The sequence below is a fragment of the Saccopteryx bilineata genome, chromosome 1 (assembly GCF_036850765.1).
Source record: "Saccopteryx bilineata isolate mSacBil1 chromosome 1, mSacBil1_pri_phased_curated, whole genome shotgun sequence".
Classification (NCBI taxonomy): Eukaryota; Metazoa; Chordata; class Mammalia; order Chiroptera; family Emballonuridae; genus Saccopteryx; species Saccopteryx bilineata.
Window position 1 is genome coordinate 220,723,215 of NC_089490.1, and position 144,179 is coordinate 220,867,393.

General features: G+C 39.8%; 1 protein-coding gene and 1 pseudogene across 1 annotated transcript; one reads left to right on the forward strand and one right to left on the reverse strand.

Moving 5' to 3' along the window:
* Positions 1 to 72,787: 72,787 nt before the first annotated feature.
* On the reverse strand, positions 72,788 to 79,290 carry ZP4 (zona pellucida glycoprotein 4). Its single transcript, XM_066253496.1, has 12 exons — positions 79,116 to 79,290; positions 78,741 to 78,862; positions 78,562 to 78,664; positions 77,579 to 77,728; positions 76,701 to 76,888; positions 76,056 to 76,153; positions 75,144 to 75,274; positions 74,765 to 74,954; positions 74,545 to 74,692; positions 74,158 to 74,233; positions 73,093 to 73,197; positions 72,788 to 72,891 (listed from the first exon to the last, which is right to left on the reverse strand). The coding sequence occupies exons 1-12, from the start codon at positions 79,288 to 79,290 to the stop codon at positions 72,788 to 72,790; spliced, it is 1,590 nt and encodes a 529-aa protein (XP_066109593.1).
* A 6,005-nt stretch (positions 79,291 to 85,295) lies between these two features.
* On the forward strand, positions 85,296 to 112,477 carry LOC136319465 (keratin, type II cytoskeletal 8 pseudogene; annotated as a pseudogene).
* Positions 112,478 to 144,179: the final 31,702 nt, after the last annotated feature.

The following is a 144,179-nucleotide window of genomic DNA, read 5'->3' on the forward strand; positions in this document are numbered from 1 at the left end:
AAGAGTGTCTTTTTAATTCCAACATAAAACTTGTTTTATGGCCTAACATATGGTTTCCTCTGGAGAATGTTTTATATGAAATTCAAAAGAATTGGAAGTCAGGCTCTTCCCCCCATTGTGAAGGCTGTGATGTTGCTACTCAGAGTGTGTGCACAGTCACCCTGAGATGACTATGGTCCTAGCAGGACTGCTTTAAGTGTCTCTTCTCCAGATCTCCCTGTGAGGCTGTTTCTGCTGGCATTCCGCTTCCTTCCGCTAGTGGCAGGCAGATTGTTCTATTGCTCTCAACAATGCCTTGGGTATATAGTGTGATCCTGTTAAATCCAGGCTTTTTTGAAGTGGTAGTTTTGAGGAGAGTCTTGATATTATACTGATCCTAAGGTTCTTCTGGGCCATTTCTTCCCTGATTCTCCCTGATAAACCATATGGACTAAATTCAGCGTATGGCTCTGATCGCTTCTTTCCAAAATTGCTATTGTTTGGGGAGTAGTCTCATGGTTGAACTTCATCACACTCTTTTTCAAATTAAAGCAATTTCTATGACAAGAGCTTCAGAGATTTTTTTTTTATTGTGGACTGACTGTTTTCCTGGGAAAAATCTCTGATACTTTCCAGAACAGGAGGAGGAAACAGTAGCTACTCTCTCTTTGAATGAAATCTCTGCTGTAGAGGATGGTGCTAAGTGGGGGCGTTAGCCTCTAGTCTTCTTTGCTTGCATTTCCCAGAGTGGAAATTTTCCATGTAAGAGAGTGGAAATAGAGGGATCAGAACCCTAGTGTTCTGTTTGCCATTCCTGGTAACGTGCTTCTGCTTTATGAATGGGAGCTAAGTGGAAGAATAAAGAAGCCCCATTATCTGGACAACACTTGCCAAGAATCTAGTCTCTGACACTTAGAGGTTAAAAGAATGAGCAATGCTGGTATCTGATCATCCTGGGGAAATACCTGGGAAATGAGAGGAGAAGGACCCCTTTCTCCTTAGCCATATACCTGGGGCTGGGTTGGTGATGAGGGAGAAGAATGTCATTGCTCAAGTACCCAGACTCACACTGGTCTTAAAATTTAATACATTTTTCTAAATAAATATTTCTTTTTTTTTTCTTTTTTTTTTTTTGCTAAATGCTCTTAAGGCAATTTTTGGGGACTTTAGCTACTCAAGGTTGATTTGAAGAGAGTGAGTACACAAAACTCCTTATGCTGGTTTTAGTTCAAAAAGTTTTTATTTACCAGACAGGCTGGATCTAAAACATAGTAATAAGATAAAATACAACAGGATAGTTTTGGAGAAGGATAATAATTTAGGGGTAAAATACTTTCCTATGTTATATAAAGAATTATTATAAAATTATGGCAAGGAATATAAAGTAATAAAGATAGTGAGTGAACATGGAAACAGACTAAAGAACCCTACAACAGACTCATTAAAACATAATGAGTCTGATATACAAAACGAGGTATCCCTTATTATTAGGAGAAGATTAGACTGTCCAATAAATGGCACAGAATAACTGATTTTACATACAAAATGACATTGAATCAAGAAGCGTGAATACATTTAATATTTTTGAAAAGCTATGTTAATTAAATCATGGTTATTAATATATATTTAATAAATGTATATTAATTACATTCAATAACATATACTGTTCACAAAAATTAGGGAATATTTTACCACTTTATATTCATTTTGAAATAACCCCTAATTTTTGTGAGCAGTATATGTTCCATGGGAATTTCCAGAGAGCCCTTGAGGATGGAGGAGATGAGGGGGGAAGAGAACGCATGACACTGCTCTCAAAGGCTTATTCAGGAGCAGGGATTCATGAAATTACCTACTAATCCTTTCTGTAAGAGTTATAAAATGCCTGTGCTCCAGAGTTGTTTGGTAAATACTGACAGAATAACTCATTTACTCTGATAGTAACCTACATTCCTATCCAAGAATAATTTTCTCCTGCTCTTGGTTGTGCAAGTAGATTGTGTCTTAAGCTCCCTACAGTTGAGCATCGACATATGACTATCCTAGCCAGTGGATAGTGAGCAGTTTTGAGGTATGCCACTATCATGCCTGGCATATAAAATCTCCTGTGCCTCGTCTCTTCTGTACAATAGATGCAAATATGATGAAGCCTTGGGGGATGGAGGGGACACAGGATGGAAAAAGAAGGAGCTTATGAATGACCAGTAGTGAAGGTCTCCTGACCAACTTCACACTACCCCACGTCTTACATTATCGAGGCAGAAATCTGGTCATCGAGCCACTGAAAATGTAGCGTCTACTTGCCAGTTCAGTGCACCTAGTTCACAGGCTTTGTGTGTTTAGGATTTAAGATGATATCAAAAGAATGTGTAAATTTAGATATTTGGAAGGAAAAAAGACAACTAATATCCCTATTTTTACATAATACAATAAGGATAAGGACAGAGTACTACGTTGATGAATGGCTGCTAGATAGAAGATTGTTCAGGTTACCCATTGCTGTGTAATAAACCTGAAACTTAACTACTTAAAGCAATAATCACTTCATTCTGTAATCTTATTGTTTAAGTTTTTGAGGGTCAGGACTCAGGCAGAGGTCAACTGCATGATTCTTCTGTACCCTAAAACATTAAAAGGTTGTTGGCAGATGGGTGAGTCTGGCCCATCAAAAATTATTTAATTCATGTCTTGTACCCTGCTGGGAATGGCCAGAAAACTGGGCTTAGCTACAATTATGGAGTAGGGGACAGCATAGCTCTTACACAGTACCCGGTCGTTCCAGAAAAAAATGTCTGAGAACCTTGGTTGAAATCAGTGGTCTGACCTCAGAAGTTCCAGCTCAATTTCAAGGGCAGGAAAATTAGATTCCGCTACTCATTGTAAAGTGTGGCAAATAATTTGCTGTCATCTTTAATCTAAAGCAGAAGAACAAATCTTTTTAATAATTGAGAAGGAAGAATTAGTTGATAAGAATGTAAGTTTGATTTTAGAATCTCTAGAAACAAAGTTGATTTTCTATTGACTCTGTAAGGTAAGACCATGAGGTAATATTTTTGAGAGTTTCTGGGAATTCTGGTCCAAGTCCTTTTGAAAGCTGATACCAAGATGGGATTGAATATGCAAAAGATTTATTTGGAGAAAATTCAGTGAAGAACAGGACAGAGTTCATGAGGAGAGCTTTCAGACCAAAGGCAGGACTGATAACTTTGAAAAGAGAGAGAAGAAGAATGATTGAACAGGAAAAGATGACTACTGGCAGCTGAGACCATTGCAGTCAGGAGACCAGGAGTCCCTGCAAGAAGAGTGCATGTGCTAGGAGTCCTTGATCACACAGGTAGGCTGCTGTGTCCCTTCTGCCTGGCATAATCACGGGCTGGGGCAGCCCAGGGACAATGTGTCCTGTCTGCAAATGCCATGATCCATCCAAGTGTGGCAACTGAAGTCAGTAAGCTCCTCCCAGCAGATGCCTCAGGAAGGTGAGAAGGAGCAGAATACACCATGGGTACCATCAGGCATGAGAGTAGCAGAGTGAGTGTAAACAATATTTGTGGAGAAAGGTAGAGTTGATTCAGGAGACAAAGGAATGAATTCTGTAACTGATACAGTTAGGTTTAGTGCCCATGGATTTTGAGCACAATAGATTCCCTGTGAATTTCTCTTCCTTAGCTGCCTAGGTTCAATGTTCAACTCTTATTTTCTTTTTCTCTCATTCCTTTGATGCTCTTGACTTTTGTAAATTATTTCACCACCTACAATTGAACTGATATAGAAGATAGAATAGAATGATTTTAAAGCAAACATACAGATAATTTTTTAAATACCTTCCAGGTGTTCTTTTGACTATTCAGATAGATCTGCTAAAAATATTGACACTCATGTCTCTCAAAACAAATGGCATCAGGTAAGGATATACCCATGAGTGAAATTTTTAGGTCACAGAAATGCGTATGCTCAAGTGTAGAAGATGAACAGAATCCTCGCTGAGCCGAAGAATCACTGATGCTCTACTTGTCTGCTAATGCTCTGGGTGAACATTTGCTTGGTTCTTGTTGTTTTTTGGCTATTCTGGGGATGTGTAGTAAAATTTAATTATGCTTTAGTGTGCATTTTTTTCCTGATTGCTATTAATATAAAGAATCTTTACTGGTTATTCTTGGAGACTTGACTCTCTTTCCTTATTTAGCTTTAGAAAGCCCTTAGACAATTATATTACTTGTGTATGTCTTTTTGTTAGTGAATTCTAGGGATTCTTTGTGTTCTGAATGTGAAATTTCAGTCAGTTTTATCTATTTCAAATACTTGGTCTGTGGCTTGCGTTTTCACATTTTTATTGATGCCATGTAATAAATGTCTTATCAATGTTTAAATTGATAAATAAATGTATTATTCATGTTAAATAATTACATACAACAAAAATCAGTAATCAACAGCTACCTACAAAAATGCATAGATCTTAGAAATATACTGTTTATAAAATAAACAATCTAATAAAATAGTACATCCTTTATGATTCCATTGATTACAAGTTCCAAAGTAAGCAAAGCTAATCTATGCTGTTAACAGTGCAGATTGTGATTGGGCAGAGTTATGGAGGAGGGGGCCAGGGTTCTGGCAACCTTCTCTATTTGATTTGTGTTTGCATTATTGTTTACTCTGTTGGTCATTTAGTTGTACTAGTGTGTTCTTTGTACCTTTAGGGCACAAAATGAATACTATACTTCACCTTAAAGAAAGGCTACAAGTGTGAAATACTAATTTGACCAAAAAAATGTGAAAATGGATTAGAAAAGGCATTCTTAAAGCATATATTTGAAGGTAGTGTTAATAAAGATGCATACAATAAAAGCACAATAAAATCAGAGAATTATTGCACCACGCTTTGTAAGTGGTATCAGCTATGATGTTACACAGAACTATTTTGTAGCTGATAAAATGCTTTCAGTTATATGTTAAAAACTCAGATTCAAATTTCTCTGAACAACAAGAATACCTGTTGTCTCAAACAAAACGTCCAGGGTTAAGGGCACTTCAGAGGATGTTGAACCCCCTTGCTAAATGTTAAGGTGACCAACCCTTTTATAATGAAAAAGATATAAATTGAAGAAACAAAATAAATTGAAGAAAACAGTATCGTGAATAAAAAAAACATTTTATTCATTGTAACAATAATACACTATAATAAGATAAATGCATAATAAAAATATTTATAATATTTTATATTGTAATTATGCTTACATGTCTATTAATTTTTAATAATAATTTTAAGAAAAATACTCATTTAAATACAAATACATCACATCACACTCAATGGATGGACTCTGCATCGATTAAATATGGACATTTACAGATTAGTCTTCCAATATCAAAAAGGAGAACATGTAAGAGGACACTGTTTGAGGGAGGACGGAACTTAAAAAAGAAGGACTGTCCTCTCTAAAGGGGACGATTGGTCACCTTATAAATGTGCCTCCCCAAGTTTGTCTGTTGCAACTTTACTCTGAAGTGTAATGGCATGTTGGAATGGTAACATTGAGACATTGAGAGGTAATTAAGCCATGAGGATGGGGCCCTCATGATGAGTTTAATATTCTTACTAGAAGGGATGTGACGGAGTTTGCTTACTCTCTCTCTGCCATGTGAGGACACAAGAAGATGGCTGTCTTTAGAGAAGAAGAGAGCTCTCCCCAGACATCTATTCTCCGACTGTGAAAAACCAATGTTGTTTCAATTAACACAGCATTCTGTATTAGCAGTCCAAATTGATGGAAACACCCAGGTTCAATAATGGCATCTGCCACCTAGATTTTCAAAGCCTTTCTGCTTTCCTGTCTTTTATCTGGATGAACCAGATTATTGTAGGCTAGTTCATACGAGTCAAACTATAACAACCGAAATTATAAAAGGGACTCTCCTTAATCAATAGAGTCAGGACATGTTTCCTAGAAGCTTTCAGAATTTTCCCCTTTGTTTTTTAGCCAAAATTGCTTCTAACACACTGTTTGAATCAATCGTTGTTAAGGAGAAGAGAGTCACTGCAGTTGATTAGATCAATTCATACCTCCTTCTGGGCTTGAGAAAGGCCTTCTCACTAAGAATCTGAAAGACCAAGGGAGCTGAGAAGCAGGAATTCTTTTAGAAACAGAAAGATAAATAAAAAAAATATGTAGATGGAAAGGAGGGAGGGTTAAGGGGAAGGAGGGAAGGAGGGAGGAAAGGAGAGACAAGTAAAGTTGTAGATACCATGCATCATATATGCATTATAAATTTCACATTCCAAAAAGACAAGATAGACATTTTTAGGAAATGGAAAATACAGCAAATGCACCATCTATGTTTCTTACATTATACTAAATTGGGGCAATAAAGGTCATTTTTAGACAGATATGTAGATAATTTTACGGTATACAATGAAATGGTAGAATACCTTTCAGAGAGCTTCGTTGTGCTTTTAGGTTACTTTCCCTTTGAAATATGAATTCCTTTTCAGCTTCTAGCCTCTCTGTTTACTTGTCTTTCTTCCCCAGTTTGTTTATTGTATTTTGAGAAATGGGGTAAGGGTTGAGGGAGAAAAATGAAAGAGGAAACTGGGAAGAGCCACTGAAATGCTGTCAATTTCTGATTCATGGTCAAAATAAATGGCTTTACTGTAAAGATTGTTAGAATGCCAAAATTATCTCTAAGGTTTGGCCCATAACCATTGTCCTATTCTTCTAGTGTCTACCCTCCTCCCAGCCCACACTCCAGTCTCTCCTTGGATGCCCGTTATCCACAGGGGATGCATGTCTAAGGGGTACTCCTCGTCTGCTTCTTCCTGCAGGAGACTCAGTTTTCTCTACAATCCCATGTCTGGTGTTGCCAGTAGTTGCTTTCCTCCAATCCTATTATAATTTGAGTTATTGTTACATTGTAGGAATAATTCAGAAACTCAAGTAATGGGTTATTTAATAATAAACACATACTTTGGAGTCAAATATTTAAAATTATTGAGCTGAGCATTGACTTTTATTATGCCTGCATACGTATTAGAAGACATAAAATTGTGAGGTTTTCTTTTCCTAAAGGGGTTCAATTTTTCTAAAATTGTGGGCCTTTTCATGTTCAACAGTTTTGAGTTCAGAATACACCAAGTTTGGAGAAAAATGTATGAAATTAGAGCTCTCTAAAGCAAATCTGGCTCTTGTGATAGGAAAATCACTCTTCCATGTGCTCAAACCTTTTGTTTTTATAGAGCCTGAGGGGTGTTTTGTTTTGTGTCTCTCCTTTGCCTGTGAAGTTAATGACGTCTGAGAAACTCAAAAAGGATGCTTCCTTTCGATGAAATGTGATGATTTCCTTCATAGAAAATTAATTTGACTAGAATTTTACTGGTTCAACATAGCAACTGCTCTGAATGAAGGCATTAACTCTCTATTACAGATAGTGGATATTCAGAATGTGCCAATTAGGATTGAAACCATATAAAATTGCTATATTTTTCAGATTCAAAAAGCAACTATTCACTCTCTAACCCAAAGAATTTACTATCTCTCAATATTTCCATTTAATTTATTAAAGCTCAGAAAATGTATTAGCACAGACTGAATCAAAGAAATTTGTGCTGTCTTCATCTCAGACAAGAAGTTACAGTACTGGAAAGAAAGTAAGCTGTTTTTAAAATAAGAAATTAAACTTTTTGTATCTGAGTCTTTGACTTTTCTCTCCAAAAAAGAATAATAAGCAAATCTACAAAATAGTTCATAAAATCTATACTCATAATATGTGTCCATAGACTGGGAAAAGTTTCATGGATCTCAGACAGTTTAAGAAAATCTACAAATGAAAACACATACATACTTGTGTTTTTGTTTACATATTTCATATATATCTACATATTCCACTGTACATGAGTGGAAATTGCCAGCTGAATTAACTCTGGTAACTGCTTCAGTCTTTTACATTTAATGATTGCTATCTACTGGTCTAGTGAAAGCTGAAAATTCCAAAATTTTTATTCTAGACAACAGTCACACATATTGCTTTTGAATAAAAATTCTGACAGGGTGTATTCTGACGCCTGTCTCTTCCCTACTGAAACTGAGAAAAATTCAGCTTGTAAAGCAGAAAATCAGTCAAATGATATTAAAGTAAAAGAACTTGAGTTTGAGTGACTTTATCATACCTTATTGTGTCATCAGATGGATGCCATTTACAGGGCGGATAAAAGTGTGGCTGATCAGTGTTGCGCTGTTTTTCCTAGAAAATTGTCAGAAAGAACTATAATGAGAGTCACATGTGTGCTTTTTAATATTCTAATAATCCCATTAAAAATAAAAAACTGGTCATATTACTTTTAATATTATAATTTAATTAATACAGTATATAGAAAATATTATTATTTCAATTTGTAATCAATGTAAAATAAATGTTTGTACTTAATTTTTATTAAACTTTTGTGATCTAGTCTTACTCGACACTTATTGTATTCTCAGCTTGGATGAGGTGTGTTTCACGTATTAACACCCACACACAGCAGGGGCCGCGGCACAGTGATGTGGGTCCAGAGACTGAACCGCAAGAACCACAATGCTTTTCTCCCTTTTGAAGAACTACAAGCTTTTTGTATTGCTCCATTTGAAAAACATTTTATTAAGCCTAAAATATAACATTAGGATTCTGTTTGTGTTATTACCTGTAATTGTGCGGTGTTCAGAAATTTTAAAAATTAGAGATCTAATGATAAAGATGTGTTTTTGTTATTATCATTTCAAAGATGTTTTGGAAAGGTCTTTATGGGTATGAGGGGCATATACGTGTGTGAGAGGTGGAGGAAACCACATAGAGTGATGTTTTAGGTCCTGGAACTTTTAGTGCTTCTCCAGTAGATATACACTGTTCCTTTAACAAGCACAGCAATCTAGCGTGACATATTGTGAACACAATTTTGAAATACTCACATGAGATACTTTTGTGTGTTAAGCTAAACCAGACAGTAGATTTAATTTGTGCAGAAGTCAGTCTGGTCTTCTGAAACAGAAGGACATAACCCTAATAGAGCTTAACATTTGGTTCAGGTCTTTACATGTGCACATTTATACGTACAGCTTCACCTAACTAAGAACAGGTTAATGTCTACATCTCGAACACAGATGTGAATTCTTATCACTATGCTGCAGAGCTGTAAATTTCTGTCTCAAACTCATTGTTATTCAAAGATTATCCTCACTCCCCAAAACTTATATGAAAAAATAAAGAATAACTACTACTTGGTTCTGGATACTTATAATGGAGGTAAACAATAAAATTATGCATAAAATTTAAAATAAAATTTATTTTTATTAGTATGTTTAGCTCCAAAGGTCATTAATAACGCCAGCTGTACAGTGCTTCCTCGGGCACATTTCGCATTGAGATTGACTCTGGCAGCGAGATCTTAAAAGAAATGGAGACTCCCGTACATCTCAGGAATTTCAGGTTCATCTTGTAATCGTTATGCTGTTAAAAACATTCAGCAGCCAGATATTGAAAATATGGCCTCACTATTGATGAGAAATAAATGTCATGAGTAGATCAAGTTAAAGTAAAATACAAAGATCAAGTTAAATTGAAATATGTATTCAGTGTTTCTACTAACATCTTTGTATGAGAATTTTATATTCTTAAAAACTGCCAAGAAATTTAGGACGTCAGCGGCTTTATAATTATTATAGCATGGGCAACTTTCCAAGCGTTTCTTTGAAATGGACTTAAATTCTGGGAATATTTAGCCCATTTTAAAAAGGAACAAATCTTTATAATATCAGAGGGATTGGGTATACTTAAGAAAGCTTTCTCGGCCCTGGCCGGTTGGCTCAGCGGTAGAGCGTCAGCCTGGCGTGCGGGAGAACCGGGTTCGATTCCCGGCCAGGGCACATAGGAGAAGTGCCCATTTGCTTCTCCACTCCCCCTTCCTCTCTGTCTCTCTCTTCCCCTCCCGCAGCCAAGGCTCCATTGGAGCAAAGATGGCCCGCGCGCTGGGGATGGCTTCTTGGCCTCTGCCCCAGGCGCTAGAGTGGCTCTGGTCGTGACAGAGCTACGCCCTGGAGGGGCAGAGCATCGCCCCCTGGTGAGCAGAGCGTCACCCCCTGGTGAGTGTGCTGGGTGGATCCCGGTCAGGCGCATGAGGGAGTCTGTCTGACTGTCTCTCCCCGTTTCCAGCTTCAGAAAAATACAAAAAAAAAAAAAAGAAAGCTTTCTCTTTCTTTAACATTAAGAGTATAGTTACAGACAGACTTTGAAGTACATACTTTTTTTTTTTTTTACAGAGACAGAGAGTGAGTCAGAGAGAGGGATAGACAGGGACAGACAGACAGGAATGGAGAGAGATGAGAAACAGCAATCATTAGTTTTTCATTGCGTGTTGCAACACCTTAGTTGTTCATTGATTGCTTTCTCCTATGTGCCTTGACTGCAGACCTTCAGCAGACTGAGTAAACCCCCGCTGGAGCCAGCGACCTTGGGTTCAAGCTGGTGAGCTTTTGCTCAAACCAGATGAGCCCACGCTCAAGCTGGAAACCTTGGGGTCTCGAACCTGGGTCCTCTGCATCCCAGTCTGAGGCTCTCTCCACTGCGCCACTGCCTGGTCAGGCAGAAGTACATACTATTTTAATATGATAGATGAACTACTAAATAAGAGAAATTGTTATTATCTGGCATGACTGATAAAATGATGCATTATTATTTACTCTCTCCTTAGATAAACAAATATAATTTGATATTGCCTGACCTGTGGTGACGCAGTGGATAAAGTGTCGGCCTGGAATGCTGAGGTTGCCGATTTGAAACCCTGGGCTTTCCGGGTCAAGCCACATATAAGAAGTAACTACCATGAGTTGATGCTTCTTGCTCCACCCCCCTCACCACCTTCTTCTTTATTCTATCTCTAAAATCAATAAATAAAATGTGTGTGTGTGTGTGTAATTTGATATAGAGCATTCAGGAGATCATCAAGAAATTAAAGCACGTGTGTGTGTGTGTGTGTGTTTGTGTGTGTGTGTATTCTTCTGCATGGTGTGATATAAGAAAAGAAACATTAACAATTTTATCTCTGGATCTCAAAAGCATAACTTAATGGCAAGAACTGAGATAAAGTCAAATTGTTTTCTTGGAGAGTTGTGTCTTATAGAACCAGAGACAATTATTACTTGAGAGTACATGGCAATGTAGTTCATATTTTGAAGATAAGAAAAAGGGCTACATATCTCACAGCTTTCTCTGCAGAAAATTCTTCTCATTATATAGATGGAGCACTTTTAAATTGAAGGGAACTCTATTTTCAGATTTCCTCAGTATTTGAGATGCAGGAAAAGTTTAGAATTCTGAACAAGTTGGGCAAAAGGAAATAACTTGTATGCACGTGTGTTTTAGTTCACAATAAATATATTAAAATTTATGAGAAAGACTATCTAAATTACATGAACTATTTACAAATTCTATGATTTAAAATGTATAATTTGAGAAGAATAGATGCAGAAAACAAAGTTTACTTGCAGCCCTGGGCAGTTGGCTCAGTGGGAGAGCATCAGCCCCATGTGTGGATGTCCCAGATTTGATTCCTGGTCAGGGCACACAGGAGAGAAGACCATCTGCTCCTCAACCCATCTTTCTTCCCCTTCTCTCTTTCTCTTTTCCCCTCCCACAGGCATGGCTTGATTGATTCAAGTGCATTGGACTTAGGCGCTAAGGATGGTTCCCTGGACCTTCTGCCTCAGGCTCTAAAAATAGTTTGGTAGCAAGCATGGCCCCAGATGGGCTCATGATAGGGTTTTCAGCCCCAGATAGGGTTTTCTAGGTGGACCCTGGTTGGGGCTCATGCAGGAGTCCATCTCTATCTCCTCTCTTCTCACTATAAAAATAAGAAAAAATAAAATAAAATCTACTTTTAATATTTATGTGGATCAACACATTTTTCTCCGCACAGACACACCAAATGAAAGTAAATACTACCTTTCCATTATAAAAATAAAATTTATTCCTCATTATAGAATTAGAGCCATTGTGCTGTACTTTGATAATTTGTACTAAGCATATCTTAGTGTACAGGCTCTGAAAAGTGTGCTCAATAGCTATAACAAACTTCCATTCGATGGCACGGCATGTATACCTTAGATAAAAGGCTCATTTTGTAGGATGTTTTAAATCAGACAATATTCTTAAAATGTGCTTAATTTTACAGTGTATATAATTCAAAAACCTTATTTAAAGGAATGCATGCAGAGGAGAGTTAAGCAAGCCTTAGGTAAAGCTTAAAATAAGCCTTAAATTGACAGAGCTGAGGTCCAGTTGAACTTCTTAAGGGCACAAAGTCCAATACTCTTTAAAGAGAAACAATATGCCTGACTAGGTGGTGGCACAGTGATTAAAGCATTAGCCTGGGATTCTGAGGACCAAGATTCGAAATGCTGAGGTTGCCAGCTTAAGCATGGGTTCATCAGCTTGAACATAAGGTTACTGGCTTCAGAGTGGGATCACAGACATGACCTCATGACTGCTAGCTTGAGCCCAAGATTGCTGGCTTGAGGAAGGGGTCACTGATTCAGCTGTAGCTCCCTTGTCAAGGCACATATGAGAAAGCAATCAATGAACAACTAAGGTGCTGCAGCTATGAGTTGATGCTTCTCATCTCTCTTCCTTTCTGTCTGTCTGTCCTGTAAGGTATTTTTCCCCACCGAGAAGGAAGGAACAGGGCTCAGAGCCACCAAGTGTGGAATAACAAAAGGCTTTATTCAGTACAGAGCGTGCATTCTGCCCAGCAAGGTTCCCTGGCCCCAAGGAAAGATGGAGGCCAAGGAAGTTGCCCGGATTAAACCACGTGGGAGATATTTAAAGGGGTCCCTCTAGGGAAGTCGAGCTAACATGACGTGGTGAAATCTCACTGGCTGGTAGAAGTCACTTTTTTCCAAATGGTTCCCGTGAAGCCTCCTTTGGCGCGCTTGGTTGTGGGTGGTCCTAGCCAAAGTTCGCGGGTCTGAGTTCCCCACCTGACCATCCCCCATTATCCACCGACCTTACATGTCCCTCTCTTAAAAATAAAATAGAGAGAAACAATACAATTCAGACATTCTATAATCTAAGAATCAGATGTCCAGCAAGAATCCAAATTTCCTATACAGAAAAATATGTCCCAGAAACAGGAAAATATAGTCATTATTAACAGATTTAACAAAAAGTTTAAAAACAATTAGAAATATTTTATATTTAATAAAATCTATAAACATGCAGGTCCTAGATGCTTAACAAAATTGTACCCTAACACACCAGCACAACCAAAGTGCAGAAAAGCACTAGTAAAGAAGAAATAGTAAAAGCAGTTGGCGATATTATGTAGATGAAAAAAAATGACTATCCTCAGGAAAACACAAGCCAGAAGAAAACCTATTAAGTTATTTAATATACTTAAAGAGGAAAATGAAGCGGCAAGCATTTACAATCTATGCACAGCAAAAACTCCTTCAAACAATGAAGATTGAGCAGAACTTTTCCAACAAAACTCATTGGTAGCAGAAATGTATAGAAGATGTGCTAAAGCATATTTTATTTTGCCAGTTGAAAAGTATAAACTTGGATATGTAGAAAAGGATGAAGAACAATAGAAAAGATAGTATGTGGTAAATAGAAAAGTCTTTGTTTTATTATTTAAAAAATTTTAATAGGAAAATGTGAAAAATATATAGTATATCACAACAGAGTTACAGTGTCTATATTAGTATCAGAAGTGGTAGACTGCAAGAAAAAGGAATGTTACCACTGACAGTAAATGAAAGACATTTCACAGTGAAAGAGGGTTACTTCTTCAAGGAATTAATAAACCTAGCTATGAGTGCATCTGAAACAGCTGCAAAATGCATGAACCAAAACTGATGGAATTAGAAGGAATAATGGACAAATCTATAAATAGATTTGAAAATTTCAACACGTTTTTCATGAATTAATAGAACAATTACACAGAAAATCAAGAGATATACAGATGGACCTAGAAGATATTGTGCTGAATGAAATGTCAGATAGTAAAGACATATATACTGATACCATGTGAAATCTAAGGAACAAAATAAATAAACAAACAAAACAGAAACACTGATAAGTACAGAGAATTGACTGATGGTTGTCAAAAGGATGAGACTATTTGCCACCTATCCTGTGCATGCTGAAAATTTCAAAACACACTTTCTTATTTTTTAATTCTCTATCCCTATAAGCTTTGGTATATCACTTTTACATAATTGCATAATACCTATGAAAAATAATTCTGCACTTTTCAGCTAGGGCATATTCATAGTTTTAAGCATCATGTTATTTTGTTTGAGAAGTGCATGCTTTGAGACAGATCATACAATTTATTTAGTTCATAAGCTGAAAACAATTTTTTGAAGTGCTATACTATTATTTTTTAATTTTTCAATTATAGTTGACATCGCATATCATTTTATATTTGTTTCAGGTGTACAGTATAGTGATTAGACAGTGATATAACATATGAAGTGATCTCTAGATAATCTAGTATCCACCTGGCACTATACATGGTTATTACAATATATTAATTACATACCCTATGCCAAGGATCAGGAACCTAAGGCTCGCAAGCCAGATGTGGCTCTTTTTGATGGCTGCATCTGGCTCACAGACAAATCTTTCATACAAAAATAATGATAAAAATATAAAACATTCTCATGTATTACAATCCATTCATTTCCTACCACTCATATTCATGGTTGCAGGTGCCTGGAGCCAATCACACCTATCCTCCGAGACAACATCAAATTTTATTGGATATTGCAGAATGTACACGGGTCGTTGTGAGGTCAGGAAGTAAACTTCCCTCTTTTTAATCAAGTAGTCAGCTAGCTAATTGCAGAAACCCTTTTGACGAAGAAGATGGCTAAAAGAAAAAAGATGAGGAATATTATTCTTTTCAGCAGGAATGGACAGAGGAATTCTCTTGTGGAGAGAGCAGGTTCTGCAGTGTGTCTAATATGCAATGATAAAATTGCATCGATGAAATGGTCAAATATAAAGCAGCACTTTGATACACGCCATAATACATTTGCATCGAAATATCCAGCGGGGGACAGCAGGAAGAAAGCATGTCAAGAGCTACTGTGCAGAGTGCAAGCTAGTAAGCAGCAACTCCGTGTTTGGACCCAACAAGGTGACTGGAATTTGGCTAGCTTTGCTGGTGCTTTAGCAATTGTGAGAAATAGAAAGCCATTCACAGATGGGAAGTATGCCAAAACATTCATGCTTAATGTTGCCAATGAACTTTTTGACGACTTTTTGGATAAATACAAGATAATCAAACAAATAATAGACATGCCTCTGTTGGTAAGAACTGTTCATGATCATACTATCATGACGGCAAATCAAACTGATGCAGCACAAGTTAAGGACATAAGTGCAACATGATTCTTTTCTCTCACTTTGGATGAGTCAACAGACGTAAGCCATTTATCCCAGTTCAGCGTGATTGCAAGGTATACTGTTAGTGACACACTATGTGAGGAAAGTCTTGTTGTTTTGCCTATGAAAGAGACAACAAGAGGGGAGGATTTATTCAAGTCTTTCACTGAGTTTGCTAAAGAAAAAAATCTACCAATGGATAAACTTATTTCAGTGTGTACTGATGGTGCTCCGTGCATGGTGGGGAAAAACAGAGGATTCGTAGCTCTTCTTCGTGAACATGAAAAGAGACACATCCTAAGTTTTCACTGCATCCTACATCAGGAGGCGCTTTGTGCTCAGATGTGTGGCGAGCAGCTTGGTGAGGTGATGTCGCTGGTCATTCGGGTGGTCAACTTTATTATTGCCCTAGCTTTAAATGATCTCCAGTTTAAAACACTACTGGATGAAGTTGGGAATAATTATCCTGGTCTGCTTCTGCACAGCAATGTGCTTTGGTTGTCATGGCTTGTCTGAGTGAAATCTGGACTTTTATTGAAATGAAAAATATCAAGCATCCTGAGTTATCTAACACTGAGTGGCTCCTGAAGTTCTACAATCTCATGGACATGACTGAACATCTGAACCAGCTTAATGTGAAAATGCAAGGCATTGGAAATACAGCCTTATCCCTTCAACAAGCAGTGTTTGTATTTGAAAACAAGCTGCAACTCTTCATTGCTGACAAGCAAACAGATCATTTACTACACTTTGAAAAACTTGGAGAGTTTAAAAGATGCATGCACAGAAAATGACCCTGTTCAACATCTTGATCTCCAGCAGTTAGTGGGCTTCACATCTAATCTCTTGCAGTCATTCAAAGTGCACTTTGGAGAATTTCGTGAGCATACTCATCTTGTTAAGTTCATCACCCATCCACACAAGTGTGCAGTGGACAGCGCCGACCTGAGTTACATCCCTGGTGTCTTCGTCAGAGATTTTGAGCTACAAGCTGCTGACCTGAAGGCCTCAGACATGTGAGTGAATAAGTTCAAGTCACTGAATGAAGATTTGGGAAGACTTGCATGACAGCAAGCAGAATTGGTGACAAACACAAGGGGAGAAATGAAAAAACTTCAACCCATGGACCAGATGATTGTCAAAACTTGGAATGCACTTCCCATCACATACCATACACTGCAGGTGTGAGTATTGCTGTACTGACAATGTTTGTCTCTACGTATGCATGGGAGCAGTCTTTCTCACATCTAAAGAATGTTAAGCCCAACCTACGATCATGTTTAACGGATGGAAGTCTCAATGCCTGCATGAAGCTTAACCTCACCACGTAACTACCAGACTACAAAGCCATCAGCAAAACCGTGCAGCACCAGAAGTCGCATTAATGGTAAGAAGTATTTTATTTATTATTGGTTAGCAACAGCATAACAACATTATTAAAAAGAATTCAGAGACTTATTGTACTTTAAAAGTGTTGGTCTTACATAAAATGCACACATTACTTGTATTTAGTGTTAAACATATTGTATGGCTCTCATGGAATTACAATTTAAAATGTGTGGTGTTCATGGCTCTCTCAGCCAAAAAGGTTCCCGATCCCTGCCCTATGTTGTACTGTACATCCCCATGACTCTTTTATAACTTCTTATTCCCTTCATCTTTTTCATTCATCCCTTTGACAACCATCAGTCAATTCTCTGTAATTATCAGTGTTTTAGTTTTGTTTATTTATTTTGTTTCTTAGATTTCACATGGTATATATCTTTTACTATCTGACTTATTTCATTCAGCACGATACCTTCTAGGTCCATCTGAACTGTCACAAATAGTGAGATTTCATTGACTGTTACGCTGCATACTGTTTTCTTGCATATATATATATATATATATATAGCACATCTTCTTTTCCAGCTGTGTATTGCCAAGGTTGCTTCCATGTCTTGGCTATTGAAAATAAGAGTGCATATATTTTTTCAAATTAATGTTTTCAATTTCTTTGAATATATACCCAGAAGTGGAATTGCTGAGTCATGAGGCAGTTCTATTTTTAATATTTTGAGGAACCTCTCTAATGTTTTTCAAAAAGGCTGGACCAGTCTTCATTCCTAGTGACAATGCACAAGGGTTCCCTTTTCCCTCATCCTTACCAACATTTGTTTGTTGATTAATTTATAGTAGATGTTCTGACAGGTGTAAAGTAATATCTCATTGTGATCCTCTTTTGAAAAATGCCTGTCCATGTCTTCTGCCTGTTTTTTTAAATTGTATTGTTTGGGGTTTTTTTGGTGTTGAATTATATGACTTTTTAAAATTAATTTTGGAGATTAACCCTTCATTGGATCTATCATTGGCAAGTATCTTTTCCCATTCAATAGATTGTCTTTTCATTTACCAGAAAAAAAAATTACTAAGAATAATGTCAGAGAGTTTACTGCCTATGAATCCTTTCTGAAGTTTTATGGTTTTGGCTCTTATATTTAAGTCTTTAATCCATTTTGAATTTATTTTTGTACATGGAAAGTAGGTGATCTATTTTTCTTTTCTTTCTTTCTTTTTTTTTTTTTACATGTATGTATCTGTTGAATTTTTGGTGTATCTTTAGGATTCTTTATATATAGTATCATGCTATTTTCAATCAATGACAGTTTACTTCTTTCCAATTTTGATGCCTTTTATTTCTGCTACTTATCTGATTGCTGTGGCTAGGACTTATAATATTATGTTGAGCAAAAGTGAGGAAAGTGGACTTTCTGGTCTTGTTACTGATCTTCATGAAAATGCTTTTAGCCTTTCCTCATTGAACATGATGTTAATTGTGGGTTGGTCAAATATGGTCTTCATTATGTTGAGGTATGTTCTTTCTATTCTTATTTTTCTGAGAGATTTTATAATAAATAAATGCTAGATTTTGTCAAATGCTTTTTTGCATCTATTAATATAATCATATAATTTTATTTTATTTTTTACTTTATTAAGACAATTTTAACAGCGTGACATTGATCAATTAGAGTACATAGATTCAGAGAAAACATCTCCAGGTATTTGATTATGTTGTATACTCATCAGCAAAAGTAAAAATGTCCTCCATCACCTATTGTTTGGTTTTCTTTATGCCCCTCACCTCCTCCAACCCCTTCCTCTCTTTCCTTCCCCTTCCCCTGGTACACTGTTGTCCATATCCATAAGTCTCAATTTTGTGTCTCACCTATGTATGAAATCATATAGTTCTTAATTTCTTCTGGTTTACTTATTTCATTCAGTATAATGTTATCAAGGTCCATCCACATTGTAAATGATCTTATGTTATCATTTCTAATGACTGAGTAGTATTCCATAGTATATATGTACCACATCTTCTTTATCCAATCTTCTATTGAAAGGTTTTTGGTTGTTTCCATGTCTTGGCCACCGTGAACAATGCTTCAATGAACATGGGGCTGTGTGTGTCTTTATGTACCAAAGTTTTTGAGTTTTGTGGGTATAAACCCATTAGAGGAATTGCTGGGTCATATGGTAGTTCTATTCTTAATTTTTTGAGGAATCACCATACTTTCTTCTATGTCATTGTATTACTTTACATTCTCACCAACACTGAATGAGGGTTCCTTTTTCTTCACAGCCTCTCCAATACTTGTTATTACCTGTTTTGTTGATAATAGTTAATCTAACAGGTATGGGTGGTATCTCATTGTAGTTTTGATTTGCATTTCTCTAATAGCTTGTGAAGATGAACATCTTTTCATATATCTGTTGGCCATTTGTATTTTTTCCTGGGAGAAGTGTCTGTTCATGTCCTCTTCCCATTTTTTTATTGGATTGTTTGCTTGTTTGTTGTTGAGTTTTGTAAGTTCTTTGTATATTTTGAATATTAGTCCCTTATCTGAGCTGTTGTTTGAAAATATCATCTTCGATTTACTTGGCTATCTGTTTGTTTTGTTGTTAGATTCTTTTGCTGTGCAGAAGCTTCTTAATCTGATGTGGTCCCATTCATTTATCTTTGCCTTAATTTTCCTTACCTTTGGAGTAAAATTCATAAAATACTCCTTATGGCCAAGGCTCCATGACTTTAGTACCTATGTTTTTTTTCTATATAATTTATTGTTTCAGGTCTTATATTTATGTCTTTAATACATTTTGAATTAATTTTGGTACAAGGAGACAAACTGTAGTTGAGTTTCATTCTTTTACATGCGGCTCTCCAGTTTTCCCAGCACCATTTATTGAAGAGGCTTTCTTTTCTCCATTGTGTGTTTTTGGCGTTCTTATCAAAGATGATTTAACTATATATATGTGGTTTTATTTCTGGGCTTCCATTCTGTTTTATTGCTCTGAGTATCTATTTTTCTGCCAATACCACACTGTTTTGATTATCTTGGCTCTATAATATAATTTGAAGTCAGATATTATAATACTCCCAGCTTTGTTCTTTTTCCTTAGGATTACTTTGGCTATTCAGGATTTTTTATAGTTCCATATAAACCTGATGATTACTTTGTGCCATTTCTTTAAAAAATGACATTGAAATTTTGATGGGAATTGCATTAAATTTGTGTATTGCTTTGGGTAATATGGTCATTTTAACTATATTTATTCTTCCTATCCAAGAACAAAAAATATATTTTTATTTCATTATATCTTTTTTGATTTTCTTTAACAAGGCTTTATAATTTTCATTATATAGGTCCTTTATATTCTTTGTTATGTTTATTCCTAGGTATTTTATTTTTGTTGGTGCAACTGTAAAAGGGTTTTTTTTTTTAGTTCATTTTCTGATGTTTCATTGTTGGCTTATAGGAAAGCAATAGACTTCTGTATATTAATTTTGTATCCTGTGACCTTACGGTATTGGTTTATTGTTTCTAATAGTCATTTTGTGAAGTTTTTGGGGTTTTCGATGTACAGGATCATATCATCTGCAAAAAGTAAAACCTTTATTTCTTCTTTCCCAATATGAATGCCTTTTTTTTCTTTCTCTTATCTGATTGCTCTAGCTAGAACTTCCACCACTACATTGAATAAGAGTGGAGAGAGTGAGCAACCTTGTCTTGTTACTGATTTTAGGGGAAAAGTCTTTAGTTTCTTGCCATTTAATATGCTGTTAGCTGATAGTTTGTCATAAATGGCCTTTATTATGTTGAGATATTTTTCTTCTATACCCATTTTGTTGAGTGTTTTAAACATAAAATGATGTTGTATGCCTTTTCTGCTTCTATTGATAGGACCATAGGTTTTTGTTCTTTGTTTTGTTAATATGGTGTATTACATTAACTGTTTTATGTATGTTGAACCATCTTTGTGATTCTGGGATGAATTCCACTTGATAATGATGAATTTTTTTAATGTGTTGCTGTATTTTATTTGCTAGTATTTTGTTTAGGATTTTAGCATCTGTATTCATTAGAGATTTGGTCAGTAGATTTCTTCTTTTGTGTTGTCCTTTCCAGGTTTTGGTAAGAAGATTATGTTGACTTCATAAAATGTGTTTGGAATAATTGCTTCTTCAATTTTTTGGAAGATTTTCAGTAGAATAGGAACCAAGTCTTCTTTGATAGTTTGATAGAATTCACTAGTATAGCTGTCTGGTCCTGGACTTTTATTTTTTGGAAAGTTTTTGGTATTTGTTTCTATTTCTTTCTTGCTTATGTGTCTGTTTAGGCTATCTATTTCTTCGTGACTCATTCTAGAAAGATTGTGTTGTTCTAAGAATTTATCCATTTCTTCTAGATTGTTAAATTTGGTGGCATATAGTTTTTCAAAGTATTCTATGATAATTCTTTGTGTATCTATGATATCTGTAGTGAATTCTCCTCTTTCATTTTGGATTTTGTTTATATGAGTCTTTTCTTTTTTTTCTTAGTGAGTCTTGCTAGTGTTTGTCAATTTTATTGATCTTTTCAAAGAACCAACTCTTTGTTTTTTTTATTTTTTTTATAGTTTTTCTGTTTTCTATTTCATTTATTTCTGGTCTGATTTTTATTCTTTCCTTTGTTCTGCTGGTTTTAGGTTGCATTTGTTCTTCTTTTTCTAGTTCCTTAAGATGTGACATTGTTTACTTGGACTCTCTCTTGTTTGTTCATATAGCCTGTAATAATATGAACTTTCGTCTTATTACTGCTTTTGCTGCATCTCAAAATTCTGATATGTCGTATTGTCATTTTTGTTTGTCTGTATGTATCTTTTGATCTCTACTTTTATTACTTCTTTGACTCACTCAATTTTTGGAAGTATATTGTTTAATTCCCACACTTTTGTGGGTTTGTTTGCTTCATTTTTGCAACTGAATTCTAGTTTCAAAGCTTTATGGTCAGAGAATATGCTTGGTATAATTAGAGTTAGTCTGAATTTGTTGATGCTAGTTTTGTGGCCCAACATATGGTCAATTCTTGAGAATGTTCCATGTACATGGGGAGAAAAATGTATGATCTGGCCAAATGGGATAAAATGTCCTGTAGATGTTTTTCATACCCTATTGTTCTGGTGTTTAGTTTAAGGCCTATATTTCTTCATTGATTATCTGTTTAGATGAATGATTTAGAGCCATCAGTGGTGTATTGAGGTCTCCAAGTATATTTGTATTTTTGTAGGTTTTTATTTTTAGATCAGTTAGTAGTTGTCTTATATACTTTGATGTTCCTTGGCTTGGTGCATGTATAATAAGAAGTGTTATGTCTTCTTGATTCAATGTCCCCTTTATCATTATGAAAGGACCATCTTTGTCTCTGATTACCTTTGCTGTTTTTTGTAGTCAGCATTGTTAGATATGAGAATGGCTACACCTGCTTTGCTTTTGATATTATTTGCTTGTAGAGTAGTTTTCCAAACTTTCACTTTCAATTTTTTATTCTTGTAGCTTAGGTGTGTTTCTTGAAGGCAGCATACAGTTGGATTTTCTTTTTGATCCACTCTGCTACTATGTGTCTTTTTATTGAGGAGTTCAATTCATTTACATTTAATGTAATTATTGACACTTAAGGATTTCCTATTGCCATTTTATATATTGCTTTTTGATAGTTCTGTATCTTGTTGGTTCTTCTCTTTTGTTTTTCTGTCATTTGTTTTTGGTTGTATTCCATACTTCTTTCCTCTGTTTCTTTTTTTTTTAAGTCATGTGTTTCTGTAGTGGTTTTTGCAGGGGTGGTTATTTTTAGGTAATGAAAAAATATATATTATATTCATTGTAATACACTATCTCATGAGTGCTTCTGCACTCCATACTCCCTTGCTACTGTTGTCCTCTCCCCTTTTTTGTTTTTGTTGTCACAGATTAATCTTGTTTTTATTGTGATCTTGTAGGAGCTTTTACTAGTGATTTTGTGTTTTTTTCTTTGTATCTGGTTGGATAAGCTCCTTTAGTATTCCCTGAAGTGGGAGTTTTCTGGAGATAAATTTCCTCATCTTCTCTATATTTGAGAATGTTTTTATTTCCCCTTTGTATTTGAAGTATAGCTTTGATGGATACAGTATTTTTGGCTGGAAGTTCCTCTCTTTCAGTACTTTAAATATTGGGGTCCACTCACTTCTGGCTTGTAGATTTTTTTGCTGGGAAATCTGATGATAGCCTAATGGAACTTCTTTTATATGCTGTATTCTTTACCCTGGCAGCCCTGAGGTTTTTTTCCTTTGGCATTGGTTTGTGATAATTTCATTACGATGTATCTTGGAGTAGGTCTGTTTGGGTTAAGGCCCTGGTCAGCAAATGGCAGCTCATGAGCCACATGCGGCTCTTTGTCCCCTTGAGTGTGGCTCTTCCACAAAATACCATGTGCAGGTGCTACCTTGATAAGTAATGTACCTACTTATATAATTTAAGTTTAAAAATTTGGCTCTCTTAGAGATGACGTCAGAGTAATGGCGGGGTAGGAAGCGATACCGATAAATCTCCCCCAAAACTCAACAAGATCTTCAACCAGAAACAGAAAAACCTATACTTGGAGCCTCCAGATGCTTCGCAATACACCCGAAGGTATGGTCGAGTGAAAAATTGGCTAAATATATAACCAAACACCGAAGGAAAAAGGGAGTAAGAAATGCTCCGCCTTCCTTACTAACCTAAACAGGGCGGATTTCTCTGGTAACTGTGAATATAGAAACTGAGGCGGGCAAAGGGGGTGAATAGATCCAGGCCACGGCACAAACGGCCGAACCCGGCTGTGGCACGGAGATCCATGCCGAGGAAAAACTGATCCTGTGGCAAGCCGGGCAATACAAGCTAACACTCACGCCAAACCCAAAGAAAGACAAGCGGAGCAGACATTTTACCCGATCTCCTGGTCGGCGCATGCGCAGTTAGTGGGTGAGAGATTTCTTCCTAAGCCCCGGGAGTGGGTGCCCGTGTTACCCTACAGAGAGGCAGAGTCAGAGGCCGTTCTGTGGGCCGAAAGCAGAATCTCTGGGCAGCCCCAGCGCCCTGGGAAAGACGCGCACGGGAGGGAGCGAGAACGAATTCCAACAGTGGAAATTTTCCGTGCTGGTGGGGGTTGCACTCAGCGAGAAACGCAGTCAGCCTCATATGCTGGTCTGCGCGCGCAGATAGTGAGCAAGAGATTCCTCCGAGTACCTCGGCAGTGCGCGCCCGTGTTATCGCACAGAGGGGCAGAGTCAGGAGCCTTTGTGTGGGCCAAAGCAGAATCTCGGGCCACCCCAGCACCTTGCAAAAGCCGCGCACGGGTTCGGAGCGAGAGCCAATTCCAACGCTGCAACTTTTCCATGTGGTTGGGGGTTTCACTCAGAGTGTGAGACTGCTGGCCAGATATCCTGGTCTGCGTGCGCAGATAGTGAGCAAGAGTTTCCTCCAAGCGCCCTGGAAGTGGGCGCCCACCTCTGTTGCCAGACAGAGTGGCAGAGCCAGAGGTCTTTGAGTGGGCGGAAAGCCCGCCTGATTATGCTAGCAGCTCTGACTGACTGAGCCTTACCCAGAGCCCTGTGCTGAGTGGAAATAGAGTGGGGAGTTGCCAGCTCTTTGAGCCTCTTACTATCCAGGCAGAGGCAGCAGCAACCCCATAGCTGGATTATCAGGCTACTAATTGAGGAAGGAAAGACTAGGAGAAAGGCTCCAGGAACACAGACTCTCTCACTGTCGGAGCCTATAAATGCTAATGAGCCTCAACTGCCAACGAGACGAAAGCACAATACATGACATTGCCATAGAGACTTATCAACTGCAAACCTCTACCTGAGCATGCCAAAGGGGCAGAACCTGGGGTACAGAGTCACCGACCAGGAAGAGGGAGAGAAAAGAAAAAGCAAGAAGATAAACTCTAAAATCAAGAATAATCTGCAGACTCTATAACCTATCCCATTTTACTATACTTGTTCGTTTGTTTCTTTTATCTTCATTCTTGATATTTTTTTTCTTCCTCCAATTTGGCCGATTAACTCTCTGCCGGTCTTACTCTCTCCTCTCCTTGAACTACACTACCCATAAGTGTTACATCTCCCATTATCTTTTCTCTCCTCTTCCTTTCTCTCTATGAGGGTTGCACTCCAAAACCCTTAACTCTCTCTCTCTCTCCTCTTTTTTCTTTTTTCTTCTTTTAGTAGTTCCCTCTTTTTTTCTCTCTCTCTCTTTCTGTTCTTCCTCTATATTAGTTTCTTCCTTTCTCCTTTACATCTCCTCTCATTCAAACCTCAATAACAAACAAATTATCTTATCTGGGACTCAAACTTATGTTGTGGCATTTTGGGGGGTTTTTACTTCACCATTTTAACTCACTAGTAGTGCTCCCATCCCTGGCTCTCCATTTTATCTAGTTCTTGTTCCACTAAATACAATAGTAATTTTTTAATTTGTCCCCCCATTTTTCTGTTTTCCTCTTATTCTTCTCATCATAACTCTTAGACAACCAACACGTAAAAGCAAATCATATTATCCTTGACCCAAATTTTTTCCTTATTTGCTTTTTGTGGGTCCATACCCCAATCTTTTTTTTTCTTTTTTTTTGCCCCTTTATTACTTTTCTCCAATTCAGGTCCTCCATTACAGGCATTGTTTGTTATAATTCACAGTTCACCACAAGATTTTCTCAAGAAAGAGGAGAGAGGAGAGGAAAAAAGGAGGGGGGGGAATAATTTCCTTTTTTAAAAATTTTTATTTTATTTTATTTTTCTTTATTTCATTATTAATTTTTTTAAAAAAAAACTCTTTTCGATTTTTTATTTTTTTAACGATTTATCCTTTATTAAATCTCATTAATACTATCAATAAAACCACACTCAGATGCCTTTAAGGAAGAGAAAATCGAATATCATGGATACAAATGAAAGAGAGGTAACACAGCTAGATGAGGAAAAATCTATGGAGAAAAAATTTAATATATTGGAAACCTTGGAGCTAAATGACAGAGAATTCAAGATAGAAATCCTAAAAATCCTCCGAGATATACAAGAAAAAAAAGAAAGCAATTTAGGGAGCTCAGAAAACAACTCAATGAACACAAAGAATACATGTTCAAGGAAATTTAAACTATAAAAACAAATCAAACAGAGATGAAAAACTCAATTCATGAGCTGAAAAACGAAGTAACAAGCTAAGCTAATAGAACAGGTCAGATAGAAGAGAGGATTAGTGAAATAGAAGACAAGCAACTTGAGGCACAACAGAGAGAAGAAGAAAGAGACTCAAAAATTAAAAAAAATGAGATAGCCCTACAAGAATTATCTGACTCCATCAAAAAGAATAACATAAGAATAATAGGTATATCAGAGGGAGAAGAGAGAGAAAATGGAATGGAGAACATACTCAAACAAATAATAGAGGAGAACTTCCCAAGCCTGTGGAAAGAACTGAAGCCTCAAGTTCAAAAAGCAAACAAAACTCCGAGTTTTCTTAACCCCAACGAACCTACTCCAAGGCATATCATAATGAAATTGACACAAACCAACAGCAAAGAAAAAATTCTCAAGGCAGCCAGGGAAAAGAAGAATACAACATATAAAGGAAGACCCATTAGATTATCATCAGATTTCTCAGCAGAAACTCTACAAACTAGAAGAGAGTGGACCCCAATATTTAAAGTCCTGAAAGAGAGGAACTTGCAGCCACGAATACTATATCCATCAAAGCTATCCTTCAAATATGAAGGAGAAATAAAAACATTCACAGATACAGAAAAGATGAGGGAATTTATCATCAGAAAACCCCCACTCCAGGAATTACTAAAGGGGGTTCTCCAATCAGATACAAAGAACAAAAAAAAACAGAGCCACAAGTAAAAGCTCCAAGAAGAACACAATAAAACCAAATTTAAACTGTGACAACAGCAAAAAGAAAGAGGGGGAGAAGATGGAGATTAACAGTAGCAAAGGACGATGGAGTGCAAAAGCACTCACAAAATAGTTCGCTACAATGAACAGGGTAGGGACCCTTTTCATTACTTAACGGTAACCACCATTGAAAAAACCACCACAGGAGCACATGAGATAAAAGAGATAGCAACAGAGGAAAGATGTATGGAATACAACCAAATAAAAACAAAAGATAGAAAAACGAAAGAGAAGGATCAAACGAGACACAAAACTAACAGAAAGCAATATATAAAATGGCAATAGGGAACTCACAAGTGTCAATAATTACACTAAATATAAACGGATTAAACTCACCAATAAAAAGGCACAGAGTAGCAGAATGGATTAAAAAAGAAAATCCAACTGTATTCTGCCTACAGGAAACTCATCTAAGTAACAAGGATAAAAACAAATTCAAAGTGAAAGGCTGGAAAACAATACTCCAAGCAAATAACATCCAAAAAAAAGCAGGTGTAGCAATACTCATATTGGTTAATGCTGACTACAAGACAGGAAAAGTACTCAGAGACAAAAATGGCCATTTCATAATTAAGGAGACACTGAATCAAGAAGACATAACAATTCTTAATATATATGCACCAAACCAAAGAGCACCAAAATATATAAGACAGCTACTGATTGATCTTAAAACAAAAACTGACAAAAATACAATCATACTTGGAGACCTCAATACACTGCTGCCAGATCTAGATTGGTCATCCAAACAGAGAATCAACAAAGACATAGTGGCCTTAAACAAAACACTAGAGCACCTGGATATGATAGACATCTACAGGACATTTCATCACAAAGTGACTGAGTATACATTTTTCTCCAGTGTACATGGATCATTCTCAAGAATTGACCATATGTTGGGCCACAAAAACAACATCAGCAAATTCAGATAAATTGAAGTTGTACCAAGCATATTTTCTGAACATAATGCCTTGAAACTAGAATTCAACTGCAAAAAAGAGGAAAAAAATCCCACAAAAATGTGGAAACTAAACAACATACTTTTAAAAAATGAATGGGTCAAAGAAGAAATAAGTGCAGAGATCAAAAGATATATACAGACTAATGAAAATGACAATAAGACATATCAGAATCTATGGGATGCAGCAAAAGCAGTGATAAGAGGGAAGTTCATATCACTTCAGGCATATATGAACAAACAAGAGAGAGCCCAAGTGAACCACTTAACTTCACACCTTAAGGAACTAGAAAAAAGAAGAACAAAGGCAACCCAAAACCAGCCGAAGAAAGGAGATAATAAAAATCAGAGCAGAAATAAATGAATTAGAGAACAGAAAAACTATAGAAAAAATTAATAGAACAAGGAGCTGGTTCTTTGAACAGATCAACAAAATTGACAAACCCTTGGCAAGACTTACCAAGGAAAAAAGAGAAAGAACTCATATAAACAAAATCTAAAATGAAAGAGGAGAAATCACCACAGACACCGTAGACATACAAAGAATTATTGTAGAATACTATGAAAAACTTTATGCCACTAAATTCAACAACCTAGAAGAAATGGATAAATTCCTAGAACAATACAACCTTCCTAGACTGAGTCAAGAAGAAGCAGAAAGCCTAAACAGACCTATTAGTAGAGAAAGATAAAAAAAAAAACATTAAAATCCTCCCCAAAAATAAAAGTCCAGCTACTGACGGTTATACCAGTGAATTTTATCAAACATTCAAAGAAGACTTGGTTCCTATTCTACTCAAAGTCTTCCAAAAAATTGAAGAAGAAGCAATACTTCCAAACACATTTTATGAGGCCAACATAACCCTCATACCAAAACCAGGCAAGGATGGCACAAAAAAGGAAAACTACAGACCAATATCTCTAATGAATACAGATGCTAAAATACTAAACAAAATACTAGCAAATCGAATACAACAACATATTAAAAAATAATACATCAAATGGGATTCATCCCAGAATCTCAAGGATGGTTCAACATACGTAAAAAGGTTAATGTAATACACCATATCAACAAAACAAAGAACAAAAACCACATGATCTTATCAATAGTTGCAGAAAAGGCTTTTGATAAAATACAACACAATTTTATGTTTAAGACTCTCAACAAAATGGGTATAGAAGGAAAATATCTCAACATCATAAAGGCCATAAATGATAAACCATCAGCTAACATCATATTAAATGGCACAAAACTGAAGGCTTTCCCCCTTAAATCAGGAAGAAGACAGGGTTGTCCACTCTCTCCACTCTTATTTAATGTGGTACTGGAGGTTCTAGCCAGAGCAATCAGACAAGAAAAAGAAATAAAAGGCATCCATATTGGAAAAGAAGAAGTAAAGGTATCACTTTTTGCAGAAGATATGATCCTATACATCAAAAACCCCAAAGACTCCACAAAAAGACTACTAGAAACAATAAGTCAATACAGTAAGGTCGTAGGATACAAAATTAACATACAGAAGTCAATAGCCTTTCTATATGCCAACAATGAAACAATTGAGAACGAACTCAAAAGAATAATCCCCTTCACGATTGCAACAAAAAAAATAAAATACCTAGGAATAAACATAACAAAGAATGTGAAGGACTTATATAATGAAAACTACAAACCATTGTTAAGGGAAATCGAAAAAGATATAATGAGATGGAAGAATATACCTTGTTCTTGGCTAGGAAGAATAAATGTAATCAAGATGGCTATATTACCCAAAGCAATATACAAATTTAATGCAATTCCCATCAAACTTCCATTGACATTTTTAAAGAAATAGAGCAAAAAATCATCAGATTTATATGGAACTATAAGAAAACCCCAAATAGCCAAAGCAATCCTAAAGAAAAAGAATGAAGCTGGGGGCATTATAATACCTGACTTCAAACTATATTATAGGGCCACGACAATCAAAACAGCATGGTATTGGCAGAAAAATAGACACTCAGACCAATGGAACAGAATAGAAAGTCCAGAAATAAAACCACATATATATAGTCAAATAATTTTTGACAAAGGGGCCAACAACACACAATGGAGAAAAGAAAGCCTCTTCAATAAATGGTCCTGGGAAAACTAGAAAGCCGCATGCAAAAGAATGAAACTGGACTACAGTTTGTCCCCCTGTACAAAAATTGACTCAAAATGGATCAAAGATCTAAACATAAGACCTGAAACAATTAAGTACATAGAATAAGACATTGGTACTCAACTCATGGACCTGGGTTTTAAAGAGCATTTTATGAATTTGACTCCACAGGCAAGTGAAGTGAAGGCAAAAATTAATGAATGGGACTACATCAGACTAAGAAGTTTTTTCTCAGCAAGAGAAACTGATAACAAAATAAACAGAAAGCCAATTAAATGGGAAATAATATTTTCAAACAACAGCTCAGATAGGGCCTAATATCCAAAATATACAAAGAACTCATAAAACTCAACAACAAACAAACAAACAATCCAATAAAAAAAATGGGAAGAGGATATGAACAGACACTTCTCCCAGGAAGAAATACAAATGGCCAACAGATATATGAAATTATGCTCATCTTCTTTAGCTATTAGAGAAATGCAAATCAAAACTGCAATGAGATACCACCTCACACCTGTTCGATTAGCTATTATTAGCAAGACAGGTAATTGCAAATGTTGGAGAGGCTGTGGAGAAAAAGGAACCCTCATACAGTGTTGGTGGGAATGTAAAGTAGTACAACCATTATGGAAGAAAGTATGGTGGTTCCTCAAAAAACTGAAAATAGAACTACCTTATGACCCAGCAATCCCTCTACTGGGTATACACCCCCAAAACTCAGAAACATTGATACGTAAAGACACATGCAGCCCCATGTTTATTGCAGCATTGTTCACAGTGGCCAGGACATGGAAACAACCAAAAAGCCCATCAATAGATGACTGGATAAAGAAGATGTGGCACATATACACTATGGAATACTACTCAGCCATAGGAAATGATGACATCGGAACATTACAGCAAAATGGTGGGATCTTGATAACATGATACAAAGCGAAATAAGTAAATCAGAAAAAACCAGGAACTGCATTATTCTATACATAGGTGGGACATAAAAATGAAACTAAGAGACATTGATAAGAGTATGGTGGTCATGGGGGGGAGGGGGGAATGGGAGAGGGAAAGGGGGAGGGGGGCACAAAGAAAACAAGATAGAAGGTGACAGGGGACAATCTGACTTTGGGTGGTGGGTATGCAACATAATTGAACGACAAGATAACCTGGACTTGTTATCTTTGAATATATGTATCCTGATTTATTGATGTCATCCCATTAAAAAAATAAAATTATTAAAAAAAAAATTGGTATACAAATAAAAGGTGACTGAGGGCAATTTGACTTTGGGTTATGGGTATGCAGCATAATCAAGTGTCAAAATTATCTGGAGATGTTTTCTCTTAATCTATATACTCTAATTGATCGGTTACCCCAATAAAATTAATTGTCTAAATAAAATTAAAAAATAAAAGATTGGTATATTGAACTACCCCCCAAAAAAAGAATTTGGCTCTCAAAAGAAATTTCAATAGTTGTACTGTTGATATTTGGCTCTGTTGACTAATTGCTTTGCCGACAACTGGGTTAAGGCAACTCAATATTCTGTTTGCTTCTTGGATTTTAGGCTCTAATTCTTTCTTCAGGCTTGGGAAGTTCTCATCGATTATTTGTTTGAATATGTTCTCCATTCCATTTTCTCTCTCTTTTCCTTCTGATATTAGCATTATTCTTATGTTGTTCTTTCTGATGTAGTGAGACAACTCATGTAGTGCTTTCTTTTTATTTTTTTTAATTCATGAGTCTCTCTCTCCTCCTCTCTCTGTAATATCTCTAGTTGACTGTCTTTTATGTCACTAATTCTCTCCTCTATCTGACCTGTTCTTTTAGCTAAGTTTGTTATTTCATTTTTCAGTTCATGTATTGAGTTTTTCATTTCTGTTTGGTTCCTTTTTATACTTTCAATTTCCTTGGTGAAATATTGTTTTTGGTCATTGAATTGTTTTTTGAGCTCTCTATATTGCCTTTCTGTGCTTTCTTTTATTTCCCTGAGTATTTTTAGGACTTCAATTTTTAATTCTCTGTCATTTAACTGCAAGGTTTCCAAGTGATTAACATTTTTTTCTAGAGATTTTTTTATCATCTATCTGAGCTACATTTCTGTTTTTGGCATCCATGATATTTTATTTCTTTTTCCTTAATGGCATTGAGAGTGGTATTGTTCATAACACTAATAAGAGATAATTTAAGAAAATAAAATAAAAATTGAAAAGATACAATGAAAACATAAAAATTCTATATTGATAAGTGGAACAAAAACTGTAAAGAACAGGGAGCAGGAATTGAAGGAAAATGACAAAGAGATAAAAAATGAAGTAAAAAACATGCAAAATGCTACAAAGAAAAATATGAATCCAAAATAAAATAGTTTGTTGATAAATGATGATTAAATGAGTGAAAAAGAAAAAGAAAATAAGTTAAGGTTTTGAAATTAAACCCTCATCAAAACAAGAATGAAGAATGTAACAACATGGATAATGAAGTTCAAAAGGAAAAGGAAAGAATAAAAAGAAAAGAAGACAAAATATCCAAAGTGGAAAAAAAAAAGAAGTTATAAAACATGTAATTTATTCCTGGTTTTGAGAAGTAGCTTCTTCTTCTTCTTCTTCTTCTTCTTCTTCTTCTTCTTCTTCTTCTTCTTCTTCTTCTTCTTCTTTTTTTTTTTTTTTTTTTTGGCAGGTAACATTGTACTCAGGTCTTGCCCAGTGGGGCTCTTGAGCAGAGGTTTGCTGATATGTCACTATGGCAATGACATAGGTTGGGCCTCAGTTACATTGCTAGGTGGGGCTTGTTAGGACTTGGAGGCTCCAACAATGGGAGACTTAGTTAGTTTCCCATGTGCCTCTCCCCATGTCTCTCCCTCTTGATCTATCAGCCTTGGGACTTAGCTATGATGTTTGCCCCAGCCACTGCTTGCAGAGCAAGAAGCTCTAAGAGCAGCCAGGTCCTTCTTCCCATACTGCTCAAAGCACAGTTCTGGGTAAGGCTGTGCCGACCAGAGTCAACAGGGAGAGCAGGCAGGGCTGCCAGCCCATTGCAGATCTTGGGCCTTTCTGAGGACCAGCAGACAGGTCTAGCACGTCTCAGTGTGCCGTGGACTGGGAGCCAATTGCAGATCAGTCATCTTTCTAAGGGACCCGGGTATGTTTAATACGCCTCAGTGCTCTGTGGGTATAATCTCCACAGGCTTCTCCCTTGTGCACTGTTTGGTAGTCTGAAGCAAGCCACATGTGTGCCCAGCCATGAATTCCTCATTGCACAAAGAGGTTTGCTCCCACCCACTTAGGCGCACAGCACCTGTGATCTCAATCAGAGCAAGGAATGCAAGAATGGCTTTGAGACCTGTATCAGCTTTCACAGAGATGCCCTGCCCAGACAGGTCCAGGCCTCGAGATCCCAGCCCTTGTGCACTTTTTGTGCTGTTGGTTGGGAAGCCAGGACTACACAAAAAGTTGGCTATGGCCCACGCAGATGTCCCCTGCTGATAATTTCAGTTTAAGCCCTACAGCCAGAGTGTGTTTGTGCCCATGCCAGAGGCGCCAGGTGGAGCCACATGCACACTGCCCACTATTGTGGACCCAGGAGCACACAAAGCTGCTCTGGTGTTGACCTCTTCTGGTCACCAACAAATTCATTGGAGCCTGCTACACATGCTAACCCCACGTCTACAATCTCAGACCAGGCCAGTGCTCTCCCTCTTCTGCTTGATCATCCACCCTACCCCAGCTTCTTCCCTCTGCCCCAGATCCTTCATTTCTCTCTTTTCCAGATGAAAGCAGCCCTTCCTCAGATCAGTGAGGAAAGTGGAATACTCTATTCTCTGTCTTATTTCCTTCAGAGTGGATTATATATTCAGCCACCTTTTCGCCCAATCATACCTTTGTCTGGCATATGTATATTTCAGGTGCTTCTGAGATTTTTTTCTCTTCTTTAGTTGTTGAATTTGTTGAAATTTCAAGGGGAAATATTGGGAGCACCCCTCATGGTGCCATTTCTCTGACATCATTCAATCATATTATTTTTATACTTCATTTTGCTTATGTAGTATATCACATTAATTGATCTTTGAATACTGAAACAATCTTGCATCCCATAAATAAATTCCACTTATCATGGTGTATGACTTTTTTAATATATTGCTGTATTTGGTTTGCTAATATTTTGTTGAGGATGTTGGTATCTATATTGATTGGGGATATTGGTCTATAATTTTTTTGGCATTATCTTTATCTGATTTTGGAGTCAGAATAAATCTGGCCTCATAAAATGTGCTTGAGAGCCTTCCTTCCTCTTGAATTTTTTGGAATAGTTTGAAAAGCATAAGTATTAATTTTTTTTGAATGTTTGGCAAAATTCACCTGTGAAGCCATATGATCATGACTTCTGTTTGTTGGGAGCACTTTGATTACTGATTTGATTTCAGTGGCAGTAATTGATCTGTTCAAAATTTCTGGTTCTTTTTTATTTAATCTTGGAAGATTGTATGTTTCTAGGAATTTGTCTCCTTTTTCAATATTGTCCACTTTTTGGCATATAACTGTTTGTAGTTTTTTTCTCCCTATAATGTGTTGTCTTTCTGTGGTGCAGTTGTCACTTTTATTTTTAATTTTATTTATTTGTGTCCTCTATCTTTTTTCTTGATAAATTTTGTTAAAAATGTATCAATTTTGTTTATCTTTTCAAAGAACCAGCTCTTCATTTCATTAATCTTTTTTATTGTTTTTTAAGAATTTATTTTGTTTATTACCACTTTTATCTGTATTGTTCACTTTCTTCTACTCAATCTGGGCATTAAAATACACATTCTTTTTAAGTAACATGAAACATTCACTGAATCATAAGTTAATTGTTAAAAAAGGTTGAGTCCTTGACCTGTTGCTCAGTGGATAAAGTGTGACCCTGGTGTGCAGATGGCCTAGGTTCATTCTCAGTTAGGGCAAACATGAAAAGCTGTTGTAGATTGGAAGTGGCAAAAAGTCTTTCTAAATTCGAGGTTTAGCAAAAGGCTAAGTTCTCCCTCCCTCCACCTCCATATTGGCTATGATGCTGAGTATTTGCATCAACTTTACTTGCTTGTTTAAGTTTCTGGAAGCAATTTACCTGCCCATCCTCTTACTCTTTGTTCAGTTGTTGGTTGATTTGGCTTATGTATGGTGGAGGGATTCCAGTTTCTGCCTTGGGAGAGTTCCTGTTTTTGCCTCAGATGTGTAACTTTGTATCAAGGACTTTCTTGATTTGCATATGGCTATATAATAAAGCAAACTGGGGCTATGGGGCACTCAGATATTGCCATCAGCATTGAAGAAGCCTCACAATCCCATCCTCTTTTCTTAATAAGTTTGTTTTCTTAATTCTGCATCATTCTCACTCAAGAGCCAGAATTACAAACCATGCTGGTCTATGGCAAAAAGCGACCATCTCCTTCTTATCCCCTCTTTCCTCTTCCCGTTCTTTCTCTCTTTCCCTCTTGCAGCCAGTGGCTCAGTTGGTTTGAACATCAGCCTTGGGCACTGAGGATAGCTTGGATGGTCTAAGCATTGTCCCCAGACAGAAGTTGCAGGGTGGATCCTGGTTAGGGAGCATACAGGAGTCTGTCTTACTATACCCCCTCCCCTAACTTAAAAAAAAAAGTTGAAATACTTTATATACTTTTGAAATTATCTAGTTTATTTTCTGACTAAAGCAGAATTGAATTAAAAATAAATAATAATGAGATATCTAAGAAAGCAAAATATTAGAAATTAAGCAACCTACTTCTCCATAATCTATGGATACAAAGAAGAAATCACAAAGAATGAGGTAAAGAGCCTCTTTTGAAAGAACATGCTTTGAAGTTATTCAGACTTGTGTAAGAATTCATCTGTGCCAGCAGCTAATTTGGGTTCTTTGAAAAGGTTTCAACCCTTTATTTTCTTATTTTAGAAATAGCTAAAAGAATGTAAAATTTATTAATTTGTTGTGAATATTCAACATTTATACAAATAAAATGCCCTGCATTGCAATATAACACACTGTCTGTTATTCTACTTTAGATAAGTTCTCTGATGTCCTCTTTTTAGTACCCAAATTTTATTTAGAAAAAAACATGTATGGGTGTGTTCTGACTTTTCTGAATGCTGTTGTTTTTTGTTTTTGTTGTTGTTGTTTGAATGGGATTTGAAGGGCTATAAGAAGATGAAAAGTGCCAAGGTACCCTTAATGCACATACTCATTTTCTGTAGTACACAGTCCCTGCAGTTCTCAGAATCAAGATCTGTAATTGCTGCCTGTGAACTACAAATGCCCGGGTTGATTCAAGACAAAACCCAGCATAGAATAAGAAAGAAACAGGCAATCAAGACAAAGTAATTTTATTCAAAGGAAAAGAAAGAGTGTACCCTAGAAATCTTTAGATACATTTTGAATCCCAGGAGACAAATGACTGTTATGGAACAGATGGTTGCAATCAGATAAATGATCACAAGTCTTTATCCTGAGTCAGATACCATACTATTGGAGATTGGATAAAATACAAGCTTTAGTGAGTTGAGAATCAACCAAGGACTCACTCAGAATATATTAACAAACTTTTCAAAAATAATCACTTAGAACTTGCTGCCACCTTTACATTTTACTTCATGCAATATTGTCAATTTTTTCCAAAAAATGAGGACATATTTGATTTATATGGAAAACATATAGTAAATGTAGGTGGTTTTCAATATTTACTAATTTTAATAATTTATTCTTCCTTGACCAAATGGGAGTGCAGTGGATGAGCTTCAGACTGGGATGCAGAGGAACCAGGTTCAAAACCCCGAGGTCACCAGCTTGAGTGTGGGCTCATCTGCCTTGAGCCTGAGCTCATCAGCTTGAGTGCAGTATCCCTGGTTTGAGTGTGGATCATAGACATGACCCCATGGTCACTGGCTTGAGACCAAAGGTCACTGGCTTGAGAAAGGGGTCACTCGCTCTGCTGTAGACCTCTGGTCAAGGCACATATGAGAAAGCAATGAAGAATTGATGCTTCTCATCTTTCTCCTTTCCTGTCTGTCTGTCCCTATCTGTCCCTCTTTCTGTCTCTCTCTCTCTCTCTCTCTGTTTCTTTCTCTGTCACAAAAAATTAATAATTTATTCTTGTTTTTTCTTTTTTCTATATACATGTTTGTTATGTTTTATAGTTGTAGTCATTTTGATTTTTTCTTGAAACATTATGTTTGAAATAAATACATACATTTCAAATACAATGGACTCTTTATTTATATTTTGTAGTAAATTTGGTAAACTTGAAGTATGTCATCTATTCTTTAAACATTTTCTAAATACTTAAGAAATAATGGGCCCTTGCAGGTTGACTCAGTGGTAGAGCATTGGCCTGGCATGTGGATGTCCTGGGTTTGATTCCCAATCAGGGCACACAGGAGAAGCACTCATCTACTTCCTCACCCTTCCCCCTCTTGCTTCACTTTCTTTCTTTCTTTCTCTCTCTCTCTCTCTCTCTCTCTCTCTCTCTCATTTCTCTATTCCCCTCCTGCAGCCATGGCTCAATTAGAGCAAGTTGGCCCCAGGCGCTGATGATGGCTCCATGGCCTCAGGCACTAAGAAGAGCTCAGTTGCTGAGCAATAGAGCAACACCCAAAATGGGCAGAACATCGCCCCCTAGTGTGTTTTCCAGGTGAATCCCTGTCTGTGTGCTTGAAGGAGTCTGTCTCTGGCTCCCCTCTTCTCACAGAAAAAAAGGAAAAAAAGAAAAGAAATCAATAGGTGTCTTATTCCATTCAGGATACCATAAAAAAGAATACCACCAGACTGAATGGCTTATAAACAATAGAAACTTATTTCTCATAGTTCTGGAAGCTGGAAGTCTAAGACTAGGTGTGAATATGTTTAAGTTCTGGTGCAGCTGCAGTCTACTGACTTACTGCTGTACCCTCACATGGTAGAAAGACTAGGGATTTTATGAGGTCTTTTTATATAAGGGCATTAGTGCCATTTTTGAAGACTTCATCCTAATGATCTAAGCACCTTCCAAAGGCCCCACCTCCTAACACCATCACATTGGACAATAGGATTCTAACATGAATTTTGAGGACACATGTTCAAACAGTAGCACTAGGCTAAGCTCTCACACTATGATAATGGTTAATGTAATAATATAATCAACATTTATATATTAAATATTATACACACAGTTAAGCAGTGGATTGATTTGGCAAGGGTTGTGTTTTAAAAATACTATCTAACTGTATCATTGAAATTGATTTTAAAACCTCTAGGCCAGAGTCATGAATATTATCTAGGAGAATTTCCTTCATTATCTGTAAGTGAATATAGTTTGGGGTTACATTGTGTTTCCATCTTCACATACTAAGGGAGTATCAAAAGGCATACCAGGGTAGCATTCAAAAATAATTACCAAACAATTTAATGTATTTCTAATGTGTTCTAAGAACATGCCAAACAGATAGGGTTATAAGGTTAGATTTATAATAAAGAACAAAATTTATTTCCTATTTCTGTTTCTCAATGTCTCACCTGTATTTCTAAATTATTCTTAACCTTTCTTCAACTACAGACTGAAGTCTCTGAAATTTCATTTCTAAACTCTATCTAGAAAGGCTCATTAGCCATTCTTTTCTTTTAAAAACCTTGTCTTGTGAAGATAGGTTTTTTCAGCCATTTCTTACAAAAATTAAGACAGACTTTAAATCCTAGGGGACTTTTAGTTCTAGTTTGATCCATTCCTTTTTTTTTTTTTTTTCATTAAATGAGAGTCAGGGAGGCAGAGAGACAGATTCTCACATGTGCCATGACCAGATCCACCTGGCAAACAGGTGATACTCTGCCCATCTGTGGCCATTGCTCTGTTGCTCAGCAACGGAGCTATTTTAGTGCCTGAGGCAAGGCCATAGTGCCATCCTCAGCACCCAGGGCCAACTTGCCCAAACCATTTGAGCCATGGCTTCAAGAAGAGAAGAGAGAGAGAGAGAGAGAGAGAGAGAGAGAGAGAGAGAGAGAAAGAAAAGGGTGTGGGAGAGGAGTAGAGAAGCAGATGGTTGCTTCTCCTGTGTGCCCTTACCTGGAATCAAACCCAGGACTTCCACATGCCGGGCTGACACTCTACCTCTGAGTCAACTGGCCAGGACTGATCTATTATCTTGATCAGCAAAACAAAGCCTAAGATTAGGTAAAACAGAATTTATTCTGTTATGTATCCATTCAACAAAAATTCATTGTCCTAGATAAAATTACAGTTCAGTAATGCAATAATAATCGGGGAAGACATTAAAATGGTGATCAAATTAAAACATAAACAGTAAATGGTTGAAAGGATGAAGGAAAGAAAACTTTTTTTTTTTTTCATTTTTCTGAAGCTGGAAACAGGGAGAGACAGTCAGACAGACTCCCGCATGCGCCCGACCGGGATCTACCCGGCACGCCCACCATGGGGCGACGCTCTGCCCACCAGGGGGCAATGCTCTGCCCCTCCAGGGCGTCGCCATGTTGTGACCAGAGCCACTCTAGCGCCTTGGGCAGAGGCCACAGAGCCATCCCCAGCGCCCGGGCCATCTTTGCTCCAATGGAGCCTTAGCTGCGGGAGGGGAAGAGAGAGGCAGAGAGGAAAGCGCGGTGGAGGGGTGGAGAAGCAAATGGATGCTTCTCCTGTGTGCCCTGGCCGGGAATTGAACCAGGGTCCTCTGCACGCTAGGCCAACGCTCTACCACTGAGCCAACCGGCCAGGGTGGAAAGAAGACTTTTAAAAATGAAATATTCGAGATGACGTCAGAGTAATGGCGGAGTAGGAAGCGATACTGATAAATCTCCCCCAAAACTCAACAAGATCTTCAACCAGAAACAGAAAAACCTATACTTGGAGCTTCCAGATTCTTCGCAATACACCCAAAGGTATGATTGAGTGAAAAATTGGCTAAATATATAACCAAACCCCGAAGGAAATAGGGAGTAAGAAATGCTCCGCCTTCCTCACTAACCTAAACAGGGCGGCTTTCTCTGGTAACTGTGAATATAGAAACTGAGGCGGGCAAAGGGGGTGAATAGATCCAGGCCCCCGCAGCAAAAACGGCCGAACCAGGCTGTGGCTCAGAGATCCAAGCCGAGGAAAATCTGATCCTGTGGCAACCCGGGCAATACAAGCTAACACTCGCGCCAAACCCAAACAAAGAAAGACAAGCGGAGCGGCCATTTTACCCGGTCTCCTGGTCGGTGCGCAGTTAGTGGAAGAGAGATTTCTTCCTAAGCCGCGGAAGCGGGTGCCCGTGTTGCCCTACGGAGAGGCAGGGTCAGAGGCCTTTCTGTGGGCTGAGGGCAGAGTCTCTGGGCAGCCCCAGCGCCCTGGGAAAGCCACGCACGGGAGGGAGTGAGAACTAATCCCAACGGTGGAGATTTTCCGTGCTGGAGGCTGTTTCACTCAGAGGGAACCACGGCCGGCCTCATATCCTGGTTTGCGCGCGCAGATAAGGAGTGAGCGATTCCTCCGAGTGCCTCGGCAGTGCGCGCCCATGTTATCGCAGAGAGGGGCAGAGTCAGGGGCCATTGTGTGGGCCAAAGCGGAATCTCGGGCCGCCCCAGCGCCTTGCAAAAGCCGCACACGGGGACGGAGCGAGACTCAATTCCAACGCTGCAACTTTTCCCTGCGGTTGGGGGTTTCACTCAGAGCGTGAGACTGCTGGCCGGATATCCTGGTTGCAGACAGTGAGTGAGAGTTTCCTCCAAGCGCCCCGGAAGTGGGCGCCCGCTTGTGTTACCGGATAGAGTGGCAGAGCCAGAGGTCTTCGAGTGGGCGGAAAGCCCGCCTGATTATGCTAGCAGCTCTGACTGACTGAGCCTTACCCAGAGCCCTGTGCTGAGTGGAAATAGAGTGGGGAGTTGCCAGCAATTTGAGCCTCTTACTATCCAGGCAGAGGCAGCAGCAACCCCATACCTGGACTATCAGGCTACTAATTGAGGAAGGAAAGACTAGGAGAAAGGCTCCAGGAACACGGACTCTCTCACTGTCGGAGCCTATAAATGCTAATGAGCCTCGACTCCCAACGAGAATAAAGCACAATACATGACATTGCCATAGAGACTTATCAACTGCAAACCTCTACCTGAGCGTGCCAAAGGGGCAGAACCCGGGGTACAGAGTCACCGACCAGGAAGAGGGAGAGAAAAGAAAAAGCAAGAAGATAACCTCTCAAAATCAAGAATAATCTGCAGACTTTATAACCTATCCCATTTTATTATATTTGTTCGTTTGTTTCTCTTATCTTCATTCTTGAGACTTTTTTTTCCTCCTCCAATTTGGCCGATTAACTCTCTACCGGTCTTACTCTCTCCTCTCCCTGAACTACACTACCCATAAGTGTTACATCTCCCATTATCATTTCTCTTCTCTTCCTTTCTCTCTATGAGGGTTGCACTCCAAAACCCTTAACTCTCTCTCGCTCTCCTTTATTTTTTCTTCTTTTAGTGGTTCCCTCTTTTTTTCTCTCTCTCTCTTTCTTTTCTCCCTCTATATTAGTTTCTTCCTTTCTCCTTTACATCTCCTCTCATTCAAACCTCAATAACAAACAAATTATCTTATCTGGGACTCAAACCTATGTTTGTGGCATTTTGGGGGTTTTTACTTCACCTTTTTAACTCACTAGCAGTGCTCCCAACCCTGGCTCTCCATATTATCTAGTTCTTGTTCCACTAAATACAATAGTAAGTTTTTAATTTGTGCCCCCATTTTTCCATTTTCCTCTTATTCCTCTCATCATAACTCTTAGAAAACCAACACCTAAAAGCAAATCATTTTATTCTTGACCCAAATTTTTTCCTTATTTGCTTTTTGTGGGTCCATACGCTCTTTTTTTTTTCTTTTTTCTTTTATTTTTTTTCCTTTTTTTTTTTTTTTCTTTCACTCTTTTTTGCCCCTTTATTACTTTTCCCCAATTCAGGCCCTCCATCACAGGCATTGTTTGTTATAACTCACAGTCCACCACAAGATTTTCTCAAGAAAGAGGGGAGAGGAGAGGAGAGGAAAAAAAGAGAGGGGGAATAAATTCCTTTTTTAAAAATTTTTATTTTATTTTATTTTTCTTTATTTCATTATTAATTTTTTTTTTAAAAAAACAACTCTTTTCGATTTGTTATTTTTTTATTTTTTTTAACTTTTTATTCTTTATTAAATCTCATTAATACTATCAACAAAACCACCCTCAGATGCCATTAAGGAAGAGAAAATCGAATATCATGGATACAAAAGAAAGAGAGGTAACACAGCTAGATGAGGAAAAATCTATGGAGAAAAAATTTAATATATTGGAAACCTTGGAGCTAAATGACAGAGAATTCAAGATAGAAATCCTAAAAATCCTCCGAGATATACAAAAAAACACAGAAAGGCAATATAGGGAAATCAGAAAACAACTCCATGAACACAAAGAATATATGTCCAAGGAAATTGAAACTATAAAAACAAATCAAACAGAGATGAAATACTCAATTCACGAGCTGAAAAACGAAGTAACAAGCTTAGCTAATAGAACATGTCAGATAGAAGAGAGGATTAGTGAAATAGAAGACAAGCAACTTGAGGCACAACAGAGAGAAGAAGAAAGAGACTCAAAAATTAAAAAAAATGAGATAGCCCTACAAGAATTATCTGACTCCATCAAAAAGAATAACATAAGAATAATAGGTATATCAGAGGGAGAAGAGAGAGAAAATGGAATGGAGAACATACTTAAACAAATAATTGATGAGAACTTCCCAAGCCTGTGGAAAGAACTAAAGCCTCAAGTTCAAGAAGCAAACAGAACTCCAAGTTTTCTTAACCCCAACAAACCTACTCCAAGGCATATCATAATGAAATTGACACAAACCAACAGCAAAGAAAAAATTCTCAAGGCAGCCAGGGAAAAGAAGAATACAACATATAAAGGAAGGCCCATTAGATTATCATCAGATTTCTCAGCAGAAACTCTACAAGCTAGAAGAGAGTGGACCCCAATATTTAAAGTCCTGAAAGAGAGGAACTTTCAGCCACGAATACTATACCCATCAAAGCTATCCTTCAAATACGAAGGAGAAATAAAAACATTCACAGATACAGAAAAGATGAGGGAATTTATCATCAGAAAACCCCCACTCCAGGAATTACTAAAGGGGGTTCTCCAATCAGATACAAAGAACAAAAAAAAACAGAGCCACAAGTAAAAGCTCCAAGAAGAACACAATAAAACCAAATTTAAACTGTGACAACAACAAAAAGAAAGAGGGGGAGAAGACAGAGATTAACAGTAGCAAAGGACGATGGAGTGCAAAAGTACTCACAAAATAGTTCGCTACAATGAACAGGGTAGGGACCCTTTTCATTACTCAAAGGTAACCACCATTGAAAAAACCACCACAGAAGCACATGAGATAAAAAAGATAGCAACAGAGGAAAGATGTATGGAATACAACCAAATAAAAACAAAAGATAGAAAAACGAAAGAGAAGGATCAAACAAGACACAAAACTAACAGAAAGCAAGATATAAAATGGCAATAGGGAACTCACAAGTATCAATAATTACACTAAATGTAAATGGATTAAACTCACCAATAAAAAGGCACAGAGTAGCAGAATGGATTAAAAAAGAAAATCCAACTGTATTCTGCCTACAGGAAACTCATCTAAGTAACAAGGATAAAAACAAATTCAAAGTGAAAGGCTGGAAAACAATACTCCAAGCAAATAACATCCAAAAAAAAGCAGGTGTAGCAATACTCATATCGGATAATGCTGACTACAAGACAGGAAAAGTACTTAGAGACAAAAATGGCCATTTCATAATGGCTAAGGGGACACTGAATCAAGAAGACATAACAATTCTTAATATATATGCACCAAACCAAGGAGCACCAAAATATATAAGACAGCTACTTATTGATCTTAAAACAAAAACTGACAAAAATACAATCATACTTGGAGACCTCAATACACCGCTGACGGCTCTAGATCGGTCATCCAAACAGAGAATCAACAAAGACATAGTGGCCTTAAACAAAACACTAGAGCACCTGGATATGATAGACATCTACAGGACATTTCATCCCAAAGTGACTGAGTATACATTTTTCTCCAGTGTACATGGATCATTCTCAAGAATTGACCATATGTTGGGCCACAAAAACAACATCAGCAAATTCAGAAAAATTGAAGTTGTACCAAGCATATTTTCTGATCATAAAGCCTTGAAACTAGAATTCAACTGCAAAAAAGAGGAAAAAAATCCCACAAAAATGTGGAAACTAAACAACATACTTTTAAAAAATGAATGGGTCAAAGAAGAAATAAGTGCAGAGATCAAAAGATATATACAGACTAATGAAAATGACAATACGACATATCAGAATCTATGGGATGCAGCAAAAGCAGTGATAAGAGGGAAGTTCATATCGCTTCAGGCATATATGAACAAACAAGAGAGAGCCCAAGTGAACCACTTAACTTCCCACCTTAAGGAACTAGAAAAAGAAGAACAAAGACAACCCAAAACCAGCCGAAGAAAGGAGATAATAAAAATCAGAGCAGAAATAAATGAATTAGAGAACAGAAAAACTATAGAAAAAATTAATAGAACAAGGAGCTGGTTCTTTGAAAAGATCAACAAAATTGACAAACCCTTGGCAAGACTTACCAAGGAAAAAAGAGAAAGAACTCATATAAACAAAATACAAAATGAAAGAGGAGAAATCACCACGGACACCGTAGAGATACAAAGAATTATTGTAGAATACTATGAAAAACTTTATGCCACTAAATTCAACAACCTAGAAGAAATGGATAAATTCCTAGAACAATACAACCTTCCTAGACTGAGTCAAGAAGAAGCAGAAAGCCTAAACAGACCTATCAGTAGAGAAGAAATAGAAAAAACCATTAACAACCTCCCCAAAAATAAAAGTCCAGGCCCTGACGGCTATACCAGCGAATTTTATCAAACATTCAAAGAAGACTTGGTTCCTATTCTACTCAAAGTCTTCCAAAAAATTGAAGAAGAAGCAATACTTCCAAACACATTTTATGAGGCCAACATAACCCTCATACCAAAACCAGGCAAGGATGGCACAAAAAAAGAAAACTACAGACCAATATCTCTAATGAATACAGATGCTAAAATACTAAACAAAATACTAGCAAATCGAATACAACAACATATTAAAAAAATAATACATCATGATCAAGTGGGATTCATCCCAGAATCTCAAGGATGGTTCAACATACGTAAAACGGTTAATGTAATACACCATATCAACAAAACAAAGAACAAAAACCACATGATCTTATCAATAGTTGCAGAAAAGGCTTTCGATAAAATACAACACAATTTTATGTTTAAGACTCTCAACAAAATGGGTATAGAAGGAAAATATCTCAACATGATAAAGGCCATATATGATAAACCATCAGCTAACATCATATTAAATGGCACTAAACTGAAGGCTTTCCCCCTTAAATCAGGAACAAGACAGGGTTGTCCACTCTCTCCACTCTTATTTAATGTGGTACTAGAGGTTCTAGCCAGAGCAATCAGACAAGACAAAGAAATAAAAGGCATCCATATCGGAAAAGAAGAAGTAAAGATATCACTTTTTGCAGATGATATGATCCTATACATCGAAAACCCCAAAGAATCCACAAAAAGACTACTAGAAACAATAAGTCAATACAGTAAGGTCGCAGGATACAAAATTAACATACAGAAGTCAATAGCCTTTCTATATGCCAACAATGAAACAACTGAGAAGGAACTCAAAAGAATAATCCCCTTCACGATTGCAACAAAAAAAATAAAATACTTAGGAATAAACATAACAAAGAATGTAAAGGACTTATATAATGAAAACTATAAACCATTGTTAAGGGAAATCGAAAAAGATATAATGAGATGGAAGAACATACCTTGTTCTTGGCTAGGAAGATTAAATATAATCAAGATGGCTATATTACCCAAAGCAATATACAAATTTAATGCAATTCCCATCAAAATTCCAATGACATTTTTTAAAGAAATAGAGCAAAAAATCATCAGATTTATATGGAACTATAAAAAACCCCGAATAGCCAAAGCAATCCTAAAGAAAAAGAATGAAGCTGGGGGCATAACAATACCTGACTTCAAACTCTATTATAGGGCCACGACAATCAAAACAGCATGGTATTGGCAGAAAAATAGACACTCAGACCAATGGAACAGAATAGAAAGTCCAGAAATAAAACCACATATATATAGTCAAATAATTTTTGATAAAGGGGCCAACAACACACAATGGAGAAAAGAAAGCCTCTTCAATAAATGGTGCTGGGAAAACTGGAAAGCCACATGCAAAAGAATGAAACTGGACTACAGTCTCTCCCCCTGTACAAAAATTAACTCAAAATGGATCAAAGATCTAAACATAAGACCTGAAACAATTAAGTACATAGAAAAAGACATAGGTACTCAACTCATGGACCTGGGTTTTAAAGAGCATTTTATGAATTTGACTCCAATGGCAAGAGAAGTGAAGGCAAAAATTAATGAATGGGACTACATCAGACTAAGAAGTTTTTGCTCAGCAAGGGAAACTGATAACAAAATAAACAGAAAGCCAACTAAATGGGAAATGATATTTTCAAACAACAGCTCAGATAAGGGCCTAATATCCAAAATATACAAAGAACTCATAAAACTCAACAACAAACAAACAAACAATCCAATAAAAAAATGGGAAGAGGATATGAATAGACACTTCTCACAGGAAGAAATACAAATGGCCAACAGATATATGAAAAGATGCTCATCTTCTTTAGCTATTAGAGAAATGCAAATCAAAACGGCAATGAGATACCACCTCACACCTGTTCGATTAGCTGTTATTAGCAAGTCAGGTAATAGCAAATGTTGGAGAGGCTGTGGAGAAAAAGGAACCCTCATCCACTGTTGGTGGGAATGTAAAGTAGTACAACCATTATGGAAGAAAGTATGGTGGTTCCTCAAAAAACTGAAAATAGAACTACCTTATGACCCAGCAATCCCTCTACTGGGTATATATCCCCAAAACTCAGAAACATTGATACGTAAAGACACATGCAGCCCCATGTTTATTGCAGCATTGTTCACAGTGGCCAGGACATGGAAACAACCAAAAAGCCCATCAATAGATGACTGGATAAAGAAGATGTGGCACATATACACTATGGAATACTACTCAGCCATAAGAAATGATGACATCGGAACATTTACAGCAAAATGGTGGGATCTTGATAACATGATACGAAGCGAAATAAGTAAATCAGAAAAAACCAGGAACTGTATTATTCCATACGTAGGTGGGACATAATAGTGAAACTAAGAGACATTGATAAGAGTGTGGTGGTTACGGGGGGGAGGGGGGAATGGGAGAGGGATAGGGGGTGGGAGGGGCACAAAGAAAACAAGATAGAAGGTGACAGAGGACAATCTGACTTTGGGTGGTGGGTATGCAACATAATTGAACGACAAGATAACCTGGACTTGTTATCTTTGAATATATGTATCCTGATTTATTGATGTCACCCCATTAAAAAAATAAAATTATTAAAAAAAAAAAAAAAAAATGAAATATTATGCCTTACCAGGCAGTGGCGCAGTGGATAGAGTGTCGGACTGGGATGCGGAGGACCTAGGTTCGAGACCCCGAGGTTGCCAGCTTGAGTGCGGGCTCATCTGGTTTGAGCAAAGCTCACCAGCTTGGACCCAAGGTCACTGGCTCGAGCAAGGGGTTATTCGGTCTGCTGAAGGCCTGCGGTCAAGGCACATATGAGAAAGCAATCAATGAACAACTAAGGTGTCACAATGAAAAACTGATGATTGATGCTTCTCATCTCTCTCCATTCTTGTCTGTCTGTCCCTATCTATCCCTCTCTCTGATTCTCTCTCTGTCCCTGTAAAAAAAGAAAAATTATGACTTCCTAATTTAGCCAATGCTTATAATATTCTAAAGATGAACTCAGGTGTAGTAAAAAGTAGAGGTGAGAATGAAGATTTCCATTTTGGATATTTGGGTTCAAGTTGTTTAACGAACACACTAATAGAGGCATCCAGAAGACAGGCAATTCACAGTCCTAAAATTCAGGACAGTTATCTACTGTAGAGGCTGATATGGATTTGGTTATCAATAAACTTCAGGTATAATTTAACACTATGGAAGGCACCTGATTTCATAAAAGAAAGCAGGTAGACTGTGGGGGAAAAAAGTAAAAAGTCAATTTTTACTTTAATAATTATTAAAATGAATAAGGGAATTACTTAAGGAAGTCAAGTTTAGAGAGCAACTTAAGAAGTTGTCCTGGGACTTTAAGAAAAAAATTGTATTCAAATTTTCTTTTGGATTTCTCAGAGTAGTTGGTTCTTTGACAGGAAGCAGTTTCCTTTGAGTTCTTAATATTGATACCAATCTTCAAAAAGTGTGAAAGGAAATGGAATCTTGGAATAACACATTGACTATAGATAACTTAACAAGTATAATTGTGAAAGTGAAAAAAATATTATGAGCAAGTATATTTTTCTGTGTGTTCTATTTTATTTTTGATTCAGAAATTCCCTTGTACATTAATTTAATGCTATTAGATTTTTGGAAATATGAACACTGTTCACATGCAAAACTCAGGTTTTATAAGGATTAGAAATGAATACAATAGTCACTATGGCTTACATTCTGATAGATGGTGAGCATTGGGGACCCATGTAAAACATAGAAGAGATGGATATTTGATGACAGATAGTTCTTGTCAAAGGTTGTGACCTATAAAAGGACTGGTTCTATTGAATACCTTCATTCAGTGACATTGTTCGTTAGACCTGACCTTGCCTTTTCTTAAATTATCTAATGTTGCCCAAGCCTCTACCTTATAGTCAATATTGACCTCTTTTCTACCATATGTTCAATCAGTCAATCAGTCAGGAAACCCTTGGCTCTGTCTTCAACATAAACCTAGCATCTGAAAAACTCTTACATCCTTTTCTCTCATGCTCTAAATTCATATTTCTAATTTTGCTCTTGCTACCATAAAATTCTTTCTTAAATAGCAACCAAAATAGTCTTTTCTTTTTAATTAAACCATTGTTCAGCAAAACAATGACAATTGCAAGCTGCTGGTATTAGGGATAGATAACTCAATAAGGCAAGAACATTACCAGATTGTGGGCCCATGGCTGCCCATTGCATTATGGGAAAGTGCATAAACATGTGGACCTAAGACTGGGGTTGAGTGATGTTGTCCCACTTTTAATTGTGCCTTCAAGAGGACAATTATGGAAATGTTCCTTGTGATTTGATCATGGACTAAGATCCAAAAGTGAGATGTCATGTCAGGTCCTTGACACTAGTTCTATCTGCCAGCCCACCACTGCAGAAGTACAATGCCCACTGAAGGGCTGGTGGCAGCCATACAGTATGGCATTGGGATGAGATGAGCCAGGAGCATAATGTGACATCTCCACAAGTGATTGAAGAGGAGAAGGGGAACTTTGATTCAGGTTTTTAGTTGACCAATATTATTGTTTAATTGCTGGGCTGTAGCTAGTTTCCCCAGCGCTCTCGCAGGCATCAGCCCTTCTTCTGGGAGGCTAGATCATTCTCGGACAAATTAACTTTACCTTTCTGCCAGGTAATGTTGCTCTCCTACTAATATTCTCCAATGGCTCCTCAACCTCATTCAGAACAAAATTCAAGATCTTTAACATTACTACCAGGGCCCTAGATGATCCAGCACCCTTATCTGTCTCTCTGAGCTTATTGTCTACTCTCTTTTGGTTGTCACTGCACTCTAGTGAGTGGACTACCTGCTCTTCCTCATGCATGGCCTCCTGAGGGCATGTTCAGTGCCACCGCATTGCTCTTGTCATCACCCACTCAAATACTAGTGTTTTCCAACATTCTGACACACTTTCAGTCACAATGCCTTCCATGGGTCAGTGTGTGAATTCCTTCTTTGGTCTGTTAATATAGTGGACCCTACTGATATCTTTTTAACTCTGGAAAAACCTTCTTATAAATGCTGTCATTTTAGGGGATATGTAGTGATATCTCATTGTCATTTTCATTTGCGTTTCTCTTTATTAAATCATGATAAGAATATTTTCATGTACTTGCCACCAGTATGTTTTAATTTAGAAAGTTTAATTCAAAGTTTTATCAATTCAAAAACTGGTTAATCCTCTAAGTCTTGGAGTAAGAGGGTTTTTTAAAAAATATATTCTGGATATTCAGGATAATATATAAATCTGTTGTTAGATTTCTGTTTTTAAATATTTTCTCCCTATTTGTGGATTGCCTTTTTTCTCATTTATAAGTATGTTCTAAAGAATACATTTTTTTTTCTTTTGAAGAAATCTAGTTTATCAACTCTTTTCTTTTTATAGGGTATGGTTTTTTGCTCCCTATTCAATATATTTTGGTCAAAGTCACTAAGAATTTCTCATACAACTTTTATATGCTTAACAGCTACATTTAGCTCTTTGGCAATGATGGTTGTATATGGTTAAAGGTAGCCATATTATTTTTATGCATATGAATATTCAATAGCTACAACAGAATTTAAGGAGAAAATTATATTTTTTTATTTAATGTCTTAAGACCACTGTAAAAATCAGACAATTTGGATAAATCTATTTCTGGATTGTTTTCAGCACCATTTATCTATGTATTCATTTTTATGCAAATTCCACACTTGCTTGATTGTAGTAACTTTAAAATACATTTTACATTTCTTTTTTTCTTTTTGAGAGAGTCGGGGAGAGAGAGCAAGAGAGACAGGAACATTGAGTTGCCCCTGTTTGTGCCCTGACCAGGGAATTTAATTGACAACCTCTGTTCTCCAGGACAGTGCTCCAAACAACCAAGCTATCCAATCAGGGCTTAATTTTTTTTTTATTGATTTTTAGTGAGACAGAGAGAGGAAAGAAGAGAGAGAGGTGAGGGAAAGAAAGCATTTATTTGTTTTTCCACTCAGTCATGCATTCATTGGTCACTTCCTGTGTGAGCTCTGACCGGGATTCAAAGTTAACAATTTAGTTAACTTGCAAATAATATGCAATGTGGGTAGTATAATAATTTTTCAAGCAATATAAAAGTTTACATATGAACTTCCCCTATTTATTTGACAAGAATAATATAGCTCTGATGATAAAACACCAAGAGTCTATTTATAACGTGTTTTTCCCAAGGCTTTAGTTCTCTGTTAGGAAGCAATGCCTGCATTTGGTTCTACCTTCTCTGCATAGGATAGAATTCCACGAAATTTTTTATTTTTGACTGTTCTGTGCCTTTGTTTACAGTATTCACTTTGCTTTTTCTTTATTTCATCTTAATTATGTGGCAGATTTTAGAATTTTGCTAAGAAATAAACACATGCCATTAAGCTTCCACCATTATTTTATAAACACTCTTGCTTTTCAAATGATGGAATTATGAAAAACTCAGAACATCAAGGTTATAAAGAGAACAGGACATAATAATTAATTATTTCTGAGGCCTCTGCTTATTTCCCATCTCAGTAACAGGCGTTGCAGCTGTCCTAAATTAGCTGCAGATTCTCTATGAAGAGGACAGTACCAACTTCACAGATAACTTGTTTTATTTTATACTAGTTCTAATCATAAGGAAGAATGAAAAGAGAAGATGTATGTTGAGCAGATAGTCTTTTTTTTTAAGTGTTTATTTAATGACTTTAGCAAGAGAGGAAGGAAGAGAGAGAGAGAGAAACTGAAACATTGATCTGTTCTTGCGTGTGCCTTGACTGGGGATAGAATTGGCAATCTTTGTGCTTCGCAATAATGCTCTAAGCTACCAAGTTATCTGGTCAGGGCAAACAACTGGCAGTTTTATTTGCAGCTTTATTTAATTTAATTTTTTAGAGGTTGTGTGTCTGGGACTTGAATATGAGCTTATAGCCCATTAAAAACCATGTGTTGCTGTTGCACTATTTTTTTTCATGTTGTGTTTTTTACAATATTAAGTTGAAGGCATGGTGCCGTGTCACAAGGGAGGGGTGCAAGCAAGCAGTCGTGAAACATCTGAGGAGAAAGCTAAGAAATGACTACATCCATGTACATCAGTTGGCTATAAGGAATGACTGTTAAAATTAATATATATATATATTTGATATGGCAAAATTCTCATTTCTCATGTTGATTTTTTTAAAGATTTTATTTATTCATTTTAGAGAAGGAAGAGAGAAAGAGAGAGTGACAGAGAGACAGAGAGAGAGAGAGAGAGAAGGGGGAGGAGCAGGAAGTATCAACTCCCATATGTGCCTGGACCAGGCAAGCCCGGTGTTCCGAAGTGGCGACCTCAGCATTTCAGGTCGACTCTTTATCCACTGCACCCCCACGGGTCAGGACCTCACTTTGATTCTATTGATGGGCTAGAAGTGATTCTGAGAACACCACTTGCATATTATCATCATGATGTGAGAATGTTGACATTGTTTGTGATAGTATTAGTAAAAATATCAATGTTGTCAATGTTCTGTATGTTGTTAAATTGTAAGAAATTTCTATTAAAAGTAAAAATTTAATACATTTATTATGCAAATTAATAGTAACAATATTACTTTATATAAATTTATGAATAGTACCCACTCAATTGTGGTCCAGTTTTCTATGCAGTCAGGTTTTCATCTTGACTTTTTGTGTTTAAAATGGTGCAACATGTTTTTCTTTCCATTTTCTCTTGCATGAACAAGTTTGAAGCAACAAGTCTATAATTATCCATTTGTAATTTTCTACTCTATCGTTTACCCATAGAGAAAATTAAGCACACATCAAGAAATTATGTGCTCACTTTGGGTGTACTGCACACTTCATTTTACCTTTGGAAATGCTGAATAGTATTTTGGTTTGAGTTGGACTCCAAGAGTCTGTTTACATCTAGGCTAAGGTGCTTATAGAGGAGGGATGAATCGATTCTACATTGTCGCTTCTCTTGAGGAAAAATATGTTTGACATGATTAACTGAAATGTTAGAATATAAACTTTTGTTAAAAGACAAACTATTAAGTGTTGATTTTTATAGATCCTACCTGCCAACTCTCGGTTTATACCATTTGAAATTAAAGAGGTGTTAACCTCTTTACAATCTGTCTTCTTGTTTGTAGGATAGCGATTACAGTGTCTAATCCCATTCAATTGTCATGAGAATTAAATGATATAGCACCCCACACTATTTTTTTTCTGAACAATGCGTAGCAAATTGTAGCCTTTGTCATACCTACATGCATGCTTCAAGCATGTGACAAACTCAGTACATTGGAGCTCCATGGGGCTTTGGGTAGTTTAAAATGCTGCAAAGTCTAAGTGTAATTAGGGTTTGTGATCACTTTGCAGCAGTCTTCACAAGGGACTGTAATAAATTGCATATACCTCAAGGTGAGTTTCCTTTGGCACTTAAGACTAAGTTTATGGTCTTTTCTGTTCGCTCATGATTTTAACTTGCTGACTGGAGGCTGATAACCTCTGGTTGCTCTGTGCCCTCAGCTTAATTTATCTTCCACGTGATTTGCAGCCGGCTTCCTACTCATGTTCCTAGTCAGTTACAAAACACATTGTGTACTTTTAAATTCATTTAATCGCCTTGATGAGAATTTTGAGAAGGGAGCTGATCACTTTATAAACATGTTGGCAGACTGGTGTTGTGTGGGTGTCCCCCCCAAAGCATCTTTTCCTCCCCTCCACTTCCTTCACCCCAATATTACTTTTTCTATTGTTGTCAAGCTCAGCCTGAACTTTTGGCCATGCCTTCAACCCCAGAACCTCAAACATTACGCTTCTCAGTTATTGTTGGAGGAGAGTAAAATTGTGGCTTTCTTTTCTTATCCTTAGTCATTTCTGTCGAGCTGCAGCCAAAGATATCCACAGCACACAGCTCAATTCCTCATTCCTATAGAGGGATTGACAAGAATTCCTATTGTCAACACAGTGTCACAGCCACTAAATTGCCTTTGTTTCTTAATGACTCGACCTGTCTGTTCCTCTCTCAACACTTTCTCTTGTCTTTGCTTCATACACTGTCTAAGAGGAGCAGCCTTCCCATCTCCTTTCTGGGTTCTATCTCACCTCTGCGATTCTGTCTCTAACCCACTCCTGTGTGCCACACATTCTCACTGAAGATGTTTGTCTCCTGCCCCTGTCTTTCTCAGGCACCAGCCTTCTTCACTGTGTCATCTGAGATATCAACCTTGTCCAAATTTCTATTGTTTTGAATTAGAAACAGCACAGGCATATACCATAAGGCCTATTCTCCTCCAGTTTAAAGGGTATTTTTTTAAGGTTTTAGATTGATTCTTTTCAGGAAAATATCCTGCCATGTCGTGTTCTCTTCCTGAACCATCCTAGAACCAGAAATCATCAGTGATAACAACTAGAACTGCACACCCAGAGTGGACACAGCGAGTGGCCCCATCCCCATGGTCTCAGGGACCTGCCTAGTGCTCTCTCATTAACTTAGATGGTGGAGGTCAGGTTTTCTCCAAGATCGGTGTACAAACCTCCTCCTGTCAGTCCCTAATTGATTTCAGAAGACACCCTGGCCTTTCCATACAGCCCACTGTACTGTATGTAATTTCCTTCTGCTCTTCAAATGCACGATTAGCCACAATGTGATAAGTGTGTGAATCAACTCCCTGTCCTCTAGGGCTCTGAACATTTAAATTAGACCCTAAATTGCTTTTGTTATGCTGGAAATGTAGAAAAATGCTCCATTTGGATTACATTTAAGCCAAGTCAGGGGCAGATCATGGTTTTAGAGGAGATGAACGTCTCAATGCACCCTGTTATGTAAGGCAGACTATTCTCTCTGCCACCCCCTTGCCTGGGGCTAGAAGTCACCCATGCTCCACTCAAAGTCAGCACAAAGCTTGTCATGGGACTGTGTCTAGGTAGCTCTTGTACTCTCGGCACATGCTCCTGATGCCTTATGGTTAAGAATGTCACACTGCTGCTTCACTTAAAGACCTATATTCCTCCCCAGCTAACGTGCCTCTTAAATGTGTTTGCTGGTGTTTCTAAATGTATGTTCAAATTATTATGGAGAGTTTTACAGTGTTCTTTGACACGATTGATAGCACCTGGAGTTTCCTTAGATAGGGCTGGGAATCACTTTAATTTTCTGCCTAACTTTTAGTTAGACATGAACAGGGTCAGATATAAAACTTGAGAAGAGTTGTGAAATTTGTGAAATTAGATTGGAAGAAAATTAAAAGGCTGATGGTAGACCTGCCAATTTTATGTCCAGTGTGTCATGTGGACCTTTGCAGTCTATGCATTCCTCTGTCAGCTTTGGGCCAATGTCCCGAATGGTGCTGTGGACCTCTTGCTTCCTGCCCTGGACTTCTCTTGCCTCCTGCTGGAGGCTTTCAATCACCTGTGAGGTTGCTCATATATCTGTGAGCTTGAGTTTGTTCCCCAAAACTACAACCAAGGAAGTAAGTCCTGTGAGGTCACCATTGATTGATAGCGGACCGGCCCCCATGACTAAATCTGGTCTGACTTCCCCTGGGGAGGACAGGGCAGAGCCACTGTCAGGAAACCCCTTAGAATATGCCACAGGGAGAGCACCTGTGTGAGAGGAGCACCGTGTGGGAGAAACATCTGCATGGGTGGAGCCCCATCTCCTGAAACAGTGGTTGGCATGGTAACATGCCCTGCATTGCCTCTCACTCCTTCCCTGTTTCTCTCCTCAGTCCCTCCTCCTGTCCCTGGGCTGAGGTGTCATGGCAACATGCGAGCTGCCTGCCCTGAAGACTTATTCTGGGTCTTTTCTTTCAGGGAACCCACATTAGGACAGTAGTTATTTAACCAGCTCAAAAATGGCTCCTTTGGATCTACTGCACAACTTGGACCTCTGTTGCTCCTGCTCTCGGCTTTGGAGGGACATAGTGGCACCTGGGCACAGAATCCATGTAGCAAAACAGCTACACACATGTTAACAAAACAAAAGACTCACAAACTGATCACACTTTAACAAAGGGAAGCAAATCAGTAATTAGGATAAAATCTCCAGGAAGGCTGAGAAGGCAAGGAAATGACTTTAGCAAATGCATATCTGATGACTTAGCAAGATGAGATAGTTAGGCAGAGTCTTCCAATCCAGGGGAGGGTGGTAGAAAGGCAGTCACATCTGAGGGATCAAAGCTCACATATAAAATATTGAGTCTTAGTGCTGTTGTGGCCCAAGGGAATTTAATTTTTAAATATTTTATAGTCTTTGACTCCATGTTTGAAAAGCTGGTTCTGTGTCAACATCAGCCAGGTTGGTGTGAGTGGCACACAGACACCAGGTGGTCTTGGCAGGGGAAACTTCACAGCAGAGCCATGTCTGCATCCTAAGGCCACCCCTATGGGGCCAATTGGATGGACAGGAAGACAGGAACCTGGGGCAGGCCCTCTGCTGGTGTCTAATGCCTAATTTACCCCACAATCACCCTGAGAAGTAGGTGTTCCCATCCCCACTTCACAAACAAAAATGAGGAGCAGCTGGATTATTTGAAGGCCCATGAGACTTGGGTTCCCTGGAGCCCATCATTCCTGCTGATAGAAAGGGGGAGGTAAAGGACCCACTGGTGTCCTCTATACCCTCTCATGAGTGGGACACATGCCATCAAAAGTTGGCGAACCATCTTTAAACCCACAGACTAAGGAATGATCTTGTCATCCTACAGTTTTCCCACAGGCCAAGGGCCTCTCCTTGGCCATCACGGAGTTTGTGGAAGATGCACGTGTTAATGTTCTATGACTCGCTGGAGCTTTATGAATTGGCTTGGTTAGAGTCTGTGTCAGTTCCTGAGGGAGGAATCAAGTCAGAAGAATGAGAAAGGCAGTTTCAGGACCTACAAAGTGGCAGAGGCCAAGTCCTCTTACCTGTCGGCCCTGTCAGCTCCTTCCTGGGTCAGGGCTTCCTCACAGGAGCCCCTTGGCCCAGTCCCCACTGTCATCCACCTGGCTGAGCAGTAATGGGACCCCACAGGGAGAAAGGCTAACATTCTGACAGAGTTATTATTATTTTCAGTTGTAAGTCATGTTCAGTCACATATGAACATGAGGAAACACCATGAGGAAATTATGGAGTCAAAAATTATTTAATATGTGGCACCTACATGCTAGTTGCTATGGATATAGAGATTAGTGTTAATAAAAAATAATAGCTAAAACTTACATGGTATTTACTGTGTGTCAGGTACTATTCTAAATATATATATTAATTCTCATAATAACCTTATCATTTTCATTATACAGACAAGGAAACTGAGGCAAAGGGAGGTTATATAACTCAGTAGAGAGTAAGACATTTGAAGAGTTCACATAAATGATACAGAGATAGAAGAACTACCCAATACAGTGGTCCCCGGTCTATTGTGGGGCTTAGGTTTCAGAATCCCCATGATAGGTGAAAATGTGCAAAGTACAGACCTTATTTATTTTATTATTTATATATATTTTAAGGCTTTATAAACCCTCCCCACACTCTTATAAGCCTTTCCCATGCTCTTATAAACACTTGCTATGCTCTTAAACTTTCTACACTCTTAAATCTATGTAATTTTAACAACATATAAAATTCTATAGGGGTACTCACCAGTCAATATACTACAACTTGAATGATAATGTTTTGATTAATATTTTTTATATATTTTTATATTAATTTCCACTTTTTAGGCTAGAAAATGCTTATTTACCAAAAAATAATTAAAATAATAAATATATAAAAATACCTATATACTGCAAAATCCTGTGATATAGTGAAAAATCCGCAATACAAAATTAGATATATACAATTAAAAAATCCGAGAAACAGTGAGACCATGAAAAGTAAACTGTGATATGACGAGGGACTACTATAATGTGATGGTGCTCTGATAGAAGCGTGGTGAGATTTTCATTGTCTGGGGGTGCTGGGAAGGCTACCTTGGGCAGGTGACATCTGAGTGGCTTTTGAAGAATGAAAAATAGCTTTCCAACTAGGACAGGAAGGACCTAACATAAAAGGTCATATGATGATGTATCCTGGCTTTACCCCAATAGGAAGTAACTGAGATGCCCTTCATTTCAGGAATGGATAAGTAATCTCTGGTCCTAAAAAGAAATGGGGTAGCAAGCTGTTTCAGGTACAGGGTTTGTTTGGTGCTTCCAGTGAAAGATCAATACTCAACAAGTCAGAGTTTGGAATAGGGAAAGATTTACTGATGGAGAAGCCTAGCTGGAGAATATAGGAAAACTAATTCTCAAATCTATCTCAGGAAAGCTCAAAATTCAGGGGTCCTAGATGTCAGAGGAATGGAGGATGGGTGAAGACTGTGACAGCCAGGTCCTGAGAAGGGATCCAAGGAAAGAATGGAAGTTTCTAAATACCTTTGTTTTTGGTCAATCCCCTGATCCTTAACCCCCACCTCCCCCAAGAGTAATACTCTACTAAGTAAATACATTCTAGTTCTATAGCCATTTCCCTATGCTTGGATAGTTCAGTATTTTAGTTCCCTCCACTTTCTGCTGTTACAAAAGGCATAAAAGAAAGAGAATTTGAGATCATAAATAAATGGCTCTAAATCAAGCCTTGTTGCTGGTCACTCTGGGGCTTTGAACAAGTTTCTTAGTCTCTTTGAATCTATTTCTATTCTATAAAATGGGCACAAATAATTTCTATTATACAGGTTGTTTGGAGCATTAAATAAATATTATATATGAGGCACCACATACAATGCCTGCCTTTTAGTGAATCTTTAATAAAATTATTTCTTTCCTAGCTCATTCTTAAGACATGAATGCATAAAAATGATTTAACTTCTGATGGCATTAGTAGTAGACAATTGCAGGTCACTAAGGAAGACAAGAACTTTGTTACCCGTGAACTGATGAGGCCTCAGTTCTTGTCTTCTTGAGAGAAGGAATTCCATCAAGAGACAAACTGCAGCAAGTTAAGCAAGATATTTTTTTTAAAGATTTTACTTTAAAATTTAGAGAAAGGAGAGAGAGAAAGGCAGGTGGGAGGAGTGGGAAGCATCAACTTATAGTTGTTTCTTGTATGTGCCTCTACCAGGAGAGCCTGGCATTTTGAAAAGGAGACCCCAGCATTCCAAATTGACACCTTACCCACTACACCACCACAGGTCAGGTGCTAAGCAAGAATTTATTGGCCGTGTGAGAATACACTGAAAGGGGATGAGTGGGTTGCTCATTTGAGAGAATGAGTGCCCTGATTAGTTATAGAGCCTGGTTGTAGATGGGCTTTTACTTTTTGGACTCTCTCGTTCCTGCTTTTTCAGCTTCTCCCCTTGCTTAGCTGTCTTCACCGTGCTGTGCAAGTGCCATGCCTGAGACCGTATCAGGGAACTCATGACCACAATTCCAGGTGTGGTGAGGCCTGTTCCGGTTTAAAGGTTTATCTGGACCGTGAAGATGAGTGATAATGCGTGAGAACAGTTTACCCCCTCCCCTTTGCCAGTCTCGGCTCATGTCTAACAAGATACCTATCCTAACACTTTGATTTATCAAAACAGCAGCATTTGGCCCTGGCCGGTTGGCTCAGTGGTAGAGCGTCGGCCTGGCGTGCAGAAGTCCTGGGTTCAATTCTGCCTCATGCAGTACCCAACATAGAGAGTGCTTAAGAAATTGTCTTTGAACAATGAATTTTACTTTTGCTTTCATGAGGAGGTGTGCCCCTCAGTCTCACCAAGGGCACACAGGAGAAGCGCCCATCTGCTTCTCCACCCCTCCCCCTCTCCTTCCTCTTTATGTCTCTCTTCCCCTTCCGCAGCCGAGGCTCCATTGGAGCAAAGATGGCCCGGGCGCTGGGGATGGCTCCTTGGCCTCTGCCCCAGGCGCTAGAGTGGCTCTGGTCGTGACAGAGTGACGCCCTGGAGGGGCAGAGCATCGCCCCCTGGTGGGCAGAGCGTCGCCCCCTGGTGGGCGTGCTGGGTGGATCCCGGTCGGGCGCATGCGGGAGTCTGTCTGACTGTCTCTCCCCATTTCCAGCTTCAGAAAAATACAAACAAACAAACAAACAAACAAAAAACCAGCAGCATTTTGTCCTAAAAGACTTTATAATTCAGAGTTAATCATTTTCCAACTGTACCATGAACCAGTGAAAAGTCTAATTCTAAACAGGATTGCACTAGATGGATTACCCTCTGAGTCAGCCCTAACATAAATTCCCAAAGAGGTGAGTTATCCTTTTGGAAAGAATTACTCCTACCCCCGCAACACACACACACACACACACACACACACACACACACACACACACACCCATGATTAATATAAAGCATCTATCCATCATCTATCTATCTATCTATCTATCTATCTATCTATCTATCATCTATCTATCTATCATCTATCTATCATCTTCTGTCTATCATCTATTTATCTACATTAATGCCTGGATTTGACAAATAAGTAAGTAAGCTTCCTGAGGCCACCCCCGGGCTCTGAAGATGGCACGGGCTGAAAGAGACTGCATACCTCTGTTTGCTGAGGGGAGGGGGACATGCTTGCAGCTTATATAAAACCCATTACTTATGCATAATTTTGATTAAAGGCTGCCAAAGAACCACTAGGAACTGGGTCTCTAGTGATGTGTGTTCACTAGTGATGTGCATTCTCTCATTCCTTACTGAGCACCAGTGTGCGGCTGCTCTGTTAGGGGCTGCGCTGGGCTCAGAGGCAAAACACAGAGGGACAGGTGGCTCATAGTCCAGGAGCAAAGCACCGGGGAGCATCACCTGTTGTGGGAAAGTGATCTGATGAAAACTTACCATCTTCTGCCATTCAGTTCTTTCCAGTCTGCTAATTATCCAGTACTGGTCAGATTCATGCAGAGGCTGCACAGATGACAGGAAAACATGGTCCCTGCCCTTGTCTGTCTGTCCATCCTGTCTAAGATTCATTTGGCACTGGCAGCATTTTTCTATCTCTCTCCTGTCCTCATATGAATTCTGACCATGGAACCGTTGAAAATAGGACAACGAATAAAGCAGATGCTTTCCTCCTGGGAAGTCAGCGGAGGCTCTGGGATGGACTTATCTCTCGGCACCAGACCTGCCTGAAGGAACTCGACTGGCTTCCCAAATCCTGTTCCTCAGCAGCTGGAAGTTGGTCTGTTGTCCCTTCGCCTCAAAGTGGGTAATATTTATGCAAATTGGCCTCAGTCATGTAAGGATGATTAAAGTGGTTGTATAGGGTCTTATCATTTCCTCAGCACACAGCAGGAACTGGATCTCCTTCCCTGGCCCCAAACTGTCTTACCAGGAGCTGTGACTAAAGGGTGCTGTCCTGTCCTGTCAGTGCTGGGACCCTTTGTGCTGAGTCCAGTATTCTGTACTCAGTGCCCTCCCCCATCTATTCCTAAACCCCGGACTCTGTAATCACCAGTGATATTAAAGCTGTGCCCCATTGCTGAAATCAGTGGGACTTAAGATCATGGGTTGAATATAAATTATTTGAAATATTTCCTACTTTGGCCTGAGAAAAGTATCAGAATTTAAAAAAGCCTGTGTCCACTCCTGTAGAGATCACACCTGAGGCTTGATCCCTATAATCCAGTGGCTGCTTTGACTCAGGCCATTTAAACAGTATCTGGCTGGGTCTGGATTCCTGTTGCCTGGCTGCCCAGGTAGACTGGTGCTCGAACGTTCTGCATTGCCTTACTGCTTTCTCACAAGATGGTAAATGACATAGAGCTGGGTTTTCATCTCGCTCACAGAACTTGTGAGATGACTGGTTTTGTGCTCGTGTGTGTGTGTGTGTGTGTGTATTTGGTCTTAGTCCTGCTTCCATTCAGGGGTGGGGGGGGTGAGTAGGTAACTCAATTACCTCAAACTTTTCTGTGGCTACCATGATCTACCAAAAATTTTGTATATGGCTAGCTCGCTAAGGTCAGTTTGCCCCACCTTTTAATGATATATATTTACACACACTAACATGGAGCTGTCCATAGTACATTGGTATATTTACTATCTATTGCCATATAACCTGCCCTCAGACTTAAAATAATAGTAATCATTTATTATCTTTCACAGTTTCTGTAGGTTAGTGGTTTAGACACAGCACAGCTTATCTCTGCTCTGCAAATGTCTGGAGTCTCCCCTTGGAGACTGGAAGGCTGGGGTTGGGAGTCATGTGAGGCATATTTATCCTCTCAGGCCCTCTGGGGACTAGCTGGGGCTGGGACACCTTGTCATCTCCAACAAGTACTCTATTAGCTAGAAGCCCTGCCCACATTCCCTTTAAAAGGAGAGGCCCCCCCACCTCTTTAAAAGGAAGGGTGTCAGAGAACATGAAAAAATATTTTCAAAGAACCACAACTGGCAAAAATCAAACAAAAAGAAAAAAAAATGAAACAAGGACATAAAGAATAATCTTATTTGGTAAAAAGAAAAATATATATATTTGAGAAGTTTGGAAGAATACATTCTCAGGGGTAATGAACTTCTCACTTCATGTGTTTTCTAAAATGTTCAACACAGATGTGTGCCTTTTTATTTTCATTAAACATTATAAATAACACGTGTGTATGTTGTAAAGAATTCAAACACAGTGATATATAGTGAAGAGTAAAATTCATCATCGTGTCTGCCTTTTTTATGTACCAGATTCATCAATATGGTTTTCTTTGAACTCTGCTTTCTTCTACTATTTCCTCAATGTTCACAGACCGATGGCTTTATCATGTGCTGGACATACTGGCCGTTTGTTATGTCTGATGTTGGGCTTTTTCTCCTTCTAAATACCGACCTCTGTCACTCTAACCTGATCATTCACCAATCTGAGCCCCTACCGCTTAAGCCGTCCCCTTCCACTTCACGTGTATAATCAACACCCTTCCTTGTTTCTACCTTGTATTACCATTATATCAGTGAGTCTCTAGACCGACTGTGAGTCCTGATCCTCTTAATCTGCCTCATGCAGTGCCCAACATAGAGAGTGCTTAAGAAATTGTCTTTGAACAATGAATTTTACTTTTGCTTTCATGAGGAGGTGTGCCCCTCAGTCTCACCAAGGAAAGCACCAGATGATGGGGAACCTATGATGCTCAGTCAGCCTCCTATGATGACCTCAGAAGAGACTTCAGGGTGGGTAAGTAGGAGTTCACTTGTCTGTGATTATTGTCATCTATAGATTGACAGCATACTAGGCTGTTTAACAACTTTTGCTACTTTTGTTTGTGTCTATACATTCAACAGCTGTTGTATCTTTTAGGGGTACTTGGTTTAAATCCTAAGGGAATTTATTACCACACACAACTAGAAGTCTGGCAATAGGTTGCTGTCAACAGAAATCCAAGTATGTTTTTATATCCTCACTGTGACCTTAGGTTCTACATTTAAACGTATGTACAAAGTACATGGGCTATTGTAGTGTTAGCTGTCACAGCCATATACAAAAATACCTGAGGATAAAGAATGAATCCCTATAGCTCTCTCTTAGGAGTAAGATTTTACCAGCTTCTCTCAGGAGGAACTCTCCAGTCTCCGACCTAGGAAGTGTCCACACATTCACTCCAGAACAGGCTATTAACAGGGGATGGATGCCTCTTAGATCCAAGAGTCATCCTGCTAGCATGGCGTGGGGTCAACCTCACTTGAATGTAGACCTGGTATCTGATGAAAAAGACAGTTCTTCTGGAAGGAGGGTGGGAGGGGCCTCATATAGCTCATTTATTTTATTTATTTTGCAGGAGGGGTTATAGGTTTATTTCTGCACTGCGCTGCACATAGCATATATTTAGTAGCATCCAGTAACAGATAACAGTGTTAATAATAGTGATGTCAATGTTGAGGATGTCTGCCATATTTGTGTACATTTTAGGTGCACTGAGAGGAGAGGCTCCCCTGTCTAGCTGTGGGGCTCAGTCCGGAGACCACGGCTTCTCATTTATACGTCCTGTGCAAGTACCTGGTAAATCATGGAGCCAAGGTTGTTAAATGGAACAGTCACGATATTCCCAAATTAAAGTGGAGAAAATAAAGAGGAGTACTAGGATGGGAAAGCCTGGAGTGGAGCATCACAGAGAAAAAGGCATGGGGTCAGAAAGTCTTTGGAATCAGAAATGTCACATCCAAATTTGGATTATCAAGTAAGTGGATTCACACATGCTCCGATTGCTTCCTGGGTTCCAGAGAGGCTGCAAAATCATGGAGCAGAAAGTCAGATGCTGAGCTCTGGGGAGGGGGATGGGCTGTCCTGGAAAACAGGATTTGACCTACTCCTGCTGCCTTTGCAGACTCAGAGTAGGAGGAGGGCTGTGGGAGGCAGTCAGCCCAGTGCTGTTTTCATTGGTGAAATATTTATGGAAGGGCTACTGTATACACCGTGCTCAGCTACATGGCATCAACTTTATAAAACTCAGAAATCTTATTTTTTTAAATATGTGGATAACATTACTCCCTTCATAGTTTACTGAGAGCATTAATAACCCATGCAAGTTTCTTACAGTGTCTGCGCTAAAAATGGTAATTAGTCAATGCTTTCTAAACATTTATTTCCAGACTTAAAATGCACAAATTAATCTTTTCCTTTCAACACCTTCTGTTTTGTAGAAACCTTTCCCTTAGATAAGGTCACCAGGGTAAACTCTGATTACTTCTGCACTTCATTTTGTTTTTAATTTTACCCAGTGCATCATTAACATGAAATAAATATTACAACCATATTTCAATAACACTGCTTTTGTGCTCTGCCTGCTTTTGCATTAATGTATTCTGCTATGTTTTGTCATCAGACCTCTGCTGGGAAGGTCCCTTTATTATGCCATCATATTTCAATTATTAAAGTTTCTATATTTTTATTTTTATTTTGCAGCCAAAGAAGATGGTTTCTGAGGCACCAGATAAATTTCTTAAAGGCTAAAGTGACAATTTAGGAATCTCATAATATAAACAGTGAGGTGAAGTGAGGGGAGGACTCACAGAAGCACAGAACATTGAGCCTCTCACCTAGGGCACTGAGTCACTTGGAGGAACTGCAGAGTCCCAGTGTCATGTTGCAGGAGCCACACTAATAGATTGAATTAAGTTTGTCTGCATGGTAATTGCAAAAATGGTTGACTCATTGAATTTAAATATGCCTTTGGCAGAGGGTTTCTCTCAGCCTTCTTTATGAGTGGACTTACTCAGAAGTTTTCTGTCACCTGTCTGTAGCTTCTTGGGTGACAGCATGCTCCCAGGTATAAACCTTGAAGGGCACAAGACACAGTATCAGAACATTGTCATGAGTGTGGAACCTGATTCAATGCCTAATGCAGACATGACAGGCTCATATAATGCCGTGGACCCCAGCTCAGCCTTCCCAATCCCAGGATCTTCCTTAGGAAGCTCAGCCAAAATGCCAGCACATGCTGCTTTTCCCACCAGGGTCAAGTAAAAGTCACCTTCTATAGCTGATTTTTCTTGTATGCCTATGGGAGGTCACAAAGCTATCATGATTCTAATAAATATTTATGTTAAGAATGGACATTCTGATCATCCTAAGAGCCAACCTGTTCTTATCTTTTAGAGGCTACAGGCCTCTTGAAAAGAAGCAGAAAACATATTCACATGCAGGAATACAGTAGTGTAAGGCCAATAGCTGTGGCCACCATCACAGCTGCCTGGCCCATGCAGCTTCAGGTTTGCATTTAATTCAGATCGATTGTAGAGAAACAATAGAGCCAAGAACTGGTGGGCCATTTTCCTCTAGATTCATACCAGCCAACGAGTAAAAAACAAACACATGAATACCAAAACCCATTCTTTTCAGTTTATTCCTGGAATCAAAGGCTCCCACCTCTGTTCACCTCCATTTTGGCTGCCTACTCCTCTCCCATATGGGCTCTCTCCCCTGGAACAATGTGGCCTCTCTCTCAAAATGGCCTCCTAGCTCCTCCTTTTAAAAGTTTTTGACACAAAAGTTCTCCCCTAACATACATTAGCATAACCAAGCCCCTTCCCAAGCATGAAAGTAATCAGCCACCCCATGTGGGCAGTGGCCATCTTTAATAAAGTGAGCATAAAATTAGTTTACAAACTTATCTGCCCAAAAAACAGCAACACTGAATAGGAGAGCTGGGGAGGTGGTCACTTTGTGAACCTGAGGACCTGTACACAAGGCTCATCTCTGGACTGACAGGTACAATGCTGTTGAAGTCAATTATTTCAGAAAGAGCGATTGGCTGGGAGATGACAGTTGTTCTTTTTATACTGCTCATAAAAATTAGGGGATAGTTCAAAATGAATATGAAGTGATAAAATGTCCCTTAATATTTGTGAGCAGTATATATGGTTTCGGTCATACTCTTAAGTATTTCTATTTGGAGTATTTTCAGCTCTTTTATGGTCTTGTCCTTTTTTAAAATTTAAAAATTGTTTATAAATGGTTCTTGACAATATGAGACAAAAGGGAAAACAATAAGTGCAAACATTGACTCAGAGTGAAGGGGTGGAAAGTGGCATCCAGAGAAAAGTAGGAGGAGACATAATTCTATCTGGCAAAATAGATTTCAAGATAGAATAATGAGAAAAAGATGGGCATTTTATAATGTTAAAGGGGACAATACATCAAGGATACATAACACTTGTGCACACACACAGAGAGAGTCAAGGAGCACCAGAATATATAAAGTATCTGTCCCAGTAGAGCCCAAGCTCTACATTGATCAGGTGTCCCTGATTTGACTTCCCCATGCAGTGGGACACTCCTGCTTATTGGCAGGGCTGGCAGGCTCTTTGAGACTACTCTTGAGGTGGCTATGAGGATGCTACTGATCAGTGCTGAGACCAACTGCCACCGGAGGAAAAGCATGAAACTGACATACACAGAGTTAGTTGCAATAATCACACAGGCAATTTATTACTCACAAATCCTTTTGGCATGCCTGGGTACAGCTTAAGGGAGCTCCTTCGGTGTGCTCCTCTCATCTTTGGTCAGAGCTCAGAGCATTGTGGAGACAGTTCATGTTCACGTTGTAGTCTGGGTGACTACTGCAGCATGGGGCCCCTCAGCTTCAGTACCTTTTCTGGCCAACGCCTTTTAACAGGTGTCAAACTACAGGATTATCATCTCAAACCACCTTTTTGGGAGTTCTTCGCAGGTAACCCCTTTTATGTTAATCTACTGAAATGTTACATCAAACCACTCTTTAAGATGTTCTTATTTACGTTAACTTACAAAGTTATGACATCATGCCACTTCTTATCTAGGTATAACTTCACACACACTAACTGAGCCCTATTTAAAAGTCAGAGTCTGATTATCACATCTGCATCCACTATATTAATTAAATAAAATTATTTAATTTTCTTAATTATTTTTAATATATTTTAATTACTTTTATATATCTTCCATATTTGTTTTTTATATTTCTATATATTTAATTACTATAACATTATATTACTACAATAGTATCTACTAACAGTCAGAGAGTGATGTGTATTGTAGAGGTGAACTAATGTTGTATCCAGCGCAAGGAGGAGAAATGCCTAAGACCTTGGGCTTGACACAGGCTGTCTGGATCTATATTCAGGTTCTGCTACTTGCCTGGAAGATGGCAATAAGGGGGCACAATACTACTTGTAGGAATAAAATGAAGATATCAAGAGATAGAAAACCTAAAAGAATGTAGAGTCAAAAATTTAAAGCCAAAAAAGATAAATTTAATTTAGTTCTTATTTCATGAGTGAGAAGGTTAAATCTGTAAAGATTAAATGCTTTGCCAAGAGTCATGGTTAGTATTCTGGTCTGATTATTCTGGGTGAAGATGGTGGTGGCAAGGGCTGACATTTTCTATTAAGAATAACTTTTAGTGAAGATTTTATCAGGTAGAAGAAAGAGACAAAAATGAAGATAGGACAATAATTTATTGAATCTGAGGAACAGAAAAGAATAAAGTAAACAGAGCCTGAGGGACTTGTGGGAAATCACATGTGAACCAACATACTCATTGTCAGAATTCCAGAAGAAGAGTGAGACAAAGGTACAGAGAGAATATTGGCCTGAAAACTCCCCAAATTTAATGAAAGACATGAATATAAACATCCAGGAAGCTCAATGAAACCCACACTAAGACATTATAATTAAACTGTCAAAAGCCAGAGACAAAGAGGATATTGAAGGCAGCCAGGGAGAAGCAACTCATCATGTACAAATAATTCTTAGATGATCAGCCAATTTCTCATCAGAAACTGTGGAGGCTAGGAGGCAGTAGCTAGAGGCATTCAGAGTGCAAAATTGCTGTCCTACGAAGTGACAAATTCAGACATTCCCAGATAAACCAAAACTGAGGGATTTTGTTACCACTAGGTATGCAAGATATGTTCCAGGGCATCATGGATAGTGAAATAAAAGAACACTAGGCAGTAACTAAAAGCCATACAGAGAACTAAAGAGGCCAATAAAAGTGAATATAGGGCAGTTATAAAAGTTAGCATTACTATAACAATGGTTTGTAACTCATTTCTTTTCTACATGATTTAAGAGATTAATACTTCTTTTTGAAATAAAATTACTCCTAATAAAGTAATTTATGACAATAATCACCATTTCCCTCATGGTTGTGGTAGAGTAGGAATTCAGAAGGGGCTCAACTGGGTGGTACTAATATGGAGTCTTTCATATGGCTGCAGTGAGATGTGGACTGGACTGGAGGGTCCACCCCCAAAGATGCTCACTCACAGCTGTTGGCTGGGGTCCCCAGTTCAATTCCATGGGGCTGCACCAGCTCCTTGGAGAGACATAACAGCTGACCTCTCCTGGGCAAGTGACCCAAGGGTGTAGGCAGTGGCTGTGCAGTCTTATCTAACCTAGGACCAGTGACATATTCACTTTTGATGTGTTCTGTTGTCACAGGGCCAGACTGACTTATAGTAAGAATATATAGGACACTGTTTATTAGAAAGGAGGCTGGCTACCAGTGTTTGTAGCAACTTTATTACTAATAACTCCAAAATGAAAACAACTCAAATGTCCATCCCTATGAAAATTGATAAACCAATATTTTTAATGTAACTTAGAACATAAAAGGAAAAACTGCTAACACATACAATATGGACAGATCTTATTAGATCAAAGACTTCAAGCACAGCAGAGTGTGTATTATTCTATTTAAATGAGAGCAGGCCTCTCCTCATCTACCATTTGGTACCTGTATAAACAGTCAAGGGCAGGAAAGAAACTCAGATGCATAAATCCTCAAAAGTTAGCCACATGTATCGTTTTCTCAAGTTGATACAGAATGATGCACCACCAGAGTTGGGTAGTGAACCCAGAGACAGTGCCCCGGGGTTATCCCGGGAAAGGGAAGGGCTGAAGGAGAGAGTCAGGGCTGCCAGCAGTGAGCCTGGAGAGGCCACTCCATAGCAGAACAAGTGGTCGTGTTGTCATGTGAACACAAGATAAATTCGTGCAGGCGCACAAAGAAACAAAATTAGCAATTTTATCCACAAAACCCACAAATATACAAGAATGAAATGTGTTACTCCAGCTGGAGTTGAACAATCTTCTAGGCAAAGTTTCAAGAGTTAACTAGAAATAAGTCTCATTTAATTATGAGGAAAAGGCAAAGGCAGGGAATAGTTTGGGGTGGTGATATGAGTCACTTATTAAGATGCTACTAGAGAATGGCTAAAGTTAGACAAACTCCAAGAAGTAGAAGTTGAAGAATGGGTCTCTAGTGATAATCAGGTTCCCAGTATGGCTAAGTGGATGCACACACCAAGAAGTTACTGCATTAATGATCCCAAGTAATATTTCACTTGAGAGCAGTGACTCAAATCCAAACGAGGTAGTTTAGGCCAGGGCTGCTTGATTCACAGATGCAATAATAACTTCCCCTGAAATGTTCCTTTCTCCCTCTTGAACCGGCCAAGTTTTCATAAGGATTCCAGGGTAAAAAACCAGAAACAGTCGATCTACAAAATCTTGTTCTGCAGAACATTATTGTCCTATGATTCTCTGAAAAGGGGTTCCATGGTCAAATATGTTTGGGAAACAAGTCTTTAGCTCCAGTTGGAGGGTCACAGGGCATTAATATAATCAGACTGAGAAGCCCCCCTCAAGAGAACCTGGCAGGTTCTAGGTCAAGGCTTAAGCACTAGGTTTTATCCAGTTCCATCCAGATTTTATATGTGTTACCACCCTCCCCTGAGGAAAAAAAAGACAAAGGTGTAGGCCTGACACTCTGCTCCAACAGCCTACTTTGCCCCAGGGTATTAGACACCTGGCTTTTCAAACCAGTTAAATCAGTTTCATTTAGAGAAAACCACACAACTTGCTTTGTTTTAGAGGGGATCCAGGAACTCGCCACCAGCTCTATTTGGTCTTCTCATAGAAGGCAGACGTGACTTGGTAGTTTTTGCATTGTTTATCGCATGACATTTGTCTGCTTCAGTTGCTGGGCAGCTTCCGTGGATTCTGTTGTCTTAGTCCCTGTCACATATTCTGTCCAATACAGGTTTAGGTTAAGTAAACTTCAGTCACACTGGGGCTCTCAGCTGAAGTGGCTTCTCATCAGATGCAAAAACAGACACTTGAAATGTGGTGAGCACAAAAATTTTTTTGTTTAATTTTAAAACAGGTATTCTATTCAGCTGCTAAAGAACTTTAGAACAATTTGGGTTTGTGAATCGTTTTCAACTGAAAAGCTTATAAAAATCTGAAAATGTAGTATTGCTAGGTACTATTTAACCTGAAAATTAAGATTTGCTCTCAATACACGCTGGATGTGTAAAAAGTCAATTATATGAAATGTTTTAGATGTATTAAATACAATTAAAATGTCTTACCTATGCAAGATGGCCAAGGTGAATTACTTAAGTGGCTCAATGAGCAAGTTGACCACTGTTCTTCAAAAAACACTTGCCTTTCCCCCTGAAATGTCAGGCCTTTAACACAGTAGAAGACAGTCAGTAGTGATTTGCATCTAGACATCTAGCTTAGCCAGAGCTCCCAAGCATCTGGACAAGCAGACAAGCAAGCCCCAGAAAACCTGTCAAGCTGAGCCTGTACCGCTGAAAACTGGTCCCACTGAAGAGCTGAGTATTGTCAGTACAATGTGGAGTTCAGAGCCTAGTTCTGGGCTAGGGTTCCAACTCCAGCTGTTAGCATTTGATCACTGATCCTGGCTTGTCTCATCAGTTTCATTGAGGAGCCCACCCACTGGCTTTGTTTTAGAGGGCAAGTTATTTGAACTTTGTCCCAAATCCTGGAGATTGGGGATGAATGCCCACCTTATTAGGTTTTCATGAGACCCAAGAGTGTTGTCAGGCATCTAGAATAGTTCCTGTCCCGTGAGAAGCATATAAGGTCAAGTAAACAAGTACTTGTTCCCCAATTAGCAGTTTGGAGTGTGGTTGGCTTGACTACAAAGCAGCTGTTCAAAAGCCAAATTAACACCTTTTAGTTTGCTAAAAGGTCAAGTGACAAAAATTCCTTCTTACAGATGGGTGGGAAAACCTTATTTACTTGGGTTACTGTCAGAGCTCCAGGTGTAGGACTACCCTAGAGCGTAACCAATAGCATTGGTTAGCAGGGAGCTCTTGAGAAATCTCCCCTGTGTTTCTACTAGTCTTAAGAAATTACTTATTTATGTTTTTTTTTTTTACAGAGATGGAGAGTGAGTCAGAGAGAGGGATAGACAGGGACAGACAGACAGGAATGGAGAGAGATGAGAAGCATCAATCAGTTTTTCGTTGCGCGTTGCGACACCTTAGTTGTTCATTGATTGCTTTCTCATATGTGCCTTGACTGCGGTCCTTCAGCAGACTGAGTAACCCCTTGCTCAAGCCAGCAACCTTGGGTCCAAGCTGGTGAGCTTTTGCTCAAACCAGATGAGCCCATGCTCAAGCTGGCAACCTCGGGGTCTCGAACCTGGGTCCTCCGCATCCCAGTCCGATGCTCTATCCACTGCGCCACCGCCTGGTCAGGCTTAAGAAATTACTTGATTTTGATTCAAAACTAAGCCACTTCTAATCAACCCACCTACAGTTAAACAACCAGACCAGATCCCTCCTCTTAGTTAATGTTCTAGACATTGATTTTCAAAGTATGGTTTTTAAAACAGGAAGATCAGTATCACCTGAGAAATGGTTAGAAATTAAGTTCTTGCCTGACCAGGTGGTGGCGCAGTGGATAGAGCATCAGATTGGGATACAGAGGACACATCTTTGAACCCCCGAGGTCACCAGCTTAAGCTCAGGCTCATTGTCTTGAGTGCAGGCTTGCCAGCTTGAGTGAAGGATCCTAGAAATGACCCCATTGTCGCTGGCTTGAGCAAGAGATCACTTGCTCTGCTGTAGCCCCCGGTCAAGGCACATATGAGAAAGCAACCAGTGAACAACTAAGGAGACTAAGAAGCTGCAACAAAGAATTTATTCTTTTCTTCTCTCTGCCTTCCTCTCCCTCTCTCTCTCCCTGTCACACACACAAAAAAGTTCTTAAGACTCAGCCTAGATGTAATCAGAAACTCAGGGTGAGACCAGCCATCTGTGTCTATCAGCCCTCCTTTTGTCCTGATGTTTCAACTGAGAGACAGTGGTCTTAAGATTCAGGACTAGCTCCAGAGGCAAATTTAATGGTGGGCACACCCAGTGCACGACCTGGGCCCTGACTTCTGAAGGGCTCCGCAAAACCCCACTTTACACTTTTTTCTAATGTAAGGGGCCCAATATTTTCTTCTACACCCAGGGCCTCAATGAACCTTAATTTACTTCTGACTAGCTCTAGACTAGTTCTGACTCAGTTTTCCCTTGAGCCTATAAAATCTCTGCTAAGTCAGATATTTAGTTATTAAATATACTATTTGAATTGTCAACTAACAATGAAGTTATACTGAAATGTTATATTCAGAAGTTAAAAGAGCTGAGATAGAAAGAATAAAAACCATGATACCCTATTATTGGGTAAAACAGCTTTCCCACCCCACCCAAGATGGAAAGTTGAGATGCCAACAACAGGTATAGAGATAACCTAAAGGCATCAGCCTTTCAAATGAGAAGCTGGGCACGAGTTACTAGAGAATCTCGTTTTATTAGCATTTTGAATAACTCATCTCTGTTTCTTGATAGCCACATAGGACACTAATATGATGCCAACAATTAAGGTCCCGGAGACACCTGCCACCCACAGAGCTTGAGAATCTATCGGAGAACCTGGTGGGTGGAAAGGGAAGTTATTGTCATGACCTCAATCCTGATAAAGACTAGCAGTCTCTAGCCATAGAAAAAACAAGCTAGTCATGTTTTGAGATCCATGCTGATTATGTAAGTAAGGTAGAGGAATAGGTGAGGATGTAGATTCTTGGCTAATGGTTCAGGTCACTGGTGAAGCCTTCTACTCACTTGAGTATTTACGAAGCTTTTCTGAAGCGTTCCTAGTAGCTTGGAGTAGGATCACAGGACCCTGGCTGGAAATCCATGCAGTACTGTTGTGGTGACGGATGTCAGAGCTTCTTCTCCCTGTTGGAGAGATGAGCTAGGGACATGTTAGATTTTTGAATGTGGGGTTGGGGGAGCTAGGATATGAAAGTCTAATACAAAGCCAGGCTCCTCAAGATGTAGAGCTCTATTCCATGCCTTAAAAAACACTCAAAAAACAAAACAAAAAAAACCCACTCATTGATGTGTTAGACTTCATAGTTATGTGTTAATACAAATCTGAGCAAGATCAACTGTTACTTCAGTTTCTCCAGGATTGGGGAGTACGGATCATGAAAGCAGACTATGCCTGAACTGCCATTCTTTCTTAAACAGTCACTTAGATAATAGCATATTAATACCAAGACCTTCTCCGATGTTACAAAGGGAACTGGCAATCAGTTAATAGCAGAGTTCTGTTTGAACCCAATGTCTTTAGCCAGTTAAAGCACCTTGGAAAAGTTAATCTAGGTGCGTTTTAGTCCTCTAGAAGTATAGATTATGTCACTGAAGTTAGATGTTCAATACGTCATATATTATTTTTCTTTAACTATCATTTAATTACCATGAGATTTTACATACACACAGTAGGAGCTTTGGGCCTCACCAACTGGCATGCATACTCAGCCTTCAATCACGTCCACCTGTTGGTCGTTAGGTCACAGAGCAAGACCTGCCTCCAAGCAGGTGTAGAAGTTTACGTTTTGTGAGCTAGCCAGAGCTTTTTTTATTTTTTTAAACTGGGCCATATGTAGGCCATGCCTGTTTGATTGCCAGTTCAGTGAGAATTCATATGGAAAAAGCCAAGACTAGAGTTACTTGAGGATTTTCAGATTTAAAGGGCCTGGGATTTCGAAGCAAGTGGCCTTTCTGTTCTATTGCATTCTAAGACTACTATACTTAGAGAAGCCTCATTCATAGACTGAATTTCCATTTTGAGTCATTTGTGCACGCGGTGAAAGGTTAGACCCAGGACTCGAGTGTAGACAGCTTGATACTCACTCCGGGCAGCAGGACAAGTGACACAGGGCAGCGTCCCTGCAGACTGGCAGATGGACACACTGCAGTGCAGGTACACCTAGGAGTCAAGAGAGTGGGGATTGCGGTATGGCTCCTTGTCATGATGAGAGGCTGACACTACTTCATCTCCCCAGGAAGGAGCAGAGAGCAAGTTAGTCTTGATAGCCCAAGCCCTGTTACAACAGCACTTAAGAACTAGGGTCTAATTCAAACGTCACTCACACCATGGGTGTCAAGGATTGCTCTGAAGCAATACCAACAGCCAGAGTTAAAGACTAGCCTGGGCTGAGGAGTGTCAGTGAGGTAGAAGCAACGGAGTTGGGTCAGAGGGTCAGATCCTTACTGAGGAGCATGAAGAAGGAATCATACCGGTCCCCTGAGTGCCCTCCGGGCCATCACATCCATAAAGCTGAAGGTGAAGATGCTGAAACGCTGGTAGTGGGAAGGGAACAGCAGGCCCGTGGCATTAGGGATAGGGATCAGCTGGGTCTGGTAGTCATCTCCAGAGTAGGGGCATCTAAGCAAATATATCCAGTCAAGATAGGCTTCCCGGAGGGACCCTACCACAGCCACATGGAGAGCCACTCACCCCTCCACCAGCAGGGCCCACTGCAGCTGATGCAGGGGGTCTGGGCTGGGTGTGGCCCAACACTGATGCAGCAGCAGCCCGAGGTCAGGGTCAGTTTTGTGGCGGATGGAGACCTCCACGAAAATAGGGTCCCGGAGTAACTTCACTACTGGGTAGTCACCACCACTGTAGTATGAGCTGTAGTTTTTATCTGCAAGAGGCCAAAGGAAGTTGAAGCAGTAAAGACAGAGCCAGGAAAACTCTAGGTTGCTTAAGACAGACCTACAAACTCCTCTAGTGAGCATCTTATAAACAAGTTATAAACAAGGCAGGAGCTTCACGACCAGAAGAGTGACAGGACTCAGATGTAGGCCAGTCACTCAGCCCAAGAGGGTTGTACCTTTGGCAATCTGAAGGTCCAGAGTGAGGGGTCCAGACTGGGTCTCAGGAAGGGGTGGTGGGAAAACGAGAACCTGGACATTCACTGGGAGAATGCTGCTGCTCACAGCATAGGTGCAGCTGACTCGGAGCCTGCAGAGACACAGTTGCCAGCCTGAGTGGGTCATGTCACCTTTTATTTTGTGCTTGAGGAGACATTAAGTGACAGGTGTTGGACAAGTTTGTAAACATGACTGCTTTGTTCCTGGCTTTGCGGGAGTCCTCTTTTTAGTTGGAGAGACCTATACGAAAAGGCATCAACATTTAGGAGTGGAATATACAGAAACAAAGCAGGCATGGGCCTTTGGGGAGAGAGCAGTTAGGGCAGATCTTGCAGAATTTGATGTGAAGGAAGATGACACAGTCACTGGGTGGTACTCCTGAGGGAGAGGACAGTTGACAAAGAACCACATATGGAGGAAAGAGCCTGCGGTCCTTTGGAGACTACAGAAGGCTGTCGGGCTGGAGCAGAGTAGGTGCAGACTGAGGATGTGGATGAGGTTAGGCTGGAGAAGGGTCCCGCAGGTCACACCCCGAGATCATGTTAAAGAGCTCTCATTGTCATCCCATGGCTTGAAGTGTTCTATCTGATCTGAGGTACTAAAGAGCCCCTTTTTGTCACAGTATGGACTGTGAAGGTAGACAGGAAAAGCCAAAACTAGGGACAGGAGATGTGTTAAGTGAAACAGAATCTCAGATGAGTTTGAGACTTAGATCAAGTTGGTGGCATCATGGGTCAGCGAGGCTGGACAGCCAAGTCAGTAGACAGGTCGTGATGGATCGTTCTGTAGATTCAGGGCTTACTTATCAACTCCTGCTTTACACAAGAAGGGAAGTCATTCTATCCAAGCAGTCAGGTTAGCAAGATCTTTACCTGAAGATGCTGTCACGGGTGATAGAACTGTGGCTCCAGCTTCTCACATCCCTGGCTGCAAACAGTTCGTTCTCATATACAGCCTGCTGTCCAGTGATCTGGAAGAGCAGGTGAAGATGACTTGTTACTTCTGCTGGCCACAGCTGCTTCCTCAGGACCTGCTTTGGTTCAGTTCTCAGCAACGCTACCTAGTTATTGTATATTGCATTTTCTGCTCTGTAAGCAGAGGCAGAGGTGGGCAGCATTGACTAACCTGGGACATCATCACTTCACCTTCCTTGAGGACAAAGGAAAGGAAGGGGCTTGGAGAGTTCAGATGAGGCAATTAGGAGTGCTACCACCATCACAGGTGAGGCCTTGCTCAATTTCCAGGGCCATGTGTTAAGAACAGCCTTTTTCTTATTCACATCTACCTGGTGGGTGTGCCATTCCTGTAGGGCCCAGCTGGGATGGTCTGTGCCTGTTTCCAAAGATGGTTTCAGAGTTCCCAGTGAATGAGCTCTCTCCTGTCGTAGGAGCCACCCCCACACAGAGCAGCATCAGGTATATCCCTCAAGGCTAAGTATTCCAGCTCATCCCCTGGCATTAGAAACATTCTTGCCCAATTTCTAGTTAGGAGCAAAGCGAAAGGTCAGCGGTTCTCACCCGCCTCATGGTGCCACAGGAAGTAAATGGAAACCGGAACAGGGCAAATGCTTGTGTTACTGTCACGGGGTTACAGTCGCTGTCATTCCTGAAGGCCAGGTGCACAGAGCTCAAGAGCAGGGGTGGCGAGGTCACATTCCGGGCCACGGCTATGCAGAAGTGGCCATCCCGGCTACAGCGCGAGGTCACTGAAACACCAGAGGGGCTGGGCTGACGGCAGGCTACCTCTGCTGTTCAGCCAGCCAGACAAGAGGCTAAGGACTTGGTTTTGATCACTCCCCTGAGAAGGTGGCATTCCCAGGTTTGAATCTTGCCTCCATCACTTACTGTATGACCTCAGGCAAAATATTGAACCTCCTTGCTATAGCTTCACCTGAAAGTGGGGACAGCAGTGCCTGTTTTGTATTACTTATCAGTTATTTTCAGAGCTTAGAACCAAGTGTGGCCCATGCTTACTGAGGTTTGCATTAGAAAACCTTGGACCAGGACTTGGGAAATCTATAGTCAGTCGTCTTTGGAATAAGGCTCTCTAGACACTGAATCAGACCATCAACCCCTGGAGGGAACAACCTATTGTTTGGTCAGGTAGTATCTTGCACACAGACTTAGCTTCCTGAGGTCATTATGTTATTTATGTTTGATTTCTAGGAGCCCAGATAATAGAAGGCTGTGTAGGAAGCTCCATCACTGAGGGTCAGGGGTTCTAGTAGGCATGGTTTATGAATCAGCCTCTCAGCATCGGTCACCTTGAATATCTATCTGCCTTCTGACAGTGGTGTATTCTGACAGTGGTGCGGTGAGGGTATGACTAGTTCCCCAGATTCAGCTGTAAGTAATGGGCACTTTTCCTTAGCTGGTTTCAGAGAGGCATCACACACCTGTGTTTCCATAGTAACAGGAGCTCCCACTGGCATCATAGCAGCAGCCCAATGTGTTGCACTCTCTCTGTGTAGTGGGCAAAGAAGCACATGGCAGCCTGTCCCACACAGGGACGGAGTCACACAGCTCAGCCCCTGGAGCGCGTAGGGCTAGATATTGGAGAGAAGAGCAATTAAAAAACACATAACAAAGCTTAGGGATTGTTACAAAGCATGAAAACTCCCATCAACGTTCAGACCATCTGAGCAGAAATGTCCATGTTATGTACTAGATTAAGTCTCAGAAAGTTGAGCAAGTATTAAGTCACCTTGCAAGCAAGGGTCCTTGAAATATCAGTACTTTTTGAAAAAAGTTTAACATGGTCAATAGAAGCTGTGGGATTCTCAATTTCTTTCAAGTAAAGAGTCCACCTTGGAGGCTTCTCAGCCCAGTGCCCATGTGTTACTCATAGCTGTTCCTGATATGCAGGTTCAGAAGCAGCAGGTCAACTTTACCCCTCTGGACAATCTTTTGAGCAGCAAAGTTGGTGAGCAAGGGAGTTATAACTTCAAATCTGCTGTGTCTGAGTGGGGCTCCCAGGTCAGTAGGCGACATCCGAGTAGCCATCTAGTGCCCCAGCTAGGTGATCGAGTGGCCCCCGCATGGAAGGCCAAGTCCTGTCCTTAGTTCTTGCCTGCCCCTCGGGGGCCAGGACTCCAGACAGCTTCCATGTCCTTCCTGACCTCCCTCATGACTCAGGAGCTCCTGGTGCCGGGCCAGTTCCTGTTTGAGTCCCACTTGGGAGGACCCTTAGCCAAGTTCACTGCTGAGGCAGTGATAGCACTCGGGGCACCAGCTAGGGTCAGGGAGGGAGCATGCCGAGCCCTGCCCCAATGCCCTGTGCCGAGCACTCTCAGGTGAAAGTTATCCTAATGATGTGTGGAGGGAAGGGGTAGAGGACCATCCTGCATGAGTGTTAGGTGGTACTGCGCAGAGCACTGACCTGGAAGAACCTTGGGACACTTGAGCAGCCTGGTCTTCACCACTTTCCTCTGCCCAGGTGTATCAACCCCTTCTACTCTGACGGGCATGATGTGGTGGGAATCCTGGAAAGAGAGGTCCTGGCTTCAGCCTGGGCGGGGCACGGGGACCTCAGTGTTTCTGAGACTGGGTCATACTCACCCACTGGGTGACATAGCAGCTGCTGTAGGATGCCTCTAACACTGCAGAGCCGCCGGGGCCCTCTGTCACCCAGATGCCGCAGCCAGAGTCGTTCTGCATGCTGTGTGGCAGTCCATGGTCATCTGGGGGGTGGGGAAGGGCAAGAAGCACAGTGGTCAGTCACCGCAATAACCATGCAGGGAAAGGACAACCCCGAGGGGCAACCGCCAAGGAGAGAGAAGAACCAAGATCAGGTTCAGTGGTGAGGGGACAAGTCCTGGTTGGAGAAGTTGCAGAGTTTACCAACAGGGACTGCGTTAGGACAGGAAGCTGGGCTGGTGTTAGGCAGTCAAGGTGAGCCATTGCCAGCTCAGCCAGGTGAGTCATCAGACCTACCCCAGGCGGTCAGTGTGGGAGGAGTTTCTGTCCCCAGGCTGGAAGAATGTGCAGTGAACCTAAGGCCTTGGGGCCCACAGTGGAGTTCGCCAGCATCTTCTGGGACCTCAGGTTCATGCAGACCACTTATAGCCAGAGACAGGGGAAAGCAGAGCAGGAGAGACCGCAGCCACATGGTGCTAGCAGGAGCCTTCCGCCCACGAGGCCTGCACGTCCTTTGCCAAGCCAGGCTTCTGGGCTCTGGAGGGTCCCTTATATACAGGAAGGAAACTGGGCTTGGGCGCACCGCTGGTGCAGCAGGTGGGCCTCCTGGAGGAGGCTGATTCCTTCAGCTTTGTTCATTGAGGAACAGCCTGCAGCTGCTTCTCTTTAAGTAGCACAATCCAGGTGGCCTGCAGAGCGCAGGCAACCTGTGCTTTGGAGCTCACGGGGGCTCCCTCGAGGGTGCTTAGGGCAGCACTGGCTGTTTGTGAGCCTCAGCAGGTCTGCCTCTGGAATTGCGCATGTTCCGAGGAGGCCCAGCTCTGCCACTTCTGAGCTGTATGGTCCGGGTACGACACCATCTGGCAGCCTCAGAGTTCTCATCTCTAACTCGGGCGCAGTAGCTCCTGGCAGGAGTGTGCTTGTGAATGTGGGACAGGCTGTGTCGTATGCTCTTCAATGAGGTCAGGGCCCACCAGGACCCTGCCACTTTCCCCATAGGTTCTAAGCTTTCATGAGAAGTCACTGCATAATCGGAGCCTGGCTGGAAATCCCAGGAAAACGTAAACTTGGTCCCTGAGAAAAGCTGACTCAGAACCTTTCCCTTGTCCCAGGAGAAAAATCCACCAAAGGAGTCTTGCAAATCTCACAGCTTTTCTTTGACATTTACATATGTCTCAGTCACATTTTCATAAATATGTTGAGGTTTCTTATTTGCTTTCGACATTTTTGTTTGCCTTCTTGTAAGATACAGTTTATGTGCTCTGACCACTGTGTGGTTTAGTCACAGAGTCGGGCCAGCTTGCAGAGGTGTCCTGAGAGAGGTAGGGATGGATGGACCCACTCTTCCCTGTGATATGACAGCATGGACTTCTACCAGTGTCCCCATATGCTCGTCTGAGTATACTTAGCCTAATATTTATCATAAGAAAGAATGTCTCAAGTTGGCTAAAAGTTTTAGCCAGAGCACTGAGAATGACAGCCAGGTGTGTCTAATTCTCTTTCACTAATAAAAGAGTCCAAAGGAGCATGTGTTTTTCCTGATAAATTATGTGACCTGTTAACCACATGATGAGAAGCAGCATTGAGGGACTGTGAATTCCCCTGGGATTGGGGTTGGCCACAGGCCTGCCACATCCCATTTCCTTGCTCACGGGACTGGTTAACGTGTTCTGCGAGACCACTTACTAACTCAGTATCCTGAATGGCTGCTGGGGACAGGACTTTGTTTGGTTTGTGCTGTGTCCTGGATGCCTGTAGGTGCTCAGAGGCGCACACTAAGGAACGGGTAAGTGAGGTGCTTCCCTTGCAGCATGTCCCGGGGCTGACTAGCCACCTTGCAGATGTGGTTTCCAAACCACACACTCACCACACCTTTTTTTTAAATGATGAGCTCAATCTCACAACCTTTAGTAACTGTGCATGTAATTGCAAATATAAGAAAGATTGACAATTGAATTTGTGGGAGATGCCCCAGGAGTGAAGAGCCAGTCTCCCAACTAGACTTTCTAGGGTTGCTCTTTAAAGAAGTAAAGAGTTGAGGAGAATTACCCGCTGTGCTAATATTGGAGGTAGTATACCTAGTGGTTATATGGATTTCGACAATGAGGGAGTCTGGGTACAACTTTTGAGTAACCATTTGCTAGCTCTTGACCTCTTTCCATGAGTTAGTTTTTCCATTTGTAAAGTGAGGATAATAATATTCTTAAAACTACCAGGTTGTTGTGAGATGAAATAAGATAATGTATGTACAGTACTAATTAAAAGCTTGCTGCACAGTCATTACTCATTAAATTGTCACTAACATCGTCAAGATCAGTTTACATGCTCAGGCGATAAAGGTGAGATGGGAGGTAGTCAGGATACAGGTGCCACGCAACGGGCATCTTGGATTAGTGGGAAGTCTGTGGGATAGCCTATCCCTGTGGGATGCACACCATGTGAGGTTACTTGTTTACTGTACAATCAAGAAACAAACTTAAGCCTGAAACTGTGTTGTGGTATCTGGAAGTCCTCCCAGGCTCACATTGTCACCCTGATGTGACAAGGGGTCAGGATGAATCCCCAGATAATGTCAACAGTGCTGGGATTAGATGATGTCATGCTCATACCTGTTCTAAATCCTCTGAGGAGGTCTTCATTCAGCTATGCCATTCAATTTCAGGAGAGAAAATGCACTGATAACCTGTGATCCATCTTGAGAAGCCCCAGGTTTAACCATTAAACCATATTATTCTTTATTATCTCAAAACTACTTGTCTGGGGACATTTTTCTTGAGTACCAGTTGAATGTTTCCATTTAGACTAAAAACAAGGGTAGAGCTATGCAAGTTACCAATGTGCTTTCACTGGAATGTAGGTATACCCAGAAATTTCTCTAGAACTTGGATACATTTTGACAGCACAGGGTTGTTGGGGCACTTCCTGGCTTTGGACCATGATTCTTGGGATGTGGCATCTACAGTAGTCACCACACTGTGACTGGATTGGGTTCTCCTGAATAGAGGGTGAGGTATCAGGTAAACAAAGCCCCAGCAAACCCTCTTTGAATGTGAAGAAGCAAAACTCAAAACTGCCCCAAGTGTGGAGGGACGCTGAGGCCATGGTACTAATCAGTGACTTGGGAGCTATGAGGGGCACCTGGCTGTGCTCAGCCTGTGGTGAATGGGACATGTCTCTGCTGAAGGAAGATGCCACACTTCTTTTCCTAAAAGAATGTGCACATTTTCCCTTTTTGACAAGAAAGAATGGAGCGTGAGCGGCGTCAGCTGTGAGGTGGTAAGCCCATCAGTGGGTCTCCCTGCTGGGCCACATGACCTACCTCTTCAGTCCCACCAGCCTGGCTACCCCGAACCCACTGCTTGGGCGTTTGTCACCCTCCAGCCCCAGCCCTTCCTCTGTGGCCATGATCACAACGAGCAGAGGCTACAACAAAGGACTTACCAATGAGTTTGATATGTTTCTGGCCCTTATAGGCGTCTCTGTTGGAATGCAAATGTCCTCCTTAATTATGCTCACCTACTTACAGGTGGAACCCCAGACACATGGATTAGCACCCACACAGATAGCCTCACTTTAAATTGGTTACAGCTATAAAGACCTTATTTGCAAATAAGGTGACATTCTGAGGTACTGGAGCGCAGACTTCAGCATGCCTTTGCTGGGGGGTACACAAGTTATCCAAGGACACCTTGCACACCATCATCACACTGTATTAGTCATGCTAACCTTGGGCCCATTTGATCTTATTTCTAGATGAAATGAGAACTGTGTGCCTGTGAATGCCACTGTTTCTGTACTTGTACAATTTAATTTCCTTGTTAAAACTCCTTCTGAAAATTTCCAGCCTTGCTTTGGCTCAACTGAAGTGGTTTTTAGATTTTTGTTTAGGGGACAGGATTAGTTATGCCCCCAAATGGCTAGCTGTTTTGGTTTGGAGATCAGGGGCAGGGGCAGGATGAGACATTGAGGAGGAAGGGTGCAAGCCATGTGGAAGCCATGCTTCCTTTGGCACTGCTGTAAGCGTGGTAACAATTCTAGCACAACTGCGCTCGGCTCACTGGAACTGACGAGCTCATGATCTACTAAGGCTGTGTGTCATGCTATCCTCAGGTGTCTCATTCTGTCCCCAACTTGACTGTAAGCAGCACATAGCCCTGCTTCTCCGACCACACGCCTATATGTCCGTGCTTTCCCCCTGCTGGGGTGCCTACAGCCTCGTCACCTCCGGTGGACCAGTTCCTCACTTCCCTGAGGCCAAAGTCCTCCGTGTCCTCTTCTTGGACCAGCAGCACCTGCCTCCCCTGAGACTTAGCACCACTGTAGTTTTGGGGGCCTCACTTCTGACCTCGTGGGTCAAATACTCGATGTGGGGTTAGCTACAGGTATTAATCGACTTACGACCTATGCAATTTACGACCATTCGACTTTACGACCACAATCGCTAGCCATAACTGCTCCACGTCTGGCAGCACAAGTGTTGCCCAGCTGGGCATACAACAGTGCGGACCAGCTTCCAGCAGCACTACCATCTCCGCGTGCACCATTTCAACTGTTATCCCAGACTCAGTACAATAATGAAAGAAAATTATGATAAAATATGACTTAAAGATTTTTATAACATCATTTCACAGTACTGTACATATAGCCTATTCAACTTGCGACCAAATCGGTCTGTCGGAAACAATCATGGTTGTAAGTCGAGCACTAGCTGTACTTAAACTTCCAGGTGATCTAGCCACACACTCAGGCCCCAGAGCCGCGGCCTTGCAGCTGAACTTTCCACAGCAGCTCCAGGAAGCATCGCATCTGCAGCTGGAGGAGTGCAGGCTCCGTCTGCTTTGCCAACAATCTTTCCATGTTCCTCTTGGGAGAGTTATGATGCTGTTCTTCTCTTGCCCCTTCTTGAGCAGAAGGTCTCAAAGGCTGTGTCATTTCCCCTTTGTATCCCATGTTGCTGAATCCTGTGCTCAGACATATTTGAGGTTAGTGAACTTATTATTTAAATGATTGGCATTGGGCGTTGCAGGACTGACTGGGAATCCCAGCAGCAGGTGAGTGGACCCCCTGTTAGCACAGTGCCCCATCCTCCTTGGTGTCCCTGCCCACAGGTCCAGCGTGGCCTCCTTCCTCCAGGTGGCTGGTCATTGGGCCTCTGAGGTTTCTCAGACCCTGACCTCGCTTTGCATCCAGCTGACCCCCGGGTTGTGGGCTGGGCTGCATTCTCTTCTGGGACATCCTCTCTTATTCTGTCTGCTTGTTTGCTTCTGCTTGGCTTATTTTTATTTATTTCATTGCATTTTATTCTTTAAAAAAATCTGGCTGAGGCTGTGTTCCCTGAGTACTTTATGCCTTTTCTTCTCAGGATCCTTTGGGACATTTCATTGTCACTCTCACTGCCTGAGTCCTTCTCAGCCACAGCGTCTTCAAGTGCAGGTTCAACCCCCTCTGGCTCAATGCCTTAAGCAGAGCGAGGCCTCATATGTTATGGAGTGGATGGGTTGTGTTCTGGGAAGTCAGCTTCAACAACATTTAGAAATCCCATTGCAGACTCCTAGTCCCTTGCCATGCTGGTGACTAGTAACCATCCTGTAAGGTTGGGCGGACAGCCTTCCCCGCAGCAGGGCTAAAGAGTGCTGCCATAGAACATCTGTGCATGTGCAAAAACCCCATGAAGAAGGCCAGCTGCTGCCTAGACTTCCTTCCAAGCAGATATCAAAGGAAGGGTAAAGTCTTTGGGGTGAGATGTTTTGATCTAGCCTGGACACAGACAACTCTGGTCACACAGTGGAGTCAGGCTGTGTCACATTCATTCTACTTGTTGTTATGTGTGTAAACAACATCTAACACACACAGGACTAAACTCTGGTCAGCTGTTTCCCTAAATGCTGGAGTTGGGATGTAGTCCCTCCTGCCCCCGCCCTCATTTTCTGCTTCTTTCTCCATCCCTGTCTGGCTTTCATCAGGCGTGAACTATGCTAAGTTCATAATCTAACGGTAACTAGGAGAGACTCAGTCTCACAGAGCTGATGGATAATAGTCTCTGAGCAGTAATTAACCACACGTGTTCTCTAAGCCTCGGCTAGTACCTGGCAATGGATGTGTGTGAGTGAACAAATGAATGGGCCTGTAAAATCACAGAAAGCTAATTCCAAATGTTTGTACACATTTTACGGGAGAAGCAGAGGCAGCTCGAGTTTCATGGGTGCCTGTGACTGTCCCCTCTGATGGTGCTAAGTGTCCAGAGGGACTGCCGCATCTCCTCTCCTTCCTCTCCACTTTCCTTCCCCTTTCTTCCTCCGTGTGGCAGGTTACAATCAGAGTCAGAGAAGCCATTCGATGTTTTTTTTTCCTCTGTAAAATCCTCATTTTACAGAGTCATCTGTATCACTTGACGTTGACTTTGAAATAGGGATCCTCCAAATTCAGCAGGAGCCTGCCCACAACCAGAGTTTAATCTGGTGACTGTTACGGGGGGCCATGGGTTCAAAGGCCACATGGGCTGCCCCTGTGTGTTCCCTGGAGCTGACAATGGTGGATTCACCTGACTTCTCTGATGGACAGCAGCCCACCCTGCCACACTCCCGATCGCCTCTCCCGGTGAGGATCCTGGAAAAGTTAGACACTTGCACAGAATTCTCTAGAACTGATGGACAAGGACGCATTGAGATAACAGCTTGTGGAAGGGAGGTGCAGATTGGTTTCAGCGTTGGGTGATGCATGGTCCTGGTCCAGGTGACGGACTGGGGTCAGGCCTATTACAGCCCCATGTACTGCCCGACGCTGTGGGAACAGGCCATTGGCAAGGATTTATCACTGATGCATTAAAATGTCATTAGTGAAAAATTAATATTAAAAAACATTTTTAGAAGGGCCAAAGCAACCATCTGACTTTAGTAACAGAGGACAGTTCTCATAAATACCCTTTAATTCCCCTCAAGCAGAAAAGGATGAACATGCCAGGGTCATCAGATCCCCCCTCTCTTTTCAAACTGCAGTCTGAAACTGTTGATTATTTCACTTTTCTTCTTAAATTGGGTCTGGTTGTTGGCTTGTCATGTGACAGGCTGCACCTTTCCGTTTATTTAAGAAGACAGGAGACTGATGCCCATTGGAGGTAAAGGAATTGCTTCTTGTCGGTTGAAAATTATAAGCTTTGAAGATGGATTTTTAGGAAGTTGTTTGCTTCCAGTAAGTACTGAGCTGTGTTTATATCATTTTCTCCTGTGTGTTGAAGGGAACGAAAAATGGATGCTCTTAGCTTAATAGCAAAGGCCTTAAGAGATGAGGGAAGTTCTAAAGACACCTCATTTTAACCCTTGGGGCCTGCCACCTGCATAGAGCAGCCAGGGAATGAGCTTACTGACCTCATTCATGCTTTCTCCCTGATAGGGCATTTATTAGGTTCCTTTGTTGTTGTTGTTTTTGTTTTTGTTTTGTTTTGTTTTATTAAAAAGGTAATAATAATAAAAATCAAAAGAACAAACCTGAATTTTTAACCACTAAATACAATCTTAGACTTACAGACTATTAGAGCCAGAAGACATTTTTAAAAATCTCTTATTTTTATATAAGGAAATAGAAAATCATTGGTTTCACTCAGAGTAGTTGAGAATTAAGACACAAAACTAGGACTTTGGTTATTTAGAGAAGAGGTTTGGGACTTCGATGGGAGCCAAGGCAAACCCAGTGAAGAAATTATTGTTTAAAGATTTTATTTTTATTCATTTTAGAAGGGGGGAGAGAAAGAGAGAGAGAAAGGGGGAAGAACAGGAAGCATCAAGTCCCATATGTGCCTTGATGAGGCAAGCCTGGGGTTTTGAACTGGTGACCTCAGCGTTCCAGGTCAACGCTTTATTCACTGTGTCACCACAGGCCAGGCACAGCAAAGAAATTAATAAATAATGCAATAATCCCCAAAAACGAACCTGAGGTGCTACATAAACAAGTGAAAACTGTGTGATGTTTCCAGATCATTGCTATTGTGAACAATGCTGTCATAAACATGGGGGTGCATTTCTCTTTTTCAGCTGGTGATATGGTATTCTTGGGGTATATTCCTGAAAGTGGGATGGCTGTATCTGTCAGTGGACGAGTGGATTAAAAAGCTGTGGTACATATATACAATGGAAAACTATGAGGCTATGAAAAAGAAGGAACATCATGGATGGACTTGGAAATTATTATGTTAAGTGAAATAAGCCAGGCAGAAAAAGAAAAATATCATATGACCTCACTCATTTGAGGAACCCAAGGAACAATATGAACTGAAGAACTGAATTGAGACAGAGGAGGAATCAAAGGGACCAGAGGAAAAAAAGACAGAGGGAAAGGGGATGATAGGAGAGGATAAACCTGAAGGGAAGGGGGGAGGTGCTATAGGGAGGGGGGCAAGGGAGATGTTGAGGGGAATATGGGGGAGGGGGGGTGTATTCAGGGTGACCCTAGAATCTATGTAAACACAAAATCATAGCAACACAGAAACACAGAAAGAAAAAACTTACTTTTAATTAATTAATTAATAATGCACTGTATTTTCCTGCTCTGAGGCACAAAGGATTTAATGGCAGCTTGAAATGGACAGAACATTCAGAATCATGTGGGAATTTTATAATTCTGTTGAATTCAGTTATTTGTGTGACTTAGGAAATAATTTTCCAAATCTTTCTTTTCAAAGAGAGGTTAGGAGTCTAATGGAATGTAAGTGACCCATGATGGTGACCTCTCAGACATTACATGGCATCCACTTCTCTAAGGGAGCAGAGGCCCATCCAACAGCCTGTTCTTTCCAGGGAGAGAAGCGTGCTGGCCTGGGAGTGAAGAGGTCTGGGTCCTGGTCCCAGGAGATGATTCCAGGCACAATGCATTCCTCTTGGGATTGCGCACCCAGAGCTGATGTGTAGGGATTTTCAGCTAATGTATGGGTGAATGAATAACAAGCCAGTTGTGGGACTTTGTGCATTTGCCTCTCTGGGTCTCCCTTTCCTGCATTAGAAAATGAAAGCCTGCTGTTGACCATCTTTACTAAAATTCTGTGCCTTAGCCCTTACGAGATTCGAGCTCATGTGGTTTATCACTATGATTTACTCTGATCCAAACGTTAGCTACAACCTGTGATATATGAATTGAAAATCTTTTTCTATAGCTTTGATCATGATGACAATTCTGATTAAGGCAATCACTACTTTCTTAAAAATCATATAAAGATGAGTATGAATTATTTAGGCATAAGAGACTGTATTGATACCAATGAAATATTATTTAAAAATAGGAAGCTTTCAGTAAAATGTATAAGTTGAGACATATGACCTTGGTAATTTTAAAAATTAGCCCAAGTGGGTGATTTCACCTTTATGAGTTACCCAATAAGATATAGGTGATTTCAGGGAAGTGTTTCCTGACTCAAGGATTTAAGAAACACACATCAAGTCCATGGGTCAATGGGGGATGTGGATTTACTGTCATCTGTTTTGTTATTTTTATGTATCCTTTATAGATGAAGTGCGGTGCTCTTAAAAATTAAATTGGTACTTTTTTCCCAACTGAAAGAAGAGTTAGAGAGGGCTTTGAGCCCCTGCAGGGAACTGTTGGTTTCTCAACATGGGTACCAGTCCTCAAGGTTCCTGACGGGTCTCCGGGCTCATTTCAAAGCTTCCATTATACTGTCCCCGAAAAGTGGTTAGTGGTGGTAATGGAAAAATCTAAGCCCTCAATTCCGCAGACTTGGGAGTTTATTGAGTTCATTTCACATGAAGGGAGTGGGTGGACCTACTGGAGAGCCACTGCACTGGGCAGGCAGCATGCCCCAGGGCTCAGATCCTGCCCTGGGATCCTGCATAGGGATGGAGGCTATAGGGGGCCGTGGGAAACCCCGGGATGCCCTGCTTGGGGACCGAAACTCTGCCCTAGAGGTGAGGAACAGCTCAGAGGTAGAGAATGGACTTCCTGATAATGACAAAGATCGGGGCTTGAATCATTACTGAAAATTAGTTGAAAAAGTGACTGTGGCAACTTGAGTTTATGGAACAATTTGTATTGTTTTTGTACGTAATATGGACTCATTTATAAAATATGAAAAATGCACAAAAGTAGGAAAAAGAGTAAAAATCATTCAAACTCCTAAATCCAATGATACTCACTGTTTAACATTTTGGTGACTATTCTTTTAAGAAAAGAGTATTTTAACAAGGAGACTACACATATTACCGAGGCAACTAACTGTGTGTTATTTGACAGAGTACATTGTTTGCAGGGTGGTAGGTGGGTTTTGTATGGACTAAAATCCGGGTGAGGGTCTTGTTTTGTTATCTTCTGAGACCCAGCGGCTAGAACAGCGACTGGCCCCAAGCAGGCACTCAAAATATATTTATGAATAAATAAATGAATCAATGGGTGGATTTTGGTTAAGGTTATCATATTTAGCAAATAAATACTATACAGCACATCTGGTAAATTTAAATTTTTTATAAACCACAAATATTTTTTAGTATAAATATATCTAAATATTGCATGAATATACTTACATTAAAATTACTTATCTGAAATTCAGATTTAAGTGGGTGTTCTATATTTTATCTGACATTGTTTTGATGAGGTTGAGTATTTCTGTTATATTTCCTCCTTCCTTGTTATTGGCATAATTAAGCTGTTCTTCCTAGAAAAAGGGAGGCAGATGACTGATATGTGACTTTTATGGAGCATAGGGGGCTTGTCATAGACTCTTCATGTGAGGAGTCCTTTGCCTGCACTAACCTGGCAGATATGTGTATGACACACCTGTGCTGCCAATCCCCAAGGGAACTATGCCTTGGGGACCTAGGGAGTGAACTCAATGACAATTGGTCAACAGTGTAAACAAGTACTTACTTAACCTTAGACTAGGAATCAAGGAAAGGTAACGGTACATCCATGAGAAATTTCATATTCAGGCCTGTCCATATATCAGGAAAAAAACACAAGTACAACTTTGGAAAAAATAAACAATACCTTTCCGTGGTGATTTCCAGAGGGAAAGAAGGAGGGGAAGAAAGAAGATGGTAACAGAGGGATAAATGGTCCGGAAAGAAGGCTGACTTGGGGTGCTGCACATAACACAATATACAGATGGTACTCCTAAAACCTATATATTTTTTTATTAAAAAATTGTACTCCCAAAACCTGTATAACTATTAAAAATTATACTCCCAAAACCTATAATTTTATTAATCAATGTTACCCCAATAAATTCAATATAATTCATCAATAAGATGACTTCTCAATTTACTCTTGATAAAGTTCATGCTTGAAAATGATTGTTTGTATGAATATGTAGACCCGAATAAGGAAAGAACAGCAAATGCTAGTTTTTTTAGCTAATTATATGAATCAGTAATACTATTCCAGGTGTTAAAAATCAACATATCTTTCTTCTCCAAGTCATTTAAAGCAGACCATTTGTGCTGTGAACTGATATTTGACAAAGGAGGTAAGAGCATACAATGGAGTAAAGACAGTCTCTTTAATAAATGGTGTTGGAAAAATTGGACATCTATCTGCAAAAAAGTGAAACTAGACCACCAACTTACACAATTCACAAAAATAAACTCAAAATGAATAAAAGACTTAAATGTAAGCCGTGAAGCCATAAGTATCTTAAAAGAAAACACAGGCAGTAAGCTCTCCGACGTCACTCGCAGCAATATATTTGCTGATTTATCTCCACGGGCAAGTGAAATAAAAGACAGGATAAACAAAAGGGACTATATCAAACTAAAAAGCTTTTGCACAGCTAAAGACAATAAGAACAGAATAAAAAGACAAACTACACTATGGGAGAACATATTCGACAATACGTCTGATAAGGGGTTGGTTAATAACCAAAATCTATAAAGAACTTGTAAAATTCAACACCAGAAAGACAATCCAATCAAAAAATGGGCAAAAGAAATGAATAGACACTTCTCCAAAGAGGATATACAAATGGCCAATAGGCATATGAAAAAATGCTCAACATCACTAATCATTAGAGAAACGCAAATTAAAACCACAATGAGATATCACCTCACACCAGTCAGAATGGCGCTCATCAACAAAACAACACAGAATAAGTGCTGGCGAGGATGTGTAGAAAAGGGAACCCTCCTGCACTGCTGGTGGGAATGCAGACTGGTGCAGCCACTGTGGTAAACAGTATGGAGATTCCTCATAAAATTAAAAATTGAACTGCCTTTTGACCCAGCTATCCCACTTTTAAGAATATACCCTAAGAACATCATAGCACTGTTCTAAAAGGAGAAATGCACCCCCATGTTTGTGGCAGCATTGTTCACAATAGCGAAGATCTGGAAACAGCCCAAGTGTCTGTCAGTGAATGAGTGTATTAAAAAGCTTTGGTATATATATACTATGGAATACTACTCAGCCATAAGAAATGATGACATTGGATCATTTACAATAACATGGCTGGACCGTGATAACATTATATGGAGTGAAATAAGTAAATCAGATAAAACTAAAAACTATATGAATCCATACATAGATGGGACATAAAAATGAGACTCAGAGACATGGACAAGAATGTGATGGTAATGAGGGGGTGGGGTGGGGGGTGGGGAGGGGGCAACAAAGGAGAGAGAGGGGGTGGGGGGAGAGGAGAGGCACAAAGAAAACTAGATAGAAGGTGATGGAAGACAATTTGACTTTGGGTGAGGGGTATGCAACATAATCAAATGTCAAAATAATCAGGAGATGTTTTCTCTGAACATATGTACCTTGATTTATCAATGTCACCAAATTAAAATTAATAAAGTAAAAAATATTTTAAAAAATATTAAGCAAAAAGAGATAATTTGTTTTCGAATGAAATAACTTCTAACATCGAAAAAATTGTGTTTCCTTTCCCCTGTAGTTTATGATTAAGCTGATTTAGATGAGATGTAACATCTACCATGAAATAAAATTTTTGCATCCACTGATTGTTTGTTAGTTCTGAATAGTGAACACCCTTCTCAAGGAGAAATGCTTTCATTTCTGTTAATAGGAAGCAAAACATTTCAAAACGTTTCCTCTTGATAACCAACGTACCTTGTTATGCAGCAGAAGATCTGTGTACTCTCCATTTCAACTAAAAATTCTTTAAATTGGCAATGATTAAGAACTTTAGTTATAATGAAGTTGATAATCTTAATCACCAATTCCATAACTTTGCAAATTTCTTCTGTAAATGTCTGCGCACAAAGTGCTTCTTGATGAATGATGCAATGGTAAGTATGTATTTCGTGATTAATTTTTTCTTTCAAAATAGCAACAAACCCTTTTCTTATGCTGGTCATACTTTTCTCCTTGTCTGTTGAAATTGAGACAATTTTATTGAGTGGAATATGATGTTTTTCCATGCACTCAATTACAGCATTTGTGATATCCTCTCTATGTATTTGACCTTTGAGTGACAATAATCCTAAAAATTCTTTTTTAGGACCTGTAGATGAAATAAATCATACAAAAAGTGAAACTTGCACTGTATCATTTTTGTCACAAGACTTGTCAACTGCTATTGATAAAGCTGAAACCAATTTAAGATTTTTGACTTGCTGGATGGTTATATTCGAAGACATTTTGACTGTTCTGTCTTTCACTGGTTTAGCAGACAATTGTAACTCTTTAAATTTTTTTAGAATATCTGCTTTGTTCTTAAAATCCCGAAATAGCTCTTTGGATGCATTTATAAAACAACTTTTTATGTATTTGCCGTCTATATACGGTTTTCCTCTCTTAGCAATCTCTTGACTAACCACAAAACTTGCAATATTAACATTGTTGGAAGATTGCATCCCATAATTAAATACAGAACTTGATTTTTCTTGACTCTTCTTAAGTTCCTCAACTGCTTTCTTTCTTGCATCACCTACAGAATATTTAGTACTAAATGACGCATGTTTAGTTGTAAAGTGTCTCTCCAAATTTGATTTCTTGTTATGTGCCAATTTTTCCTGACAAATAAGCAGGTCAGAAGGCCATTTAAGTTTTGAATAAATGTGAAAGTCTCCATCCAATCAACTTTAAATTCACAGTTTTTGTCTTCTGTTTTTCTTTGCTTCTTCTTTGTAGCCATGTCAGACAGGGTACCTAAAAAATGTTTTCTTTTATAATAATAAAGCCACCAAATCAAAATAATTACAATTTTTAAACTGATGACAAAAATACCTGTCGGTTTTGCAGCTGGTTGGAAAAATACAGGTAACTTTATGCTCAAGTAGGTACTTTCATCACCGGTGCGTGATTTGTGGATGCAACTTGCACTAACCACAGCACATGAGACTACTCACTGACTGGCTCACTCAACTCGTGCATGACTTGCGTGCTTCCCCTGTGCTGCGTATCCCGGGGCCGCCTGCCCCGTGTCTCCCATCACTCGACCAACGCCCCCACGCATACCTGCGCGCCCACACATGGTATTCTGTGGGAGAGTCACACTCAAGGTGCTAAAGAGCCACATATGGCTTGTGATCCGCAGTTTGCTGACTACTGGGATAAACTATTGAACAAAATATACCTGATTTTGACCCTAATTATAAAAAATAGCCTTTTGGAGTAAACAGATAATCAACTACTCAAAAAATAGATATATAAAAATTGTGATAAATGCAAGAAAGATCAGCAGAGTGCTGAGAAACTGGGTAAGAATAACAGAGAGAAGGCTGGAGTAGAGAGAGAAAGGGGCATGGAGATCACACTGAGAATTTTTTTCCTCGTCATGAAAAGGTTTTCAGTCATAGAATTAAGTAACAGGCTTGTGTTGGAGATGTTTACTGTGGCTGTGCTGTGAAGCCCTCATTGAAGGTTGATACTGGATATGGACAGGGCCAGTTATCCCCAGTAAGATACGGTGGTAGTTTGGCCTAGGCTGGTGGGTGCAGAGAGAGGTGGATGTGTGGGAAGTAGGTGAATGGCAGGGCTTGGTTATGTGCAAAGTGGGCTGGAGAAGAAGCATGGTGGTGTCCAGGTTGGCTCTCAGGTTTCCGGATGCACAGCCTGTTGGTGTCCGTGCCTTCTGCTGAGATATGGAAGACTGCAGGGCGATCAGTTTGCAGGAAGAGACTTTTGTTTGGGACATACTGTGTATAATGTCTCTTCCGATATCCACGTGATGATGCTGGCTATGCAGTTAGATGTGTTGCCACTGGAACTCAAAGAAAAGGTCTGGGCTTCCTGCTGAAAATGGAACTCATTGATATTTGGGTGGTGTCTGAAGCCATGAAGTTGTCTAAAGGAGGAGTATAGAGTGAAAACAAGGGGGCCTGATGCTAATTCCTGAGGATCCCCTTGGGTACAAGGGCACACAGAGAAGGATGGAGCAACCATGTGGGATAGGCAGTGGCCAGAGGGAAGCAGTGGGTACGGTGCTTTCAGACCCCACAGAAGAGGACAATTTAAGGAGAAATGGGGACAGCTCTCTTGAAAGCTAAAGTGAGTTGAAGCCTGAAAACTCCCCATTGGATTTATTGTCACAACTGTCACTGAGACCTCTGTGAAGTTGTTTTGACAGAGCCTGGGGACAGCCAGGTAGAGGAGAATGACTTTGGGAGGTGAAGAAATGAAGGCAATATGTTGAGAGAACACAATAATGACTGTCACTTTTTTGACTCAAGGAGAGGAGACAGGACGGCAGCCAGGATAAGTGGCACAGGCAGAAGTGAATTAATTCACTTGATGCAAGAGACTTCCAACATTCAACAGCTGATGAAGTGGAATCAGTAAGTAGAAAAAAATTCAGGAAAAGGATAGGTTGTTGGTGTGAAGCATGGGCCAGAGCAGACGAGCCACACAGACACTGAAGGACTGACCATAGATAGGAGAAGGGATGTTTTCTCCAGAGTAATAGGCAAAAACAGATGCAGTTTACATTAAAAAAGTGTGTAGATCAGACATTAGCAAGTTGAGCTCCTAATGGAACCTGTTCTTGGGCAGCAGGAGGTGAGGCCACTCATCTCCTGCTGAGTGCAGGAGAGGGGCCTGATTGCATACCCTGTGTCCTCATGAGCTCCAGTGATTGCCAAGGACCTCCTACCAGAAGGAGCGAGGAGCTTTGCTGGCTAACTGATGACTGAAATGGAGGCCGTATGAAATGTGTCTTTTGAAAACTTGCTGATGTGGACACCATTAATGTTTTATTGCTTCCAATATGTTTTACCTGTTAATAATCTATTTCTGCAAGCAAGCTATCTAATATAAAAGAGCTGCAGCCTGACTAGGCGGTGGCACAGTGGATAGAGCGTTGGACTGGGATGCAGAGGACCTGGGTTCGAGACCCTGAGGTCACCAGCTTGAGTGCGGGCTCATCTGGTTTGAGGAAAAGTCCACCAGCTTGAACCCAAGGTCGCTGGCTCCAGCAAGGGGTTACTTGGTCTGCTGAAGGCCTGCAGTCAAGGCACATATGAGAAAACAATCAATGAACAACTAAGGTGTTGCAACGCGCAATGAAAAACTAATGATTGATGCTTCTCATCTCTCTCTGTTCCTGTCTGTCTGTCCCTGTCTATCCCTCTCTCTGACTCACTCTCTGTCTCTGTAAAAAATAAATAAATAAATAAATAAATAAATAAATGAAATTAAAAAAAAGAGCTGCAATTCTCTTGAAGTATAATTAATTTTATCACAAAGCTAAAATATTAGACTTGAAAAGTTCTTTTCATTACGTAATGTAATGATTGTCTAAAAATGTGTTTCATTTTTATGCTTAAGAATGATTAGCAATTATTATCAACAACAAGACTCTTTGCTGAAACCACTGAGTGGAATTAGTTTTACCATGGCATATGTGATATTAAGAATATAAATGATCAACGTCAATGAATTAACAAAATATAACCTATTTTGAATTCTTTTTCTTTAAACTATGTCTTTCTTTTAAGAGTGCAAAAAAAAAGTAATTATAAAGACCAATCTTTGAGGGAAAAGTGAAGGTTGGGGTGCTCACTGAATAAGAATATATCTCAGAAAAAGTTAATTTTTCTTGGACTTTGAATTAAATGAAGAAGAAATTACATCAGACTCTTTTTTTCTCATTTAGCAATTTGAAATTTATGCAGATTATATGTACATATATTTAAAACTTTAACACTACTATTGTTCATCTGTCTTAATGCAAATGCCCTGAAGTTAAATTGCTGCTGAAAAACCCTTTGTTAACCTTGTCCAAACTCATATCAATATAGAATTACCTTTTGGTCAATAAAACAATTCCAGGCCTGACCTGTGGTGGTGCAGTGGGTAAAGCATAGACCTGTAATGCTGAGGTCGCTGGTTCAAAACTCAGCACTTGTCTGGTACTTGTCAAGGCACATATGGGAGTTAATGCTTCCTGCTCCCCCCTTTCTCTCTCTCTCTCTAAAATAAATAAATAAATAAATAAAAACTTAAAACAATTCCATAAAATCTTTTGAGCAAGTCGCTGTGGTCTGTGAGCCAATTTCCTCCAATCTTGACGTTTATTTTTACAGGCTTTTGTTAGGGGCTGTCAGTCATATGTGTATGTATGTGAACTTTGTTAATTAGGTCACTGGAGGCTCTTCGGAGGAACAAGTAATTGTCTTTGCAATTTGGACCACATCAAACAAGATGATAGAGCTAGAAAGACCCTGAAAATAAGTGACTCTGACATATATGCAAGTATGCAGGTGAGCATGCAGGACTCTGTCCAAATGCAGGAGTTTTAGTTGATATGGTCACTAGGACTCACCGAGTAAGTATTTACTGGGGACATACTGAACTCTAGGCATGTACAGACAAACGCTGAATGTGTATTTTGCCCTTAAGGAGCTAGAATAACCAATAGCTGGCTTGTGAAAACAGACTTGTCAACTCTTGCTCATTTGAAGACAAAAGAGAAAATAATGTTAGCTCAACGATCGGTTAAGCAAATCATCTAGTGAGAGACACTCTGGACATTCAGTGCTCTCTCCCTTCAGTAGGAGGTACAGAAATTTCCCTCTATGTCTCTTTGGCCAAGTGCCCTCAATCCTATTCCTCACCTGTAGCATTTTCTTTAGTTCTTACCTTTTTATGCTGTCTTCCCTGGTGGACTGGCCAAGGCACCTTCCACACTGGCCCAGCACATGACCAGTGCTGTCTACCCTCACTCACCACACTATTCTTCAGACTGGCTACTCATCCAGTCCTTTGTTTCACTCATACATTTCATCAGTGATTAGCTGTCGTTCTTTTATACTTTTCATCTTCTGTCTCTCTTCAATCTTCCACTTAAGTACATAGTTACTTCCAGTCTGGCTTACCATCCACTAATTCCCAATTGTGTCTAACATACTTTTTAGCCTGTTCATTGCAATTTTAATTTTAAAGGTTATATTTGATATTTCTAATAGTTATATTTAGTTATTTTTAGATCTCCTTACTCATTTATGATAGCCCCTTCTTGCTTGCTCATTTTTTTTTGTATTTATTTTAATTATTTTTCACACATTATTTTCTGTTCTGTATCCAGTAATTCTACATATTAACTGGTATTAGGGGCTTGCCATTTATTATCAGATTTGTTTACTGGCAGGTTGAGTGGTCTTCAATTCTGATTTCTTATTCAGTGGACCCTCTTCTGTATGGTTGTGAGGGGTGAGTCGGGGAGGCTTCCTGCCACATTGTTCCTGGCTCTGCCATTTTCTCAGTTGGTTGGAAGAGATTGTAAGCCATTATTATATTTTTCATACTGCTCTTATCACTGTAATGTTAAAGAATAATATGAATTAAGCACAAGTTTAAAATAAAAAAAATTTAAACCTTAAGAAATTTAGTGAAAAATGTATAGAATAGGGACTTAATTGAGGGGTGTCAATGAAATATGAGAGGACTTGCTCTTCCTATGGGGTTGGGCTCTGGGAAGGGTGAGCACTGTAGGATACCCCCATCCCCCATAAGAGGACCCAGTAGCACAGGAGGTGGCCCTGCAGAGCTGCTGGGACTTTGAGGGTCCTGGGTAATAGACACAGCTTAGGCCACTGCAAGTACAGAAGGTCTGAGAGCACTGAGCACCCAGGTGGCCTCGTTGCTGGGGGAATGGGGACAGCACTGACTTGATGTCATCGACGTGGGCCTGAATTGCTAATGTGTTAGTGTCCTTGAAAAACTCATTGGCCTTCCTCAAAAAAACCTAGGGCCTGACCTGTGGTGGCGCAGTGGATAAAATGTGGACCTGGAACGCTGTGGTCTCTTGTCCGAATCCCTGGCCTTGTCTTGTCAAGGCACATACAGGAAGTAACTACTATGCATTGATGCTTCCTGCTTCTTCCCTGTTGTTTTTCTCTCCCCTCCCTCCTCTCTCTAAAAATCAATAAATAAAATCTAAAAAAAAAAGAAAACTTCGGTATTGTTCTCTGTTACAATGGGACAGCTACTTTATTATTATTACCACTAAGTGCCTCCTGGGTGGTTTCATTTCATTTTGCAATGAGATTACACACACACACACACACACACACACACACACATACACACACACATACACACACACATACACACACACACACACACACACACACACACACACTAGGTAGCTGTTAGTTATTAATATTAATTCACTGGGGTAGATTTCATCTTTGACACCCACATCGTCGCTTGCTTTGCATTCCAGGGTTAAAGACTACCTTCCCAATCTAAATGCTAGCCTGTTAAAACTTAGCCCATATACAACTGCTTGGTGAGCACTGTAGCATTCTGCCTGCTGGCACCAGGCCCACCACGTGTTATTGGAAGTCGGAGGGGAGGAGAATGGTCCTGGATCTGGAGCAAGGGAGCCCAAGGTCACTGAGTGCCTCAGTTGGGACTTGGGGAGACATAGGTCCAAGCAGAGGCCTTAGCTTAGCCCTGGGGGCAGACAGCCCCAAGTTTGCAGGTGTGAAATGGAGTAATTCATTTTGTCCATGGGGCTGGGAGAAGGAGACAGAGGGAAAAAGAAAAAAAAGGCCAAAAAAAAGAAGTTATGGACACAGACAACAGTGTGTTGTTTGATGGGAGGGAAGAAGTGGAGGTATGAGGGGATTAAATGGTGATGTATAAAGACTTGACATGTGGGAGAAACACACAGTGTGGAATACAGAGATGTGTTGTGGAGTTGGGAACCTAAAACCTGTAAGATTATGTTAACCAGTGTCACCCCAAGAAATTCAATTTAAAAATAAAAATAAATGGAGTGGCAGTTCTTTCTGGTTAAGGCTTCTGCCACATTCCACACTTGCCTATTTATTTAGTTCCATTGCTTTTGGTCAGAGATGACTCTAAGTATCTGGAATAGAAAGGAAAGTGGAACACTGAAAATTTAAAGGCACAGGATGAAAACAGCCAACATACCTATCTGGCCTGTTGCTTCTTTTTCCCTTTGCTTCCTCATGGGGACGTTCTCGGGCACACTTTCAGAGGCCCACCAGCCTCCTGCAGCCTTGAACCTAATGAAGTCACATCGTCTGTGTGCAGGATCCTTGTTAACACGGAAATGGAAATGGGGCCAAAAATATAAACAATGCTCATTTGCAGAATCCTGAAAGAAACAGAGAAACTGAAAACAAAGGACAGGCAATGCTTATGGGCTCTTTTTCCCTTTGAAAATGAATCATCCTTGTTATAATATTAATTGCTTAATAAGATTTTCAAATATACATAAACATTAGTTAAAATTGATTAGGCAAGCCTCAGCATGAACAGAACTATCCCCCCATTTAATTAAGTGGCAAAAATGCCAGACTATTTATAAAAGAAATTAATGGAAAGTTCTGAGGATTTATGTTGCCAACTTAATGTATATAAATATTTCCCTTCTAAGAGCTCATTCTGGGAATTACTTTGTACAAATATCTGTGAGATGTGCTTTGCAAAAATGCTTTCCTTTCAAATCAGTGGAGTCTGTTGTTTCAGGCCTGGTGGGAAAACCCAGAACCCAGTCGTAGGGAGACTGCCTCACTGCTGCTTTTCTAGCTTACTGGGGAATGTTGGCAAGCCGTCTTGTAAGGTAAGGTGAGTCCATGCCATTCTGAGCAGGCAAACAAAAAAAATATGATTAAAGAAAGAAAGAAAAATGAATTGAGGCACTGGATATGCCGAAAATGGCACTAAGTTATGTTTCTCAGTGTTGGAAGGGGAATTGCCAATGACGACTTTGAAATGACCCCGGGATGATCCTCACCACCATTAAATATCAATTTCACTGTGTTGATAACACAAGACAAGAAAGCTGCACAACACAACACCATGCAATGAGCTACTTTTTAGATCACAGAGGCACATGCTGCCTCAGGTGCAGACTGCAGAGTCCACCAAGCACCAGGACCAGCAGGTGGACAGCCTGCCGGGCTGACAATACAAAACAAGCAGTTGAAGCTCTTGGGAATGAAGTTATCTCATTTTTGTGCTGCTAGCAATTTTCTGGAGATATTAAGGCTAGTCACAAAAAAATAGGAATAAAAACACTAGGAAAACAAAACATATTATTTTGTGTTTACAGATAAATAATGGTTATTTATGTAAAAAGTTGTTGGCTGGGACTAAGGAGTGCTGGGGGACCTTCCTCAGACCCTGAGGACATTTCAGAGAGAGAAGGGGCACTGGACATGCTCACTCTCTGTTCTGACACAGTGGCAGCATTGCAAGTGACTGGCGGGACAGCTGGGATTGGACCCTCCTCCAAACCCTGTGACTTGGGACAAGTCAGAGTCTGTTTTCTACTATTTTTAAAATGCAGATAATAATAGTACATACTTAATAGGTTTGTTGTATGTATGAGACTATGTATAAAACACTTAGAATACTGATATTTATAATTATGATACTAATTACTATAAGGATCATTCTATTTTTTTCTTGGATGATCAGACAGAGCAATTGCCTCTTTCCATGTGGGTACAAGGAACAGGAGTGGGTGATATTAGTGCAGCAGGTCATTCAACATAATAAGGAACAGATGAATAGCACCTTGTTGCAATCTAGTTTTTTGGTTGTTGTTGGTTTTTTTGTTTGTTTGTTTTTTGCCACAGGACATTTCTGGGCAAATATCATGAAGTATTATCCTAAAACTGGTTGTAATTTCCCACAGGAACACCATCATAATTTAATCTGTCAAATGCAAATTGAACACCACTGTGTCCCAGGCACTGTACCACGGGCTGTCAAGGTACAAGGAATAATAAGATGGCACTTTTTCCACCTCCATCCCTACTCCTAGGTTCACAGCCATAATTAGGAAATCAGTGCTTACTCCACAGTCAAGAAGATTTAGCCCTGACTAAAACACTTGGTTGGTTAGAGCAGCGGTTCTCAGCCTGTGGGTCACGACCCCAGCGGGGGTCGAACAACCAAAACACAGGGGTCGCCTAAAGCCACTGGTTGAGAACCGCTGGGTTAGAGCATTGTCCCAAAGAACAGAGTTTGCTGGTTTGATCCCCAGTCAGGGGACATACAGGAACAGATTGATGTTCCTGTCTCTCTTTTGTTCTCTCCCTTCCTCTCTCTAAAATAAGTAAAATAAACATTAAAAAAAAGGATTTATGCCTTTGTTTTTTTCTAAAGATTTTATAGTTCTAGCTTTTTACTTTAAGTTTACACATTTTGAGTTAAAATTTTTATGTGATAATCAATAGGAGTCCAACTTTATTCTTTTGCATGTAAATATGCACCACCATTTGTTGAAAAAGACTCGTTTTCCCCATTAAGTTCACTTGGTACCTTTGCCAAAGGTCAATATTTCTGGTCTCTATTCTATTTCATAGATCTTTATATCTACTTTTATGTCAATTCCACATGGTCTTGATTACTGTATTATTGTAATAAGATTTGAGATCAGAAAATATAAATCTTCACACTTTATTCTTTTTCAAGATTTTTTTGAATACTGAAGTCCTTTGCATATATCTACATGTTTTAAGGCTTAGCTTGTTAATTTATGCAAAAAATGGAAAGTGAAATCTTGACAGGAATTATATTAAATCTGCAGATCAGTTTGGAGAATGGTGGCATCTTTATAGTGTTAAATCTTTCAATCTATGAATATGGGATTTCACTCCATTTATTTAAGTCTGCTGTAAATTCTGTCACTGATGTTTTATAGTTTTCAGTATACAAGCATTGTATTTTTTTTGTTATATTTATTTCTAAATATTTTATTCTTTTGAGTACTATTGTAATGGAATTTCTCTTAATTTCATTTTTGATCTTTTGATGTTATTATAGATAATAGAATTAAATTTTTGTATATTGATCTTATATTCTGCAACCTTGTTGAACTTGTTTATTGTTAGTTCTAAGAGTTTTTTTAAGTAAATTCTTTAGAATTATCTATTTTCAAGATTGTCATCTGTCATTTACCTCTTTATTTCCAATCTGGATTTTCTTTTTCTTCTTTCTTTCTTTTCTTTCTTCCTTCCATCCTCTTTCCTTCTTTCCTTCCTTCCCTTCTTCCTCCCTCCTTTTCTCTTTCTTTCTTTCTCTTTCTTTCTTTCTTTCTTTCTTTCTTTCTTTCTTTCTTTCTTTCTTTCTTTCTTTCTTTCTTTCTTTCTCCTTTTCTTCTTCTTCCTTTCATTGCCATGGCAAGAACCAATTAGATGTAATTTTGATGACAAGATTCATGTGCTTTTTCTCTGGTACATCTGCTCACTTTCATCTTCAGCCTTTGTCTCCTACACTTCATCTTGGTGATGGTCCTGTGGGTGTGCAGATACATGTCAGTCCAGCAGCAAACAGGCAGCTCTGCCCGCAGTCTCCATGCAGTATCAGACTGGGATAAAGGGAACAACAATTTGGTTTTCTTTTCCCTTTTCCTTTCTCCCTTTTTACTTCAAAGATTAAGTAGAAAAACAAAGAACAGCTAATGTTTACTATGTGCAAGGCACTGAGTTAACGGCTTTTAGATTGATTATCTTATTTAAGTCTCAGTATAAATCAATGAAGTAGATATGAGTAATATCTCATTTACTAAAGGGAACTAAGTTCAGAAAGGTCAACCAATTTGTCTCAAGTCATATGGCTTTGATATCATGACTACACAAATAGGCAAATTAATGAATGAAGGGGTTTCCCAGGGAGAACAGTGATATCGCCTAAGAAGAATCTTTCACAGGTGGATTTCCCATAAGAAATGTGAAGCTTCCCTTTCAGTGTTCATGGATCTAGCCTTTAAAGCTATTGTTATAATGTTAAAAGAATACAAACTTTTGCATGTACAGGTCTCTAAACAGTGGGTTGTAAGGAAAACAAGTAAATGTAATACCCCCTGAAAATTCAGTAAATTTCTTCAAAGATTCCTCCCCTATTTAAGTTAATCTGGTCTTCACATATATGTTATGTATATGTTGCTGTATTTGTACCTAAAATTTTAATTTCTATGGTGCTGATGTAAAGGGTATTTTTATTTGTAATTTCAAAACCAATTGTTCATTGCTAGTACATAAAAGTGATTTGATTTTTTGTAGATCAATGTTGTGCTACCTTGTTAGAATCATTTATTAGTTAAAAGATTTTTGTTGTTGTTACTGATTCTTTGGAATTTTTCTACATAGACAACCGTATCATCTGAGAACAATAACAATTGTATTTCTTGCTTCCCAATGTGTACGTTTTATTTACTTTCTTATTCCACTAGCTAGGTCTTCCAGTACAATGTGAATAGGAGTAGTGAGAAGGGAAATCCATGTCTTGATCGAGAATTCAGGAGACAGACATTTGATGTCTCTTCATTAAGTATGATATTAGCTGTAAATTTTTGTAGATAATGCTTTCTCAAGTTGAGAAAGTCCACTTCTATTCCTAGTTTTCTGAGAGTTCTTAGCATAGATTGGGTTTTCCCAAATGCTTTTTCTGTTTCTATTAGTATGATAATAGATATTTTCTTCTTTAGCTTGTTAATGAAATGGATTAATGAATTTTTAAATCTTGAACCAGACTGTATACCAGATAATACAATTTGGTTACAGTGTATAATTCTTTTTATACTTTGTTGGATTCAGTTTGCTAATATTTTGTTGAGGAGCATTGCATTTATGTTCGTGAGAGATATAACTTGTTTGTTTCCTTTCTTGTAATGTCCTTATCTGGTTTTGATATTAGTGTGATGCTGGCCTCATAGAATGATTATCAAGAAGTATTCCTTCTGCTTCTGTTATCTGAAAGAGATTGTGTAGAATTGTTATTTCTTCCTAAAATATTTGGTATAAATCACCAAGGAAACCATCTGGGCCTGATACTTTCTGTTCTGGAAGATTTTAAACTATCAATTCAGTTCCTTTATAACTATAGGTCAACTTACATTATCTATTTCTCCTTGTGTGAGTTTTGATAGACTGTTTCTTTCAAGGAATTAATCCATTTTATCTAAGATACCAAACTTATAGGTATAGAGTTATTCATAGTATTGAAAGCAGTTCTCCAATCACAAGTGGTATTTATTCAGCACTCACAACAGGCCAGACACTGCTTTAGAACAACAGTGGGCTCTGGACAGTTTGCTCAGCAGCAGAGTGTCAGCCCTATGTATGGAAGTCCTGGGCTTGATTCCCAGTTAGGGCACACAAGAGAAGCTACCATCTGCTTCTCCACCTTGCCCTCTTCTCTCTCTCTCTCTCTCTCTCTTTCTCTCTGTCTCTTCTCTTCCTTCAGCCATGGCTTGAATGCCTTGAGCAAGTAGGCCCCAAGTACTGAGGATGGCTCCATAGCCTCACCTCAGGTGCTAAAATATAGCTTGGTTGCCAAGCAAAGGAGCAAGCTCCAGATGGGTAGAATATTGTATCATAGAGGGCTTGCTGGGTGGATCCCAGTTAGATGCTACAAGGAGTCTGTCTCTTTGCCTTCCCACCTCTAACTTAAAAAAAAAGAAACAACAATGAACAAATTGACTACTCTGAACTCACTGAGCCACCATTAGTCTATTAGGACAGTGACAGTAAGAGATACCTGTGTATTAAATAAAGTCTGACATACCTGAGACCTTCATCACATGTCATGCACTATGTAAACACTTTCCAAATATCTCACTTCAAACTTTGGACAGCCTTGTGAAGTGTGCTGAATAAAGCCCATTGAAGAGATAGCAAAATTAAACATAGAGAAAATGAGTAATGTACTTACCGCCACAGTCACTAATTGGAAAAGTAAAAAATTTGACCACATCTTATATCTGTCCCTGACCCCAAAAACATTGAATGTTTTAAATACACAAATAATGTTTTCCTAAGAAGGTCCTCTTTAACTTTTCCTTATAAATTAAAAACTCAAGATTTTTCGAATGGAAAATACTTTGAACTTTTTAAGAAACTTTAATTTTTGTCAAATAAGATACAAATTGATTAGGTCTATTGTTTATAATAATTAAAGCTCCACAAGTCACAGCAAATCCTTTAAAATTGATAAAAATGTGTGCTCTAATCTGACAGGGATCATCAATTTGTTACATTATTCCAAAATTGCCTGCTATTATCTGTGACACTTGCCAAATCCTGAATTCAAGCTGTTAGAACAGCTTCTTTTATCAGCCATTTCTAGAGGCTCATCAAACTGAGACTCACATACTTGTTTGGAATCTATGTGGTACTTGTTAAAGATGGGCCCTTTGGAAGGTCATATTACGAATGTCTAGTCCCTGGTTGAATCAACACAATATTAATAAAAGCAGCCAGATTAATGCTAACTCTTTGTTTTTTAAAGCGACAGAAAACATTTTCTGAGAGTAGTGACCATACACATTTTTAAATGTGGAAAGTCAGTGATAACTCTACTTTTTTTTTAAATTAAATTTAATGCAGTGACATTGATAAATCAGGGTACATATGTTAAGAGAAAACATCTCCAGATTATTTTGACCTTTGATTATGCTGCATACCCCTCACCCAAAGTCAAATTGTCTTCTATCACCTTCTATCTGGGTTTCTTTGTGCCCCTCCCCTCTACTTTTAAAATTAAGTTTATTCTTCATAGTCTATTACCTGACTTTGTACTTTGTCATTATATGTTTATAATTTCATACACTTTCACATTGGCTTCAATATCTTCACAAAACCCAATAGACACAAAGTTTTTAAAACAATATTATGCACATTTTATTTGAATGTTTCCCTTTAGATTGCAAAAAAAAAATAATATTGCCTCAAAAGCCAATTTAATGGTACCTATTGGCTTTTATCAGATAAATAAGAAAATAAAAGGTGTTATATTGCCAAATCATCAGCACTTAGAAAACACCCAGTAAAAAACAGGTAATGGCTTTCCAAAAACTCTCACTAACCCCAGCAAATAGACAAAAGCCTGATGAAGTTATAGGAATGTTTCTGCCAGTTCCTAGACCAAACATTATATGGACAGGACCAGACATATTGGTTTCTAGAGATTTCCAGTTTATAGTGTCATACAACAGGCTCCTACACCATTTATTTATTTATTTATTTATTTATTTATTTATTTATTTATTTATTGTATTTTTCTTAAGTGAGAAACGGGGAGGCAGAGAGACAGACTCCCACATGCGCCTGACTGGGATCCACCCAGCAAGACCCCTATGGGGTGATGCTCTGCCCATCTGGACACTTGCTCCTTTGTAACCAGAGCCATTTTAGTGCCTAAGGCAAGGCCATGGAGCGATCCTCAGCACCAGGGCCAACTTGATCCAGTGGAGCCTTGGCTGTGGGAGGAGAAAAAAAAGAGATAGAAAGAAGAGGGGGAAGAGTGAAGAAACAGATGGGTGCTTCTTCTGTGTGCCCTGACTGGGAATCAAACCCTGGACTTCCACACACCAGGCCAATGCTCTGCCACTGAGCCAACTGGCCAAGGCCTGCTCCTATACCTTTTCATATGTGTGTGAAAACTGGGAAAGTATAATTACTTGTCTTCCAACTTTTTACTGCATTTTGTTTTCTTTCTTTCTTTTATCTTCCTTTAGGTAAAATAGGATGCCAGACCAGGTGTTTTTCTAATAGTTCAATTGTGTCTTAAGTTGATACCTGGTATCTGATGGTGAACAGGCTAGGAGAGCCTGTTACCTCCTGAGGAATACTTTACCATAGATGACCCAGAGTTAGTTTCTCTCCTCACTTTGATTTATCTAGTTGGTGTTTCCAATAGTGCATCCAAATGGAGATCTATATGCAACAGGAGACCCAGGAAAGCGCTTGGATGATTTTTCTAGCTATGCAGTCTGTGCTCTATTTTCTGTTTTGGCATAAAAAATACTGAAATGGTATGAAAATAAGAGTTAAAATACTAAAAATATGGCTACTCCATGTCACCCAGAAAAATATAGCACCATCTTTCATTCTTCACAGAATTTTGGGGAGTACAGAATTACATCCCTGGTAAAGTTTAAGGTCAAACAAAGTAAGAGTTAGTAGAGAAAATGCGGCCAGAGTGTTCATTACATGCCTACTCTGTGTGGCCTGAAAACCCAAGTTAGGGCAGTGCCCTGGAACATTCTGAAGGATAAAAGGGTGTAGAAGGTATTTTGGGAGGCTTAACTAGGCCATTTAAACTTTATGGTAACCCTAAGGAATAGAAACGCGGATTAACAAGTCCACTGTGGCAGAATTAGGGAGAGAAGACCTGAGTAGATTAATAATAAGCTTTCAATAAGCATGAATGACAATGAAGGCTGCACAATTCTGATGAATTTTATCTAGTCGGGGAGACAAATAGCAGGATGTGCGTCCCTGAGAACATGGGGCTTTATTTGGCTTCTTAAGGATGTGAATATTTGATTAGAACAGCAGAAAGAGGACCTGGCTGGTTGGCTCAGAGGTAGAGCGTTGGCCTGGCGTGCGGGGGACCCGGGTTCAACTCCCGGCCAGGGCACATAGGAGAAGTGCCCATCTGCTTCTTCACCCCTCCCCCTCTCCTTCCTCTCTGTCTCTCTCTTCCCCTCCTGCAGTCGAGGCTCCATTGGAGCAGAGATGGCCTGGGCTCTGGGAATGGCTCCTTGGCCTCTGCCCCAGGCGCTAGAGTGGCTCTGGTCTCGCAGAGCGATGCCCCGGAGGGGCAGAGCATCGCCCCCTGGTGGGCAGAGCGTTGCCCCTGGTGGGTGTGCCGGGTGGATCCCGGTCGGGCACATGCGGGAGTCTGACTGTCTCTCCCCGTTTCCAGCTTCAGAAAAATACAAAAAAAAAAAAAAAAGAACAGCAGAAAGAGAGAAGGGATGGGAATGACAATCAATGAATTCTGGGTTTGTGGTAAAGAATGAAAGAAGATCTCAGGGGTGGGAAATCCCTAGTTGCACCCGGAGGACGGTTGGTAAGGGACTCAGGTGGAACCCTAGCTTGAGGCAAGGTAGGAATGGGAGGCTCACTGGTGGCTGGTGAGCAACACCCTTGAACGGCTGGGTGTTGGGAAGGTTGCGCAGAAGGTAGATTTTAGATATTCTCAGGAGTGAAGTGAGTTTAGGGGATTAGGAGATGGGGACTGGGTGGCCTGGTCTATCTTGTCCTCTGCAAATGGGAGAGCTGTGTTAGATTATTCATTAGTGTCAGGACACATGAAAGTTTGCAGCAGAGGTGGGTGGTTAGGAGTCTGGGGTGAAGTGCAGATGAAAAGAAAAAGTGTTCTGGGAAGGTTGTGGTGATGCTAACTGCTAATTGCCCTGCATCCTGTATCCCTTTCCCGCAGAGGAGCAGGACCTGGTTTTCTGTAGGCACAGGTCCAGCTGGCAAAGACCCACCATTGTCAGCCCATGTGCTGGGCGATGTGGTGCTGGTCTGAGTTCTGGCCCATGAGACGGAAGCAGGTGTGTGGGCTTCTGGGGAGAGGTGAACTCACTCTGTTATTACTTCTTCCTGTTGGCCTAGAAGGGCCACGTAATGGCAGGAGGGAGAATTAAATAATCTTGTTTAGGTCACTTTTAGTTGGAGTTTTTCTCTTTTAAGAAAACAAACTTAACCTTGGCTGGTTGGCTCAGTGATAGAGCGTTGGCCCGGTGTATGGAAGTCCCAGGTTTGATTCCCGGCCAGGTCACACAGGAGAAGTGCCCATCTTCTTCTCCACCCTTCCCCCTCTCTTTTCTCTCTATCTCTTTCTTTCCCTCCTGCAGCCAAGGCTCCATTGGAGCAAAGTTGACCTGGGAGCTGAGGATGGCTCCATGGCCTCTGCTTCAGGTGCTAGAATGGCTCCAGCTGCAAAGGAGCAATGCATTGCCCCTAGTGGGCATGCCGGGTGAATCCCAGTCGGGTACATGCGGGAATCTGTCTGACTGCTTCTCCACTTCTAACTTCAGAAAAATACAAAAAATAAAATAAAAAAGAAGATAAACGACTCCAACTATGGAAATGTCAGGTAACAAAAAGAAAAGAAATTATAGATGCAAAAATTAATCATTAGTGTTTGTTGGAGGGCCACCAGATTGCTAACAGCAAGTATTATTTTTGTTAGGGTGGATCACTTGAGGCTTCCAGCCTTGGAGGGAAGACAGCTGTGTGCACACCTTCTTAGAAAGCCTTGTGAATATCACACTGCTCACATTCATTCTGGGAATAGGCACTTGGGCGTATTTGCTCAGGTGAAAAATTAATTTTCCTAAAATTTATGTGTATCCGATCTCTTCCTCATTGTGATATTTTCAATTCTCCTCATCCAGCCACTTCCTCTGCTGCTGTGACTCTCCTGTCATGATTGCAGAGGCATTATTTCAAGAGGCAAGAAGGACAGCTTTCACGGTTCCATTTTGGGAAGGCTGCCCTGAATTCTTCCTCTCATGTGCTAGACTTGTAGATGCGCCTGTGCCCCAGCTTCTTGCTACAGGGTTATGTTCACCTAAGATGGCCTGAGCACTTTGCTGAGACAGTCACACATCAGAGGTAATTAGTCTTCTCTTCAAGCCACAGAGTTAGGTGCTCCTATTGTAGATCTGGATCCCTGGGAAGCAGAGAAGAAGAGAGACTAGTGTGTAGGATGTTAGTGCAGGAGAGCTCTTAGAGTGAACACAAGGGGAAGAGAAAGGAAAGAAGCAGGCCTGGGAATAAGATGTGAAGTGGCCATACAGTCCAAACCAAGGCCTCTGCCAACGTCAAAGGGCACAGCAGAAATGCCATTCCCTTTAGAGCTACTTTAAGCTGGGTGGAGGGCTGACTCTTTATACCTTCTATCCCTGGGGGAGAGCTGGAAGATGTGACTTGGGTGGGGACAGTCCTCACAGAGATACCCTGCAGCACAGAATAAGCTCTTCACTCTTGATGGGACACCAGGGCAGTGTGTCTGAGTAGCGTCCCAGCAGGCAAGGCTTGGCAGGGCAGGGTGGTCTGAAGGCTGCTGCAAACATCAGAGGTCGGGGCAAGTGACTGGATTTTCAATATTGTGATTGGTACTAACAGATAAAACATATGACAAGATAGAATGAAAATAGCAAAGGAAAATGACAAAGTTTGGTCTGAGTGACAGGAAGGACAGGGTGACATCCCAGCATCCACCATGGTTTTCATGCTGCTTAAAACTACTTCCTGTAACTTGTGATCAGCCCCTCATGGCCCCGGGGCAACAGTTCCAGGGAAAACCTAGGAGAGAAAGAGATTGGACATACTACTGCCCTCTTACTGCACTTGGTTTTGGGGTCTTGATCTTCTCTATTTACCCTCCCTCACTGGGAGGAGCCCAAGTATGTCCCTGGAGGTCACCATGTCCTCCATCTGCTTGTGTCAGAGCAGCCTGGCCTTATGCCTGTGCAGGTGCTGACTCCTCTCAGTGCATGCTGTTCTCTCCCCTGGCACGAGGGGCCTGAAGTGCCCAACTGGCGGCCATAGATAAGAATTTACAGAACACTTGCCGGGTCCCCTGGTAGAAGTGTTCCCTTTTTGCCCTCCTGGGCAAAGAAACCAATGTGGTGCCAGGCCCACTTGGGCAGGAACTGCTGCTGAAGGCGTGGGAGCCAGGAGTAGACACCTTGTAGATCTCCTGGGTCACCCTGTGGAGATGGCAAAACTTGGAGTGGAGGCAAGGAGATCAAGCCAGGCAAGTAGACTAGGGAAGGAACCCATAAGCTGCTTCTGTTTGTAATATTTTCTAAAAGAGACAATTTAGCAAGGCCTCTCAACCCACAGAGACCGGGTTTGCAGGAATGGGAGATGTAAATTTACCAGTGGGTCACTGGGAATAATGTTAAGTAGGGAATACTTTCCATTTGTTCCTGGACCAACGTATTCTACCTACTGGGGTCTAGATGGCCCCCAGGGGATGACACCCTGTCCTGAGAAATAGAGCACACTTGTATGCATGTGTACAGACAAATATACAATGAAGACAGTTTTCACACCAAACATCTACTGAATTGTCTCTTTTAGAAAGTATTACAAACAGAAGCAGCTTATGGGTTCCTTCCCTAGTCTACTTGCCTGGCTTAACCTCCTTGCCTCCATTCTAAGCTTTACCATCTCCACAGGGTGACCCAGGAGATCTACAAGGTGTCCACCCCTGGCTCCCGCGCCTTCAGCAGCAGCTCCTGCCCAAGTGGGCCTGGCACCACATTGGTTTCTTTTCCCAGGTGAGTGACAGCGACCGGGTTGGCCTGGGTGCCAACATGAAGCTGGCCAAGGGTTACATCAGGGCTGGGAGTATGGGGAACATCATGCTGTCCAAGGGAACCAGAGCCTGCTGAGCTCCTGAAACTGAAGGTAGAACCCAACACCCAGGCCATGCACAGCCAGAAGGAGCAGACCCAGAGCCTCAAAATCAAGCCTCTTCCTTTATTGACTAGGTGTAAGCCCGAAGCCACAGAGTTCTAGAGACAAGTGAAACTCCTGTGGCAGCAGCAGATGACCCACAGTAACATGGCCAACATATCCAAGAGCTACACCTTCAGAGGCAGTTAGACATGCTGGCCCAGAAGAAACTGAGGCTGGAGGTGGAGGCTGGCAACACACAGGGGCTGGTGGAGGACCTGAAGGATAAGGATGAAGACAGGCTCAACAAGCACACAGAGATGGAGAATGAATTTGTCCACATCAACGAGGATGTGGAGGATGCTTGCACAAGCAGGGTAGACCTGGAGTCCCCTCTGGAAGGGCTGACTGAGGAGATCCACTTCTGCAGGCAGCTGCATGAGGAGATTCATGAGATGCAGCCCCACCTCCAAGAGGTCCATGGTGCTGTCCACGGATAACAGCCGCTCTCTGGATCTGAACGGCATCAGCGCCGAGGTCAAGGCTCAGTCCAAGAAAACTGCCAACCGAAGCCAGGCAGAGGCTAAGACCATGTCCCAGATCAACTTTGGGGAGCTTCAGGTGTTGCCTGGGAAGCACAGGAATGACCTGTGTCACACGAAGACAGATTTCTGAGATGAGCCTGAACATCAGCCGACTCCAGGCTGAGATCGAGGGCCTCCAAGGTCACAGGTTTCCTGGGGGCAGCTGTCACTGATGCCGAGCAGCATGGGGGACTGGCCCTCGAGGAGGCTGAGGCCAAGCTGGCAGAGCTGCAAGCCCCTCTGAGCTACTTGAGTACCAGGAACTCATGAACGTCAAGCTGGCTCTGGACGTGGAGACTGCTGCCAGCCTCAAGCTGTTGGAGGGTGGGGAGAGCTGGCTGAAGGCTGGTGGGAGACTGATCATGAGTATCCAGACCAAGACCACCAGTGGCTACTCAGCTACGGCCTGGGATGCCAGGCTGACTTGGGCTCTGGCGGGGGCACTGGTTCCTTCAGCCACAGCAGGGCCACTCCTCCAAGACAGCAGATGTAAAGAAGACTGTGTCTCGTGGTGGGGAGCTGGTGGGTGTAAGTCACCTGATGTCTTGCCCAGGTGCACAGCTACTGCGGTCCCCCTTGTCCTCCAAGCCTGTGGGGAAGGGGCTGTGTGGGGAGTGGGGGGCACAGGAGACCACTGAGGCTCAGCCCCAGTGCTCAGCTCACTAACTGAGGTACCGCCTCTTACCTATGCCCATAACTAAAAGCCAAATCAACCGGTTTTCCCCTAAAATAAAGCATCAGCTGGCTCTGCCAACCCTACCAAAAAGGAAAAAAATAAGTATCAGACACATCAATTTCATAAGCTATAGTCAGTATAAATTAAATCATGGTATTTTAATAGGAGACATACTTATCAAGATAACTGAATATTCTTTAAATTAATAAAATTAAAACAAACACTGTGTCTAAGGCAAAAATCTCTGTGAGGCAGTGATCCTGACCCCTGTCTTTCCTGACTGCTAGAGGCTGGAACTGTGACTGGCTGCCCGCTGGTGGTGGGCACCTCTCCCCACCACTGCATGGGCTTTGGGCCGCTATCTCTGCATCTCCTGACCCAATTCCCTGAACATTGTTTGGGCTCTGGGTGGACATCCAACCCAGGATGGGTCCTTTTAATTATTCCTCAGGAAATAGAACTGGAACTGAGAGCCAGCAAGCCCATTTCTGCAGAGAAGTAGGGTGGCTGTTGCACCCCGGAAAGCAGAGCGAAGCAGGGAGACAGGGACAAGAGAGACAGCGAAGCAAGGAGACAGAAGCAGGGACTTGGACCTCTGAGAGCCTGGCGGGTTCTGGTTCTGGCACCTTCCTGAGGTCCAGCGGTGTTTCTCCTCACGATTCATGAAATACCATCTTTCCTCCTAACACAATTTTTACCGCTTTAGGCTAGCTTGATTGATTTCACTTAATTTGCCACCAAATGATCTTTACAAAGAACTCAGACAATATTATCGTTCTTTTGGAGTGTGGCAGTCCAAGCCCTTGGCATAGGTGACCCGCTGGCACACAGAACCTCGAGGCATGCGATGGTGTGTTTTCCAGGTCACACAGTGCACCCGGCACTCACCCTTCTCACCACACGCGTGTTAGCTCACTGCCAGAGCCTACGGACGTTGACATAGCAGTGGAAATACCATTGCATATCTCCTTTGACATTCCAGACTGCTAAACAAGGGCGGTTTTGATGACATGACCTGGTATTTTGTTGTGACAAATCACCGAACTGGAAAAGGGAGCACACACAATTGATGCACAGGTTAACCAGTCAAGACTGTGGTAGCGATGCCACCTCCAGGGATTACTGCCATGGAACCCCAGGAGTCTGGCTCCTCCCGCTGTTACCACGTGTGTGCAGCTGTGTTCTTACATGCACCGAAAAGGCTACTTCTGGATCTGAAGGGCTTTACTTTTATAATTTAGGAAGGAGATACCGGTTTATCAGGGAAGCAAAGCATTTCTGTTTTTAGAATAACTTCAACTTTGTTCTCTGATTTCTATAAACCAATTATTTAAAACAACAACAACTTAGAGACAGAAAGGACTTAAAATGTTTCATGCTTCATGTGAGCTTAAAATGTAAGCTGCTTGTCAAAAGCTTCAGGTCAAATCGGGTTGCTAAGTGCACCCCCAACCACGGCCCCCCAGACATGGAGGAGGGGGGAGACTCTAGGTACCCCAGGTTCTATAGTGAGGGGCCAGGCGGTGAGACATGTTAAAGGAGAATTGAAATTCAGATGCTTCCTCGGTTATTCATTATAGAAAAATGGGTGATTATTCTGCCAGATTTAAATCATCTCGTGTGTAATAAAGTGCTTGTCATGAAGCATAAAGAACCAAAGGAAGCATAAACACATCAGTATTTCACAGACAAATATTGATGCCAGACCCAACTTTCTATCCACAGGTTAGTCAGACTGAGAGGTTCTTGACTTGCTATTAGCTTAGCTTATTTAGAAAATAATTAATAGTTCTTTCCCCTTATTTAGAGAAATGGTCTTTGGCCTTATTTGGCTGTTGGATGGAGGCCCCCAGGGCGACAATGATAGAACAGCGTTATTAGGGGTAGATCTAGACTTTTTTGCATGCTTCTCCCTTCTGCATGGTGGCAGATGATTCAGCCTCAGAGAGACTCTGCAAAGGCTCCCACTTGTCAGCCATGGGAGAGTCAAAGCAAGCACCTGCATTGGTCCTTGGCGCGGCTGGCTGGGGCCCAGAAGTGATGGGGCATGCGACCTCAGCTAGTGCCAGTTGAGGCATCAAAGGCAAGTTGATTTTTAGAAAGTGTTTTTCTTTGCTTTATTTTTGGTACATTTGAGGAAAAGAAGGTTTCATTTGGAACCTGAACAAACATAAAATTGCTCTTTGCTTAGATTGCCTATTATCAAAGCTGAGCAGGAGAGAGAAAAAGATGGCATCGGAGTAGGCGGATGCACAGACGCCCAGCTCTCACCACCAAACTGGAATACAAATCAATGTAGGAAAAATCAGCATGAGAAACCAATTCTGAACTGCAAGAACGGCTCTCAAAAACCAAGGAGCAAAGAAGAAACCACAGGAGTCCTGGTAGGGAGCCCCTGAACCTTCTCTGCTTGCCGGAACGGAGGGAGGGGTGGGATTGAGAGCCCAGAGAGGATCTCAAAGGGAGGGGAGCAGAAACTACTGCTCACAGCCATTTGCCTGGTGACCAGGGAGCGAGGTGCGTTGAAAAGACCAGCTTATCTCCCAGGTGGAGAGGACAGGGAGAGGGACAGACTGTGAGGGGCTAAGGAATGCAAGAGATGAGCTAAAAGGGCTGACTCATCCGTGCTGGAGGCGGCCATAGCTGGGGGAGGGACTGAACCTTTCACAAAACAGTACTGAATTGCTTCCAGATCAGAGATCTCTGGACATCTCTCCAGCTCCAAGCAGTGCAACAAGACACAGCTGAAAACAAGAAGTGGGGAGGAGGGGCAGTAACTCAGGTCTCCATGGAGATCTGAGATACACCTCCCCTACTGAAGCTGAAAAAACACCCTGCCCCCATTGAGATTAGCGGGCTAAAGAGGCCTTCAGAGTCTTAGGTTACACCCATCACATTCCTGGATACAGTTTCAAGAAAGCCCCCTGCTGAGATCAGCAAACAAGACTATCACCTGTTAAGAAAACAAACAAATCAAGACTTCAAAGCTGCCCAAATCCAAAAGTGGATTACAGATAAAAGCTGATACCAACCCATGAAGACCTAGAAATAACACAACTGAAAACTGGAGGCAGACAACACCAAGCCTAGACTCAACCAGCTCTATAAATAAAACACCCAAAAAAGAGGATGAGAAGACAAAGGAGTGAAATCCAAATGAAACCACAAGAGACACCTTCGAGAGATGAACTGAGTGATATGGAAATAATCAAACTTCCAGATGCGGAGTTTAAAATAATGATTGTAAGGATGCTTAGGAATATTAGAACAACAATGGAGGGTCAGTATGAAAACCTAAATAAAGAAATAGCAAGTATAAAAAAGAATCAGTTGGAGACGACAAATACAATATAAGAAATAAAGAGCACAATGGAAGGAATTAAAAACAGGATAGATAGAGCAGAGAATTGAATCAGCGAGTTAGAGGACAACTGGAATGAAGGCATGAAAGCAGAGAAGAAAAGAGAAAAAAGACTCAAAAAGTCAGAAGAAACTCTTAGAGAGCTCTGTGACAACATGAAGAGAAATAACATCTGCATCATAGGGGTTCCTGAAGAAGAAGAAAAAGAACAAGGGATAGAGACTTAGTTCAATCATAACATAGCTGAAAACGTCCCTAAATTAATGCAAGAGAAACTCTCACAAATCCAAGAAGCACAGAGGACTCCATTAAAGAGAAACCCAAAGAAACCTACACCAAGATACATCATAATTAAAATACCAAAGCTAAGCGATAAAGAGAAATATTAAAAGCTTCAAGAGAAAAAAAAGTTATCACCTACAAAGGAGCCCCCATAAGGATGACATCTGACTTCTCAACAGAAACACTTGAGGCCAGAAGGGAATGGCAAGAAATATTCAAAGTAATGCAGAACAAGAACCTACAACCAAGACTACTTTATCCAGCAAGGCTATTGTTTAAAATCGAAGGAGAAATAAAAAGCTTCCCAGACAAAACACAACTCAAGAAATTCATTACAACCAAACCAATGCTGCAGGAAATGTTAAGGGGCCTGTTGTAAACAGATCAAAGTGGGAAAAGAATACAGCAAAAAAAGGAATACACCTTTAAAAAAGAAAATGGCAATAAACAACTACATATCAATAATAACCTTAAATGTAAATGGATTAAATGATCCAATCAAAAGACATAAGGTAGCTGCGTGGATAAGAAAACAGGACCCATACATATGTTATCTACAAGAGACACACCTTAGAACAAAAAAAACACATAGATTGAAGGTAAAAGGATGAAAAAAAACGTTTCATGCAAACGGAAATGAAAAAAAAAAGCTGGGGTAGCAATACTTATATCAGACAAATTGGACCTTAAAACAAAGGATACAGTAAGAGATAAAGAAGGCCACAACATAATGATAAAGGGAGTAATTGAATCCAACAGGAAGATATAAATATTATAAATATCTATGCACCTAATATAGGAGCACCTAAATATATAAAGCAGACTTTAATGGATTTAAAGGGCGAGATCAACAGCAATACTATAATAGTAGGGAATTTCAATACCCCACTAACATCACTAGATAGATCCTCAAGAAAGAAAATTAACAAAGAAACAGCAGACTTATTGGAAACACTAGATCAACTCGATTTAATAGATATCTTCAGAACCTTTCACCCTAAAGCAGCAGAATATACATTCTTTTCAAGTGCTCATGGTACATTCTCTAGGATAGACCACATTAGGGCACAAAAGTGCTCTCAACATATTTAAGAAGACTGAAATCGTATCAAGCACTTTCTCCGATCACAACGGCATGAAACTAGAAATGAATCACAACAGAAAAGCTCAAAAATTCTCAAACAAATGGAAACTAAATAGCAGGTTGTTAAATAATGAATGAATTAAGAATGAGATCAAAAAAGAAATAAAAAAAATTCCTAGAAATGAATGACAACAAGCATACAACAACTCAAAATTTATGGGACACAGTGAAAGCAATGCTGAGAGGGAAGTTCATAGCACTACAGGCACACTTTCAGAAGCTAGAAAAAGCTCAAATATACAATTTAACTCTGCATCTAAAAGAACTCGAAAAAGAACAGCAAGTAAAGCCCAAATGTAGTAGAAGGAAGGAAATAATAAAAATCAGAGCAGAAATAAATGACATAGAGGCTAAAGAGACAATACAGAAGATCAATGAAACTAGGAGCTGGTTCTTTGAAAAGGTAAACAAGATTGATCAACCTTTAACTAGACTCACCAAGAAAAACAGAGAGAGGACTCAAATAAATAAAATTAGAAATGAGAGAGGAGAAATAACAACTGACACAACAGAAATACAAAATATTGTAAGAAAATACTATGAAGAACTGTATGCCAGAAAACTAGACAACCTAGATGAAATGGACAAATTCCTTGAAACATACTATCTTCCAAAAATCAATCTGGAAGAATCAGAAAACCTAAACAGACCGATTACAACAAAGGAGATCGAAACAGTTATCAAAAACTCCCAACAAAGAAAAGTCCAGGGCCCGATGGCTTCACAACAGAATTCTACCAAATATTCAAGAAGAACTAACTCCTATCCTTCTCAGACTATTTCAAAAAATTCAAGAGGAAGGAAGACTTCCAAGCTCCTTTTATGAGGCGAGCATAATTCTGATTCCAAAACCAGGCAAAGACAACACAAAGAAAGAAAACTATAAACCAATATTCCTGATGAATTTAGATGCTAAAGTCTTCAACAAAATATTAGCAAACCGGATCCAACAATATATGGAAAAAATCATACACCATGATCAAGTGGGATTTATTCTGGGGAGGCAAGGCTGGTACAATATTAGTAAATCAATCAATGTGATTCATCATATAAACAAAAAGAAAGAGAAAAACCATATGATAATTTCAATAGATGCAGAAAAAGCATTTGATAAAATCCAGCACCCTTTCATGATCAAAACTCTCAGCAAAGTGGGAATACAGGGAACATACCTCAACGTGATAAAAGCCATCTATGAGAAACCCACAGCCAACATCATACTCAATGGGCAAAAATTAAAAGAAATCCCCTTAAGATCAGGAACAAGGCAGGGGTGCCCCCTTTCACCACTCTTATTTAACATACTCCTGGAAGTCCTAGCCACAGCAATCAGACAAGAAGAAGAAATAAAAGGCATTCAAATTGGAAAAGAAGAAGTAAAACTATCATTATTTGCAGATGATGTGATATTGTATATAGAAAACCCTAAAGTCTCAGTCAAAAAACTACTGGACCTGATAAATGAATTCAGCAAGGTGGCAGGATATAAAAGTAATACACAGAAATCAGAGGCATTTTTATACACCAACAATGAACAGTCAGAAAGAGAAATTAAGGAAACAATCCCCTTCACTATTACAACCAAAATAATTAAGTACCTAGGAGTAAACTTAACCAAGGAGACTAAAGACTTGTACTCGGAAAATTACAAAGCATTGATAAAAGAAATCAAGGAAGATACAAACAAGTGGAAGCATACACCGTGCTCAAAGTTAGGAAGAATAAACATCATTAAAATGTCTATATTACCCAAAGCAATCTATAAATTCAATGCAATACCAATTAAAATACCAATGACATACTTCAAAGATATAGACCACATATTCCAAAAATTTATATGGAACCAAAAGAGAACACGAATAGCCTCAGCAATCTTAAAAAAGAAGAATAAAGTGGGAAGTATCACACTTCCTGATATCAAGTTATACTACAAGGCCATTGTACTCAGAACAGCCTGGTACTGGCATAAGAACAGGCATATAGATCAATGGAACAGAACAGAGAACCCAGAAATAAACCCATAGTTCTATGGACAACTGATATTTGACAAAGGAGGCAAGGAAATACAATGGAGTAAAGACAGCCTCTTTAACAAATGGTGTTGGGAAAATTGGACAGCTACCTGCAAAAAAATGAAACTAGATCACCAGCTTACACCACTCACAAAAATAAACTCAAAATGGATAAAAGACTTAAATGTAGGCCGTGAAACCATAAGCATCTTAGAAGAAAACATAGGCAGTAAGCTCTCTGACATCTCTCGGAGCAATATATTTGCTGATTTATCTCCACGGGGAAGTGAAATAAAAGACAAGATTACCAAATGGGACCATATCAAACTAAAAAGCTTTTGCACAGCTAAAGACAACAAGAACAGAATGAAAAGACAAACTACACAATGGGATGACATATTTGACAATACATCTGATAAGGGGTTAATAACCAAAATTTATAAAGAACTTGTAAAACTTAATACCAGGAAGACAAACAATCCAATCCAAAAATGGGCAAAGAAATGAATAGACACTTCTCCAAAGAGGACATACAGATAGTCAATAGGCATATGAACAAATTCTCAACATCACTAATCATTAGAGAAATGCAAATTAAAACCACAATGAGATATCACCTCACACCAGTCAGAATGGCGCTCATCAACAAAACAACACAGAATAAGTGCTGGCGAGGATGTGGAGAAAAGGGAACCCTCCTGCACTGCTGGTGGGAATGCAGACTGGTGCAGCCTCTGTGGAAAACAGTATGGAGATTCCTCAAAAAACTGAAAATCGAACTGCCTTTTGACCCAACTATCCCACTTTTAGGAATATACCCCAAGGACACCATAGAACGGCTCGAAAAGGAGAAATGCACCCCAATGTTTGTGGCAGCATTGTTCACAATAGCGAAGATCTGGAAACAGCCCAAGTGTCAGTCAGAGGACGAGTGGATTAAAAAGCTTTGGTACATATATACTATGGAGTACTACTCAGCCATAAGAAATGATGACATCGGATCATTTACATGGATGGACCTTGATAACATTATACGGAGTGAAATAAGTAAATCAGAAAAAAAACTAAGAACTATATGAATCCATACATAGAAGGGACATAAAAATGAGACTCAGAGACATGAACAAGAATGTGATGGCAACAGGGGTGGGGTTTGGGGGAGGGGGGATGGGGTGAAGAAGGAGAGAGGGGTTGGGGGAGGGGAAGGGCACAAAGAAAACCAGATAGAAGGTGACAGAAGACCATTTAACTTTGGGGGAGGGGTATACAGCACAATCAAATGTCAAAATAATCTAGAGATGTTTTCTCTCAACATATGTACCCTGATTTATCAATGTCACTGCATTAAATTTAATAAATAAATAAATTTTAAAAAAAGCTGAGCATTAGTCTAGCTGGTAGTGTTTGAAACTATGTAAGTAACAACTGTTCTGTGAGTATTTGTTTCTCAGAAGAGATACGGGTCTCATGTCTGTGGACATGAACAGGACTAGGGTAGGGAATATGTTAATTACTCAGGAACAGACTTTTATTTATTCATTTTTTTTAGAGAGGAGAGAGAGAGGGAGAGAGAGAGAGACAGAGGAGAGAGAGAGAGAGAGAGAAAAGGGGGGAGGAGCTGGAAGCATCAACTCCCATATGTGCCTTGACCAGGCAAGCCCAGGGTTTCGAACTGGCAACCTCAGCATTTCCAGGTTAACGCTTTATCCACTGCGCCACCACAGGTCAGGCCTCAGGAACAGACTTTTAAAAGTAGAAACCGTCTACATATTTATCTGAAAAATTTTTTTTAATTTAAAAATAGTAGATTTCTATACTTAAGTTATATACTCAAAATCACATTGAATATATTGATTTTTCTATCAGCTCTTAGCTCCTCTGTCCTCATTTGGGGAATAATATGAATATATGGTTTTTTGCCAAATAGTATAAAATAAGTTTATGAGATTTGTTCCAGCACACAATGAGCTGCTCAGCGAAGGAAGCGTCTACTGCTCAAGAATTTTGGGAAATGCTGTATTTTGTGTTTTCTCTCTCTCAGATTTGCAAAGCTCATTCTGAGTGAAGTCTTTTAATAAAGGTGTTTAGCCTGGGATTTCCCAAGCACAAACCCTTTTCTGAATAATGTCTATGAACATGTCAGAGAATCGTTGGGGGAAAGCCAGTGGCAATGTGGTGGTTAGATTGTGCCGAAGCCTCTCCCAGGAGCTAGGTTTCGACTCGAAGTTGTTTTCAGGTGCTGATGGTGTTTTCAAAAGCCTGCCTACTTCCTAGTCTTCTGAAGAGTATGATCCTTTCCTGTGGACCCTCGTGCATTTGGGATGAGGTTTTTAAAGCGGCTACTGGGCGTGCTGGCAGATGGCTGACAGGTTGCTGTCCACCAGCACAGTTGCTCACTGCATGCCAAATAGACCACTGATAATAGCCTATATTTCTTCTCTGTGCAAAATGTGGATGCCGGATGTTATATATTCATTTAACAAATGTTTCTTGAGTGCAGGCATTCTTTTAGTCACTGGTACAGCAGGGATATACCAGATGATCTCTGCTCTATAGCTGATGTGGGGCATACCAAGCAACAAACAAACACTTCAATAAATAAATGAGTGCACTGTGTAGACATGAAGCAGGCCAAGAGGGCTGAGAGTCTGCAGGGGCAGCCACAGCTGCCATGGATGTGGGGTAACTGATCTCCTGTGTGGTAAGAATCTGTGCTTCATCCTAAATGTCTAAGTCTGTTTCTCAGTGACCTCAGAAAAATGCCAACGATGTTATCAGGCAACGTGCTTATGATACAAATGATGCCATCTTGGTAAAGTGCATCTGAACTAGGGGGTTCTGCAGATAGACTCTAAGTGTCCAGTGGAGGGGCTATGCTTTGGGCTTCTCTGAGCCCGTGAATCTTTTTTTTTCCTTTATTTTTTTAATCAGTGAGAAGAGGGGAGGCAGAGAGACAGACTTCCACATGCATCCCAACTGGGATCCACCTGGGAAGCCCGCCAGGGAGCAATGCTCTGCCTATCTGCGGTGTTGCTCTGTTGCTTAGCAACCAAGGTCTTCTTAGCACCTGAGGCAGAGGTCATGGAGCCATCCTCAGTGCCCAGGGCCAACTCACTCCAATGGAGCTATGGCTGCAGGCGGGGGGGGGGGGGGAGGAGAAAGAGAGAGAGAGAGAAAGATAAGTGACAGGACAATGGGTAGAGAAGCAGAAGGGTGCTTCTCCTATGTGCTCTGACCAGGAATCAAACCTGGGACATCCACATACTGGGCCCATGCTCCACTGCTGAGCTGACTGGCCAGGATCTAGCCCATGAATTTTAATGGGAATGTTGGTTTTAGGGACTCTGTAAGGTATACCCAAGTATTTATTGCAAGTGTTACTGGCTCCAGTGGGGTTGGGAGGCTTTAATCCTGAACAGCTCCCTCATGGCCAGACATGGATCTCCTGAGTCATTCAGGTCACCTCTGTAGAACAGGGACTCAGTTTTGCTCCTCCCAGGAACCTCATGCCACCTATGGTCCATGGTTGTCTCTTGAAACTGAACATCTAGTTTAACCTCAGAAATTCTCAGGGGCATCACAGAAGAGATGGTCCTGGTGAGCAGAAAGGGAATGAGGGAGTGAGCAGGGAAAAGCATGTCATTCTGGGGGAACAGCAAGTATAGCAGCCCTGAAGCAGGAACAAGTTTAGCATGATTGAAGATAAGCAAGAGGGTACTTCACCCTGGGTGAAGAGCTTTAGGAGTTTTTACATTCACAATTCAGCCATGAGGCTAAATTTGTGGACAAATAGGTGTGGTTGTGAGAAACCCTCCATGGAGTTCCCTAGCTTCCACTGGGAGTCCCTTTTTATTTCTTTCCTAAAAATATTCATGCATAATAAAAAAATTGTACTTTTATGTTGTTTTGAGGAAACTAAACTGATACTGATATTTTATAATATACACAGATGCTTTCCCTGTAGCTGCACGTTTTCCCCAACCTGAGAACTCGGGGGAGGGGTTGCTGCCCCTCTAGTACCCTCTCCTGCTGCAGCTTCCCCCTCCCTTCATGTATTATAGAAATGATATCACCCCAGGGTAAGGTAAGTGTTATTGTCTACAGTTTTCAGGTGCAAAAGTTAAATGTCTACTGAAAGTATAAGGTATGAACTCAAATCCTGACAATTTTTCTACTGTCCCCTAGTGATTGTGGCTTAGATTAGTGAGATTGTACCTGGCTTGCTCAGTTTCTATCTATGGGTGAATTTCTTGGCTTTGAATCTTACTGTGATTTCCCTCTGCCTCCCAGAGAATCAGCTTCTGCTCTGAATCTTACTTTTGGACCCTTAACAGCCATATGACTTGCTCTAGCTACTTCCACTGTGTATCAGCTGGTCTAACTCTCCTGCCATTGCCCGTGCTGTGACAGTTGGTGAGCTGTCATCAGGAAGAGTCACCTACTCTGCTGCCTTATCTATCAGCTTCTGGGGAATTCTTTGAGCTGGTTCAATGCCCTGTAACAGAAAGTGTACTCTCACTCAAAGGAGGAAGGCTTTATCTTCCTACTTTCCCATTACAAATTTGATCACTCACTTGTATCTCTGAAATAAATCTTAAGAAACTAATCCTGCTGGGATTTGATGGGTTTGGCTAGAATGGAAATCCAGCTGAGAGTTCAGCGGTTTCCTGGCTACAGCAGTGAGCAGCAGAGAGTTGTTGCGGGGAGGCTTTCGTGGACTGAGGGAAAAGGAACAGTTGAAGGAAAAGGAAGCCAGAGCCAGCAGCCATGGAAGACTGGGAGAGTCCAGCCTTGAAAATGGAATGTGCAGCCACAGAAGAGAGGAAAACAGAGAACTCAGTGGAAATATAATCAAGCCTCAGATATGAGCTATGTCTGTTCAAATTTGCTAGTAGCCACATTACAAAAAATAAGTAAAAAGAAACAGATGAAACTATATTTTAACAATATTGTTTACCTAACACAATTGTATCTAAAATATTTGGATGTCAACATGTAACAAAATGAAACATTATTAATGAGATACTTCACCATCTCTTTTTCACAGCACATCTTCAAAACCCAGAGAGTAGTTTATAATTAAAGCATGTGTAAGTTGAAACCAGCCATATTTTCATGTGCTCATGAGCCACATGTGTCCTAACTAGAAAGTAGCACAGTGGATAGAGCATTGACCTGGGATGCTGAGGACCCAGGTTCAAAACCTGAGGTTGCCAGCTTGAGTGTGGGTTCATCTGGCTTGTGTGCAAGCTCACCAGCTTGAGTGTGGGGTCACTGGCTTGAGCGCAAGGTCACTGGCTAGAGTATGGGGTCATAGACATAACCCCCATGGTCACTGGCTTGAACCAAAAGTCACTGGCTTGAAGCTCAAGGTCACTGGCTTGAGCCCAAGGTTGCTGGCTTAAACAAGGGGCCACTGGCTTGGCTGTATCCCCCCAGTCAAGGCACATATGAGAAAGCAATCAATGAACAACTAAAGTGCTGCAACTATGAGTTGATGGTTCTCATCTCTCTCCCTTACTGTGTCTGTCCCTCCATCTCTCTCTCTTTCTTTCTCTCTCTCTCTCTCTCTCTCTCTTTAAAAAAGACTAAAATGAGCCACATATGGAGTGGGCTCCATCTCAGACATGATACAGTGAGAGAAAGGGCAGAGGAGCAAGCAAGACACTCGGGGAAAGAAAACCAGGAGGGAGTGGTGCTGGGAGCAGGAACAGCCATGACTGGCTCTGGACCCTTGATAAAGTGACAGCTTGAAGCTTCATTCTTCAACTTTGCTTTTGAAAGTTAATTACATTAAAAACAATAAAACTCTTTCTTATTTTATTTATTTTAAATTCATTTATAATTTTATTCTAAAACTTCATGTTTTATGATAAAAACTCTTTAAAAGGTATGGGTAGGAAGTATAATATCTTAGTCAGAAAGTTTCCTGTGTGAATTACAATTTGTTTTCAGGTCTGGACTGAACTGGGATCAATCTGTTTTTCAGTTGGTTGAAGCTGCTCAGACCGCTGGGTTGAGTAGGATTCTGAAGTTGTGTCTTGGCTCAGGAAGGAAGTGCACTGTGATTTTCTGCTCCAGAAGATGGCACGCATCTGCAGTCATGATGTAGTAAAAAGGGACAATCTCTATGACCTAAGGAGATGCTTCACAAATCATTAAACCTTATTGAGCTTAGTTTGTTCCTTTGTAAATTGAAGTAATTGTCCAGCTTTCCATGACATCTGCGATCCTCAAACAATGTAGTGCGTGTCAAGGTTCTGCACTTAGGTAACAATACATTCTAATGTCCTTCTGTGTCACTATTTCATTGATATTTGTTGAGAGGCCAGCTTGTGCTCAGTATTATTCTACATAATCTGAGGATTATGATATACAAAACACTATCCTTACCTGTAAGCAGCCAGGTTACAAAAGCTATTGTATATTCAATAATGAATAGTCCAGTGCAATGAATGCTACCTTATTATGGTTCAGAATATGTATTATTACTGTTAAATGGGGAAAAAGGGAAGTCAGGGAGGCTTTACAAAGTGAAGCATAAAAATTTTGAGTTAAACAGGTACTTAGTTTTTCAGGATATTCACAAGAAATAGACCATTTTAAAGGATATAGACTTAGAACTCTCATTAATTCTCAAACTGAATTCTTAAACCAACCAATTCAAACCTTCCAATTCATAACCACAATTCTTTTTTTAATGTTTATCTTATTTATTTTTAAAGAGAGGAAGGGAGAGAGTGAGCGAGAGAGAGACAGACAGAGAGGAACATCGATCTGCTCCTGTATGTGCCCTGACCCGGCATCGAACCGGCAACCTCTGTACTTCGGGATGATGTTCTATCCAACTGTGTTATCCAGCCAGGGCTTATGACCACACTTTAATTGTGGCTTATGCTAATGAGTAAGTGGAATTAATACTCTTACAGTCAGCTGTGGACATTATTATGCCTTGTTTAAGAAAGTTGTTAACTGATAAAAGTCAAAACAGAAACTTTTTTTGTGTCATAAGTCTATGGATGCTGGGCAAGGGCTGAGCAGGGTTCCAACCCAGAGCTTGTCTATGGTTGTGTCTTGGCTCAGGAGGGAAGTGCACTGTGATTTTCTGCTCCAGGAGACAGCTCGCATCAGCTTCCTGGGGAGGCGAGAGACTGGTCCTAGAGCAGCAGTTAAAGTAATTTCATGTTTCACCTGCTTCAATTCTGTCATCTTTGCTTCCAAATCATTTTATTTCCTACAGCCAAAATAAGTCTTTGGACTTTGCAGTCTTTAATCAGAAGATTCATTATTCCAGAAACATGCCTATTTTTATGATTAAAATAAGACTGCACACATTTTATTTTTCCAATTAGAACACAGCAGCACCAGGCAGCAAAGACTGTCAAAGGCTCACTTCTAACCAATGTGGAAGCGGGTATTTCAAGTCCCGAGCTGTCGAAGGGATTCCAGACTCCAAGAATTTGTGCATTGAAGTCGTTTCTCCTTTCTTCTCTTCCTCCTTGTTCTTTTTTTCCTCCTCCTCCTTCATTCTAGGGGATCTTTAAAATTCCGCTGTGAAGCCTTCTTTCTCTATATCTGTTGTTTTCTATTTTTAAAATTTGCACTTATTTTACTTTGTGACCTAAGCAAACATGTAGACACATAACTAAAAGCAGAGCTTCATAATTTAACACCTGCATTTAATTGGTATTTCTCCATTTCTCTCTTTTCTAATAGATTGATCTAAAAATGAAACTGATTTTACAAGCCGCTAAATGATTGTGGCCCACAGTCTAAAGAGCTTCTTTGAACAATCCTTATAGTTTCGTCTAGAAGGTTTTGAAGGATGTGTCCTTATTATACTTAGGAGAAACCTCTGTCAGAGCTGAAACTAACCACTAGTTTGCAGCAAAGATGGATCATAAGGTTCCGACATCAAAGGCAGAGGAGGGAGAATTTAGCTGGGAGTGGTGTTTGGTCCAGAGTGTCCAAGTGGAAGGTCAATAAAAATTTCCATTGAAGATATTCATTCCATGTCATTTCATGCAACATATTATTAGGCATATTTAATAATTATGTTTCTTAAAGCAGTTGATTTTTATGATACCACTAAAGGTAAAAAAAAATCACATACGATAGCATATATAGTGTGATCCTCTTGTGGAAAATAAACATATTTATATAGCTATATAAATATATAAAATATTTGTTTTTTATGTATACAAGTATATGTGTGTTGTGTATTGTGTGTATATGTATATATGATGGGATATAGATTTTATTTTTGCCTTATTTTTTATAGTGATAAAAACTCTTCTTTTTATTTTTCAATTTTAGTTGATGTTCAGTATTATTTTATATTAGCTTCAAGTGTACAGCATAGTGGTTAGATATTTATATAACTTACAACGTGATCCCCTAATAAGTCTAGTACCCATCTGACACTGTGTATAGTTATTAGAATATTATTGACTATATTCCCTAAGCTGTATTTTATATCTCATGACTATTCTGTAACTACCAATTTGTATTTCTTAATCCCTTCATCTTTTTCACTCTGTGTCCCCCCAACTCCCTTTCCATCTGGAAACATCAGTCTGATTTCTGTATCTGAGCTTTTCTGTTTTGTTTGTGTTTGTTCTTTATATTCTACATATAGGTAAAATCATATGGTATTTGTCTTTCTCTGCTTGACTTATTTCACTTAGCATAATACCCTCTAGGTTCATCCTTGTTGTGATAATAGGTAAGATATATTTAATTTTTTAAATTTATTTATTATATTTAATGCAGTGACATTGATAAATCAGGGTACATATGTTGAGAGAAAACATCTCCAGATTATTTTGACATTTGATTGTGCTGTATACCCCTCCCCCAAAGTCAAATTGTCTTCTGTCACCTTCTATTTGGTTTTCTTAGTGCCCCTCCCCTCCCCCAAAGCCTCTCTCCTTCCTCACCCTCTCCCCCCTCCCCCCCACCCCCCCAACCCCCTTGCCATCACATTCTTGTTCATGTCTCTGAGTCTCATTTTTATGTCCCATCTATGTATGGATTCATAGAGTTCTTAGTTTTATTCTGATTTACTTATTATTTCACTCCATATAATGTTATCAAGGTCCATCCATGGTATTGAAAATGATCTGATGTCATCATTTCTTATGGCTGAATAGTATTCCATAGTATATATGTACCAAAGCTTTTTTATCCACTCGTCCTCTGACAGACACCTGGGCTGTTTCCAGATCTTCACTATTATGAACAATGCTGCCGTAAACATGAGGGTGCATTTCTTCTTTTCATACAGTGCTATGGTGTTCTTGGGGTATATTCCTAAGAGTGGGATAGCTGGGTCAAAAGGCAGTTTGATTTTTAATTTTTTGAGGAATCTCCATACTGTTTTCCATAGTGGCTGCACCAGTCTGCATTCCCACCAGCAGTGCAGGAGGGTTCCCTTTTCTACACATCCTCGCCAGCACTTATTCTGTGTTGTTTTGTTGATGAGCGCCATTCTGACTGGTGTGAGGTGATATCTTATTGTGGTTTTAATTTGCATTTCTCTAATGATTAGTGATGTTGAGAATTTGTTCATATGCCTATTGACCATCTGTATGTCCTCTTTGGAGAAGTGTCTATTCATTTCTTTGCCCATTTTTGGATTGGATTGTTTGTCTTCCTGGTATTAAGTTTTACAAGTTCTTTATAAATTTTGGTTATTAACCCCTTATCAGATGTATTGTCAAATATGTCATCCCATTGTGTAGTTTGTCTTTTCATTCTGTTCTTGTTGTCTTTAGCTGTGCAAAAGCTTTTTAGTTTGATATGGTCCCATTTGGTAATCTTGTCTTTTATTTCACTTCCCCGTGGAGATAAATCAGCAAATATATTGCTCCGAGAGATGTCAGAGAGCTTACTGCCTATGTTTTCTTCTAAGATGCTTATGGTTTCACGGCCTACATTTAAGTCTTTTATCCATTTTGAGTTTATTTTTGTGAGTGGTGTAAGCTGGTGATCTAGTTTCATTTTTTTGCAGGTAGCTGTCCAATTTTCCCAACACCATTTGTTAAAGAGGCTGTCTTTACTCCATTGTATTTCCTTGCCTCCTTTGTCAAATATCAGTTGTCCATAGAACTATGGGTTTATTTCTGGGTTCTCTGTTCTGTTCCATTGATCTATATGCCTGTTCTTATGCCAGTACCAGGCTGTTCTGAGTACAATGGCCTTGTAGTATAACTTGATATCAGGAAGTGTGATACTTCCCACTTTATTCTTCTTTTTTAAGATTGCTGAGGCTATTCGTGTTCTCTTTTGGTTCCATATAAATTTTTGGAATATGTGGTCTATATCTTTGAAGTATGTCATTGGTATTTTAATTGGTATTGCATTGAATTTATAGATTGCTTTGGGTAATATAGACATTTTAATGATGTTTATTCTTCCTAACTTTGAGCACGGTGTATGCTTCCACTTGTTTGTATCTTCCTTGATTTCTTTTATCAATGCTTTGTAATTTTCCGAGTACAAGTCTTTAGTCTCCTTGGTTAAGTTTACTCCTAGGTACTTAATTATTTTGGTTGTAATAGTGAAGGGGATTGTTTCCTTAATTTCTCTTTCTGACTGTTCATTGTTGGTGTATAAAAATGCCTCTGATTTCTGTGTATTACTTTTATATCCTGCCACCTTGCTGAATTCATTTATCAGGTCCAGTAGTTTTTTGACTGAGACTTTAGGGTTTTCTATATACAATATCACATCATCTGCAAATAATGATAGTTTTACTTCTTCTTTTCCAATTTGAATGCCTTTTATTTCTTCTTCTTGTCTGAATGCTGTGGCTAGGACTTCCAGGAGTATGTTAAATAAGAGTGGTGAAAGGGGGCACCCCTGCCTTGTTCCTGATCTTAAGGGGATTGCTTTTAATTTTTGCCCATTGAGTATGATGTTGGCTGTGGGTTTCTCATAGATGGCTTTTATCACGTTGAGGTATGTTCCCTGTATTCCCACTTTGCTGAGAGTTTTGATCATGAAAGGGTGCTGGATTTTATCAAATGCTTTTTCTGCATCTATTGAAATTATCATATGGTTTTTCTCTTTCTTTTTGTTTATATGATGAATCACATTGATTGATTTACTAATATTGTACCAGCCTTGCCTCCCCAGAATAAATCCCACTTGATCATGGTGTATGATTTTTTCCATATATTGTTGGATCCAGTTTGCTAATATTTTGTTGAAGATTTTAGCATCTAAATTCATCAGGAATATTGGTTTATAATTTTCTTTCTTTGTGTTGTCTTTGCCTGGTTTTGGAATCAGAATTATGCTCGCCTCATAAAAGGAGCTTGGAAGTCTTCCTTCCTCTTGAATTTTTTGAAATAGTCTGAGAAGGATAGGAGTTAGTTCTTCTTGAATATTTGGTAGAATTCTGTTGTGAAGCCATCGGGCCCTGGACTTTTCTTTGTTGTGAGTTTTTTCATAACTGTTTCAATCTCACTTGGTGTAATCAGTCTATTTAGGTTTTCTGATTATTCCAGATTGATTTTTGGAAGATAGTATGTTTCAAGGAATTTGTCCATTTCATCTAGGTTGTCTAGTTTTTTGGCATACAGTTCTTCATAGTATTTTCTTACAATATTTTGTATTTCTGTTGTGTCAGTTGTTATTTCTCCTCTCTCATTTCTAATTTCATTTATTTGAGTTATCCCTCTGTTTTTCTTGGTGAGTCTAGTTAAAAGTTGATCAATCTTGATTACTTTTTAAAGAACCAGCTCCTAGTTTCATTGATCCTCGGTATTGTTTCTTTAGCCTCTATGTCATTTATTTCTGCTCTGATTTTTTTTATTTTCTTCCTTCTACTACATTTGGGCTTTACTTGCTGTTCTTTTTCTAGTTCTTTTAGATGCTGGGTTAAGTTGTTTATTTGAGCTTTTTCTAGCTTCTGAAACTGTGCCTGATGTGCTACGAACTTCCCTCTCAGTATTCCTTTTGCTGTGTCCCATAAATTTTGAGTTGTTGTATGCTCACTGGCATTCATTTCTAGGAATTTTTTAATTTCTTCTTTGATCTCATTTTTAATCCATTTGTTATTTAACAACCTGCTATTTAGTTTCCATTTGTTTGAGAATTTTTGAGCTTTTCTTTTGTGGTTGATTTCTAGTTTCATGCCGTTGTGATCGGAGAAAGTACTGGATATGATTTCAATCTTCTTGAATTTGTGGACAGCACTTTTGTACCCTAACATGTGGTCTATCCTAGAGAATATATCATGAGCACTTGAAAAGAATGTATATTCTGCTGCTTTAGGGTGAAAGGTTCTGAAGATATCTATTAAATCGAGTTGATCTAGTGTGTCCAATAAGTCTGCTGTTTCTTTGTTAATTTTCTTTCTTGAGGATCTATCTAGTGATGTTAGTGGAGTATTGAAATCCCCTACTATTATAGTATTGCTGTTGATCTCGCCCTTTAAATCCATTAAAGTCTGCTTTATATATCTAGGTGCTCCTATATTAGGTGCATAGATATTTATAATAGTTATATCTTCCTGTTGGATTACTCCCTTTATCATTATGTAGTGGCCTTGTTTATCTCTTACTATATCCTTTATTTTAAAGTCCAGTTTGTCTGATATAAGTATTGCTACCCCAGCTTTTTTTTTATTTCCATTTGCATGAATTGTTTTTTCCATCCTTTAACCTTCAATCTATGTGTATCTTTTGTTCTAAGGTGTGTCTCTTGTAGACAACATATGTATGGGTCCTGTTTTTTTATCCATGCATCTACCCTGTGTCTTTTGATTGGATCATTTAATCCATTTACATTTGTGGTTATTATAGATATGTAGTTGTTTATTGCCATTTTATTCTTTAAAGCTGTATTTCTTTTTTGCTATATTCTTTTCCAACTTTGATCTGTTTACAACAGGCCCCTTAACATTTCCTGCAGCATTGGTTTGGTTGTAATAAATTTCTTGGGTTGTTTTTGTCTGGGAAGCCTTTTATTTCTCCTTTGATTTTAAACGATAGCCTTGCTGGATAAAGTAGTCTTGGTTGTAGGTTCTTGTTCTGCATTACTTTGAATATTTCTTGCCATTCCCTTCTGGCCTTAAGTGTTTGTTGAGAAGTTGGATGTCATCCTTATGGGGGCTCCTTTGTAGATGATAACTTTTTTTTCTCTTGCAGCTTTTAATATTTTCTCTTTATCGCTTAGCTTTGGTATTTTAATTATAATGTATCTTGGTGTAGGTTTCTTTGGGTTTCTCTTTAATAAAGTCCTCTGTGCTTCTTGAACTTGTGCGAGTTTCTCCTGCATTAATTTAGGGAAGTTTTTAGCTATGATATGATTGAACAAAGTCTCTATCCCTTGTTCTTTTTCTTATTCTTCAGGAACCCCTATGATGCGGATGCTATTTCTCTTCATGTTGTCACAGAGCTCTCTAAGAGTTTCCACAGACTTTTTGAGTCTCTTTTCTTTTTTCTTCCCTGCTTTCATGCCTTCATTCCAGTTGTCCTCCAACTCACTGATTCGATCCTCAGCTCTATCTATCTTGTTTTTAATTTCTTCCATTGTGCTCTTTATTTCTGATATTGTATTTGTCATCTCCGTCTGATTCTTTTTTATACTTGCTATTTCTTTATTTAGATGTTCATAATGACCATCCATTGTTGTTCTAAGATCTCTAAGCATCCTTACAATCATTATTTTGAACTCCGCATCTGGGAGTGTGATTATTTCCATATCACTCAGTTCATGTCCTGAAGGTATCTCTTGTGGTTTCATTTGGATTGCACTTTTTTGTTTTCTCATTTTGTTTGGGTGTTTTATTTGTAGAGTTGGTTGAGTCTAGGCTTGGTGTTGTCTGCCTCCAGTTTTTAGTTGTGTTATTTCTAGGTCTTCTTGGGTTGGTATCAGCTATTATTTGTAATCCACTTTTGGATTTGGGCAGCTTTGAAGTCTTGATTTGTTTGTGTTCTTAACAGGTGATAGTCTTGTTTATTGATCTCAGCAGGGGGCTTCCTTGAAAGTGTATCCAGGAATGCCTGGGTGTAACCTGAGTCTCTGATGGCCTCTTCAGCCAACTAATCTCTCTGGGGGCACGGTGTTTTCTCAGCTTCAGTAGGGGGAGGTGTATCTCAGATTTCCATGGAGACCTGGTTACTGCCCCTCCTCCCCACTTCTTGTTTTCAGCTGTGTCTTGTTGTACTGATTGGAGCTGGAGAGATGTCCAGAGATCTCTGATCCGGAAGCAATTCAGTACTGTTTTGTGAAAGGTTCAGTCCCTCCCCCAGCTATGGCTGCCTCCAGCACAGATGAGTCAGCTTTTTTAGTTTGTTTCCTGCATTCCTTAGCCTCTCACAGTCTGTCCCTCTTCCTGTCCTTTCCACTTGGGAGATAAGCTGGTGTTTCTAAGACACCTCGTTCCCTGGTCACCAGGCAAGTGGCTGTGAGCAGTATTTTCCGCTCTTTTCCCTTGGATTAGATCCCCTCTGGGCTCTCAGCCTCCCCCTCCCCTCCGTTTCTGTAAGCAGAGGAGATTCAGGCGCTCCCTACCAGGTTTGTTGTGGTTTCTTCTTTGCTCCTTGGTTTTTGATAGCTGTTCTTGTAGTCCAGAGTTGGTTTTTCACACTTATTTTTTATAAATTGATTTGTATTCCAGTTTGGTGGTGAGAGCTGGGCATCTGGGCATCCGCCTACTCCACTGCCATCTTCCCATCTCCTGATATCTTTATTTTTTAATGACTGAGCAATATTTCATTGTATATATGCAGCACTTCTTCTTTATCTACTAGTCTATTGATGGGCACTTAGGTTGCTTCTATATTTTGGCTATTGTATATTATGCTGTGATGAACATAGGGTTGTATATGTCTCTTCAATTTAGTGTTTTGGATGTCTTCAGATAGATATCCAGAAATAAAATTGTTGGGTCATAAGGCAGTTTTATTTTTAATTTTTTGAGCAACCTCCATATTGTTTTCCATAGTGTCTATACCAATTTGCTATCCCACCAACAGTCTAAGAGGGTTTCCTTTTCTTCACATCCTGTCCAACACTTGTTTACTGATATATAGATGATAGTCGTTCTGACAGGTATGAGCTGGAATCTCATTGTGGTTTTAATTCACATTTCTCTGATGATTAGTAATTTTGCACATCTTTTCATCTGTTTATTAGCCATTGGTATGTCCTCTTTGAAAAAATGTCTATTCAGGTCCTTTGCCTATTTTTAATTGGATTGTTTGGGTTTTTTGTTTGCTTGTTTGCTTGTTTGGGGTTTTTTTTTTTTGGTGTTAAGTTGTATGAGTTATTTATAAATTTTGAATAAAAAATGTATTTTTTGCCCTTATCAGATGTATCATTGGTAAATATATTTTTCCATTCAGTAGGTTGCATTTTTGTTTTGCTGGTGGTTTCCTTTGATTGCAAAAACTTTTACATTTGATGTAGTCCCATTTGTTTATTTTTTCTTTTGTTTTCCTTGCCCAAATAGATTTGTCAGAAAAAATATTACTAAAAGCAATGTCAAGGAGTTTACTGACTATGTTTTCTTCTAGGAGTTATATGGTTTGGGGGTCTAACATTTAAGCCTTTAATCCAATTTGAGTTTATTTTTGTGTATGGCATGAGAAGGTGGACTAGTTTCACCTTTTTCATGTCTGTCCAGTTTTCCCAACACCATTTGTTAAATAGATTGTCTTTACCTCATTATATGTTCTTGCTTCCTTTGTCATAGATTAATTAACCATATAGGCATAGGTTTATTGCTTTTCTGTTTCATTGATCTATGAGTCTGTTTTTTATGCCAGTACCATAGTGTTAAATTATAGCTTTGTAGTATAGTTTGATACCATGATACCTTCACTTTGTTCTTTTTTCTCAAGATTGCTGAGGCAATTAAAAAACTATTTATTATTAAATATAAAGATATTTACATATTACTCTAACTCCACAGACTAGTCCCAGGCTCTTAGTGCCATGTAACATTCAGTGGGGAAGACAAAAGAGCTCTAAGATGTCTCGATGATGTTGCTGCTCTTCCTTTAATAGAGAAGGCAGGAAGATGTAGTGAGATGAAGAACTAAGTTTGAATCCAGTTCTAAATGTGATTGATTATGAATTTTGTTAATGCAAGTGTTATTCCACCCTGACCTTGCTTATTGGTAGTGAGACATGGACTCTTTCCTGTCTAGTCAACTGGTGCTCACCAACAGAAAGGTCACCTAGGGCTGCCCAGGTTGTGCATTTTATCATTAGCCATGAACTTAGGTAAAACTAAGTGACTCATGTGGGTCAAATCTTGTATTGTCTCATTAACATCTTGTATGACCAGTGAACTTAATAGTCCATCTGTAATTTATGAGTGAGTAGTAACAGCTCTGCATACAAATATTCATTCTTTTTTTTTTTTAAATAATTTTATTTTTTTAATGGGGTGACATCAATAAATCAGGATACATATATTCAAAGATAACAAGACCAGGGTATCTTGTCGTTCAATTATGATGCATACCCGTCACCCAAAGTCAGATTGTCCTCTGTCACCTTCTATCTTGTTTTCTTTGTGCCACTCCCCCTCCCCCTTTCCCTCTCCCATTTCCCCCTCCCCCCTGTAACCACCACACTCTTATCAATGTCTCTTAGTTTCACTTTTATGTCCCACCTACGTATGGAATAATGCAGTTCCTGGTTTTTTCTGATTTACTTATTTCACTTCGTATCATGTTATCTAGATCCCACCATTTTGCTGTAAATGTTCCGATGTCATCATTTCTTATGGCTGAGTAGTATTCCATAGTGTATATGTGCCACATCTTCTTTATCCAGTCATCTATTGACGGGCTTTTTGGTTGTTTCCATGTCCTGGCCACTGTGAACAATGCTGCAATAAACATGGGGCTGCATGTGTCTTTAGGTATCAATGTTTCTGAGTTTTTGGGGTATATACCCAGTAGAGGGGTTGCTGGGTCATAAGGTAGATCTGTTTTCAGTTTTTTGAGGAACCACCATACTTTCTTCCATAATGGTTGTACTACTTTACATTCCCACCAACAGTGTATGAGGGTTCCTTTTTCTCCACAGCCTCTCCAACATTTGCTATTACCTGTCTTGCTAATAATAGCTAATCGAAAAGGTGTGAGGTGGTATCTCATTGCCATTTTGATTTGCATTTCTCTAATAGCTAAAGAAGATGAGCATCTTTTCATATATCTGTTGTCCATTTGTATTTCTTCCTGGGAGAAGTATCTGTTCATATCCTCTTCCCATTTTTTTATGGGATTGTTTGTTTGTTTGTTGTTGAGTTTTATGAGTTCTTTGTATATTTTGGATATTAGGCCCTTATCTGAGCTGTTGTTTGAAAATATCATTTCCCATTTAGTTGGCTTTCTGTTTCTTTTGTTATCAGTTTCTCTTGCTGAGCAAAAACTTCTTAGTCTGATGTAGTCCCATTCATTAATTTTTGCCTTCACTTCTCTTGCCATTGGAGTCAAATTCATAAAATGCTCTTTAAAACCCAGGTCCATGAGTTGAGTACCTATGTCTTCTTCTATGTACTTAATTGTTTCAGGTCTTATGTTTAGATCTTTGATCCATTTTGAGTTAATTTTAGTACAGGGGGACAAACTGTAGTCCAGTTTCATTCTTTTGCATGTGGCTTTCCAGTTTTCCCAGCACCATTTATTGAAGAGGCTTTCTTTTCTCCATTGTGTGTTGTTGGCCCCTTTATCAAAAATTATTTGACTATATATATGTGATTTTATTTCTGGACTTTCTATTCTGTTCCATTGGTCTGAGTGTCTATTTTTCTGCCAATACCATGCTGTTTTGATTGTCGTGGCCCTATAATAGAGTTTGAAGTCAGGTATTGTAATGCCCCCAGCTTCATTCTTTTTCTTTAGGATTGCTTTGGCTATTTGGGGTTTTTTATAGTTCCATATAAATCTGATGATTTTTTGCTCTATTTCTTTAAAAAACGTCATTGGAAGTTTGATGGAAATTGCATTGAATTTGTATATTGCTTTGGGTAATATAGCCATCTTGATTATATTTATTCTTCCTAGCCAAGAACAAGGTATATTCTTCCATCTCATTATATCTTTTTCAATTTCCCTTAACAATGGTTTATAGTTTTCATTATATAAGTCCTTTACATTCTTTGTTATGTTTATTCCTAAGTATTTTATTTATTTTTTTTGTTGCAATCGTGAAGGGGATTATTCTTTTGAGTTCCTTCTCAGTTGTTTCATTGTTGGCATATAGAAAGGCTATTGACTTCTGAATGTTAATTTTGTATCCTGCGACCTTACTGTATTGGCTTATTGTTTCTAGTAGTCTTTTTGTGGATTCTTTGGGGTTTTCGATATATAGGATCATATCATCTGCAAAAAGTGATACCTTTACTTCTTCTTTTCCGATATGGATGCCTTTTATTTCTTTGTCTTGTCTGATTGCTGTGGCGAGAACCTCTAGTACCACATTAAATAAGAGTGGAGAGAGTGGACAACCCTGTCTTGTTCCTGATTTAAGGGGGAATGCCTTCAGTTTAGTGCCATTTAATATGATGTTAGCTGATGGTTTATCATATATGGCCTTTATCATGTTGAGATATTTTCCTTCTATACCCATTTTGTTGAGAGTCTTAAACATAAAATTGTGTTGTATTTTATCGAAAGCCTTTTCTGCATCTATTGATAAGATCATGTGGTTTTTGTTCTTTGTTTTGTTGATATGGTGTATTACGTTAACCGTTTTACGTATGTTGAACCATCCTTGAGAATCTGGGATGAATCCCACTTGATCATGATGTATTATTTTTTTAATATGTTGTTGTATTCGATTTGCTAGTATTTTGTTTAGTATTTTAGCATCTGTATTCATTAGAGATATTGGTCTGTAGTTTTCTTTTTTTGTGCCATCCTTGCCTGGTTTTGGTATGAGGGTTATGTTGGCTTCATAAAATGTGTTTGGAAGTATTGCTTCTTCTTCAATTTTTTGGAAGACTTTGAGTAGAATAGGAACCAAGTCTTCTTTGAATGTTTGATAAAATTCGCTGGCATAGCCGTCAGGGCCTGGACTTTTATTTGTGGGGAGGTTTTTAATGGTTTTTTTCTATTTCTTCTCTACTGATAGGTCTGTTTAGGCTTTCTGCTTCTTCTTGATTCAGTCTAGGAAGGTTGTATTGTTCTAGGAATTTATCCATTTGTTCTAGGTTGTTGAATTTAGTGGCATAAAGTTTTTCATAGTATTCTACAATAATTCTTTGTATATCTACGGTGTCCGTGGTGATTTCTCCTCTTTCATTTTGGATTTTGTTTATATGAGTTCTTTCTCTTTTTTCCTTGGTAAGTCTTGCCAAGGGTTTGTCAATTTTATTGATCTTTTCAAAGAACCAGCTCCTTGTTCTATTAATTTTTTCTATAGTTTTTCTGTTCTCTAATTCATTTATTTCTGCTCTGATTTTTATTATCTCCTTTCTTCGGCTGCTTTTGGGTTGTCTTTGTTCTTCTTTTTCTAGTTCCTTAAGGTGGGAAGTTAAGTGGTTCACTTGGGCTCTGTCTTGTTTGTTCATATATGCCTGAAGTGATATGAACTTCCCTGTTATCACTGCTTTTGCTGCATCCCATAGATTCTGATATGTCGTATTGTCATTTTCATTAGTCTGTATAAATCTTTTGATCTCTGCACTTATTTCTTCTTTGACCCATTCATTTTTTAAAAGTATGTTGTTTAGTTTCCACATTTTTGTGGGATTTTTTTCCTCTTTTTTGCAGTTGAATTCTAGTTTCAAGGCTTTATGATCAGAAAATATGCTTGGTACAACTTCAATTTTTCTGAATTTGCTGATGTTGTTTTTGTGGCCCAACATATGGTCAATTCTTGAGAATGATCCATGTACACTGGAGAAAAATGTATACTCAGTCACTTTGGGATGAAATGTCCTGTAGATGTCTATCATATCCAGGTGCTCTAGTGTTTTGTTTAAGGCCACTATGTCTTTGTTGATTCTCTGTTTGGATGACCGATCTAGAGCCGTCAGCGGTGTATTGAGGTCTCCAAGTATGATTGTATTTTTGTCAGTTTTTGTTTTAAGGTCAATAAATAGCTGTCTTATATATTTTGGTGCTCCTTGGTTTGGTGCATATATATTAAGAATTGTTATGTCTTCTTGATTCAGTGTCCCCTTAGCCATTATGAAATGGCCATTTTTATCTCTGAGTACTTTTCCTGTCTTGTAGTCAGCATTATCCGATATGAGTATTGCTACACCTGCTTTTTTTTGGATGTTATTTGCTTGGAGTATTGTTTTCCAGCCTTTCACTTTGAATTTGTTTTTATCCTTGTTACTTAGATGAGTTTCCTGTAGGCAGCATATAGTTGAATTTTCCTTTTTAATCCATTCTGCTACTCTGTGCCTTTTTATTGGTGAGTTTAATCCGTTTACATTTAGTGTAATTATTTATACTTGTGAGTTCCCTATTGCCATTTTATATCTTGCTTTCTGTTAGTTTTGTGTCTTGTTTGATCCTTCTCTTTCGTTTTTCTATCTTTTGTTTTTATTTGGCTGTATTCCATACATCTTTCCTCTGTTGCTATCTTTTTTATCTCATGTGCTTCTGTGGTGGTTTTTTCAATGGTGGTTACGTTTGAGTAATGAAAAGCGTCCCTACCCTGTTCATTGTAGCAAACTATTTTGTGAGTACTTTTGCACTCCATCGTCCTTTGCTACTGTTAATCTCCATCTTCTCCCCCTCTTTCTTTTTGTTGTTGTCACATTTTAAATTTGGTTTTCTTGTGTTCTTCTTGGAGCTTTTACTTGTGGCTCTGTTTTTTTATTGTTCTTTGTATCTGATTGGAGAACCCCCTTTAGTAATTCCTGGAGTGGGGGTTTTCTGATGATAAATTCCCTCATCTTTTCTGTATCTGTGAATGTTTTTATTTCTCCTTCATATTTGAAGGATAGCTTTGATGGGTATAGTATTCGTGGCTGAAAGTTTCTCTCTTTCAGGACTTTAAATATTGGGGTCCACTCTCTTCTAACTTGAAGAGTTTCTGCTGAGAAATCTGATGATAATCTAATGGGCCTTCCTTTATATGTTGTATTCTTCTTTTCCCTGGCTGCCTTGAGAATTTTTTCTTTGCTGTTGGTTTGTGTCAATTTCATTATGATATGCCTTGGAGTAGGTTTGTTGGGGTTAAGAAAACTCGGTGTTCTGTTTGCTTCTTGAATTTGAGGCTTTAGTTCTTTCTACAGGCTTGGGAAGTTCTCATCTATTATTTGTTTGAGTATGTTCTCCATTCCATTTTCTCTCTCTTCTCCCTCTGATATACCTATTATTCTTATGTTATTCTTTTTGATGGAGTCAGATAATTCTTGTAGGGCTATCTCATTTTTTTTAATTTTTGAGTCTCTTTCTTCTTCTCTCTGTTGTGCCTCAATTTGCTTGTCTTCTATTTCACTAATCCTCTCTTCTATCTGATCTGTTCTATTAGCTAAGCTTGTAACTTCGTTTTTCAGCTCGTGAATTGAGTTTTTCATCTCTGTTTGATTTGTTTTTATAGTTTCAATTTCTTTGGACATATATTCTTTGTGTTCATTGAGTTGTTTTCTGAGCTCCCTAAATTGCCTTTCTGTGTTTTCTTGTATATCTCGGAGGATTTTTAGGATTTCTATCTTGAATTCTCTGTCATTTAGCTCCAAGGTTTCCAATATATTAAATTTTTTCTCCATAGATTTTTCCTCATCTAGCTGTGTTACATCTCTTTCTTTTGTATCCATGATATTCGATTTTCTCTTCCTTAATGGCATCTGAGGGTGGTTTTGTTGATAGTATTAATGAGATTTAATAAAGAATAAAAAGTTAAAAAAAATAAAAAACAAAAAGAGTTGTTTTTTTTTTTAAAAATTAATAATGAAATAAAGAAAAATAAAATAATAATTTTTAAAAAAAGGAAATTATTCCCCCCCTCCTTTTTTCCTCTCCTCTCCCCTTTTTCTTGAGAAAATCTTGTGGTGAACTGTGAATTATAACAAACAATGCCTGTGATGGAGGTCCTGAATTGGGGAAAAGTACTAAAGGGGCAAAAAAAAAAAAAGAAAAACAAAAGAGGAAAAAAAAAAGGGGGGGTGGTATGGACCCCCAAAAAGCAAATAAGGAAAAAATTTGGGTCAAGAATAAAATGATTTGCTTTTAGGTGTTGGTGTTGTCTAAGAGTTATGATGAGAGGAATAAGAGAACAGAAAAATGGGGGGACAAAGTAAAAAAATACTATTGTATTTAGTGGAACAAGAACTAGATAAAATGGAGAGCCAGGGATGGGAGCACTGCTAGTGAGTTAAAAAGGTGAAGTAAAAAACCCCCAAAATGCCACAAACATAAGTTTGAGTCCCAGATAAGATAATTTGTTTGTTATTGAGGTTTGAATGAGAGGAGATGTAAAGGAGAAAGGAAGAAACTAATATAGACTGAGAAAAGAAAGAGAGAGAGAGAGAAAAAAAGAGGGAACCAGTAAAAGAAGAAAAAAGAAAGGAGAGAGAGAGAGTTAAGGGTTTTGGAGTGCAACCCTCATAGAGAGAAAGGAAGAGGAGAAAAAAGATAATGGGAGATGTAACACTTATGGGTAGTGTAGTTCAAGGAGAGGAGAGAGTAAGACCGGCAGAGAGTTAATCGGCCAAATTGGAGGAGGAAAAAAAGTATCAAGAATGAAGATAAAAGAAACAAACGAACAAATATAATAAAATGGGATAGGTTATAAAGTCTGCAGATTATTCTTGATTTTGAGAGGTTATCTTCTTGTTTTTTCTTTTCTCTCCCTCTTCCTGGTCGGTGACTCTGTACCCCAGGTTCTGCCCCTTTGGCACGCTCAGGTAGAGGTTTGCAGTTGATAAGTCTCTATGGCAATGTCATGTATTGTGCTTTAGTCTCGTTGGGAGTCAAGGCTCATTAGCTTTCATAGGCTCCTACAGTGAGAGAGTCCGTGTTCCTGGAGCCTTTCTCCTAGTCTTTCCTTCCTCAATTAGTAGCCTGATAATCCAGCTATGGGGTTGTTGCTGCCTCTGCCTGGATAGTAAGAGGCTCAAAGAGCTGGCAACTCCCCACTCTATTTCCAGTCAGCACAGGGCTCTGGATAAGGCTCAGTCAGTCAGAGCTGCTAGCATAATCAGGCGGGCTTTCCGCCCACTCAAAGACCTCTGGCTCTGCCACTCTGTCCGGTAACACAGGCGGGCACCCACTTCCGGGGTGCTTGGAGGAAACTCTCATTCACTATCTGCGCGCGCAGACCAGGATATCCGGCCAGTAGTCTCACGCTCTGAGTGAAACCCCCAACCGCATGGAAATTTGCAGCGCTGGAATTCGCTCTCGCTCCGTCCCCGTGCGCGGCTTTTGCAAGGCGCTGGGGCGGCCCGAGATTCCGCTTTTGCCCACACAAAGGCCCCTGACTCTGCCCCTCTGTGCAATAACACGGGCGCTCCCTGCCGAGGCACTCGGAGGAATCGCTCACTACCTATCTGCGTGCGCAAACAGGATATGAGGCCGGCCGCGTTTCCCTGAGTGAAACCCTCACCAGCACGGAATATTTCCACTGTTGGAATTAGTTCTCACTCCCTCCCATGCGTGGCTTTCTCAGGGCGCTGGGGCTGCCCAGAGATTCTGCTTTCGGCCCACAGAAAGGCCTCTGACCCTGCCTCTCTGTGGGGCAACACAGACACCCACTTCTGGGGCTTAGGAAGAGATCTCTCGCCCACTAACTGCGCACCAACCAGGAGAATGGGTAAAATGGCTGCTCCGCTTGTCTTTCTTTGTTTGGGTTTGGCACGAGTGTTAGCTTGTATTGCCCGGCTTGCCACAGGAACAGTTTTTCCTCCGCTAGGATCTCCGTGCCACAGCCTGGTTCGGCCTTTTGTGTGCGGCCTGGATGTATTCACCCCCTTTGCCCGCCTCAGTTTCTATATTCACAGTTACCAGAGAAAGCTGCCCTGTTTAGGTTAGTGAGGAAGGCGGAGCATTTCTTACTCCCTATTTCCTTCAGGATTTGTTTATATATTTAGCCAATTTTTCACTCGACCATACCTTCGGGTGTATTGTGAAGCATCTAGAGGCTCCAAGTATAGGTTTTTCTGTTTCTGGTTGAAGATCTTGTTGAGTTTTGGGGGAGATTTATCGGTATCGCTTCCTACTCCGCCATTACTCTGACGTCATCTCCCAAATATTCATTCTTGTTACTTTAGTGTGAGAATCTGGGAAAGTTGTGCAGTGGGATCACTCAGCTGAAAATACCTAGGGGGTTCACAAGGTTTTTATGACCCACATACCAGGTTTAGTTGATTTTTAACAAACCTAGTCTATTTTTCCTCTAGTTTGTGTATGCAACATATGTAACATAAGCTTCAGATGATTGGCAGGGCAAGCAGCTTCTAATCCATTCTTATCATGTCACTATATCCTTAGGGTATCATTGACATACAGCTGTCTGACACAACACAAGTTAATGCCTCTATTGAAACTCTTAGACTGTGACTTACTATCTATCCAGGGAATCTTGTATGTTGTGCTTCTGATGCAATGCACCATATTGGTTCCATGGGTGTAGTTAGGGTTTATTATGCCATTTTGCTTGTAGGAATCACAGAACATACTGGTCCATGTGAGCTGAGTAGTAACAGGTATTAATGATTCCCAGAGATGTGAGATGTTGCTGAGAGCGAGTAATTGATGTTTGAAAAGATGTGCTTGAGAGAAGCTGCCA

Excerpts from the sequence above, each read along its gene's own strand:
- ZP4 (XM_066253496.1), bottom strand. The coding sequence starts at position 79,290 with ATGTGGCTGCGGTCTCTCCTGCTCTGCTTTCCCCTGTCTCTGGCTATA. Across the intron at positions 77,729-78,561 it reads GTGTCCCAAGGTTCTTCCAG|CCCTACGCGCTCCAGGGGCT; the intron begins GTCAGTGCTCTG and ends TCCAATATCTAG. Across the intron at positions 76,154-76,700 it reads CCTGTGGCACCATGAGGCGG|ATCACTGGACAGCAGGCTGT; the intron begins GTGAGAACCGCT and ends CTGCTCTTCCAG.